General features: G+C 33.9%; 9 protein-coding genes and 1 pseudogene across 10 annotated transcripts; 7 read left to right on the top strand and 3 right to left on the bottom strand.

The window, feature by feature from the left end:
- Positions 1-5,155: 5,155 nt before the first annotated feature.
- LOC108344715 (uncharacterized protein At3g27210) lies at positions 5,156-8,117 on the top strand. Its single transcript, XM_017583183.1, has 3 exons — positions 5,156-5,579; positions 7,115-7,195; positions 7,586-8,117. Exons 1-3 carry the CDS (start codon positions 5,417-5,419, stop codon positions 7,999-8,001), a joined length of 660 nt encoding a protein of 219 aa, XP_017438672.1. The 5' UTR covers positions 5,156-5,416; the 3' UTR covers positions 8,002-8,117.
- An 8,696-nt stretch (positions 8,118-16,813) lies between these two features.
- Positions 16,814-18,697, top strand: LOC108345374 (uncharacterized). The gene is made up of 2 exons (XM_017583972.2): positions 16,814-17,502; positions 17,796-18,697. Exons 1-2 carry the CDS (start codon positions 16,862-16,864, stop codon positions 18,607-18,609), a joined length of 1,455 nt encoding a protein of 484 aa, XP_017439461.1. The 5' UTR covers positions 16,814-16,861; the 3' UTR covers positions 18,610-18,697.
- A 9,205-nt stretch (positions 18,698-27,902) lies between these two features.
- Positions 27,903-31,771, top strand: LOC128193341 (uncharacterized). 2 transcript variants are annotated; one of them, XM_052867342.1, is made up of 3 exons: positions 27,903-28,591; positions 28,885-29,574; positions 31,456-31,771. In XM_052867342.1, the coding sequence occupies exons 1-3, from the start codon at positions 27,951-27,953 to the stop codon at positions 31,457-31,459; spliced, it is 1,335 nt and encodes a 444-aa protein (XP_052723302.1). In that variant the 5' UTR covers positions 27,903-27,950; the 3' UTR covers positions 31,460-31,771. The 2 variants fall into 2 exon arrangements, with proteins under 2 accessions (XP_052723302.1, XP_052723301.1); XM_052867341.1 differs by lacking the exon at positions 31,456-31,771 and having other exon boundaries at positions 28,885-29,786.
- A 2,808-nt stretch (positions 31,772-34,579) lies between these two features.
- On the top strand, positions 34,580-36,223 carry LOC108345184 (UPF0481 protein At3g47200). The gene is made up of 2 exons (XM_017583765.2): positions 34,580-35,268; positions 35,337-36,223. The coding sequence occupies exons 1-2, from the start codon at positions 34,646-34,648 to the stop codon at positions 36,109-36,111; spliced, it is 1,398 nt and encodes a 465-aa protein (XP_017439254.1). The 5' UTR covers positions 34,580-34,645; the 3' UTR covers positions 36,112-36,223.
- A 16,614-nt stretch (positions 36,224-52,837) lies between these two features.
- LOC128193645 (protein NSP-INTERACTING KINASE 1-like) lies at positions 52,838-54,587 on the top strand. The gene is made up of 6 exons (XM_052867656.1): positions 52,838-53,228; positions 53,328-53,399; positions 53,455-53,528; positions 53,680-54,091; positions 54,197-54,283; positions 54,364-54,587. The coding sequence occupies exons 2-5, from the start codon at positions 53,380-53,382 to the stop codon at positions 54,219-54,221; spliced, it is 531 nt and encodes a 176-aa protein (XP_052723616.1). The 5' UTR covers positions 52,838-53,228; positions 53,328-53,379; the 3' UTR covers positions 54,222-54,283; positions 54,364-54,587.
- A 14,361-nt stretch (positions 54,588-68,948) lies between these two features.
- Positions 68,949-69,850, top strand: LOC108345253 (mavicyanin). The gene is made up of 2 exons (XM_017583839.2): positions 68,949-69,186; positions 69,294-69,850. Exons 1-2 carry the CDS (start codon positions 69,024-69,026, stop codon positions 69,668-69,670), a joined length of 540 nt encoding a protein of 179 aa, XP_017439328.1. The 5' UTR covers positions 68,949-69,023; the 3' UTR covers positions 69,671-69,850.
- A 1,501-nt stretch (positions 69,851-71,351) lies between these two features.
- Positions 71,352-73,277, bottom strand: LOC108344460 (purine permease 1). Its single transcript, XM_017582902.1, has 3 exons — positions 73,072-73,277; positions 71,479-72,145; positions 71,352-71,402 (listed from the first exon to the last, which is right to left on the bottom strand). Exons 1-3 carry the CDS (start codon positions 73,275-73,277, stop codon positions 71,352-71,354), a joined length of 924 nt encoding a protein of 307 aa, XP_017438391.1.
- Positions 73,278-77,085: 3,808 nt separating this feature from the next.
- LOC108343888 (chloride channel protein CLC-b) lies at positions 77,086-82,008 on the bottom strand. Its single transcript, XM_017582320.2, has 6 exons — positions 81,639-82,008; positions 81,329-81,529; positions 80,844-81,021; positions 79,479-80,011; positions 77,694-78,843; positions 77,086-77,432 (listed from the first exon to the last, which is right to left on the bottom strand). Exons 1-6 carry the CDS (start codon positions 81,827-81,829, stop codon positions 77,337-77,339), a joined length of 2,349 nt encoding a protein of 782 aa, XP_017437809.1. The 5' UTR covers positions 81,830-82,008; the 3' UTR covers positions 77,086-77,336.
- Positions 82,009-103,929: 21,921 nt separating this feature from the next.
- On the bottom strand, positions 103,930-106,308 carry LOC108344722 (30S ribosomal protein S21, chloroplastic). The gene is made up of 2 exons (XM_017583192.2): positions 105,739-106,308; positions 103,930-104,170 (listed from the first exon to the last, which is right to left on the bottom strand). The coding sequence occupies exons 1-2, from the start codon at positions 106,182-106,184 to the stop codon at positions 104,065-104,067; spliced, it is 552 nt and encodes a 183-aa protein (XP_017438681.1). The 5' UTR covers positions 106,185-106,308; the 3' UTR covers positions 103,930-104,064.
- Positions 106,309-118,074: 11,766 nt separating this feature from the next.
- The window catches only part of LOC108344461 (uncharacterized), a 3,678-nt pseudogene continuing 1,296 nt past the window's right edge, over positions 118,075-120,456 (top strand).

Here is a 120,456-nt window from a genome sequence, read left to right as displayed (position 1 = left end):
GCCTAGAGACATCGATTTGAGAAGTAGAAAGGCTCTCAGACGTCGTTACTAGTAGTTGCACCATTGCTGAGGAGGTGAATGATGGTAATGTGCTAACAATGAGGTTGACCAGATTTAATTTTGCCATGTTTGCTTTGGCCCCATTGGGGTGGGGGTTGACACTGCCAAAGTAAGTAGATTAAACATCACATGCAAGGGTAAACTATTGAAAAAAATTTGTAACTTAAGAGAAAATAGTTATAAACATAAATTTTAATTAACAAGTCACAAAAATTCAGTTTCATTCAAAATCCAACATACAATAGCCTTATAGGCCACATATGCATCAATGATATTCAAAAAGAGAAATATTAACTAACGATTTCTGGAAGACATGTCTTACGTATGCCTTACTAAAGACTAACATTGTTTTAATACCTAAGAATTATAATTACAAATGAATATAAAAGAAAGGATTAGGATAAGTTCATTACAACTTAAGTTGCACATCTACACATGTCACTGTGTGTAAGAACTACCTGTTCTCTCATATTATGATAGACTCCTCCTTAAGATTGAAATGGCCAAAGCACAGAGATGAAGTTATTGTGGTAGAAAAGACACGGAAGCTATAGAAATGGTGGTGGTTTCTCTCGATTTTTGAAGGTTTAAGTTGTGGAATGGAAATTGCTTAATGTGCTCTTAGAAAGGTTGAACCAACTCTAGAGAAGAGTGATTAGAGGAATCTTATGGAATGCTCTAGTCATGACTTAGAGACAAGTTAAGAATGACTCAATTTTGGCAACATTTCATTACTATCTCAAAAGTCGATTTACAAGGGGGAAGACACCTCTATTTATAGATGAAGGTATCTCCAAAGTATACCAAAACCTTAAAATGCTACCTTGCACCAAACCCAAAAATCCTATCTTGGTGAAGGAGAGCTTGACATGTGGCAATCTAACTTTTATAAAAACTCCCCATTCTCAATGTATCATGTAGAAAACTATTTTAGCAAAAGTTTCTCTACTTAGAAAATGACACACGACCACTTTATTTCTAAAAAAACTCTCCATTAAGATCTTTTCATATGGAAAACCACTTTAGAAAAAGTTCCTTACTAGGAAAATGACACATGACCACTACCTTTGTAAGAAAAATCTTGATTAAGAGCTTGCCATGTGGTCACCATGTCTCATGTGGGACACCCTCCACCCAAACTAGGACTACAAAACTAATCACCCAAGATTATCTTAAGTTTTCCTTACAACTTAAGCAAGATTGTTCATAAACCCTACACTACTTGACTCTTAATACAAGGCCTAAAAAGAAATCCTACACTACTTGACCTTTAACACAAGGTCTAAATATTCCTAATCTACTACAGGTATTCCATGATAGCCTAAGAGAAAGAATTTTGCTTCACCTTGCATAGATGACTCTAACTTTTTTTGAATGTGATTTGGCCATGGTTAGAGAGTATGCCATCAGCTTCTTACCACTTGATATCTAGTCTATATGATTTGAACCACTAGTGAAACAATGAGATATCTATTATAACTAAGGAGTCAATACTTAATACTTAAATAAAACAATAATTCAAAATATATAGATAATCTTCTATGATGTATAATTTTTAATATTATACAAAATATATGCTTTTGTAATATTTTATAAACAATTACAAATATGTAAAATATTGACAAATATATAGATATAAAGTTATGTTATTATTAATGTTTTCTCAAGGAAAATTTTATTATAAAAAAATTATATCAAATAATAATAATTTTTATAATAATCGCGGCGTTACATTTATATTTAAAACAATTTCTAAACATTCATTATATGATAAAATGAACTATTTTATCAAGTGACTTCACAAAGAATATTTAAAAAACATATAAGAATGACTTAATGGTAAAAGTGAAAAGAAGATACGAGGATTCAATTCCTCTACTAACAACTTAAAAGATATAACGTTGATTTAGAGTCCTTAGTTTTGTAAAATAATTTAATGTAAATGATTATGTTGAAACGATGTTATCATCGTTTGTCAGGTGTAAAAATCAAGATATTTTTTTACTTTGAAACTCACTCTATAAAAATAAACAATTTTATTATAAATAATTATTTATTGTTTAAATAATTCTTTTAGTATAAGTAATTTTTTAATTTAAAAAATAGTTACTTAACCAATAAAATTAGAAAAATAGCTTATGAATCAGAATCCAGAACATAATCTTCAAATAAGTTTTCGACAAATATTTTGTATGAATAATTATCTGACAAAAATTTTCTATTATCCCTCCACCTTTCATAATAGAAAGTTTTCTTAGGTAAAGGCCTTAAATATTTGTTTAATTCTTCAATTTGACATGCTTTTTTTTCTTTAGTGTTTTAATTTTATTTTTTTACAAAAATTAATCACAAAAAGGAAATATTGATATTTTGTGGTCCACCTATTGGTATTATTGCTGTGTGACAAACAGATGACATGCCAACATTTATGAGTTGTGGATTAAATGTGCATTCCCTCAGTTACTATAAACCAATTTCTATAGAATAAAGAAAAAAAATATTATTTTCCCATTCTCATAAAACAAAATTAGAGCGTTAATTAATCTTTAATCCTTCAAAGTTCGCATAAAACAAAATTACGCGTAACTCAGATGGGAATATATTATGCTGGCATTACGTATATATAATGTGATTCAACCGAAATGATGAACGTTCTATAGAAGAGAGAGAATGGGAAATTTTTATGATAAGTTATGGACACTGATTCTGCATGATCAACGCGTGTGAAAAAAAATAATGTAACAAATACTCGTTTTTAACGCTGAAATTCTGGGTCATTTGGTCAACGTGTTTCTATGGATGCCCCAAGAAAGGTTTGTTCATTCAAACCTATAGCTGCCTCTATTTGAAAAATTTGCTTTTTAATCACTCTATCCAATAAAATTATATTTAAATAGGATATATTTACCAACTAATATTTACTAAGACAATTTCTTTCATTATTATTTTTATTTAAATAGTATAAATGTCTATATTTAAATAAACGATGATTATACTTATATTAATATAACTAATTTTATAACTTATAAAACATTTACATTTTATATTTTTTCTACAAACTGTTATAACAAAAATTTTATGTAAGGAACAACAAAACTGCTTGCAATAATATCTTCAAATCATACTACTGATTAAAGTAAAGACTAATACTCCTTAAAGAATAAGAAAAATTCAAGGAAAAAGGAAAGAAAAATTAAATAAAAGGAGATAAGGGACTAAAGATTGAAGAAATACATTGTAATATAAATAATTTAATTGATAATCATAGTGTGGAGGCATTTTACAAAAGTCATTGTGTTTTTACAAATTTATTATTCCCTTATAACAAGCTCACTACATTCTATTTACATGTTTTAAAAACAATTGTGAAATTTTTGAAATACATACCAAAACTCCTTAAATTCCATGGAAGTTGTTCAACCATAATCACTAAGCACCACATTCTCCTTTTAATTAATAATATGTTATAATTCATCCACTTTTTTTTAATAAATATTTCTTCGATTTTTATTTTTATTCTTTTGAGTTAAATATACTTTTACTCAATAAAGTTTTATGTAAAACTGAAATTTGTTTATATTTAAAAATTTGATACTTTTAGTCTCTAAAGTGAAAAAATAAATAAATATAATATTTTTAATTCAATTATCTATAGTTTAATCTGTATATATATTTTATTATTATGGTTGTTATTTTAGATAATTATATTAATATCATATATATTTTTTAATTATTTATTTTATTTTATCAATTTTACAATGTTTTATTTAGTAATTTTATATTATTAAATTGAATGTTACAGGAAACATATCAAACAGTATAAACAACTAAAATACTAATATAAAATAAAGTTTGACACGTTAAAAAAAGTTAACATAATTTGGTTATAAAAACTACATTAATTATTTTTAAAGTTTGATAATCAAAACGTATTAATGTTTCGAATATAAACTAATTTCAATCTTACATCAAACTTTAAATACTAAAAGACATATTTAACTCTAAAAACATAACAAACTTAAAGTAAATATAAAAATAGTGACTCTCTAAAAATTTGTTTTCTATCCTAGTATGGTAAAATTTATTAATATTAAAATTTTCGACCACTATTCTCATGATCCTTTCCTAAAAAATGAATTTGAATTGAGAAAGTGATTAAAGTGAATAAAAGTCATATATTAATACAATCTTTAACTAATTAAGTCACATAATTGAATAAAATAACTTAATTCAAATTATAGTGGATGCAATATAAAGTTTCAAGTATTTCATACAAAAGAAGAAACGAAACTACATATTTAACCACATTTCCAAAACTTTTAACAGACATGTTAAGTGAAATTCAAAGTACAAGTTGTGTGTGTGTGGTCATTTGAGATATATATCGAGTAATACATTTGTGTGTTATAAAATTGTATGTACATAAATCATTCCACATGGATTTAGAGATAATGTGTATTTGTCCATCTCTACTTCTACCTTGATATTTTTTTGTGTCTATAACATTATGAGATATTTTTCTCACTCTTTCATTTGTTGTTTGTATTTTATTCCTTGGAGGCGAAAGTTTTAATAGGTGAATATGATTTTTATAAAAAAAGTTGTAAGAAGTTTTAATAGGCGAAAGTTTTGTAATTTTTTAAAATTCAATTAACTTTCTGAATGAAAAGATTACTTGTAATACAATTATTAATTTTATAATTAATCTTTATAAACACATTTCTATAAATGTAATAATATTTCTTTCTATTTAAAAATTTGTACTTTGTTTTGTCATCATAAGAAAATATACCAGAGGCATTTCTACTAGTTACTCTTAATTTTGTTTTTATACTCTTAACGGTTTATCGTATTCATAACTCCTGATACGATGAATGTGGAAAAAATATTAAAACTATTTAGTAAAAGGAAAAGAAACTGCTAATCTTAATAAGGTAAAAACCTAAAAAGTTGTCAGTCAGAGAGATAAAATCAATTGTTGTAATAAGAGAGTCATCTTTCTCCAACTCCAACAAACCATTCATTTTCCCATGGGACCCATCTCTCAAAATCCACATCCTCGTTACATTATGCACATCATCCCTTACCATAACATGACACTCTTGGTAGGATCACATAATACAACAAAATGTTGTTCACATAACTTCACTTTCAAGGCCAATCCTCTTTAACTTCCATTTTTCTCACAAACACAACTTTTCCCTACCCTTTAAGTATAACACCAAAAACCCACACATATTCACACGCTTTACACATACTTCTTCCCTTTCTATCTCTCAAGCAAGTGCAGAGCATTAACTCTGGTTTTCTGTCACCCAGTGACCGTGATGATCATAAAGTTTTTGTCTTTTCAGTGATGGGTTCGTGTTCTTCGGTCCCCAGAAAGGCTAACGCAGACATGAAGCTCAAACTCTCGTTGGGTTCCAAATCTCAGAGGCTTGTCATTCCTCCATCACCCATTAAGGGACAGCCCCAAAATGGGGATTTTAAGTGGTCAACGACCAACTTCACGGACCATGGTAAGCTCGTTTTTTTTTTTGTTTCTGCAGATGTTGTGTTCATTGGTTGTTTTTCTCTGTTTTTGTGTCCAAAATTTTAAATCCGTTATTCTTGATGTTGTGGGGGGATTGCCCGTAAAGGTGACACAATTGTGGCTACAGTGATTTTAAAAACCTTGATGTTGTGGTCAAAATTGCAGAGGAAGATTTTTCTTAACTTTCTCGTGACTTCTGTTGCTATTAATGTGTGAATGTTCCTGGCTATTTCGTTGAATGTGTGATCCTAAGATTATTGAAAAAAAGTTTTTTTTTTCTTCCTTTTAAATTTCTTTTGGCAAAGTTATATGATCTTTTTCAGTGTTGATGCTTGATTTTATTGAAGCACGGTTCTCTTTTATTCTTCTGCCCTTTCGTTTCTGGTGATCTGTTTTGCATCTTTGTTTGTGATTTTTGGTCCAATTGATTTATAAATTGAATTTAATATCTGTTGTACTTAGCTATGATTTGGTCATGATACCCAAGTGGAAAATTATTGGATCCTCTTTAGTCGGTTGTATTCTCCAATTGGAGGAAGACACGTGTTGTAAATGGCCCCATCCATCTGTGATGTCTCTCACTGGTTTCATGATTTGTATTGTGCATATATGAATATGACAAGAGAGTTCCAATTAAAAAAGTATGAAGATTTTTTCTTCATGTTCCAGAAATACTGTATATTCAATGTGTATACATTATTGTTTATGTCTTACAATGAATATAGAAAATTGCTGATTTATTTGATGAGCCGTTCTTACACCATAATCTAATTGGGATAAATCATCATTGTTTTCTTGTTTGTTTTGATTGAGACATCCTTGGATAGTATTCATTCTTCTCCTTCAATGTCTACTGCACGAGAAATGTGATCAATATTTTTGCTGTACATGAATTTTCTGATAGTTTACCTATTGAACATGATTTCTCCTTTTGCTAAACAATACTTTATCTTGCCAGATTCAATCTGGGCTTAGGATTAACCTTACATTACAAACATCATTTGAAAACAAGAACAGTATATTTGTAAACAGGTTTTAGAATTTCATGCACCGTGCTTATTCCAGGGAAACTGCTGGTTGAATTTATCACATCTTGATATTTTATTTGTTGCTTCTTGTTGATTTAATTTCATACATTGATACTTTTAACTGTACCGGCTATTGTTTCATGGTGATGCTTATTACAAGTGAGAGTGGTCACTGTCTTTGAATCTTCCAGACTTTTGGTAACAGTAACTCTAATTTTCTTACAGTAAAAAAGAGATGAAGACTAAAGTATTGGGTGTCCAAGAATTGTTAATCTGTCTTTTCTGATAAACTTTACACTCTGCTGCTTGTGTTGATCTGGATCTATGTGCGTGATTGTTGTTGACATGTTGCTCTAAAATGATTGGTTCAAGTGCTTGCTTGTACAGGAATCAATGAGGTGTTTGGGAGTATGAGTTTGTTTCATTTGTTAAAATACTCTCATAGGTTTCATATCTATGTTTGCAATTCACAAGCCATTATTTTCCTGAACAGGCAGCAAAGAGGAAGCATTTTTTGATTCCAAGCCCTGGTTAGACTCAGACTGTGAAGATGATTTCTATAGTGTCAATGGTGGTAAGGATATCCTGTAACTCTCTTTCTTTTGGTGTCCTTTTCTGGCTGAATTAGTTTACTTGGTCATTTTCTGTGTATACACTTGTGAAAACAATTTCATATCTAACTGTTATATATAATGTGTTCAATAACTCCTTTAAAAGTCATACATGGTTGATAAAACTGCATCAAAATTAATGTCATCATAATATATGCTGGTGAACAGCACACTGTCATGATTTATAGCATGACATTTAGCTTGCATGGACAGTTTATGGAGGAAGAACTCATTGGTCATGACAAATTTTGGATATGTTGTTTTACCATTTTTTTTGTAACTTTTCTTTTCACTTGATTTTCATTACTCTCTCCAACCACCTTCAGCTCTATAGTCTATTTCATTTTATGCAGACTTCACACCATCTAGAGGGACAACACCAGTTCACCACACTTTTGGGACCCCTTCTAGGAGTAGAATTCCTGGTTCTATTTCTGTTGCTGAAACATCCCCAGAGAAGAAAAAGAAACTGTTGGAACTGTTTCGTGAAAGTGTGAAAGATGAGAAAGTTGATGATTGCCATGGACACAAAGCAGTGAAACCAACCACACAACATGTTATGGCAAAATCTGCAAATTGCACTCCTTTTATCTCAGGGGCTAACTCTACATGTAGTAGTGAAAGAACCATGAGTGAGGATCGTGCTTCCATTAGAGAGAAACCAGTTAAGTCTTCGTCATGGTGCATTCCGAGCTTGTCCTCATGCAGAAGCTTTAGGGAGAGAAGTAGGAAGACAAGTCCTGCAATAGAATTAAATGGAAAACATTGAGTTACCCTGCAATCTGATGAACCAAACTTTCTCTTATGTGTTTAATTTATACTCACTATGTTAATGTAAAACAATTGTACACCAATATTCAATAAAATTTTGTCATCTTATCTCCATTTTTTGTTCCTTAATGTATGATATATGATAAATTTTTACTGTATGTTTGTGCTGAAAGTGCATGGAAGTTGAGCTCTTCTTTGATATCCCAGAAGTCACTATGAGAAAAATTAGGTTGAGTAACAAATATGTCATTAAAATCTACAAATATGTTACTATTAATATGGCAATAACTAAATTGTCACTACTAGTTTTGTCGTTATTTATATTTGTGAAAATATCTTTTAATATCCCTAATATTAAACTATATTATGACAAAAATAATTGTCACTAATAATTTTTTATAATAATGACAAAAGCACATTATCACTAAAATTAAACTATATTGTGACAAAACTAGTTGTAACTAATAATTTTATGTATACAAAAATATATGGTCACACATATATAAGACAATAGTGATAAATTAGTAGTCACTAATTATTATATATAATAACTATATTAATTAATTATTTTAAAATCTCGCTATAAACTATTGTGAATGATTTGGCTCTATTCCAACACAAAGTGCTTTACCCATAGGATAAGTTCTTTTTTGATTTCTTCTCCTTGTAGCTCATTCACATTCTTCAAATTGTCCTATAAAATGTTGAAATAGAATAATTAACATTATGAACATTTTTTAACCAACTATAAACTCACCTACGTGATGTAACGATGATGACATTGAATGGTGAAAAGAGAAACAATGATGGGTGGATTCTTCAGGAGAATTAGAAGTTGAGAAAGATATCATGGAGTCATGATGACTAATAGCCTAGATGGATTCAAGCATGTCATTCATTTATTTATTCAGTTATTCCATTAGAGAAAAGTGAAACTAAGAAATAAACATTTTATACTTTTTTTTTCTAATTATAAAATTTCTTCTATAATCTTAAAATATAATACTCACAAATTGATGTTACAAATATTTGGTTTTGTTACGTGATGTTATTGTGGAACATCATGGCTACAGAGACAATAATTTAGAACAGGTTAGCAATACTATAATAATTAAATTTCCTTCCATAGAATTCAAGGCTATAAATTCCATAAATATAATTCAAGGCTATAAATTCCACTGTATAATAGAAATAAAGTATTCCTAAATAGATTAATGTGATTTGATGAAGGATGACACTAGATCGTGGAATATTTTTTGATAAAATTCACGGGAAAATCGAGAATGTTTGGGAGTGGAAATGAAAAAATGTCTACATTACTCATTGAATCAAATACAATTTGAAAGGTTTTGTAGGTTCATTGATCGGGCTTAACAGAAGGGTATTTTAAGTTTTCAAAAATTGATTGGAAGCTAATGCACTGAGGTGTGAAATATATTGAATATACAAATTAATATTTATATAAAAGAAATAAAATTGCATGTACTAGTAGGGACCAGACGTCAAATAGGTCAGACGTCCACAATAGACCAAACACGCTACTCTTCAGTTCATCATCGAGGGTTCGGCGTGCCAAGCCGGACGCCCGTACATCCGCGATCACACAACCTTGCTCCTTGTCATCCGGATAAACAGTGATGAGGCCAGCCGATCATACCGCCTGCTAACCATGCCGCCTATAGGGATTGGCTGACTGAAAAGCCAAACTTTGGGAGATCGGCCGACCATGCTGCTGATTAACCAGGTTTAAGGTAAGTTGAGGTTAAAAGCTATTGGGTTGAATTTGGACCGTGATTAACTTTTCACTAATCCCAAGCCCATAGCGAAAACTATAAATACAGATCCAGGGTGAGTGGTACATAGGTTACATTTACTGTTCGATAGAAAAACGTCATTGCTCTCAATTGACTTTGGCATTGGAGAATCTTTCGCAGGTCTCCCACCCGCGAGCTGAGGAGGAAATTGAGGAGCGAGGACGGAGGACCAGACATACGGAGTACGAGCAGAGAGGGACGTGGAGGCATTACACGATACAACCCTTCACATCTGAAACATTGCATATTAACTATCAAAAGGAATAACATATTATCTCAAATAAGTGATTATTTATCTATTCGTGTCACTTATTTGTATTCCGCAGTAATATTTTAGGTGTCACTCCCTTTTCTTTACACACTTATTTTTCTCCTAATGTTACTCTCCCTTCCAAGAAAGTTGACTCCTTTTTATTTGATTTTTGAATTTGATTAATATTATCGTGGAACTTTCAAAAATCATAATAGTTTGACATAGAAGTATCATGGAATTAAAAAATAATGATGATTTGGTTACTTAGCTATTGTGATATAGCCGAGGGTTAAGAAGGTTTACCTTTTCACTTCTCGTGCATGCACAATTCTTTTCTCGTCTTATCACCGTCGAAACCCACTGCACCACCATTTTGCCTTCACTGCAAGTTTACTTCACATCGTTCTTGCTCTCCATAATTTTGTTTCATCTCTCTCAATGACTTCTTCAACCATCGTTCTTCCTCGTTCTTCTGCCCTTATCATTTCAATGTTCATTTTAAATTAGCGAAGTGACCACCTCTCTCGCCATTCCTCTTTGAACTACCAAGGTGTCGTCGTTGTCTCTTCTACTCTCTTTGGTCCAGCCTAATTACACCGTAGTATTCTAGGCATGTCACTCCCTTTTCTTTACACTATTAATTTTTCTCCTAGTGCTACTCTCTATTCCAAGAAATTTGTTTTTTTATTTAATTTTTGAATTTGATTATGTTGATAGGGGAAGCAATATGAATGCTAAACCCAACTCGTTATATAGTTTCTGTTTTTTATGATAACAACACATGTTGTAGCTTTTGATGTTGCAAATACATATGTTTCCATGATTGCGGCATATTAGTTGATTTGCATACTTACTGTGATTATACATGTGTTTACATCTATTGTATGCATACTTATACCTTGATATGTGAAAATCACTTGCAAAATGTATTATTTGTATGAAGTAATCGATTACAAAGGTTATGTAATCAATTAAGTTCATTAGATAGCCATTTCCCTAAACTGGTGCAAGCTACAAGTTTTAACCGATTACATTATGTGTATAATCGATTAAAACTCGTGCATTTTCAATACATCATTTTGAATTATGTTGTGATGAGTTTTATGTTGAAAATGTTTTCAATATGCCTAAGTGTTGTACTTAATCGATTATACATTTTATGCAATCAATTAAGTTTTTTATACATTGAAAACTGTTTGTTGATAAGTCTTAACTATCTCAACGGTCATATTTTCATATGTTTTGACTTACATGATATACTCAATCGATTACATTATGTGTTTAATATGTTAAATCCGTTTGAATGTATTTCAGGTATAACTCTATTACTAATGTAACCGAATACATTATTATTGTAATCAATTAGATTGCGTGAGTTATGAGAAATCTAGAAATTGACGCATTGCACACTGCATTAAAAAACTTTTGATCATTCTAAACTTTCATATCTGATATTTTGTGAATTGAGAAAAGCTTTGTAGGTGTGCTAAGGCGCTCTAAGAAACAAGATACATAGAAGTTTATATCTTGAAGAACAGATTTGGGTTTTCACTGCTGATCAACTACTGCACTACTGAGGTGTACACTTTACTGATCAAATTTCGTTTTTAGCAATCTTAGATCATGTTGTTCCCTGTTCGTGTGGCCAGGAAGAAGAGTGTGTTGCAGAAGAGGATTGTTCTTGTTGTAGGGTTGTGTTGTTGACTATATTAGATTAGTGATTTAGAGAGGTGGTTACACTTGAGAGGTGATCTCTGTAAAGCCTTGTTGTAAAAACTCATATCTTTATAGTACAATTGGCTTTCAATCTCAAGTTGATTGAAAGGCCACTGGATGTAGGCATTGAGGCCGAACCAGTATAAACCTTGTGTTTGTATTTCTTTCCTTATCTCTTTTACTTTCTTTGCATGCGCATTATTTCTTGGATTTCAAGAAAGATTAAAGATCATTCAAAGTTTCTAAAAAGATTTAAAAAGTAATTATTTTTATTGATCAACAATTCACTCCCTCCCTCTTGGTAAGGGAAACAAAGCACTTTTTTTCTTACAAATTAATATTTGTTATTTATAAGTTATATATAATTTAGATTCCTTGAACATGTTGGTATGGAGTTTGGGAGTATCCGACCCTCAAAAAATATTATTTATTGTTCTTTATCTTGCACTATTTCTTTGGACAATTCTTATGCATTGATAGAAAACTAATTTCGATCACGTACCTACATAACATAGATATGGATTGGAGTTGGATTAATTTATCATGTATAAGTAAAGGTTACTAGAGAGTGGTAGAAGAGTTTATATAGTTTGATCAATGTAATGTTGGTAGCTTAGAAAACAAGGTAAGGATGAGGTGTCTTTGCATGAATTGTTTGAATGAGAGAGGATTGGATATTGTCGACATTAGAGAATATCTTTCGTGGAATGGATTTATGAAGAATTATACAACATGGACTTGGCATGGTGAATAGTTTGACATTCAAAGTGTGTCTCAAACACATGATTTTGTTGATTGGACAATGGACGATAAATTAGAGTAATGATATGTGATGTTGGACCACAATCTCTACTGATGCAGAGATTCCATTATATCTTGGTTCAACTAACTTCACATGATTAAAGCAGTGTTAAGGTTGATGACTTCTGAAGGCATTGAATTGGTGGACTGGTAAAAGCTTCATAAAATGGCTTCAATTGTTGGAGGAAATGCTTCTTGAAAGTAATACACCACCTAATTGAAATTATGAGGCAAAAAAGATACTTTGTCCGTCCGAAGGGAATGAAATATAAAAAGATTCATTCATATCATATGATTGTATTTTATATACAATAGAGTTTACATAATTACAAAGAAACTTGAAAACAATTTCTACAAACTCGAGAAAGTGAAAAATGCGAAGGTTGATATCAAACTTTTATATATATATATATATATATATATATATATATATATATATATATATATATATTTATATATATATGGTATCTACATGAGGACACAGTATAATATGTTCATCCTTCGGAATTTGTTTTTTGAAAAAGAACTAAGGAAACAACACTTTCTAGAACCTAAAATAAGATTTTAGGACATGTATAGCAGTGGACAAACTTTGGGAATCTAAGTGTTTGATTAACAAACCTTAAGTGTTAAGAGGATCATAGTTTAAAAATCAACATGGATAAGTGTACCCAACTAGTGAGAAGAGAAACCAAATACTAAATTGATAGTTTAGTGAAATCACCTTGAGGAGTTGCCATTGGTTTTGTTTCATATTTTTTAACTCTATCAAAACCTGAGAAGCATGAAAAAATCAAGGTATGTTCTTTGTTGAAGAATTTATAACTCAGAGCCAAACAAGCCTACCTTAAATTTAAATATTCTTTTTGAACTTTATTCTCATATGCACACCTTAGCCCACAAAAGTTTAATTATCCCACCTTTTCTCATTGATAATAAGGATAAAAACAACAAGTGTGTTGAATAAAGAGCAAGATTTAAGGCTGGATAGAAAATTTGCCTAGAGAAATGCAGTCCAAATGACTAAGAAAAATAAAAATATAAAGACATGCACCACAATTGAAATAGAGAAGAAATGCATCAAAAGGGGCACTAAAACACATTTAAGCTAAAACGGAATGAAGGACAAATCATGGCCACATTACAAGCTCGAAAAAGACCTTAGTGATCCATGCTATAATTATGCATAAATAGTATTTGGAAATGAGATATAAAACTAAGTTAAAGTTTGTAAGGTTGCTTAAAGCGTTAAATACTTAAGCTGGGATTCACTATAAAGTAGATTGAAAAACATGAGTGAAAATCCATTTTTGATGTCAAAACTATGAATTGCTATATATTTGTGTTGTTTCATAAATGAGTGGATTCCCTTGTTGCACCACACTTGCATTGTCCTTAAATGAAACATGTTGAAATTGAGCACTGCTAAAATTATCTATAATTACAGGGCTTTGCACCTAATTTTAGGTATCCATTTTCTTTAGGCACTTTCTCAATATTCAAAGTAGATTATATTAAGAGAGCTATGATAGAGGAACAACATATCCTAGAGATTAGGCTTTCTATCAACATGAGTAGATTATATTAAGAGAGCTATGATAGAGGAACAACATATCCTAGAGATTAGGCTTTCTATCAACATGAGTAGTTAAACTCTATTAGGTTGGGATTGGATGTAATTAAATCTAATTCTCTCTACTACCATCTCTTTAATATTTATGTATTTTCAGTTATTCAATAGTTTATTATTTGGTTTATGCTTGATACTTGGATGAATTGACAACTTGTCCTATTTCACTAGTTTGGATTGAATTGGAAGACTGGTCTCATGGTCAATCAAATCATCTCATTCTTGCTAGAGATTTTCATATGATCTAGAGAATGAGATGGATAAAAGAGTCATGTACTCAAACCAGGTATTCATTCTACACGAGTGGAAGAATCACATTGTATTTAAAATTTTTTAAGTTATAAGTAACAAGAATGAGGTTTAGATCTGAAAGTACTCTCAGCACATTGAATAATTAACATGTATGTACAAAAGATAAGTACCAGTACAATAGAGAAAGAAAAGATAAAATCCAACCTCATTATAATATTTTCCAAATCTTAGTTTAACTCTATTTTATGATCAACACCACTTTTACGAACACTATTCCATTCATCTTAACATTAAATATTAGGAGGTCTGAACAAATCTCAAATAAATACAATACTTGTTGATACTATTATACACCACTGCACTTATTGGAATTGGTTGCTTATTTAGCATCTCATCAAAAACATTTGGACCTAATGACTTATCATAACAAGATCTATCTCAAACATCATCATTCTTCAGAAATTCGTCTTAATGATCTAAGACAACTAGGTTAAAGATCTACTGGGTTGAATATGCTTTGATCTAGACCTCAACATACCTAAAATAAAATAACATTGTTAGTAATTTTTTTTAAATGTAATTAACATCTATAATAATAAAAGAAAAAAAAAATGATAAATCAAGATCTACTGGATGATATATCAAACGAAAACTAAAGTTCATGTTTACTTCTAAATTTAAAATTTAAAAACCTAATAAACATTAATATATACTGATACATTCTTTTTCATAATTTTTTATTCCTAAATTTTAAAAACCTAATACAATAGTAATATATAGTAATAAACTAACTTTTACAATTCATTTTCAAAGTTAATTATCACGATTAATTAGTGCCTCTCATTTTTTTTTCTAATCCTAACTTCTAAATTTAAATTTTAAAAACCTAATAAATATTACTATATACTAATAAATAAATTATCACATTTAATTAGTCTCTATAATATTTTTTTTCTATATTACTAACTTCTAAAGTTAAATTTTAAAAACCTAAGAAATATTAATATATACTAATAAATTAGTTTTTAGTGTATTTTCTATCAATTTTAAAAATATAATAACTTAAATTTATATTAAAAAATATAAGACTTTCAGTCATCAAAACTTCAAACTAATACATATAAAAACTATCATACATAATAGATTCAACAAAATCAAGCGAGATATTTTTCATAGTCATGACTGTGTTTCTAAGAAATAATTATCGTTACATTAGGAACGGAAGCTTTGGCAAACTAATGCAACAATCAATTGGAAAAATGTTACCCTACTATAAAAAAAAAGATCTACTTCGCCATCACAAAGGAAGACCTACTTTACAACTATTTTATATTTTTTCGAAAAAGTAAAAAAGTAAAAAAATAAAGATAATGTGTATCAAAATATTGTTTTTCTTATTTCTATCATGGCTAAGATGACTCTTTTACGTTAAACAAATGTAGGTCTTAAAGAAAAAAAAATCTTTTATGTTTGACCATGATAGACTTAACGTAAATATTTTTATTTTTATTTATAAAAATGTTATAAATTTTTCTTTCCTTTTAAGTGTTGTATGAGTTAAACGTAAATGATATGAATAATTATTTTGTATTAGTGACTAAAACTAAGTAATTTAAAATATTTGGAGATCAATTGATGATTTAAAATTTTTTAAAACTTGTATTATCATTAAAAAAATATTTAAAAATGAATTAAAATCTTATCAATCCCGGGTTCATTTAGTATCACTTTCTCTTATGGTGTCAAGACTAGGAAGTTATAAGCAAATTATGGCCTGTTTATGGTAAAACACGATTGTACATGTACTTACCTACCAACCATTTTCTGCAGGAATATATTCAGACTTGAAATACTAGCAAAGCGCAATGAATCCACTTCTACATGCCTTTTTCACCGCAATTTCTCAATATTCATTCCAAACTTCAAACATTCACAAAGTTAAACGCATCAAGTACGTACTATATCTCCTTCTTTACCCCAAGAATAATATACACAACCATAGTGTCAAGTTCAATTTTTTTCTTTCTTTTTTGCATTTTAAAGTAACCATAATTATCATAAGTCAATTTGTATATTCCTCAATTTTTGAATTTATAATTACTTTAGAAATACATGTGTGGGTCTGATTCTTAATTTGAATGGATATAAGAAAATTGAAAACATATATATTGAAATTTTGGATTTAAAGCAGTGTTATATAGATTTGTCTAAGTTTCACTGGAATATTTCTGTAAATCTTCTCGAAACACACGTGAAATTTCAAGTTCAGTGATTCTTACACTCATATTTTCTGACTATTTAAACTGCAATAACATGAAGTGACTTCATGAACCCTGAACTTCACTTGTCAACACCCACAAATAAGAACCAAACATTAGCATTATTGCACAACATGAGTGAGACAGTATACCTCAGAAATAACTTTGCTAAACTAGAAAAGGCAAAGGAAACATCACAAAATACAGTCCCAAAGATACAAAAGGTAGCAAGTTATCTCCGAGATCGAGAGCACTCGAAAAAGCATTACTTACCCAGGTTAGTTTCAATTGGTCTAATCGATCATGGTAAACGGAAGCTGGAGCTGGGAGAAAAATACAAGCTTATGTGGACAGCAAAGTACCTTGAACGCACCAAACAGGATGGTCAAACTCTGTACCAAAAGATTGCATCGAATATCAAACAATTGAAAGAACATTTTGCTGAGGATGTCATTAAAGACTTCGATGGTGATGACGAAAAGCTGTCGTGGACGCTATTTGTGGATGGTTGCTCTCTGCTACAAATCTTGGAGAAGGCAAACCCTTATGATCCAAAAGAAATGAATGTTAAGGTTGACCAACTGCTTCTTGTGTGGCAGGATGTGCTTTTGTTAGAGAATCAGCTTCCCTACGAAGTGCTTTTACTCTTGTCAGGCCACCAGAACGATGACACACTGCTAAAAAGCATGAACAAGTTTCTTGAGTACCATCATTTGACACCAAAGCAAACAGAAAACACTCATGCCACGAACAAGTCTAAGAAAAACGAAGACAGGTAAAAAAACCAACTTTCAGTCTCAATTTTCGTAGTTTGTATTTCAAATACTATATCTTGTTTTTCAGAAATATTATATCTTTTATCTTTATCTTTTATCTTTCAATTATTATTTCTTATTTGTATTTTGGATTTAGCACATTATTTTTCTTTTATCTTTATGTTAGTTTGTTATTATTTCTTATTTATATTTTGTGCTTAACCCATATTTTTTCTATTATAAATAGATAATCCTGTATGTATTTAACACAAGGGAGATTAATCCCATATATAATTTTCATTGTATTTAACAGGAATAGGAGGAAAAAAGACTCCCTTAGTCAAAAACACATAATAGACATAATAAGAAAGGAGCCACCTTTTCATCTTCTCGATCAGTTTCGCAGGTGCATCGTGGGTGACAAAATAGACATAAGAAAGGAGTCACCTTTTCATCTTCTCGATCAGCTTCGCAGGTACATCGTCGGTGACGCTCAAAAGGAACCCCAAGATCAGAAAGGTGACGCAGAAAACGGGGAAAGAGACGGGAAAAAAAATAAAGATTTGGATACAACATACAGAAACATAGAGGATCTGAGAGCAGCAGGGATTAAACTGAAGGTAGAAGAGTCACGGGAGCTGAAAGCCATCTCGTTCCGTTATCGGTGGATGAGGTTGCGTGCTGAACTGACACTGCCAAAGATCATAGTTGATGACACAATAGCTACTAGTTTTCACAACCTGGTAGCGTATGAGATGTGTCCAGATTTTGAGAATAACTTCGAGATCAGTTCCTTTGTGACTTTCATGGACTCGCTTATTGACCATCCTGAGGATGTGAAGGAGCTGAGATTAGCAGAAGTTCTGTGCAATGAACTTGGGAGTGATGAAGAAGTGGCGAAGCTCTTCAACACCATAAGCGCTGACTTGGTGCCCAACTGTGGGATCTATTCAAGTGTTAGAGGACAAATTGGACGCTATTGTAAGAAGAAATACATGACATGGTATGCTCTTGCTTATCATACTTATTTTAGTAACCCTTGGGCATTCATTGGTTTTCTTGCTGCCATTTTTGCCCTAGTTCTCACTTTCATCCAAGCTTGGTTTGCCATTCACCCTAAATGCTGAAATTTCTTTCTTACTTTTCCATTTCTCCCACAACACTTTCATTATGCGTTTGCTAATCTTTTCTATTCATAATTAAGGATTTGTACAAGCTCACAATAAAACTCTGTTTCTGATTAATGTATCTGAAAAAGTTGATCTTAAAATTTATCAATCTTGCATTTCTATTTTTAACATGTCATTATGAAATAATATTCTTTTTCTTGAAACTGCTGCAAAGTGTATATTTGAGAATGAATCTATAAAGAAAGCTCCACAAATGTCATGATAAAATATGTAATGAAAAAAGTCCTAGAATAATGCACTGTAGAAGAGTAAAAGCTATTGATAACTGGTAAATGTGTTAAATGTGTTAAAACATATAAATCATTTATAAACTGAAGTGAATATGTATAATATGTCATAATCTCTGGATACTTAACAAAAAGTATCTAAAAGGGTATAAATTTTATATTTACAAAGGATATAAAGTGTATAAATTTTCAGAAACACTATAGGCTTCCTACTCACTTACCAATCATGATCATAGTAATATCATAACCACAAATAGAAATCAAAGAATGAGCAAATATGATAATAATAACAAAACAAAATATGCATAGGCTACAATAGCTTTAAAATATGCATAGGTTACAACAACTTTTGAATATTAGAATAGGCTAACCAAGATTGGAATAACTAAATTCATAGTCTTATGTGTAAGATGGAGTTTCACACCTCTATAGTAACTAAACTTTTGACTATTTGTCTTATAAAAGAAGACCATACATGCTTCCATTGAATTGAACATATAATTGAGAGCTATGTAAAAGTAATTTTTTATACTAATTTTTTATATCAATTATAATCTATCTGGTATAAAAAGGATTCGATGACATAATTATAAATATTGTATGCTTTTTTATACTGTTAGAATCGATAGATAAAGTGGGAGAAGTAGTATAATATAAATATTTAAGATTTTCTATATCGACTGGAGTTAAAACTAGTATAGAAGTAAATATAGTGACATTTTTGTAATAAAAAAAAGACTTTCTAAACGAATTTTAGTTATAACCAGTACAGAAAATAGTTTTTTTTTTTTTTGTAAACCTAAGAGATGACAATTTTAGTGTTTTGGAAACATAGACAACAACACACCCCAAGTTTTATCATTTTTAAATATGAAAATTAAAGTTTTTTCATTTTTCCATTAGTATAGAAAACACATTTGAAATCACCTTATATGTTTTGGTTTCACGCAACTCAACATATAAAAATGTAGTGGTATTTTTGAAATTATGGAAGGTCTTTAGGTTTTGGTTCTTTAAAACCAAAGCCTAAAGTCAAACTTTAGTCCTATGACTTTGGTTTCACATAATCGAAGTTTAAAAGTGCCACAAATTTTCAAAATGCAATTTTTATTTTTATATTTTTTTAAGAAGCGGAATAGACTTCAATTTTACTAACAATCAAAGTCTTTTCCTAAATAGGCTTTGGTTGCCACAAAACTGAAGTTGAAAAGGTGCTACAAATTTCCAAAATGCCATTTTATTTCTTTTTTTGAAATACAGGAATAGACTTCGATTCTATTAATAATCGAAGCCTATTTTATAATAGGCTTCAGTTATTAATAGAATCTAAGCTTACTCTCCTACTAGGATTAAAATTTCAACAAAGTTACTTCTCTCCGCCATTTTAACGCTCCTCTACGAAACTCATCATCACCTCCATTTTCATTCTCTACTAAACAACACAAAACCTATCTTCACATCTTATTCTCCATTTTCAATCTCTTATTTCAAAAGCATAGGTTATCTCATGGATTCGTCTCCTTCGTCTTCCTCTTTTCATTTCATTCATATTCAAATCAATTAAAAGTGAAGGTCACATTGATCCCAACAAACACGAAGTACTTTAAAGCATCCACGCCACTCATTGTTCGAACATGAAGCCTCTATAAACAAGGTGTTGTAATAATATTACTTTATTGCAAAAGAAACTTTTGCAACGTTGAATATTATACATTGAGAGCAACGTCTCTTTTGGCCAACGTTCCTTTTTCCAATCCAACGGTCAAAAATTTATTTACTCTTTTTCCCTTCTAGCTCTATAACTAAAGGTGTTTCTCCATTTTGTAAAACACCCCAAAAGAAGTCTTTTCTCTTCTCCTTTCTTCTTTTCCTCTTCTAAAAATATTTGGGGTTTATTTAATACTCTTTTTATAGATCCTTGCTAGTTTTGAGATCCTCAAAAATATTCTGGAAAGTTCCTGTTGTATCTTGAAAGACTTGCGCAATATACCGCGGATAAGTCCTTAAGGACAATGAAACCACACGCCTCAAGAAATATTGTTCGTGATTATGATAGTTTTTCTACAACACAAAGTACCATTGCATTTCATTCTTGAACTATTGGGTACGCGAAGAACTTTTTCTTGTCTGTTTCATTTGTTAATTCACTTTACTTCTTTATTGAACATGAATCATTCTTGCATTGTGAAGGCGAACCACTACTGCACTTTTGAACGCGAAACATCCACTACTGTCAAACATCATTCATTGTTGAAGCATGGAAAGCCTAATCCCCTATTTTATTTATATTTTCCATTATGGTTTTATGTTGCAATTCTAGAAGAACCAAAATGGAAATTTAGGCATCGATTGTTGAATTGAAGTACAATGTCCAAAATAATCAGTTCCTACTCTTGTTTTAGATTTTTAGGGGGGAAAAGAAAGAGCAAAGTTGTTTGCTCTTCTCCCTCAAGCATGGTTTTCAATTTTTTCATGTTTTCCCCTTTTTCTGTCTTTATAAAGATAACGTCTCTTTGTTCTTTTTTTATGTAATTTTTTGCACTCCTACAAGTGAATAACATTATTTTCTTTGTTTTCTCTCATTCAAGCTATTTTGTTTTTCATTAACTATTTTGATTGTGTTTTGTAGAATTTTCCTCTACACTTTGGTTCTCATCTCAAGTATCAAGTCTTTCTTTGTCAAAGAAATTGTAGTTATTGCATCATGGATTTGTAGTGATTCTCGGTCTGGTTTCGTAGTATGTGTGCAGAACTTCCACTTTTCAAATTGTTGTTGTTGTTCTGGTGGTGAAAGTACATGTGAACTACTGGTTCGTCGCTAGCATGCCCTATCATTGTTCACCATCATTGAAGCATCATTACGGCAGATGATGTCAACCTATAGAAATTGGAACTTTTTATACTGATTGTTGCCTTAATTGGTATAAATAGTATCAATATATATATCGGTTGTAGAATTGATATAGAAAACAAAAGCTTTCTATATCGCCTATATCTATACTGGTTTTGGAATTGATATAGAAAGTCTTTTTTGAGTGGATAGACCAAGGGTCTATGTTTGAGATGTTAGTGATGACATCAAGGGTTAGAGATCAGTGATTGATGATTAAAGTTCAAGGATCGAGATCGAGTAATTCAGTAATATTGAATTATTTATGTTAGAGGATTAGGAATCCTATTGTTATTACTTCCATGTATGGAGTGTTTGATTATGATTGATATAATCAGAAGGTATGTATCTTGTTTTGTGTTTGATTATGGTTGATATAATCAAAATATATGTATCTTGTTGTGTGTTTGACTATGATTGATATAATCAGAATGTATGTATCTTGTTGTGTGTTTGATTATAGTTGATATAATAAATATTTATGTATTTGTTGTTATGATTGTTTTATTGGTAACTTACCTCATACATGTTTGTATTTGTGAATGAAATTATGGGCATGATTGTATATGTTATACTTGAGCAGATGATATTGCAGATGTTCCATAAGCATGATAGATTCATGAGATGACAGAGGAAAAATCCAGGTTTCTTTTTAAAAAGTTCTTTTGGCATAGTCTTTTGAAACAAAATATCTTGAACTGTTTTATTTCCTTAGTCATTTTAATTACTTTTGGAATATTAATTGGGTAGGTTTTTGAAACTATTATGTTTTGAATAAATTATACATATTAAAAGGTTAAGATTTTTGAAAAATACGCTTTCTCATTATGATAAAGTTTTAAAATTTATCGATTTTTTATAAAATCGTGACATCCCAAATTTGAGGTGTTATAGTCAGTCAAGTTTAAAAATGTATAAGTATAGGCATACAATGCAAATAATATATAACAAAATATAATATCATTAAAACTAATATTTAAATGTTCTAGATTGTAGAAAAATGAAGTTGATGACCTCATAAAACAAATATTTCTCTATCAGGATAATAAAAATAAAATGTCAAATCTAACATCTATACTAAATTTTCATAGCATCAGTAATATGACTAAATTCTTTATTAATAGCCAAGTGGATAACAATTCCTATCTCTAATCCATTATCACAATAAAACTCTTTCCATCCACAATTAAGATAACACTTAATTTTAGTTTTTCGCGTCCATTTAACATAATCCATTAGCATTTGAAGAATATACCGCTTACGTCTCTTCACTAAAAGCTTTTAAACAAACTCATAATCTAAATACTGAAAACACAAAAATCGGTGTTTTAAATTTACTTATAAAAATAATAGAGCTCATACATTTTAATAGAGATGAAAGAGACATACTATGAAAAAATATTTAACATTATATTTTTGAAATTTTTTTCGACAGGTTTTAAAATACCTACTAGTAATTTAAAAATACCTACGAATATTTTTAAAAGAATATTCGTACGAACAGTGAGTGGATCACAGATCAAAATTTTATTTTATGAATAAGTTGTGGATAGATTTTATCCGTATCGGAACCAATCCTTTGTAATCCTAATTAGATTCCACTATCTATATAACATTTGAACATGATTAAATTTCTACTCAAACTAATGCTTTTATACTTTCTTTTTTTTATCAAACTCTAACACTATATTATTAAAAATATAATCCATTCAATATTCTTACCATGTAATTTAAATTATATAAAAAAAATAATATTCAAAATATTTAATAAATAACAATATTGTTTTGAGAAATATACATATTCTCTAAATTATAAATCCTTAAACACTATTTATTACTATTATTTTATATTCTGTTTTTTATTACTAACAAATTTATATAAAATAATAATTTTCATTTTTACTAAAAAAACAGAAAAAGAAACAGTATACCCATAGTCTAGTTTTACCTAAAACAGGTATATCTCTGTATTCTGAAATATTCTAATTTGTATATAACCTGTAAACAATCTCGAGTTTATTTGTGGAAAAGATAATGGTAGAGTGATATATTTTTATATTCATTTGATTTACCATATATATAGATAAAATAATTATAAAACACTGAATTTTTTATATTTTTTGGAAAAGAAAAAAAGTAAAGAATAAAAAAAATAATGTCAAATAAATATAAAAAAATTATATTTATCAAAGTATCATTTATCTTGTATAAGCACTACATTTAGTATCACTTATGGAATCCAAAATAGGAACTTATAAGCAAATTAAGGCCTCATGAATGAAAAACGTGATTGTACTTACCTACCAACCATTATCAGCAGGAATATAATCATACTTGAAATACTAGCAAAGCACAATGAATCCAGTTCTACATATGCCTTCTTCCCCGCAATTCTCACTGTCCATTCCAAACTTGAAACATTCACAAAGCTAAAAAGCATAAAGTACTATGTCTCCTTCGTTACCCCAAGAATCATATCCACAAATATAGCCTCAAATTACTTTCAGCTTTTCTTATTCCTCATTGCTTGTTGCATTTTAAATTCTACACACTTCCTAGTAACCATTATTCCGATAAGGAAATTTCTATATTCCTTAATTTCTGAATTCATAGTATAAGAATCTAGGTATGAAAAAATTTGTAAATTTATTAGTTTACAATTTTAGGATGAAAGTGATTTCACTCAAATTTTAAGAATCTTTTTTCCTAAAAAGATATATCAAATTCAAGTTTTAGGACAAAGCAAAAATGAGAAATATATGACTCATACTTCAATTTGAGTTAAGTATGTGTGATATGTATTATTTGATATTTAGAATAGTTTATCAATACTTATAAATAAAATATCTAATTTACAAGACAATAATATTTTTATAATGACAATAATTTATAATTTTTTATTTTGATAATTAATGTGTATGTGATTTTAATTTAGCTTCTGTCAGGACCTATTAAAATACCTCGAAAGCCACCTGTTAGTATCATTAAATGCACCCAAACCCCACCTGTCTAATCTCATTTATTACACTCAAAACCCTGCTCAGAACCATTAAAACGCACTCTGTGACACCCGGGCACGGAGACGAGGGCGGGGAGTGACGCCGGTGCAAGAAGCATGGTGCAGGGGGCACGGACAAGGAGCGGCTCCTGGCAGCTTCGGGTGGAAGGGGTACATGGACGAATCGGACATACACCGGAATGAGAGGGATCTGGAGACTGTGTAGGTATGGGACTATACAGTTGAAGGATATCTTAAAGGGATTGATTTGGCTACTCATATCACCAAAATGCATTTGCTTTTCGGTAGCCTAGCCCATAAGAACTCCATGGTTAAGCGTGCCCGGAAAGTGTGCGAGTAAGGATAAAGCACACTGGAAAGCCTGGTGGTGATCTGTGGGGGCAGTCGATGGTCACTCACACACTCTCTGCGCTAACGCCGACTGGTAAGTCCTCGTCTCTAAGTCGTTCGTTCTTGGGTTACATGCAAAACCAAGATTTGGTTGCATGCAGAGGCATAATCTAAATTCTTCTGTGTTTCTTATGGTTAGACTTAGTTGGGAGAAATTAATAAAGGTAATGTGTATCAAAATATTATTTTTCTTATTTCTATCATGGCTAAGATGACTCTTTTACTTTAAACTAATGTAGGTCTTAAAGAAAAAAAATCCTTTATGTTTGACCATGATAGACGTAACGTAAATATTTTTATTTTTATTTATAAAAATGTTATAAATTTTTCTTTCCTTTTAAGTGTTGTATGAGTTAAACGTAAATGATATAAATAATTATTTTTGTATCAGTGACTAAAACTAAGTAATTTAAAATATTTGGAGATCAATTGATGATTTAAAATTTTTTAAAACTTGTATTATCATTAAAAAAATATTTAAAAATTAATTAAAATCTTGTAATGGAATTAAATCACTAGTACATTTAAAGGAAATGACACCGGTTATTTTCGCTGATAGGCACCGGTTCCTGAACCGAGGCATATTCAGGCGAGGTAAAAAGTGGTAGACTTTATGCCTCGGTTATTAGAACCGAAATTGTTCCTCTGCCTCTACTGCCTCAGTTGGAGGCTGAATCGAGGCAGTAGGGTCTTTTTTTATTTTTTTTTCCTTTTTCTTTAGCCAGTTAACAGCACCTTCAACACCTCCAATGAAGTTGATCATTCTCAGATTCGAAACCAGATCAAACCAGACCAAACAAACATACAAAAGAAGCAAGTAAAACAAATCAAAACAAAATCTCAGATTCAAAAAATTATTCTCAGATTCAATTCTCAGATTTAATTCAATAAATCAACTCAGATTCAATTCAACAAAATGCAAAACTCTACTGATCCAAAACTGTACTGAAACCAAATGCAAAACCCAAAGCAGCTATTGTCAACATCAGAAAAACCCTAATCTGACCACCACCACTATCACCGCTGCCACCATTGACGCACCACCACCGCTTGCCTTGTCCACCATCCCGCTCCCTTCCTCCGCTACTAGCTCCACCAGCGACTTCACTGCCATGGACGCAGATCTGGTTGTTCTGCCGCAGTCCGTCCACAGATCTCTGCACCGGAGCAACGGAACCAGACCGGGCACCGCACCAGACTCGCCAATCAGGGCACCGCTGCTCCTGCGTCCGCTCTGTTCTTCGCCAACAGCCTCGGCTTCGCCGTCGCCGATCGCTTCACCACCACCAACGAAGAATGCAGTCTGTCGCCATAGATCTGCCCTCCGTGCGCCCAGATCTGCCCTCCGTCACCGCTGCGTCGTCGTCGCCGCGTCTCGTTGCCGCTGCGTTCTCGATGCCGCGACCTCGCTGTCGCCGTTGCGTCCACTGTCGTCGCACATCACGGAGGAATATCGCGAGGCGGAGAAGACGCAAAGAAGAGGCAGAGAAGAGAGAAGAGAAGAGGTGCTTCGGGGAGAAGACGCAGAGAAGAGGCAGAGAAGAGAGAAGAGAAGAGGTGCTTCGGGGGAAATGAGTAGGGAAGGGTGATTTAAAAGCACAATATGCCTTGGGTGTATGCCATCCGAGGCCGATTTAGAGTCTAATATGCCTCGGGTCCATGCCAACCGAGGTCGTATCTTTGCTACGTGAGGATTATGCCTCGGTTCACTCTGATAACCGAACCAGTATTACTTTTAGGCACCGGTTGCTTAACAACCGAGGCATATAATGCTTTTAAAATTACGAGACTGCCACCGCGTTTTGATATACTTCGGTTCAGTAAGAACCGAGTCATAATGTACGAGTTAAAAACGTCATTTTTTACTAGTGAATCCTCTTTAATTATCACTTGGCTCACTTTAAATGAATGAGGATGAACTCAAGTGAATAAAAGAAACACTTACGTAAGAGTGGATTAGAATTACCTAATAGATCATAAGTGAAATCAAATCGACACCTCTATATTTTATCATATATCTCTATTTGTATGAAAAATAATTTGTTTGTAACCATTACGGAAATCAATCCCGGGTTCATTTAGTATCACTTTCTCTTATGGTGTCAAGACTAGGAAGTTATAAGCAAATTATGGCCTGTTTATGGTAAAACACGATTGTACATGTACTTACCTACCAACCATTTTCTGCAGGAATATATTCAGACTTGAAATACTAGCAAAGCGCAATGAATCCACTTCTACATGCCTTTTTCACCGCAATTTCTCAATATTCATTCCAAACTTCAAACATTCACAAAGTTAAACGCATCAAGTACGTACTATATCTCCTTCTTTACCCCAAGAATAATATACACAACCATAGTGTCAAGTTCAATTTTTTTCTTTCTTTTTTGCATTTTAAAGTAACCATAATTATCATAAGTCAATTTGTATATTCCTCAATTTTTGAATTTATAATTACTTTAGAAATACATGTGTGGGTCTGATTCTTAATTTGAATGGATATAAGAAAATTGAAAACATATATATTGAAATTTTGGATTTAAAGCAGTGTTATATAGATTTGTCTAAGTTTCACTGGAATATTTCTGTAAATCTTCTCGAAACACACGTGAAATTTCAAGTTCAGTGATTCTTACACTCATATTTTCTGACTATTTAAACTGCAATAACATGAAGTGACTTCATGAACCCTGAACTTCACTTGTCAACACCCACAAATAAGAACCAAACATTAGCATTATTGCACAACATGAGTGAGACAGTATACCTCAGAAATAACTTTGCTAAACTAGAAAAGGCAAAGGAAACATCACAAAATACAGTCCCAAAGATACAAAAGGTAGCAAGTTATCTCCGAGATCGAGAGCACTCGAAAAAGCATTACTTACCCAGGTTAGTTTCAATTGGTCTAATCGATCATGGTAAACGGAAGCTGGAGCTGGGAGAAAAATACAAGCTTATGTGGACAGCAAAGTACCTTGAACGCACCAAACAGGATGGTCAAACTCTGTACCAAAAGATTGCATCGAATATCAAACAATTGAAAGAACATTTTGCTGAGGATGTCATTAAAGACTTCGATGGTGATGACGAAAAGCTGTCGTGGACGCTATTTGTGGATGGTTGCTCTCTGCTACAAATCTTGGAGAAGGCAAACCCTTATGATCCAAAAGAAATGAATGTTAAGGTTGACCAACTGCTTCTTGTGTGGCAGGATGTGCTTTTGTTAGAGAATCAGCTTCCCTACGAAGTGCTTTTACTCTTGTCAGGCCACCAGAACGATGACACACTGCTAAAAAGCATGAACAAGTTTCTTGAGTACCATCATTTGACACCAAAGCAAACAGAAAACACTCATGCCACGAACAAGTCTAAGAAAAACGAAGACAGGTAAAAAAACCAACTTTCAGTCTCAATTTTCGTAGTTTGTATTTCAAATACTATATCTTGTTTTTCAGAAATATTATATCTTTTATCTTTATCTTTTATCTTTCAATTATTATTTCTTATTTGTATTTTGGATTTAGCACATTATTTTTCTTTTATCTTTATGTTAGTTTGTTATTATTTCTTATTTATATTTTGTGCTTAACCCATATTTTTTCTATTATAAATAGATAATCCTGTATGTATTTAACACAAGGGAGATTAATCCCATATATAATTTTCATTGTATTTAACAGGAATAGGAGGAAAAAAGACTCCCTTAGTCAAAAACACATAATAGACATAATAAGAAAGGAGCCACCTTTTCATCTTCTCGATCAGTTTCGCAGGTGCATCGTGGGTGACAAAATAGACATAAGAAAGGAGTCACCTTTTCATCTTCTCGATCAGCTTCGCAGGTACATCGTCGGTGACGCTCAAAAGGAACCCCAAGATCAGAAAGGTGACGCAGAAAACGGGGAAAGAGACGGGAAAAAAAATAAAGATTTGGATACAACATACAGAAACATAGAGGATCTGAGAGCAGCAGGGATTAAACTGAAGGTAGAAGAGTCACGGGAGCTGAAAGCCATCTCGTTCCGTTATCGGTGGATGAGGTTGCGTGCTGAACTGACACTGCCAAAGATCATAGTTGATGACACAATAGCTACTAGTTTTCACAACCTGGTAGCGTATGAGATGTGTCCAGATTTTGAGAATAACTTCGAGATCAGTTCCTTTGTGACTTTCATGGACTCGCTTATTGACCATCCTGAGGATGTGAAGGAGCTGAGATTAGCAGAAGTTCTGTGCAATGAACTTGGGAGTGATGAAGAAGTGGCGAAGCTCTTCAACACCATAAGCGCTGACTTGGTGCCCAACTGTGGGATCTATTCAAGTGTTAGAGGACAAATTGGACGCTATTGTAAGAAGAAATACATGACATGGTATGCTCTTGCTTATCATACTTATTTTAGTAACCCTTGGGCATTCATTGGTTTTCTTGCTGCCATTTTTGCCCTAGTTCTCACTTTCATCCAAGCTTGGTTTGCCATTCACCCTAAATGCTGAAATTTCTTTCTTACTTTTCCATTTCTCCCACAACACTTTCATTATGCGTTTGCTAATCTTTTCTATTCATAATTAAGGATTTGTACAAGCTCACAATAAAACTCTATTTCTGATTAATGTATCTGAAAAAGTTGATCTTAAAATTTATCAATCTTGCATTTCTATTTTTAACATGTCATTATGAAATAATATTCTTTTTCTTGAAACTGCTGCAAAGTGTATATTTGAGAATGAATCTATAAAGAAAGCTCCACAAATGTCATGATAAAATATGTAATGAAAAAAGTCCTAGAATAATGCACTGTAGAACAGTAAAAGCTATTGATAACTGGTAAATGTGTTAAATGTGTTAAAACATATAAATAATTTATAAACTGAAGTGAATATGTATAATATGTCATAATCTCTGGATACTTAACAAAAAGTATCTAAAAGGGTATAAATTTTATATTTACAAAGGATATAAAGTGTATAAATTTTCAGAAACACTATAGGCTTCCTACTCACTTACCAATCATGATCATAGTAATATCATAACCACAAATAGAAATCAAAGAATGAGCAAATATGATAATAATAACAAAACAAAATATGCATAGGCTACAATAGCTTTAAAACATGCATAGGTTACAATAGCTTTTGAATATTAGAATAGGCTAACCAAGATTGGAATAACTAAATTTATATTCTTATGTTTCACACCTCTATATAGTAGCTAAACTCTTGACTATTTGTCTTATAAAAGAAGACCATACATGCTTCCATTAAATTGAATATATAATTGAGAGCTCCGCAAAAATAATTTTTTATACCAATTATAATTTATCCGGTAAAAAAAATACAATGACATAACTATAAATATTGTAAGATTTTTTATACTGTTATAACCAATAGGGAAAGTGGGAGCAGTTGTATAATATAAAATTTAAGATTTTCTATATCGGCTAGAGTTAAAATTATAGTATAAAAAATAATCGTAGTGACATTTTTGTAATAAAGAAAAAAAAAGACTTTTTATACTGATTTTAGTTATAACTAGTATAGAAAATACTCACAACTCTCTAATTGCACATCTGGCTGTTAACAATTTAAACGGCGTTTGTAAAAAGAACCAAATTGAACACAAATTATATTCTTTAGGACAACATTAAACATCAAAACAAAATTGGGACCATTTCGAATATTCTCAACCAAAATTAGGGCCAAAATAGGTATTATACCTAATAGAATCTAAGCCTACTCTCCTACTATGGTTAAAATTTCTACAAAGAACCAAAATGAAAATTTAGGCATTGGTGTTGAATTGAAGTGTAATGTCGAAAATAATCGGTGGAAAAAATCTTTCCTACTCTTTTAGATTTGCAGCTGGAGAAAAGAAAGAGCAAAGTGATTTGCTCTTCTCCCTCAAGCATGGTTTTCAATTTTTTTATGTTTTCCCCTTTTTCTATCTTTACAGAGATAACTTCTCTTTGTTTTTTATATAATTTTTTGCACTCCTACAAGTGAATAACATTATTTGCTTTGTTTTCTCTTATTCAAGCTATTCTTTTTTTTGTATTTTAACTATTCTGATTGTGTTTTTCGTTTCTGTAGAATTTTTCACTGCACTTTGGTTCTCGTCTCAAGTATCAAGTCTTTCTTTATAAAAAATTGTAGTTATTGCATGGATTTGTAGTGATTCTTGGTCTGCTTTCGTAGTATGTGTGAGCAACTTCTACTTTTTAAATTGTTGTTGTTGTTTTGGTGGTGAAGTACAGGTGAACTACTGGTTCGTCACTAGCGTGCGCTATCATTGTTCACCATCATTGAAGCATCATTGCGACAAATGATACCAACCTATAGAAATTGGAACTTTTTATACTGATTGTGGCCTTAGTAGGTATAAATAGTATCAATTTCTATACTGGTTGTAGAATTGATATAGAAAGCAGAAACTTTCTATATCACCTATGTCTATACCGGTTAATCTATATAGAAAGTCTTTTTTGAGTGGATAGACCAAGGGTTTATGTGTGAGATGCTAGTGATGATATTAAGGGTTAGAGATCAATGATCGATTATTGAAGTTCAAGGATCGGGGATCAAGGATCAAGTAATTTAGTATGATTGAATTGTTTATGTTAGAGGATTATGATTTCTATTGTTATTACTTCCATGTATGAGGTGTTTGATTATGGTTGATATAATCCTAAGGTATGTGTATTGTTGTATGTTTGATTATGGTTTATATAATCAAAAAGTATGTATCTTGTTGTATGTTTGATTATGGTTGATATAATCAGAATATATGTATCTTGTGTGTTTGATTCTGGTTAATATAATCAGAAGGTATGTATTTTGTTGTGTGTTTGATTATAGTTGATATAATCAGTATATATGTATCTTGTTGTTAATGATTGTTTTATTGGTAGCTTATCCCATATGTTTGTGTTTGTGAATGAAATTATCGGCGATGATCGTATAATGTGTTATACGTGAGCAGATGACATTACAGATGTTTCAAGAGGCATGATAGATTCGTGAGATGACGAAGGAAAGATTAAGGTTTCTTTAAAATGTTCTTTTGGTATAGTCTTTTGAAACAAAGTATTTGTAGTTGTTTTATTTCCTTAATCATTTTAATTACTTTTGGAATAATGTAATTGAATAAGCTTTTTTAAACTATTATATTTTGAATAAAATATGCATGTGAAAAGGCTAAGGTTTTCAAAAAATATGCTTTCGCGTTCTGATAAAGTTTTAAAATTTACCAAATATTTTTGTAAAATCGTGACATTCTAAAATTTGGGATGTTGTAATCGGTAAAGTTTAAAAATGTGTAAAATAAACATGGAATACAAATTATATATAACAAAATATAATATCATTAAAACTAATATTTAAATGTTCTAGATAGTAGAAAAATGAAGATGATGACCTCATCAAACAAATATTTCTTTATGATAAAAAAAATCTCAAATCTAACATCTATATTAAATTTTCATAGCATTAGTAATATGACTAAATTCTTTATTAATAGTAAGTGGATAACAATTCCTATCTTTAATCCATTATCACAATAAAACTCTTTCCATCCACAATTAAGATAACACTTAGTTTTTCGCATCCATTTGACATAATCCATTAGCATTTGAAGAATATACCGCTTTCGTCTCTTCACTAAAAGCTTTTAAACAAACTCATAATCTAAATACTGAAAACACAAAAATCGGTGTTTTAAATTTACTTATAAAAATAATAGAGCTGGTAAATTTTAATAGAGATGAAAGAGGCATACTATGAAAAACATCTAACATTATATTCAATTAGACTTCTATCCATCGAAAATTAAAATTCATGTGGGTCATAGTTAGACTCCACTATCTACATAACATTTGAACATGATTAAATTTCTACTCAAACTAATGTTTTTATACTTTCTTTTTTATCAAACTCTAACACTATTAACAAAACAACCTATATATTATAAAAAATATAATCAATTCAATATTCTTACGATCTAATTTAAATTATATAAAAAATTAATATTCAAAATATTTAATAAATATCAAAATTGTTTTGAGAAATATACATATTCTCTAAATTATAAATCCTTAAACACTATTTATTACTATTATTTTATATTCTATTTTTTAACTAACAAATTTATATAAAATAATTATTTTCATTTTTACTAAAAAACAGAAAAAAGAAACGGTATATCCATAGACTGTTTTACCTAAAACAGGTATATCTCTGTGTTCTAAAATATTCTAATTTGTATATAAACTGTAAACAATCGTGAGTTTATTTGTGTAAAGAATAATGGTAGGATGATATATTTTTATATTCATTTGATTTATTATATATAAATAAAATAATCATAAAAAAGTGAATTTTTTGTATTTTTTTAAAAAATAAAAAAGTAAAAAATAAAAAAGATAATGTCAAATAAATATAAAAAAAATTTATATTTGTCAAGGTATCATTTATCTTATATAAGCACTACATTTAGTATCACTTATGGAATCCAAAATAGGAAATTATAAGCAAATTAAGGCCTCATGAATGAAAAACGTGATTTCTACTTACCTACCAACCATTATCAGCAGGAATCTATTCATACTTGAAATACTAGCAAAGCACAATGAATCCACTTCTACATGCCTTTTCCCCCGCAATTTCTCACTATTCATTCCAAACTTCAAACATTCACAAAGTTAAAACCATCAAGTACTATGTCTCCTTCTTTACCCCAAGAATCATATCCCCAAATATAGCCTCAAATTTCAACTTTTCTTATTCCTCATTGCTTTTTGCATTTTAAATTCTACACACTTCCTAGTAACCATTCAGATAAGGAAATTTGTATATTCCTTAATTTCTGAATTCATAATATAAGAATCTAGGTATGAAAATTTGTAAATTTATTAGTTTACAATTTTAGGATGAAAGCGATTTCACTCAAATTTTAAGAATCTTTTCCTAAAATGATATATCAAATTCAAGTTTGAGGACAAAGCAAAAATGAGAAATATATGACTCATACTTCAATTTGAGTTAAGTATGTGTGATATGTATTATTTGATATTAAGAATAGTTTATCAATACTTATTAATAAAATATCTAATTTAAGTAATATTTTTATAAAATGACAATAATTTATAATTTTTTATTTTGATAATTAATGTGTATATGATTTTAATTTAGCTTCACACAACAATAATCAATATTTATCATATTATGTAGAATTTTTATAAACTTTTCAACATGTATATGTATAATGTATAATATCTTATTATTTCAGCATATTAAAATATGTAACGTATTTAATGGTCTCCGTGTATCATATGATCATTTACTCGTAATTTTTGACTATTTAAACTGCAATAACATGAACAACTTCAGTTATCTAGTACACTCACAAATATACCGACCAAACCAATCCTTGAAGCATTCCTGCACAACATGAACCCGAACTTTAGTGAACTAGAAAAGGCAAAGGAGACACCACAAAACACAGTTCCAAAGATACAAAAGGTAGCACATTATCTCCGAGATAGAAAGCATTCGAAGAAGCATTACTCCCCCAGGTTGCTTTCTATTGGTCCAATCCATCATGGTGAACCCAACCTGGAGCTGGGAGAAAAATACAAGCGTATGTGGGCAGCAAAGTACCTTGAACGCACCAAGCAAGATGGTGAAACTCTGTATGAAAAGTTTGCATTACACGTCAACCAATTGAAAGAACAGTATGCTGAGGATGTCGTCAGACACTTCCGTGGTGATGATGAAAATTTTTCGTGGATGTTATTTGTGGACGGATGTTCTCTGCTACAAATCCTGGACAAGGGAAACCTCAGTCATCCCGAAGACTTGAATGCTAAGGTTGACCAACTGGTTCTTGTGTGGCAGGATGTGCTTTTGTTAGAGAACCAGCTTCCCTACGAAGTGCTTTTACTCTTGTCAGGCCACCAGAACGATGACACACTGGTAAACAGCATGAACAAGTTTCTTGAGTGCCATCATTTGTCACCAAAGCAAAGAGAAAACACTCATGGCACGACCAAGTTTAAGAAAAACGAAGACAGGTACAAAAACCAACTTTTAGGCTCAATTTTCGTAGTTTGTATTTCAAATACAATATCTTGTTTTTCAGAGTATCGGATGAAGATGGGGACCCAAGTGTTTATGTGAGGAAAGAAGACTCCCTTCGTCAAGAACACATAATAGACATAAGAAAGGAGCCACCTTTTCATCTTCTCGATCAGCTTCGCAGGTACATCGTCGGTGACGCTCAAAAGGAACCCCAACATCAGAAAGGTGACGCAGAAAACGGGGAAAGAGACGAGGAAAAAAATGAAGATTTGGACGTGACAACATACAGAAACATAGAGGAGCTGAAAGCAGCAGGGATTAAACTCAAGGTAAAAAAGTCACGGAATCTGAGAGACATCTCCTTCTCTTATCGGTGGATGTGGTTGCGTGCTGAACTGACACTGCCAGAGATCACAGTTGATGACACAACAGCTCCTACTTTTCACAACCTGATTGCGTATGAGATGTGTCCAGATTTTGAGAACAACTTCGAGATTAGTTCGTTTGTGGCTTTCATGGACTCGCTGATCGACCACCCTGAGGATGTGAAGGAGCTGAGATCAGCAAAAGTTCTGTTCAATTCGCTTGGGAGTGATGAGGAAGTGGCGAAGCTCTTCAACACCATAAGCGCTGACTTGGTACCTAACAGTGAGAGCTATTTAGGTGTTAGACGGAAAATTGAAAAGCATTATAGGAAGAGATACAGGGCATGGCTTGCTCTTGGGTATCATACATATTTCAGCAACCCTTGGTCAATCATTGCTTTCCTTGCTGCACTTCTTGCTCTGGTTCTCACTTTCATCCAAGCTTGGTTTGCCATTCACCCTGTTTGTTGAAATTTCTTTCTTACTTTTCAATTTCTTTCACAATTAGGAGTTCTGTTTCTGATCAATGTATTCCAAAAAGTTTATATAAGAAATTTTCAATCCTATATTGTATTCTCTGTTTTTAACATGTCATTACTTTTTTTTTTTGTTTCTTTTTTTTTAAACTGGTGCAAAGTGTATATTTAAGGATAACTATAAAAAGAAAGCTCCGAAAAATGTTATGATTATGGTTGTATAAAGGTTTAATAGTATTTTTGCCATTTATTTGTATCATAGATTTAACATTTTATTAATATTTATAATTGACTAAATGTGATTTATATTTAAAAAAAAAATCAATGTGGCCTTTTCCTTTCTATCAATGTTATTATCATTCCTCTAAGTTTGCTCCTGAAATTGGATAGTAAACGTGCAAATGGGTGGCTGTATATTAGATGTAAACTCATTTCATCTAATCTAGCAGAAGAGTTTTCTTTTAAACTATACCGAGTATCTTAAGTAAAAAATAAATAAAAACAAAATATTGAATCATTGCTATACATATACGGATAAAAATGTTATTAAACCTTGTATAAATGTATAAAAGTAAAATGTATAATAAAAAGAGTCATAGAATAAGGGAAACACTGAAGAGTAAAAACTATATGAAATTAATAATCATTCATAAAATCTAAAACTCCAAAATTTGAAGTTATAAACAAGTTAAAACATATAAACTATGTTAATTTTATATAATTTAAACATTTATAATTGAAAGAAATAGATGTTATATAAATTGCCAATTTGCAATTAAAACAAAAGAACGTAAATATATGAATTTTAGAGAGAATTGTAGGCTTCCTTTTAACTAACATACATGCAGAATCATCAAATCATATACCAAGATGATAGTACGATCATAACATGATAACAAATACGCTACAAGGAAAGTGGATTTTAGTTGTATAAAAATAGAATCGGCCTAAAACAGACTCTATTAGAGTGAGTGAAGCCCACTCTAAAATGTCACTATATTAATTAAAAGTAAAACATAGAATGGGTGAGGCTGACGGTAAATGTGTTGATAAATAAAAATTAAATATATTAATTATAAACTGAGTCAAATTTAAGAACACATTTTTCTTTTCTTTTGTAAGTTGAATATTCTCAGGTTGATTCTTCACAAATCATCTAATGAATATTAATGTACTTATATTTATGATTGAAACAATTTACACTTTATCAAACTTATTATTATTATTATTATTATTATTATTATTATTATTATTATTATTATTATACCGTAGGGTCCTTCCATGTACCTGTCTTTCTATGGTCGTTCTTTCAGGATTGTCCTTCCGTGGTCATCTTTCTAGGTCGTTTTTCTATAGTCGTTCTCCCAGATCGTCTTTTCATGGCCGTTCTTCTAGATTGACCTTCTAGGTCGTCCACCGTCCTCCCAGATCGTCTACCTAGGTCGTGTCAAGTGGTAATGACTCATTAAGCCTTTAATGCAGATTAAGGTGTGATTGGACCGTCATTAGGCCAGCGAAAGGTAAAGTTCCATCACAACTAGTATAAATAAAGGTTCCAGATATGACTTTAGGATCACAATGCACAATGTATGCATTACTTGTGCCAACCATTCGGTTATATTACTAACTTAAGCGTTGGAGTGCCTTTGACAAGTACCCATTCACACGACTTGGACAAGAAGGAGGGAAAACGAATAACGTCACTTGAAAGATGGAGGAAAACTAGGGAGTCCATCTGGTCTTCAAGACAACTTGTATTGCTTTGAGTAAGGAACTTCAATCTTATATCCGAAACATTTTGGTGTCCACCGTAGGGCCGAGCTAGTATCCCCTATTGTAACCATAAGGAACTAGTGAGAGGTGCTTTAAAGGACGTCAACCTTTCGACCTCAACTGTTCAGCCATTTGGCCTCCGTCATTCGGCCTCGGCCGTTTGGCCTCAAGTATTCGGTCATTCGACCTGAACTGCTTAGCCAAATTTGGCCTCAAGCATTCAGTCATTCGGCCAGTTCGACTTTCCATAGCATCACAAGTACTTAGCCAAATTTGGCCTCAAACGTTCAGTCATCCGGCCTCACAACTACCTAGCCAAATTTGGCCTAAACATTCGGTCATCTAGCATCGACCATCCAGTCTCACATGTACTTAGCCAAATTATTATTATTATATATATTAACGATGATTATGTTGGTTATGTGCCTTTTCTTTCCTTTGTTGTTTCTAGTAATATAACTGTTGTCATCCATATCTTGCTCGTCTTGTCTTTCCCGGTGTCTCTCCTGGTCTAAGTAAGTTCTATGTATTTAATTTTATTTTGGTATCTAGTTAATTCTAAATGTGATGAGCGAGACTAAGACAACTTTCTTGAAAGAGATACAATGTCAAGAGTAGAGATTGACGGAGTAAACAACACTTATAATAACTGTTGATATTAGGTATGAGGTGTAACCTCAAACAACTTGTATTTATAACTTGTTGGATGTTTGTATTTCTAGTTTTATATTATGTGTATATTATGTTGAATGTATCTTACTTTATTAATAGATTTTAATTAATTTTTAAATTATGATATATTTAGAAAATTTTAATTAAATTTCAATTAAATTTTTATCTATTAAATACTTAAAAAAATTATATTTTTAAATTGAGTATTTGTGATTTAATTTTTCTGTTAACTGTAATTGTAAATAAGGTTGTTATTTTGTGTAAGACCCTGGAAATTTAACTCTGCAAAACCTCTGGCAAATCAAATTAATGCATTTAAAAAAACCCCTCTGCAGTGTGTTGAGACCTCGGCAAGCGTACCGAATCGTACAAGTAATAAATCAGTAAGTCCGAATATCGTTTCCCAAGAGATTTGTTATGTTTCACTAATTGTTTAAAGTTTACTAATTTAGCGATTAATTTTATAACACAAGTAAGATTTGCATACAGATGAAATTAAAGAGGTAAAAATAGATGAATTAAAGTTCACTGGGGTTGAAATTCAAGTTCATCACTCCGGTAATTTTCTACTAACACAATTCCTCAAAATTAAGCATCGACATCCTAGGCGCATGCAGTCCTGATTCCTCAGAGACAGTTCTTAATCATTCAAACTAAATTGCTAATTCCTTAGCTAATTCAATTATCAGATTTGCCTTAAACACAATGCCACAGATGACTAAAAATTCCCTCCTATGTCTAGGACTCGAAATCCTTTAGCAGTTCTATCCTAGGTCCGCGGTCTCATGCATTTTCCAATGATTTAACCGTTCAAATAGCTCAGATTTCCATCAAAAGCATGAATAATAAGGATAGAACACATAATTCAAACAAGTTCATGCATTAATAGAAAAATTACATAGAAGTTCAGAAATTTACTTTAAACCCCAGTGAAATGGAGTTTTAGCTACACATATACAACATAGAAGAGAGAAATGATGGATTGGATGGTGGAAATTGGTGAATTTCCACCATGGAATCCCCTTGGAGCAGCTGCAGCAGCGTCCCTGGTCTTCTCCCCGTTCCAGATCCCCCTCTGCAAATGCCTCTGAAGTCTGATATAAAGAAGGGTACAATAATTGAAGTCACGGGTCAATTCTGGACGAGCGTCCAAATTCTGGACGAGCGGCCCAATTCTGGACGAGCGTCCAATTTTCTGGACGAGCGGCCCAGGACGAGCGACCCTGGACGAGCGTTGGGCGCGCTGGACGAACGTCCAATTTTCTGGACGAGCGGCCGCGAGTTGGACGAGCGTCAACTTGGACGAGCGTGTACATTGGCGAACGTCTTGGACGACTGGACGAGCGTGCGCTGCTGGACGAGCGTCCCATGCTGGACGAGCGTCCCATGCTGGACGAGCGTCCCATGCTGGACGAGCGTCCCCTGCTGGACGAGCGTCCCTCACTCTGGACGAGCGTCCCCTTCTGCGCGCTGGACGAGCGTCCCTCACTCTGGACGAGCGTCCCCTTCTGCGCGCTGGACGAGCGTCCTCTGCATGCTGAACGAGCGTCCTCTGCACGCTGGACGAACGTCCTGGACGAACGTTGGACGAGCGCTGGACGAGCGTCCTCACTCTGGACGAGCGTCCTATGCCGAGCGTCGCTGCATGCTGGACGAGCGTCCTCTGCATGCTGGACGAGCGTCCCTTTTCTTCTAAGTGGCGCCTAGGCGCCCCTTTTTATCTCGCGCCCGGGCGCGAACCTCTCTGTAAATTGGCACCCGGGCGCCCTTTTTCTCACGCCCGGGCGCGACCTTCTCGGTAAAATCGCGCCCAGAGTCCTTTTTCTCACGTCCGGGCGCGAACCTCTCGGTAAATTGCGTCCATTAAGCCTGGTCCAAGTCTTTTATGATATCCAATCCTTATTTTTCATCAAAATAAACAACAAAAGCATCAAAACATTTAAACAATCAAAATTATACTAATATCAACAATTATACACTTTTCATGAGAATTAACACTAAAACTTACTCAAAAGCCCCACAATTTAAGAAACAAAAACAAGTAAACTTTTCACCTATCAAACTCCCCCAAACTTATATATTTTCGTGTCCTCATGAAAATAGACAATAACAACACAAACGAACCCAACAAAGCAGTTAATATTCCATCACATAATATCTGACACAACAGTGAGGATTGTACCTACACCTCCAAATATTCAGATCACATGTCATGACTTCTATATTGACAAGTTCTTGAGAAGAGAGAACGCTCGCCAGAGAAGTGGACGTTCGTCCAGAAACAAGCGGACGCTCGTCCTCCATGCAGAGCAGACGCTCGTCCAAATGCAAGAGGGAGAGGACGCTCGTCCCAGGCAGAGGACGCTCGTTCAGCCAGGCGGGCGCTCGTCCAAGAGAGCGGACGTTCGTCCAGGAGGACGCTTGTCCGAGGACGCTCGTCCCAGAAGCGGGCGCTCGTCCAAGAGAGGGGGACGCTCGTCCAGAGGCAGCAGGCGCTCGTCCAAGAAGCAGACGCTCGTCCAGCCAAGCAGAAGTGGACGCTTGTCCAGCCAGGCAGAGGACGTTCGTCCAGAACGCTCGTCCAGAGGATAGGACGCTCGTCCAGCCAGACACGAGGGACGCTCGTCCATGCAGAAGAAACGAGAGGATGCTCGTCCATGCAAGAGGACGCTCGTCCATGCAGGAGGACGTTCGTCCAGCAGAAGTGGACGTTCGTCCACTTTCAGCGTCCAGAGAGTTTCACGCCCGGGCGTGAGAAATGGGGCGCCCGGGCGCGACTTTTCGCCAGACTTGAATATTTCCAGTGAGTCTCGCGCCCGGGCGTGAGAAAATGGGGCGCCCGGGCGCGACTTTTACTGATGTGGCAGACAGCTTATTTAACCCAGAAACGCGAAGGGTTAAGGGTCTTTGGTCATTTGGAGGCGCGATTTCATGGCTGGAGCTCATGGAGGGCGTGAGGAGCTTGTGGGAACATCTCCTCCTCTTCCATTGGGTCTCCTTCTTCTTCCATCTTCCATGTTTGTAAGCTTTAAGGTTCTCCATGGAAATGGAGAACCAAACCCATCTTGTTGGGATTAGTTGTAGCCTTTGAATTCTTGTGTAATTGTTGAATGATTTGATTATATATATGCCTTTTCTATCAATTGCTAGTATTCTTGTTTCCAATCTTAAAGCTTGCATGTAATGGGAACGTTCATGGCTTGATTTTGGGGTTTCATGGATTATGGGAACGTAAGATGAAATCTTGAACTGAAATAGGAATCCTTGTGGGTCATTGATTCTAGGAATGGAAGATGATTCACATGTTGTCTTAGATCCCAGCTCTTTAATGCGGGTTTTGCTTGTTAGATTGCCAAGGAATTGGGATTTGATAAGGAAAACCTAGGCTCTTTCACCTAAGGAATTAGGGCTAGAGTGTTTTAGTGGATTGACTTTAGTAAATTGATAGAGAGGAGACGAAATTGGTTATACACAAGAGTGCTTTGGTGAAAACTAACCTTAACAATGTCATTTCATTCCATTTCTAGTCTTTTCCATTTCCAAGTGTCTTCAATACCAAAGTCCAACCTTGTAATTATGTATGAATTTACATTTCTGCACTTGTTCTGTATATTGATGTTATGTTATTGAGTCTATATGAGTTGTTAATCGCACAATTCTCTAGTATTACGAGTCTCTTGGGAAAACGATACCCGGTCTTACCGGTTTATTACTTGAACGATTCGGTGCACTTGCCGAAATCGAGCCCAACAAGTATTTTTTGAGCTAACAAGTTTTTAGCGCCGTTGCCAAGGATTTGGGGATTGAACCCGAGTCCTAGCAACGGCTAACAAGTTAAATTTGGGCAACATCAAGTTTTTGGCGCCGCTGCCGTGGACTCGTGTCAATACTAGACTTTTGTGAGGTTTCTAACTTGTTTAGACTTGATTTGTATATAGAACTAACTCTTTTGTTGTATATAGATTTTCAATTTTACTTGGGCTAATTTGTGGCTGTAGCCTAGTTGTGTCTAAGTGTATGCAGGGGATGTTCACACAAGGAGGACTGCAGCCTCAAAAGCATCATGAAGACCCTGAGATTGAAGGAAGTTTAGGACACAAGGAGACAACTAGCTTGAGCACTACAAGCTGCCCAAAATTCTCCCTTCATTGAAGATGCTCCAAGTGCTAAGTGAAAGATGAAGAAAGGGAGAAGGAAAAGAGAAAGACTAGTCACCACCACCCTTTGATGAGAGACAATGAACTCAAGCCTAGCAAGCCAAAGTTGATCAAGAGGATTGAGTGTTTGAAGATGTCAAGGTAGTGGAAGGGCAAAAATAAAGAATTCAAGCTATGAGAGTTGATTTGGTGGCTAGAATGTGGTTCAAGAGGAGTTGGTGGAAGGAGCACACCAACAACAACATTTGCGCTTCATTGAGTAATCCGTCAAGCTAATGACGTTAAACAAGCGCTTTTGGGAGGCAACCCAATTTTATTACCTATTTTACTTGTGTTTGTGTGATTTTTGTGTTATTTGCATTTTTGGCTTATGTTTTGCATGTTTGTGTAGTTTTGCATTGTTGTGATTTTTGAGTTTTGATGTTGTTTTTTATGGTTTGTTTAAGTTTATTAGGTTAGTTTTAGCTTGTTTGGTGTGTGAGTGCATTGAATGAAGGTTTAGAACCAAAAATCACATGATGAGTGGCCAATTTCGCAGAAATCTGCATTATGCAGAAAACTGATATGGCGCCCAAGCGCCCCCTGCTGAGGGGCGCCCGAGCGCGAGCTGCACGAGGGTCATCCTGCATCAACCTGACCGAGTGGCGCCCAAGCGCCCCTTGCTGAGGGGCGCCCGAGCGCGCGATGCACCAGTGGCGCCCAAGCGCCCCCTGCTGAGGGGCGCCCGAGCGCGAGCTGCACCAGGGGCGCCCAGCACCAAAAATTCTGGTTCTGCACTTTTGTTTTTCTTGATTTATGATGAGTTTCCCATTCTTTTGCACTCTTTCACACACTCCTTTTGTTGTGTTTTTTTACCCTTTTTGTGTTGTTGTACCTTTGGGAAGCTTAATTCTAAGACTTCCCTCTTTGTTCTTGTACTTTTGTCTTTGTTTGTTTTGGCTTTCATTGTTTTGTTTCTTTGTTTTCTTTTGCATATTTCTTTTAGTTTGTTTTATGGATTCTTCTCTCCAGTTGTTGACTATGAGATACTAAGTTTGCTTTGAGCTTTCTTGTATAGGATAACATTTTCCTTAGGAGTTTACAGGTTTGAAAACCACCACCGGCCAACCTTTGAGCCAAGTGTGAGCTGAGCACCATTTGAAATGAAGATTTTGCTGCTCGTGTAGCATGGCCTGGGGGCCAGGCCCCTACTGATGGGGGAGGTGGAGCAGTTGCGGAGTATATTCTACTGTTGGAGGAAGATGTTGCAGATGAAAGTGAAGCTAGTCTCCTACACTGCTGGAGCTGCAAAGAGTCCATTTTATTCGGTTTTTCAGTTTTAATTTCCAGTTTTTATTTGCTTTCAGTTTTTGAATTTGGATTTCTTTTTGACTTGCCTTGTGGATAGTTCTTGTGCAATTGGTCTGGTGATTTGAGTGAATCATTTTCTATGCTTGAATTGAATGCAAATCTCTTGTGCTTGCTCTTTATCCATGAGAATTATTTTGAAAATCTGATTGAGATTATGTGGTTGAGCTTGTTGAACTGAGATTGTGGTTGCTTGTATCTGTTGAGATAGATGCTTAGTTTTAATTGTGATCAATATTCTTGGCATGGTGTTTTTCAAATTTTGGAACCTTGAGTGAACCTGTGAGATGTTGTGCCTCAGAGTTTATTGTTGAATGTTATTACTTTGGAATCACAGTTGATTTTGCCTAAGTTTCTCTATTTGAACTAGTTACTTGCATGTTACAAATGATCAAGGCCATCTTGTTCTTCCACCTCTTCTACATTTTGAGCCTAAAAGCCAATGCTAAACCTTTGAACCTTAAAGAAAACTTTCTCATTCCCGAAACCTTAAGCCTATTGAAAAATCATTAACCTCCTTACCTTGAGTTGAGATGAACATATATGTTAGAGTGAGGAGAATGGTCTAAGTTTGGGGGAGTTCTTGTCAAAAGGAGAGCATTGAGAAAAACAATAAGTTGAGTTAAAAAGAAAGAAAAAGAAGAAAGAAGAAGAAAAACAAAAACATGAATTCAATGAAAAAGAGTTGGGAAATAAGTTGAGAGTGGTTTATTCAATTTTGGAGAAAAAGAGATACTATGCTATATCATGAACTAAATTGTTTGGTCTCTTATCTCAAGGTGCTTTGTTGTCCAGAAAAACCAATTTTTCTTCTTAGCCCAGCCACAATACAAGCCAATCAAAGTCCTTGTGATGTAACTTGTTTGTTAATGTGTTTGAAATGGTTGAAACAAAAGGCAAAGTTGATTTGTGTAACATTGTGATATTTGAGAGTTAGACACACATCCTTATACACCATTGTGCTTGAGTGAAACACTTTCTTTGGCGAGGATTGGTTCCATGCACTCATTGAAAACAACTTGCCATGTTTGTTGATCTATCATTTGCATCTATCTTGTGATTTTTAATTTGTGAGCACCATGATTGAAGTTTAGCTTGCTAAGACTATATTGTCTCTTGAATGTGATTTATAAGTTGAGCAAGCATGATTGATTTTGTTTATTTGATTGAAACTATGCTTGAGTTGCTAGACCATTGTGATTGAATTGTTTGCTAGGAGAAGTACTTTTGCTTGAGGACAAGCAAAGTTGTAAGTTTGGGGGTATTTTGATAATGCTAAATTATACCATATTTTAAGCATCATTTTAATGGCAAAATCAACTCCTTTCTAACTTATAACTTGCTTAATCCTCTTGTTTTGTCTTGTTTTCTATATATTTGTGTTTTTGGCTACTTTGATGTACTTTCATCAATAATCCCTTATTTTGTAGCTAAAAATGAGCTTGGAAGACTCTCCAACCATGTATAGAACTGGACCAAGAAGTTAGCACGGAGAAACGCTCGCCACACATGCAGGACACTCGCACAATCAGGACGTTCGTCCAAGATTCAGAACGTTCGTCCAAAAGAGAAGAGAGAACGCTCGCCAGAGAAGTGGACGTTCGTCCAGAAACAAGCGGACGCTCGTCCTCCATGCAGAGCGGACGCTCGTCCAAATGCGAGAGGGAGAGGACGCTCGTCCCAGGCAGAGGACGCTCGTTCAGCCAGGCGGGCGCTCGTCCAAGAGAGCGGACGTTCTTCCAGGAGGACGCTCGTCCGAGGATGCTCGTCCCAGAAGCGGGCGCTCGTCCAAGAGAGGGGGACGCTTGTCCAGAGGCAGCAGGCGCTCGTCCAAGAAGCAGACGCTCGTCCAGCCAGGCAGAAGTGGACGCTCGTCCAGCCAGGCAGAGGACGTTCGTCCAGAACGCTCGTCCAGAGGATAGGACGCTCGTCCAGCCAGACACGAGGGACGCTCGTCCATGCAGAAGAAACGAGAGGACGCTCGTCCATGCAAGAGGACGCTCGTCCATGCAGGAGGACGTTCGTCCAGCAGAAGTGGACGTTCGTCCACTTTCAGCGTCCAGAGAGTTTCACGCCCGGGCGTGAGAAATGGGGCGCCCGGGCGCGACTTTTCGCCAGACTTGAATATTTCCAGTGAGTCTCGCGCCTGGGCGTGAGAAAATGGGGCGCCCGGGCGCGACTTTTACTGATGTGGCAGACAGCTTATTTAACCTATAAACGCGAAGGGTTAAGGGTCTTTGGTCATTTGGAGGCGCGATTTCACGGTTGGAGCTCATGGAGGGCGTGAGGAGCTTGTGGGAACATCTCCTCCTCTTCCATTGGGTCTCCTTCTTCTTCCATCTTCCATGTTTGTAAGCTTTAGGGTTCTCCATGGAAATGGAGAACCAAACCCATCTTGTTGGGATTAGTTGTAGCCTTTGAATTCTTGTGTAATTGTTGAATGATTTGATTATATATATGCCTTTTCTATCAATTGCTAGTATTCTTGTTTCCAATCTTAAAGCTTGCATGTAATGGGAACGTTCATGACTTGATTTTGGGGTTTCATGGATTATGGGAACGTAAGATGAAATCTTGAACTGAAATAGGAATCCTTGTGGGTCATTGATTCTAGGAATGGAAGATGATTCACATGTTGTCTTAGATCCCAGCTCTTTAATGCGGGTTTTGCTTGTTAGATTGCCAAGGAATTGGGATTTGATAAGGAAAACCTAGGCTCTTACACCAAGCGCTCTTACTCTTTTCTTGAAAAATCCCTTGATGAAAAATAGTGTTGGTATAACTTCAATAGTGTTCTCTACCGTGCTCAGTCGTTTACTAGCATTGGATTCTTGTATGTAAACTCTACCAACTGGTCCTTCCGACAAGTTGACCAACCTTGATAATCCACGAACCGAACCTCAGGTCGTCCATCTGGGTCGACCGACCCTGTCGAGCACCCTTCTTAATACAGGTCGTCCATTTGGGTCGACCGACCGTGTCGAGCACCCTTCTTAATACAGGTCGTCCATCTGGGTCGACCGACCGTGTCGAGCACCCTTCTTAACACAGGTCGTCCATCTAGGTCGACCGACCGTGTCGAGCACCCGTGTTATTACCGGTCGTCCGTCTGGGTCGACCGACCGTGTCGAGCACCCGTGTTAATACAGGTCGTCCATCTATCTGGTAGTTGATATTACTTTATTTTGGAACGGGGTAAACTCTTCAGTCTCGTTCCTCACGTTTGTCCTCGTTATAAAGAGGGCTGAACGTTCGTGATTTTATGTACTTGGACTGAAAGACAAAAATGAAAATAAAAGTAAAAGATTATAAATAATGAACATTATATGAGATGAATAAACGGTTGTTGGTTTTGAACGAGCTTTCCAGGGAGGAACGACTCATGTATGGATGAATTTGAATATGGAATTTGGTAAAGTATGACTGTGGGCATGCTAATGCTGGCTGTCCATCCTGATGTTCCGTGAGTACTCATCCTCACTTAGAGGGGGTAGGTCATGTGTGGGAACGGCAGGAGGTCCTTAGTCCATAAGTTAACATGGGCGACGTAAGAACGGACTAACCTCGAGTGGCAGCTGTTGAGTGTAATACAGTTACTACATCACTCGGGTGCAAGGACGCCTGTAGCTACGCAGATTCATACAGTCCGGACGGTCCGTCTAGTAATAGTTTTTGGATGCTTATTTATGTTGAATTATTCTGGTATGTTTGAATTGATGAATCTTTATGTTAAGGTATGAATTAAATTACATAAGCTTACCCTTTGTTTTTCCTTGTGTTGTTCCTCGTCCTTGTACGTCCGTCTTGTCTTCGCGATGATCATCCGTGTGGATGGGAGCAGATGGGAGTGAGCCACTGGAAGAGGCGCTGGAAGAAGAAAATTTGGAAGACGTGAGCCTCGTAGATGTGGAAGTCAAGGCCGAGCCTTAGCGCGCTCGTTGGTTTAGTTTATATTACTTTAATCTGATTAGTGGACGTTCGGTTATTTGGTTTTGTAAAACCGTTCGTCCCTGACTCTTCTTATTTCTGCTTAGTATTTTTGGTTTCTGTATATTAAGTCGTTCGGCTTTTGAACCCTGTTAAGTATAAGACTGCATTGTTTAACTGTTAATTGTAATTAATTCTAAATTATAGTTATTACTGTATTTTGGGATGTTACATTTTGTTTTATTATTTTATTTAGTGTTTACATATAATCGAATAATTTTATAATGTTATAATTTTCTAATCTTATAACTTTATAATTTTATAATTATATTATTTTATAATCTTGTAAATTTATAACTTTTAAAGTTTTTCTAACTTTATGATTTTATAATCATATAAATTTACAATTTTATAAATTTATATTATAATTTTATTATTTTTATATTTTCGTGATTTTATAATTCTTATATTTTGTAATTTTATCATGTTATAATTTTATAGTTTTTAGTTTTATAATCTTACAACTTTCGATTTTTTGAGTTTTTTTTAATACTTATTTATTAAATAAATTTAGTAATATAAACTTTACTAAAATGAAATATTACATGCATAATGATATAACAAAACTACAGATTTGGTGAATAAAAATTTTACCTGAAAAACAAAAATAACTATTTATACTATCAGCTTCATTTCCCCCCTTCAGCTGCTCCAATTGAAAAGACTGTATTCCTAAGCTCACACCATTAAGGTGATCATCGCAAAAGAGAAACATCATACAAAGACAGGCCACAAAAAAGCAAAGGTAAGCTAGAGTAATTTAATTGATTACACTAATCATGCAAATTAAAGAAATACATAAGCATATGTCAACCGAGCATTTCAAGCATACAATGACCGACCATACATTACAGGCAATGACTGAATACTTGACTTAACCATCCAGATTGTATGAATATGTAGCTTGAGGCCGTTCTTGCGTCCGGGGGTGTAGTAACTAGAACACCCTCAGCTGTCACTCGGGGTTAGTCCGTTATAACTCACCTACAATACCCTATAGGCTAGGACCTCCTACTATTCTCACGACATGACTTACCCATCTCTACTTGAGAATTGATAATCATTAAAATGTCAAGATGAACATCGTGGATTTCACTGTCCATATTCATACTTTACCACACCTTAATAACAAATCACTGAGACATTTCTCCTTGGAATTCTCTTTCACATCCATATTACAATTATCATACCATACTTTCACTATGACACCATTATGATAATGCATACATAAGCCATCAAAGCAATTGGAACAATTAATTAAAATAGCACACTGATGAGGCCCAATTTAACTTGTTAGCCGTTGCTAGGAATCGGGTTCAATCCCCAAATCCCCGGCAACGGCGCCAAAAACTTGTTAGCTAAAAAATACTTGTTGGGCTCGATTTCGGCAAGTGTACCGAATCGTTCAAGTAATAAACCGGTAAGACCGGGTATCGTTTTCCCAAGAGACTCGTAATACTAAAGAATTGTGCGATTAACAACTCATATAGACTCAAGAACATAACATCAATTTACAGAACAAGTGCAGAAATGTAAATTCATACATAATTACAAGGTTGGACTTTGGTATTGAAGGCACTTGGAAATGGAAAAGACTAGAAATGATATGAAATGACATTGCTAAGGCTAGTTTTCACCAATGCACTCTTGTGTATAACCAATTTTATCTCCTCACTATCAATTTACTAAAGTCAATCCACTAAAACACTCTAGCCCTAATTCCTTAGGTGAAAGAGCCTAGGTTTTCCTTATCAAACCCCAATTCCTTGGCAATCTAACAAGCAAAACCCGCATTAAAGAGCTGGGATCTAAGACAACATGTGAATCATCTTCCATTCCTAGAATCAATGACCCACAAGGACTCTTATTTCAGTTCAAGATTTCATCTTACGTTCCCATAATCCATAAAACCCCAAAATCAAGCCATGAACGTTCCCATTACATGCAAGCTTTAAGATCGGAAACAAGAATACTAGCAATTGATAGAAAAGGCATATATATATTCAAATCATTCAACAATTACACAAGAATTCAAAGGCTACAACTAATCCTAACAAGATGGGTTTGGTTCTCCATTTCCATGGAGAACCCTAAAGCTTACAAACGTGGAAGATGGATGAAGAAGGAGACCCAAAGGAAGAGGAGGAGATGTTCCCACAAGCTCCTCACGCCCTCCATGAGCTCCAGCCGTGAAATCGCGCCTCCAAATGACCAAAGACCCCAAACCCTTCGCGTTTCTGGGTTAAATAAGCTGTCTGCCACATCAGTAAAAGTCGCGCCCGGGCGCGAGACTCTCGGGAAGTATTCAAAACTGGCGAAAAGTTGCGCCCGGGCGCCCCATTTCTCACGCCCGGGCGTGAAACTCTCTGGAAGCTGAAAGTGGACGAACGTCCACTTCTCGCTGCCGAGCGTCCACTGACGAGCGTCCTGGGTGGACGAACGTCCTCTGCGTGTCTCGCTGGACGAGCGTCCTCTTATCTCGCTGGACGAATGTCCTCTTATCTTGGACGAGCGCCCGCTTCTTTGACGAGCGTCCTCCTCTGCATGGACGAGCATCCTCTTCTGCATGGACGAGCGTCCTCTCGTTTCTTCTGCATGGACGAGCGTCCCTCGTGTCTGGCTGGGACGAGCGTCCTCTCTGCAACTTGGACGAGCGTCCTCTGCCTGGCTGGACGAGCGTCCACTTCTGCCTGGCTGGACGAGCGTCCTCTGCCTGGGACGAGCGTCCTCTCCCTCTCGTATTTGGACGAGCGTCCTCCTGGACGAGCGTCCTCTTTCCTGGACGAACGTCCGCTCTCTTGGACGAGCGCCCGCTTGGCTGGGACGAGCGTTCGCTCGTGCTTCCACTCTGGACGAGCGTCCGCTCTTCTGCCTTCTGGACGAGCGTCCGTTCTGCATGGAGGACGAGCGTCCGCTTGTTTCTGGACGAACGTCCACTTCTCTGGCGAGCGTTCTCTCTTCTCTTTTGGACGAACGTTCTGAATCTTGGACGAACGTCCTGCTTGTGCGAGTGTCCTGCATGTGTGGCGAGCGTTTCTCCGTGCTAACTTCTTGGTCCAGTTCTATACATGGTTGGAGAGTCTTCCAAGCTCATTTTTAGCTACAAAATAAGGGATTATTGATGAAAGTACATCAAAGTAGCCAAAAACACAATTATTTAGAAAACAAGACAAAACAAGAGGATTAAGCAAGTTATAAGTTAGAAAGGAGTTGATTTTGCTACTAAAATGATGCTTAAAATATGGTAAAATTTAGCATTATCACACACTGGAATAAATATAAATATGGGCCGAACAGAAATCACCAAACATATATGAACAAGACCGAACACCCTGTGAATGTTGGAGATCGATCACTCTCTCACTACCTAAAGAACAGGACGAAACGGTCAATAATAGACACAGCTGAAGAGAAGGTCGAGTACTATTACTGACCAACAACTAGAGGATTCCGAGTATAACCGAATACTACCACCATACCAAGTACTAAGTTTAGACCGAACGCTTATGACTTAGGCCGAACACTTAGAGTTGATACCGATTACTAAAATATCACCGAACGGTCATTAACAGGTAAGGCCCATGAGAGGCTGAACACATTTAAGACCAATACAAGTACAAGATCAAGCACTAGTACAAGACCGAGTGCTACTAATAGACCGCATACCCCTCTAAGACAGATCGCTACAAAGAGACCACACACCCCACTAAGACCGATCGCTACGAAGAGACCACACACCCCACTAAGACTGATCGCTACTAAGAGACCACACACCCCACTAAGACCGATCGCTATTAAGAGACCATACACCCCACTAAGACCGATCGCTACTAAGAGACTACACAATCCACTAAGACCGATCGCTACTAAGAGACCACACACCCCACTAAGACCGATCGCTACGACTAAACAGAATACTAGTACAAGACCGATCGGTCATTAGCTGAAGCCCCACAAAAACAAAACTCATTTAAGACCGAACACAATACAAAACTTAGCACTACTAAAACGAACGCTAATACAAAACTAAGTACGACTAGTAATGAATGCTAATACAAAATCAAGTACTACTACTAACGAACGCTAATACAAAACCAAATACGACTAAGAGACCGACTACCCACCTAATATCGAACACAAATTTCCTAATTTCACCATCATACTTCCTCACAATTCATTCGGCCATTGAACCAAAATTTTGCAAAAACCCAAACCTCATAAACATAGCATATAATAGTCCACACAAGAATCACCGAAAATCATTCAATTTCACACACATACAATCATCAACCAAAATCTTTAAAATTATCTGTTCTTACAAAATGATTCGTCTACCAATCAATATAAAAGGTTCTTTTATAATAATAATAATTATTATTTATTTGACGTAAATAATTCTATACACTACAAAAATATAGCAGCATAGTAGAGGTTCGTTTCCCGAGGTTTTACAAACCTCTCCTAATTATCCGTGATTTCATTACATAATTTATTTTTTTAAAATATAATTCTAAGGGTTTCTTTGTGAAACTGCCGAAATGTCGTGCCTTTGCACCTTCGGTGCTTTGTTTTTCACTTCATCAGAGCTTCGAGTATTATTAACTTTCTTCACTACTTCGTTTTCATCTTCACCTTCGCCTCTCGACTTCTTCATCTTCAGCTTTCGCGTCTCAATTTTTCTATCTTCGTAACCCTTTGTCACTTCGCAGTCATGGTTTCCTTGCCTTCTCCTCCTCTAAATCCTTAATTTTCGAAAACCTGAAGCTCACCGACCTTGTGATTGACTTTTTGAGGAGCTCTCCGATGGTGTTTTTAAGGAGCTTGTGATTCGCACAACCTTCGTGTCTTGCCATTTCCATCTCCCAATCTTCGTGTCTCACCGTTTCCATTTTCACCGTCTTTCGCGTCTCGACTTCTCCATTCTCACAGTCCTTCTTCACTTCAAAATTCCTAATTCCCTTGTCTTTCCCTGCTTCAAATCCCTAATTCTGAAAACCCAAGCATCATTAGGAGCTCGCCGATGTTGCGATTGGCGCTTTTTAGGAGCTTGCGAGTTGCACAAGGTGGAATCAGACGTTGACCGGAGCCACCTCCTTCTTCACGACCTCCTTGACGGTGTTAACAACTTCTTCATAGGGAAGATTCCTCTGGGACACTTGAGAAGCCTCCAATACTTGTAAGCATACATGAGCTTGGGTTTGATATCTTGAGATGAATCCATTTTCAGTATCAATCTCTAATGTTTAATGCTAAAATTTTCCCAAAATTGTTTCAGGAGGCTCAATAATAACACTCTTGTTGGTGAATGCCCAAAGTCTCTGGCTAACATGACCCAACACAATTTTCTGTAATACACATATGAACTCTTCTGTTTTATACTTGTATCTCATGCATAATTTCAGTTTATATTTCCAGTTTGGAGGTGTTATTTGGTGGAGACACAAGCACAATCAACAAGCATTCTTCGATATTAAAGGTACTTGCCATTTGCACACCTTGAATGAGATCAAAGTAAAATATACATCGTTATATAAGAATGTTCTAGTGCATCAAAAGTTAATTCAAGTATGGTATTGTTCTGAAATTTATGACCTTTTTGTTAACTGTTTCAAACTGGCATCATGAAGAAGTCTACCTTGGAAACTTGAAGAGGTTTCAATTCAGAGAACTCCGGATTTCTACTCACAACTTCAGCAGCAAAAACATATTAGGAAAAGGTGGTTTTGGAAATGTCTACAAAGGAGTTCTCCCTGATGGTACTCTTGTAGTTGTCAAGAGGCTTAAAGATGGCAATGCCATTAGAGGAGAGATTCAATTTCAGACCGAAGTTGAAATGATCAGCTTGGCAGTTCTTCTGTTTCTGAAGAGGCAGAGCCAAGTCCCTTTGTTGGTGAGTGGCAAGGTAAATCTGTTTCCTTCATGCGATCCAACGAGCATGGAAACCATGAAACACAGAGGAAATGGGACACTTCAGGTCTTCATGGCTTGCCTCTCAAATTTGTTCAAGTTGATCAAAATTCCAGGAATTGGTGGAGAAAGGTACTTCAGTTCATAATACTCCCTTCCCTTAGTGCCTTCTTTAGAAACCAGTACCTTTACTTCTTAATTAGCATATTAACTTTATCCATAATTTTCACTTTGAAGCTTGATATCGTACGTGATATTATAGCTGAAGGTCTACAAGGGGAAGATCAGTTGGAAGCTCTCTTATACTCAGCTATCTATCTCAAGGTCTTGTTCTTTCTTTTTCATTCAATCATCCATACTCTTATTTTACCATCTTCTGAGCCCTTCTTACATTATCTGTGCAGTGGATAAACACGGGGCAAATATCTTGTTTTGAAGATGGAGGTCACCACCGCCCCAATAGGCATGCTAAGATTTCAAGGCTCAGGGAGGCACTCACTCATAATGACATGGAATTTTTTAATTTGTATGTATGCTTTTATGGCAATAGTATAACACATCTTATTTCATGCTGTTGTTAAATTCGTGGAATTTTAACTTATGAAAATATATTTTTTTTTCATTAAGTATTTTTGGAGAAATTAAGAAAAAAAATTTGGATTAACTTGGAAATTACCTCTGGGACAAAGCATGGATGATTACTTGGTCTTTTGGATTGGACTTGATGATTCAGCTTTTGCTAATGTTGTGCTCACATTCAATACTTGTGAAATAGGTTGACAGTTTCCCGTCCTTTAATTTCTCCATTTAATTTATGTTTTCCTTTGCATTGTATTTCTATCATGAAATGACCTTAGGAAAGCTATTGGTAAACATGTGTCATGTATTGTACGACATCTCTAACAAAAAGGTATATTTTGGGAAGCTAATATCCCTGAAATTATTTCTTTGTTTTAATATTTCTTTACGAGTGATTCTTCCTACACCTTACTGCCTTCATCCTGCATCCCCAATTTTACTTCTTTACCCTTCATTAACAAAAGTCAAAAATTAATACCGCACTTCGAAGTGCGTTTTAATTAATTTTTTCCTAACCGCACTTCGAAGTGCGTTTCCTATAATTAATTGTTTCTTTCCTAACCGCACTTCGAAGTGCGTTTCCTATCTATTTAATTGTTTCCTAACCGCACTTCGAAGTGCGTTTCCTATTTTAATTAATTGTTTCTTTCTTAATCGCACTTCGAAGTGCGTTTCCTATCTATTTAATTGTTTCCTAACCACACTTGGAAGTGCGTTTTCTATTTTAATTAATTGTTTCCTAACCGCACTTCGAAGTGCGTTTTAATTAATTGTTGCACTTTAAATCCAAAATAATATTTAACATTACATATAATAATTATTATTTAATTCAATAAACAATTTAATAATTATTTCAATTTCATAAAAAATTAAAAAACTTAAATAAAATTAAATACATAATAAATAATATATTAAGAAAATAATAATATGTTGAAAAATAACAAATTCAACAAAATTTAACAAACAAATAAAATAATTCAAAATATATTAAAACAAAACATTTTATTTAACAACTAACATAAAAAATTAAATTTATTATACTAACCTAATAAAAATAAAACCTAATAAAATAAATATATACTAACCTAATAAAAAAATTAAAAAACTAAACCCTAAAAATCTAACGCACTTCGAAGTGCGGTTTGTCTCAGCCGCAGATTGAAATGCGGTGGGTTTGTGCTTTCCGCTTTTGGAGGTGCAGGAGGAAGTTGCCGCAGTTCGAAATGCGGTGTGAAGGAGGAAATTGCCGCAGTTCGAAATGCGATTTTTCTGTAAAGGGTATCATTGGAATTAAAATATGTTTTGGAGGTGCAGGAGGAAGACCGTGAGGTGTAGGGAGAATAGGTCTTTCTTTATACATGTATAACATCTATATGAAATCAAAAGTCTTCTCAACTTATTTTCTACTTTAGGATTTTCTGAATCATGATTATAATTATTATGATTTCTGTTGCTTTAGTCAGATATAATGCAAATGAAAATCAAACGGTGACAAACTTGTTTCAACAAAGGAGGATTCTTAAACATAGGTATGTATCCCAATATAAACACACTACTCTGTCTTGTGTTGTGTAAGCCATCTTATATCTTCAAATTTACTAAGCTAGAGTGATGACTATGCAGATATTACCTTGTGGAGAGAGCTAAGGATGCTAATATTGTTGGGATTTTAGTTGTGTGAGACCCTGAATAATTAAGCACCTAAATCCACTCTCTGATCACCATTAAACCCATTTTGACACGTCAAACCCAATCTGCATGCGCCGGCCATGTGTCAATGAGGGAGCGTTCCAGAGCGTTGGAGGAAAACAAGTGGCGTGCAGTGGATGGACGTTCGTCCAGCGCGGGAAGGGAAGTTTACCCTCTGCATGCGCCGACGCCATTCTGTCACGTCAGAAGCTTCTAAAGCGGTAGTGGAAAACCAGGTGGCAGTGCGTGAATGCATGGCTGGCTGACGAGGAAGAGAAAATGATTTCTCTGTTACGCTACACTCCATTTCACGCATTCATCTTCATCCTCGCTAAACCCTGACTGTTTTTTTTCTCCAACTTCTCTCTAAACCCTTTCCATCTTCTCTCTAAGATCACTCACCACCAGCATCTTTGCTTCCATTTCAGAAACCGTAGGATCATTCTCGGTGCTGTAAGCTTTCATTTGAACCAAACAAGTTAGAATTCTGTGCCTGGTAAGTTCTCGTCCCTGAACGTTCTTCTCTTCTGTTTCTGCGAACCAAACTCTGGTTGCATGCATGAGTTAGGTCTGAACTGTATGCGATTTTTGGTATCTTAGATTAAGTGGAAAATCGTGGAGTGACTCGTTGGGTAGAAGCTGTGAGAGAACGAGAGTGAAACCCTAGCTTTTGGAAGTTCACTACTGGACCAGGTAAGGGAAGCTTTAGTAATTTAATCTATACTGGTATGTTGTGTATGAAAGCATGAATTGAATTGAATTTATGAAATGTATGATGGTTTAAGCATGCGTGAACGAACTCTGTTGTTGTGATAGATGTATATTTGTAAGATTGGTTGCACTGTATGTTGAGAATGAAACGTATGATCTTGAATATGATTAAATTCTGTATGAGATGAAATGATAATATGAATTCTGTAATGTATGAGATTTATGGTGGAGAGAAATCATAAGTTAGGGATCGTATAAAAATCTGTAAAGTCATTGTAAACTGAAAAGTCTGGAAAAATATCATTTTCTCTGATTGATCAATTACGCTCGTCCTTGTACGGTCATATACCGTTCGTTTTCTCTAAATTTGAATTAGAGTGAAATTCTTTCATTTGGAAAGGATTCTATCTTAAGACGAGCGTCCCCATTTGAAATGCTAATTGAGCGTTCGTCCTAAGTGGCGTTCGGTCTTAGACCGAACGCTCGTTCAAAAAGGTAAATGGTTGATAGCGTTCGACCTTATGTCGAGCGTTCGTCTTTGATAGTGTTCGACCTTATGTCGAGCGTTTGTCTTTGATAGCGTTCGACCTTATGTCGAGCGTTCGTCTTAAATGGCGCACGGTATTCTACCAAGCGTTCGTTCGAAATAGCGCTCGGCCTTATAACGAGCGTCCGTTCTAAATCGCGCAAGGTCTTCTATCCAGCGCTCGTGCAAATTGAATAATAATTGATTTTTGAAAACGTTCGTCCTGATTCTAAATAGCGTTCGTTCCGATTCTCAAATAGTGTTCGTCCATACAGTGAAATAACGTTCGTCTTTTTATGAAAGTGGAACATAGAATGAAAATGTGAATTAATGAAAGAGTTAAGGTGTGCGAACGATTTAAGAAATGAAGTTATGATAATGATATTTGAACGAGCGTTCCAAGGAGGAACGTCTCCCTGATTTGATTATGATGAGTTGTAAAGTGTGACCATGGTAAAATCGCTGATGGCTGATCATCCTGATATTCCATGAGTACTCGTCCTCATGTAGAGGAGAGTAGGTCATGCGTGGGAATGGCAGGAGGCCCTAGCCCTATTGAGTACTTTGAGGCTGATAGGGTTAACCTCGGTTGGCAGCTGATGAGGGTTCCAGTTACTACACCAACCGGGTGCACGAACGCCTGCGGTTACATGGATTCACACAGTCCGGACAGTCGGTCTTATGATAGTTGGATGAATTATATTATGCTTTGATGTATTGATGCATGTCTTGTGTGTTAAATTCGTATGTTAAATTGTATGTGATATGTATGAATTAAATTACCTAAGCTTACCCTTGCACTTTCCTTGTGTTGTCTACTGTTGATGTATGTCCGTCTTGTCAATGCAATGATCATCCGTTGTGGATGTGAGCAGATGGAGAGGCGTCCCTTGAGGCTACGCTGGAAGAAGAAAATTTGGAGGACGCCAACTTGGTCGAAGTGGAGGTTAAGGCCGAGCAGTAGACCGCTCGCTTTTAGTAGTTGTTAGTGGTTTAGTTTTGTTGTAGGACGTTCGGTTATTCATGTTGTAAACCGTTCGTTATTAGCGTTCATTATTTTGGGGCTCGACATTGTAACGCTGCACTTATAGCCGTTCGGCTTTTGTTCTCTGTTAGTGGTAAAGACTGATGACTGTTTACTGTTAATTGTAATTAATTCTAATTAATGGTTATTACTATTTATTGGGATGTTACATTTATTGGTATCAGAGCAGTTTTGTTCTTTAAAGGACGTGTAGGTTATGAGTACACTATGTTTTCGTTGTGTGCTTGTATTGTGTTTAATGAGTTATGGAATTATTTAACTCTTGAACAATTCTAACGCTCGTTTTCTGATGAACCAGAGAACGAATGGCTCCTAGACTTCCTCCCCCACCTCAACCGAGTGAACCTGATGCTTCCAACAACTCTAGATTGTTGGAGAACGTCATTGAGAGACTCCAACAGCAAAATACCACCCTCATGGAACAAAACGCCACTCTGATGCAGCAAAACCAAGCTGCCATGCAAGGTTTAGAGGCTTCGCGTGTTAATTCTGAAAACACGCAAAGGCAATTGATGGAGATTTTGGCTGCCACTAGAGGTGCGACTGGAGCTTCTTCTTCAAACGCCACTCAACATGCTACCCAACCTAATGCTGAATGGAGCTTGGAGAGTTTTCTCCAGCACCATCCGTCCAAGTTCAGTGGCAAGTGTCTTCCGGATGAAGCGGACCAGTGGCTGAGAGATATGGAGAGAATTTTCAACGCCAAGAGATGTCCGGATGAAAACCGCTTGGCATATGCGGAGTACTTGCTGACTGGAGAAGCCAGCCACTGGTGGGCGAGCGCCAGAGCCATTCTGACGGACGCTCACCAGCAGATTACTTGGGAAGTGTTCAGAAATAAATTCTATGAGGAGTACTTCCCTGACAGTGTCCGTTTTGCAAAGGAGGTGGAGTTTTTACAGCTGGTTCAGGGGGGAATGTCGGTTTCTGAATATACGAACAAGTTCAAACACTTGATCCGCTTCAACACAATGGCCACTAGTGAGGAGTGGCAGTGTAGAAAATTTGAGAACGGTCTACGCAGTGATTTGAAGGTCGTAGTTTCCAGTTTGTGTATCCGAACGTTCCCTGCTATGGTGGAAAGGGCCAAGGTGTTGGAGAAGAACCTGGCAGAGGCGGAACGGCACAAGAAACAGCAGACAGTAAGGGGGCCGAGTGTCTCAAAGGGAAATGTTAATCAGAGAGGATCCCCTTACGCTCGTCCAGCGGTCAACGCGAGTGGATCCCAAGCTTTGGCTACTGTCGGCCAGTCTGGACAGCCAAGGAGTGTGGCATGTTTCCAGTGTGGAGGACCACACCTGAGGTGGGCTTGTCCTCAACTGAATGGGGGAAAATACTGCACTAAATGCAGAAGGAATGGGCACTTGGAGAACGAATGCTATGTGGGAGGACGTGCGGCAATGAGGCCGCCGAACACTGGAAGAGCCCAACAAGGAAGAGGTGGACGTGCACAAGCTACAGGAAGAGTTTATGCAATTACGGGTGCTGAAGCTGCTCGATCAGGTACGCTCATCACCAGCACTTGCTTCTTGTTTGGAAAGCCGTGTGTAGTGTTGTATGATTCGGGGGCAACTCATTCCTTCATCTCGAAGGCATGCGTTGAGAAACTGGGGCTAGTGGAGAGTGAATTACAGTTCGACTTGGTGGTGTCAACCCCAGCGGCTGGTGGGATTAAGACGTCTACAGCTTGTGTGAGATGTCCAATAGAAGTTGAAGGGCGTAGATATAAGGTCAATCTCATTTGCTTACCCCTTCAAGACTTAGAAGTAATTTTGGGGATGGATTGGTTGGCTACCAATCGGATCCTCATTGATTGTGGAAAGAAGGAGTTAGTCTTCCCAGTTGAAGAAGAGGAGGAGTTGTCTGTCAATCGCGGTCAGTTGAAGGAAGACATCATGGAAGGGGCGAGCTGTTTTCTGATCATGACGTATGAAGACAACGAAGTGGAACGTTCGTCCAATGATGAGAGCAGTGGAGGACGAACGGTAGTGGATGACTTTCCGGACGTTTTTCCGGATGAAGTCCCTGGTCTACCTCCTATACGCGAGGTTGAGTTCACGATCGACCTGGTGACAACTGCTGCACCCATCTCGGTTCAACCTTATAGAATGGCACCCGCCGAGTTGGTAGAGCTTAAGAGGCAAATTGAGGAGTTGATGGATAAGAGGTTCATCAGGCCGAGTGTTTCTCCATGGGGAGCACCTGTGTTGCTGGTCAAGAAGAAGGATGGCACCTCTCGGCTCTGCATTGATTATAGGCAACTTAATAAGCTGACTATCAAGAACAAGTATCCACTTCCAAGGATAGACGACCTACTGGATCAGTTGCAAGGTGCGTGCGTGTTTTCAAAGATTGATCTGCGTTCGGGCTATCATCAAATTAGAGTGAAGGAGGGAGATATTCATAAGACAGCATTTCGGTCTCGTTATGGTCATTATGAATACGTGGTGATGCCCTTTGGAGTGACGAACGCACCTGCAATTTTCATGGACTACATGAACAGGATTTTCAGACCGTACCTGGACAAATTTGTAGTGGTGTTTATTGATGACATCCTTGTCTATTCCAAGAGCTTTGAGGAGCATGAAGACCACTTGAGAATCGTGTTGAGCGTGTTGAGGGAGAAAGAATTGTATGCCAAGCGTTCAAAGTGTGAATTCTGGATGAAGGAGATCCAGTTCTTAGGGCACGTCGTTTCTGCAGGAGGTATTGCAGTGGATCCAGCCAAGGTGAAAGCAGTGCTGGATTGGGAGAGCCCACGTTCGGTCACAGAGGTTAGAAGCTTCGTGGGGCTCGCGGGCTACTATAGGCGGTTCATTGAGGGATTCTCTAAGATAGTAGCCCCTCTGACTTATCTCACCAGGAAGGATCAGCCGTTCGCATGGACTGATCGTTGTGAGGAGAGCTTCCAGGAATTGAAGAAGAAATTGACGAGCGCCCCAGTGTTAGTCATTCCAGACACGGCCAAACCTTTTGAAGTGTATTGTGATGCGTCGTATCAAGGTTTGGGCTGCGTACTGATGCAGGAAAGGAAGGTAGTGGCGTACGCTTCTAGACAGTTGAAGGTCCATGAGAAGAACTATCCCACACACGACTTAGAGCTGGCAGCAGTCGTGTTTGCATTGAAAATCTGGAGGCATCATCTGTATGGAGCAACGTTTCAGGTCTTTAGTGATCACAAGAGTCTTAAGTATCTCTTTGATCAAAAGGAGCTGAATATGAGGCAAAGGAGGTGGCTAGAATTTTTGAAAGATTATGAATTTGAGTTACTTTACCATCCGGGAAAGGCTAACGTAGTAGCGGACGCACTAAGCAGGAAGTCGGTTCATGTTTCAGCTATGATGGTGAAAGAACTCAATTTAGTGGAAAGCTTTAGAGACCTAAAGTTGCAGTTCGAGTTGGAGCCGAACAGTATCAAATGCTGCACCTTTAGAATAACAAGTGATGTGTTCGACCGAATCTGGATGAAGCAACGTGAGGATGATGAGCTAGTGAAGATTTTAAGCGCGCTCGGTACGGATCAGGCAAAACATTTCAACGCTGGAACGGACGGTATGTTGCGTTACTTGGGTAGGACGTGCATTCCTAATGATGGCGAGCTGAAGCGAATCATATTGGAGGAAGCACATCATAGTCGTCTTAACATTCATCCTGGTATGACTAAGATGTACCAAGATCTTCGGAGTTCATTCTGGTGGCCTGGAATGAAGAGTGATGTCGCACGTTTTGTGGCATCTTGTTTAACCTGTCAACGTGCCAAGGCGGAGTATCAAAGACCGGGCGGCTTACTACAACCTTTGGAGATTCCCGAATGGAAGTGGGACAGCATTTCTATGGACTTCGTGACTCACTTGCCTCGCACGGTCAAGAATCACGATTCTATTTGGGTAGTAGTGGATCGTCTGACGAAGAGTGCTCACTTCCTAGCGGTCAACTTGAAGATGTCTATGACCAACTTGGCCAAGCTCTACATCAAAGAGATCGTTCGTCTACATGGAGTACCGTCCAGCATCATTTCAGACCGAGACACGAGATTCACGTCTCGTTTTTGGCAATCGTTGCAAGGAGAATTGGGAAGCAAGTTGCGAATGAGTTCTGCTTATCACCCTCAGACGGACGGCCAATCTGAGCGAACCATCCAGACGCTCGAGGACTTGTTGAGGACGTGCGTCCTAGATCATATGGGAGTTTGGGATGAAGTTCTGCCGCTCGTTGAATTCACATATAACAACAGTTTTCAAGCAAGCATAGGAATGGCACCGTTTGAAGCTCTTTACGGAAGGAAATGTCGAACGCCACTGTGTTGGTTCCAAGAAGGCGAGAATGTATTAACCGGACCAGAATTAATCCAGCAAACAACCGAGAAGGTGAAACTGATTCAAGAACGACTGAAGACGTCTCAAAGCAGGCAGAAATCCTATGCTGATAAGAGAAGAAGACCCTTAGAGTTTGCTGCTGGAGATCACGTGTTTCTCAGGTTGAATCCCATCACTGGAGTGGGAAGAGTCCTTCGTCCAAAGAAGCTTTCACCCAAATTCGTAGGACCTTATCAAATTCTGAAGAAAATTGGATCAGTGGCGTATGAGTTAGCCTTACCACCTCAACTGTCCAACCTACATCCAGTCTTTCACGTTTCCCAACTCCGGAAGTATGTAGCTGATCCATCACACGTACTGGAGTTGGAAGATGTCCAGCTTCGCCCAGATCGAACGCTGGAGATGCAACCAGTCTGCATTGAAGACAGCCGCACCAGACTCTACAAAGGGAAGGACGTTCGTCTTGTAAAAGTGGTGTGGGACGCGAAGACTGGTGATTCAACATGGGAGGTTGAAGAGGCTATGAAGGAATTGTATCCGCACCTGTTTCCTGGTAAGCTTTAGAATTTTCGAGGACGAAAATTTTTGTAGTTAGGGGGAATGTGAGACCCTGAATAATTAAGCACCTAAATCCACTCTCTGATCACCATTAAACCCATTTTGACACGTCAAACCCAATCTGCATGCGCCGGCCATGTGTCAATGAGGGAGCGTTCCAGAGCGTTGGAGGAAAACAAGTGGCGTGCAGTGGATGGACGTTCGTCCAGCGCGGGAAGGGAAGTTTACCCTCTGCATGCGCCGACGCCATTCTGTCACGTCAGAAGCTTCTAAAGCGGTAGTGGAAAACCAGGTGGCAGTGCGTGAATGCATGGCTGGCTGACGAGGAAGAGAAAATGATTTCTCTGTTACGCTACACTCCATTTCACGCATTCATCTTCATCCTCGCTAAACCCTGACTGTTTTTTTTCTCCAACTTCTCTCTAAACCCTTTCCATCTTCTCTCTAAGATCACTCACCACCAGCATCTTTGCTTCCATTTCAGAAACCGTAGGATCATTCTCGGTGCTGTAAGCTTTCATTTGAACCAAACAAGTTAGAATTCTGTGCCTGGTAAGTTCTCGTCCCTGAACGTTCTTCTCTTCTGTTTCTGCGAACCAAACTCTGGTTGCATGCATGAGTTAGGTCTGAACTGTATGCGATTTTTGGTATCTTAGATTAAGTGGAAAATCGTGGAGTGACTCGTTGGGTAGAAGCTGTGAGAGAACGAGAGTGAAACCCTAGCTTTTGGAAGTTCACTACTGGACCAGGTAAGGGAAGCTTTAGTAATTTAATCTATACTGGTATGTTGTGTATGAAAGCATGAATTGAATTGAATTTATGAAATGTATGATGGTTTAAGCATGCGTGAACGAACTCTGTTGTTGTGATAGATGTATATTTGTAAGATTGGTTGCACTGTATGTTGAGAATGAAACGTATGATCTTGAATATGATTAAATTCTGTATGAGATGAAATGATAATATGAATTCTGTAATGTATGAGATTTATGGTGGAGAGAAATCATAAGTTAGGGATCGTATAAAAATCTGTAAAGTCATTGTAAACTGAAAAGTCTGGAAAAATATCATTTTCTCTGATTGATCAATTACGCTCGTCCTTGTACGGTCATATACCGTTCGTTTTCTCTAAATTTGAATTAGAGTGAAATTCTTTCATTTGGAAAGGATTCTATCTTAAGACGAGCGTCCCCATTTGAAATGCTAATTGAGCGTTCGTCCTAAGTGGCGTTCGGTCTTAGACCGAACGCTCGTTCAAAAAGGTAAATGGTTGATAGCGTTCGACCTTATGTCGAGCGTTCGTCTTTGATAGTGTTCGACCTTATGTCGAGCGTTTGTCTTTGATAGCGTTCGACCTTATGTCGAGCGTTCGTCTTAAATGGCGCACGGTATTCTACCAAGCGTTCGTTCGAAATAGCGCTCGGCCTTATAACGAGCGTCCGTTCTAAATCGCGCAAGGTCTTCTATCCAGCGCTCGTGCAAATTGAATAATAATTGATTTTTGAAAACGTTCGTCCTGATTCTAAATAGCGTTCGTTCCGATTCTCAAATAGTGTTCGTCCATACAGTGAAATAACGTTCGTCTTTTTATGAAAGTGGAACATAGAATGAAAATGTGAATTAATGAAAAAGTTAAGGTGTGCGAACGATTTAAGAAATGAAGTTATGATAATGATATTTGAACGAGCGTTCCAAGGAGGAACGTCTCCCTGATTTGATTATGATGAGTTGTAAAGTGTGACCATGGTAAAATCGCTGATGGCTGATCATCCTGATATTCCATGAGTACTCGTCCTCATGTAGAGGAGAGTAGGTCATGCGTGGGAATGGCAGGAGGCCCTAGCCCTATTGAGTACTTTGAGGCTGATAGGGTTAACCTCGGTTGGCAGCTGATGAGGGTTCCAGTTACTACACCAACCGGGTGCACGAACGCCTACGGTTACATGGATTCACACAGTCCGGACAGTCGGTCTTATGATAGTTGGATGAATTATATTATGCTTTGATGTATTGATGCATGTCTTGTGTGTTAAATTCGTATGTTAAATTGTATGTGATATGTATGAATTAAATTACCTAAGCTTACCCTTGCACTTTCCTTGTGTTGTCTACTGTTGATGTATGTCCGTCTTGTCAATGCAATGATCATCCGTTGTGGATGTGAGCAGATGGAGAGGCGTCCCTTGAGGCTACGCTGGAAGAAGAAAATTTGGAGGACGCCAACTTGGTCGAAGTGGAGGTTAAGGCCGAGCAGTAGACCGCTCGCTTTTAGTAGTTGTTAGTGGTTTAGTTTTGTTGTAGGACGTTCGGTTATTCATGTTGTAAACCGTTCGTTATTAGCGTTCATTATTTTGGGGCTCGACATTGTAACGCTGCACTTATAGCCGTTCGGCTTTTGTTCTCTGTTAGTGGTAAAGACTGATGACTGTTTACTGTTAATTGTAATTAATTCTAATTAATGGTTATTACTATTTATTGGGATGTTACAAGTTGGAACTCTTGGGGTTGGTATGTTGTCTTGGTAAAACTACCGTGTTTTGTCATTACTAAAATAATATATTGTAATAATTAAGATCTTTCTGTAAAAGTTTTTAACCCCATTCTAAAAGGTGGCATTTTATAGTTCATTGATAGTGTAAAATTGTTAAAGTGTGCATTGTGGATTAAAACTAATAAACTATTTTTTAACTGATTTATTACTTCAGTCTGAGATTCAAAATTTTTAATGAACTTTTCGTGTATTAAAATTTTGTGCCCCTACTAATGAGCATACAATTGTAAACTGCAAAGCAATTAGTTGTTTAAGTATACTTCAAATTTCTAGTTCTGTAATTTTAAATTGTTAGTGAGATGAAGAAGTTTGATCCTTGGAAAATGTTTGCATATCATAACTAAGTACAATGTTAATAACGTTTCAGTGATTCATCATTTTATTGTCAGCTTTACATAATTAATGTTCAGTTATATTTAGGTGAAAATATAACTCTACCAATGACTAGATTAAAGATTTTTAATTAGTAAGAAAGAACTATATTGGTTGTACTATTTTGGTTGTACTATTTCCTTGTCACATTCAATAAGTTAGGTATCCAATGTGGTGAAATTATTTATGCACAATAACTTTACTATTGATCTGGCTAAAATGAAGATATTAAGATCAAGATCTATGTTTTTTTTTCTCTTACTTTCCATAAAATGTTTAACCTTTTGTGTTCATCGATATACTTGAATTTAGTTTCTATTATATCATATTTTAACATTTTTCAACCATCAATAGTTCTTAAATTCGTTTAATAATTTTTTTAAAATATTATTAACTAATTATTGTTTTATATTGTAGATATTTGAAAAAGGAAGTATATCAAATGATGGATAAAATGAAGAAGTACCAAATGATGGATAAAATGAAGAAGTACCAAATGATGAAAATAATGAAGAAGTATAAAACTATAATTATTAAATAACATGTTAATTTTAATTTTTAAGAAACATTAATTGTATTTCTAATGTTTACAATTTATATAATAATATTTTGGTTTATATTTAATGTTTACATTTAATTTTGGTTTCATATTATTTAATTTTGGTTTATTAATGATAATCAAGTAATTTGAATAATAAAAAAAAATTAAATTATTTATATTTCCGGCGGTTTTGAAAAACTCTCAAAAGTATCGGCGGTTTTCATAAACCCTCACAAATTACCGGCGGTTTTGCTTAACCCCAGTTATTTCCGGCGGTTTTAGTAAAAACCTCACTACTACCGGCGGTTTTTCAAAACTCCCGCTAATTGCGGCGATTTTTTAAAAAACCGTCAGTAATTACTTAACGACGCAGGTTTTCCCAACGGTTTTCCTAACCGCGAGTAACATATTTTCCGGGGGTTAAAACCGCCGGAAACGGAAAAAATAATCTCCAGTAGAAATCTAATTTTTTGTAGTGATAAGATTTACAACTATATCCTCACACAATTCTTTTAAGTTAATATTTACCAATCAAGATATAATTATGACAGAAATTATTCTTTTATAGTAACTATATATTTATTTGACTGTATTATTGGTACAAATTATGGAATTCATAACGGGAAACAATTTTTTAGATAAAGGTGCTTTTTATTTCTTAAAAAATTTGTTGGGTTAGTTTTTTTTTTCATATGCAAGTTTTACTAATTTAGTTTCTACTTTTATTAAACGAACATGGTTTAGTCTCTACTAATTGTAAGGAACTCAACATATAATTTTGAGAGGAAAGACAACTAATATTGTAAAATATCTTGAGAGTCTAAAGTTTTATATTTTATTAAAGTAAAAACAATATTGGGTCCCGATAAATCCCTGACTTAATTGATAAGTAAAAAATAATAATATTCTCGTATTTTTATATTAACAACTTTACTAAACAGGTTCTAAATTAGGGGTTTTAATGTTTACCTTTAATTTATATATATATATATATATATATATATATATATATATATATATATATATATATATATATATATATATATATAAAACATTGTTTTGTATACAAATAATTTGGTTTTTCATTATTTTCAATGATTAGTGTAACAGACAGTGAAGGTAATTGTTTTATATTTTCAATGTTTCTTGCTGAAGACAAATTAAAATCTGGAAATATTTTTATGATTAAAATAAAAATAAAACATCTTTAATGTTTAGACATCAGTTCCTAAACTTTTAAACTGAATTTTGGGAAGAAGCTTCACATTCTAAAAATAATGGATCTATTTTTTTATTTAATCTCCTTTTTTTTCGTTTGGTCATTTTATCACCTGTTTAACAATTCAGCATTGCTATCCTTAAATATGTAACATGACAACTTTGTTTAAAAGTCAAGCTTTATCATCTTTTACCAACCTTAGAATGCTTGGTGGTTAATCCAATGGCTGAAACAGAAGATTATACTTCACAAACAATGCACCATTGTTTTACCCTTTAATCAAAGAGATGACAAAGCTATCTTCACCCACCCATTAGATTGAAATATATTTTTTAATTTTACCAACTATAAAATACCAACTTCATATAATTATTCTTAGTCTTAAAGTTTTCCTACAATTAACCACCTATAAAATAAAATTCTAAAAGCCATGTCCCTTAATTGTTTAAAAAACTAATTAAGTCTTATGAAAACGGAAAATGTCATCAATCTTATGAATTCATAATTTAAGTTTCTTTTCTATATTTAATGGTTAAAAGTCTTATAACATTTATAATTTAAGTTGCTTTTTTCTACCCTTTTTAGTTTTTTGTTTTTACAATAATAATATCTAGATAATATATACATCACTAACATTAACTTATATATTTTAAATTGAGAAAATAAATCCAGATAATTAAAAACTAAGATTAAATGTGTAAAATTCAAGGGTTAAAATGTTGAACAGTTAGAATTAAAGGAATGAAATTGTGGGAAAATGTAGAGAACAACATTACAATTTTGTGAAATATAAGAACTAAAACTAAAACTAATAATCCTATATTTTAACAACAAAGAAAACCATTGGGGAACTCTGAGTATAAATAAGAATGAACCATAGCAATGTTTGAAAAACCCATATAGTCTGGAGAAAGTGGAAGTAAGAGAAGTCTGAAAAAGAAGAAAGAAGCTATAACAATGGGGCTCAAGAACACACTTTTCTTGGCACTGCTTGCAGCCATGGTTGCAAAGGAGGTCTTTGCAGCACAGCATGTTGTTGGTGGAAGCCAAGGTTGGGATCAATCCACAGACTTTAAGTCATGGACTTCAGGCCAAACATTCAAGGTTGGAGATAAACTTGGTATGTTTCTTTTGCATTATTATTCTAGGGTTAAGATAATAATAATAATTAATTTTTAAAACCTAGTCTAAAAGGTATAATGTGTTATTATTTAATTTGTTGTGCAGTTTTCAAGTACAGTTCTTTGCACAGTGTGGTTGAAGTAGGCAATGAGAGTGCGTACAAGAGTTGTGATATCAGCAGTCCAATCCAATCACTGAGTACTGGGAATGATGTTGTGAAATTGGAGAAACCAGGTACGAGGTACTTCACTTGTGGTACCTTGGGCCACTGTAGTCAAGGGATGAAGCTAAAGATTACCATACTTAAAGGGAATGCTAATGCTCCTTCTCCTGCATCATCACCATCTTCATCTTCATCTTCCTCCTCATCACCATCTTTTTCTCCTGCTATTACTACTCATGCGTCTTCAGCCTCACAATGCTTCGCCTCTTTTCTGTTCATTCTTGCATTATCTCTCACCGTAATGCTTTCCTTGTTTTAATTGATTAAATAAGTATGACACTTGTGGATATGATGTCATGGAATTTTAATTCACATCCTTCTATTCACCTAATTTCAATCAAAATTAGTCCAATGTGAAAAGGACATGCCTTGTCTTGTATGTAGTATTAAAAGTACACTATATATATATATAAATAAGATTTTTCCTTGTGTCTTATAATCATTTTTCTTAATTTTGTATAATGTAAATTATGATTTCTTTTCATAAGGGAGAAATGCTACTATGTTTAAGGAGTTAGAATAAAATCAAAGTTTAAAGAAGAAGATTCAATTCTTTTATAGAATATTAGGGATTTCCTTTTTCTTTTTAATATTTTGTAAAAGTTTTATAGGTTTGAATATTTCTTTGTAAATTTTAGGATTTTTGTGAAAACAAAAGTGTCACAATCGAAATTGTGACAAAAATGGGAAATCCACAAAGGATTTTCAAAAACAGATTTTGGTTTGCGAAAACTATAGTAAAACAAATAAAGTTGTGAAATCGATTTTTGGACCTTGAAGTTAGTTACGCGTAGAAAATGTGTTAACACTCTACCACGTCTATTATAAAAAGTACCTTTAATTAAATATTTGAAAATTATGTGATGCATTCTAAATATATATTTTTCTAAAAATAAGAATAAAAGACTTGACAAAAGAAACAAAAGTAATTTTTTTGAAATATTTTAAACTTTGAAAGGATTGGATTTATTTCTACGTATTTTCATGCTGTTTTATAAAATTATTTAAAATTGATTTTGAAAATTCTATTATTTTTTTATAAAACTGAACGTGATATGGGATGACTTCCCTCTTACATGTTTTCATTTACAATATAAAATCAGAGACAATGTAGATGTTAAAAAATTATTTAAGTAATATTTTTAATTTTGAATTTTTTTATAAATTTTATACTTTTGAATTATTTTAAAAGGGTGTCAAACACCATACACATAAAGAAAAAAAAACTATTTTTCATTTTTATATTTTCAAATTTTTATTATTTGTAATAAAAATGTTGTATGTGAAAAAGAGAAGTATAAAAAGTAAGTGAGGTGTAATTATGAAAGCTTAAAAAAAGTGTTTCAAAAAATGAAATAAAGACCCAAAACATAAAACAAATGTTGAAAAAAATAAAAATAGAGGTGTAATTAGAAACAAGGGAAAAATGCAACACTTGGGGTGAAACATGTCAGTATATGGGTGCAAGAAATAAAATAGTCCAAACAGAAAATAAAACCCACAGGAATGCGATATAGGAAAACGAGTGGTGCAGTGAGCAAATAATGTGAAGTGTGTAGCGAGTAAGATAAAACACATGCCCAAAAATAAAACAAAACACATAGGGTATGGAGTTAGTATACATTGGGGTGCATAAAGTAAATCAAATCAGCCTACTTCTTCGTCTCCTTCTTTCTAAAGCGTGAGGGCTTCTTTTCCACAGAGTTACTCCCTCCACCATCACACACTGCTCTCTATACTTCCTCATTCTTTTTTTTGCCATTCAATAATATTTAGGTTTAAACCCTTCCTTGGTCCTCAAGTTTGTATGGAAATCTCAGTTCAGTCCTCGTTTTTTCATCTGGCTCAATTGGGTCATATTTTTTTGTAAAAATGAGCACATTGTACCATAATCGTTAACTGGTGTGAGACGGCGTTAAATTGATATGAGCTGGATTTTTTCATTTAGCGACGTGGCATTGCTTGAATGTTTTAGCTTCTCGCGGAATCACCTGCCATAAATTCAGATGATTAATAACAAAATTAACTATTTTTACGGCTAATACGTTGTTAAGTATACAAGTATACCTTAAAGTCGTTGTTAATGATCATGCCGATGAGGCAAAAGAGAGTGGCGGAGAAGCACATCACGAACTGAATCTCCATGACAAGGGAATAGGTAATGGGTTGTTTGGTTTTTTTGTACAACAACTCCACCATGGGTAACACGAAGCCATACAATGCTGCAGCGATTACTGTCATCACGAACCCCATCACGTAGGCCTTCACGGACTTGCCGGGGGGGCGGTCTCCGCTGCTGTGGAGCGCCAGAACGCCGACGCCAACGGTAAGCAAAACTACTGCGTTCACGAAGTACGAGGTGAACTTCTGGCGCACCAGCAGGAACGCGAACAGGGCGGTGAAGCCGAGTTGTGTGGCGATGATGAGTGATGACGTGGACACGGGGAGGCGCGCCACGTCGTAGGCGTAGAGATAGTCGTCGAGGCCGGTGAGGACTCCGATGAAGACGGAGGCCGCGAGGATAGGGGGTTTCATGGAGACCGGATTGGGTTTAGCGGTCCCCGCCGCTGCGCGCCGACGGAAGTAAGAGACGGCGAGGGGGAGTAGCATGAAGGGGAAGCCGGCTGTTTCGAGGAAGTTGGAAAGCCAAACACGGTTCCCGCCACGGAGGAAGTAGAGACGCATAACGAGGGGGCCGATTGGACATTGTGTTTTAGTGCACAATGCCACGTCGCTAAATGAAAAAATCTAGCTCATATCAATTTAACGCCGTCTCACACCACTTAACGGTTATGGTACAATGTGCTCATTTTTACAAAAAATATGACCCAATTGAGACAGATGAAAAAACGAGGACCGAACTGAGATTTTCATACAAACTTGAGGACCAACGGAGGGTTTAAACCATAATATTTATTTTCTGTTTTTATTTTTTTACCCAACAACCAATCACTTTATTAATGGTCCCTACCACTATATCAATGCACCTTCACAACAGTCCACTATATCAATGCACGACCACCGAACCACCACCGCAACACAAACACACAACCAATGAGATCAAAATGGAAAAGAAAAAATTAAAGAAGTGGAAACGGATATGAAGAATGGGTTGGAAAAACGAATCTCGAGAGAAAGAGAGAGTGAGAGTTGGGAGGTAGGGTTAAACGGATTTGGAGAGAAAGAGAGAAAGTGAGAGTTGGGGGAGTGGATGACTGTGAGAATGAAAATTAGAGGTAGAGATTTTTATAACGTTTAATCATTCCGGAAGTCCCTATTTTCGGGGCAGAATCTCAATTTGGTCCTTTTCTTTCTCGGCGTCTCAATTGGGTCCTATTTTTGTGAAAATTACAACAATTCGGCCCTTGTCGTTAAATTGAGCCAAACGACGTCAGTATCTTATAAACGTGGCACGGTGTACTCATTTGTACTGATTTTTTTGCTTGATGTGGATAAATGATGTGTATTAAGATAGTTTTAAAATTAAAAACTTTGTAAAATTAGGAGAAAAGTTAAAGGACAGAGTGGAGAGTGGACAATTGAGAAAGTAGGGTTTGACCGATGTAGTGCACTAATTGGGCGAATATTAGGAGGGAGACTTCCTGGAGCCTGGGCTCGGGAGAAGTGACCCATTGGAAGAGGAGGGGGAGGAGGTTGGACCAGGCGGAGGGGTCATCGGGGAGAATTGTGGCGGTGAGTTCGGAGATGGTGTCGCAGAGCTTCTTAGGGATGGATTTGATGGGCTCTTGTTGGAGCGAGGAGAGGAGGACAAAGTGGAGGGAGGAGCGAGCGGCTGGGGAGAGGAGTGGCGTGAGGAAAGAGTCGTGATGGCGCGTGAGGTGGTTGCGAAGGAGGATAGCGGACATGGTTCGGGTCTCCGGTTTGGGGGCGGTGTGGAGGAGGTGGGCCAGGCCAAGGGAGGAGGGATTCTGGGCGAGTCTGCTTGCAGAGGTTGAAGAGAGACTTAGGCTGAGAACGCTGGTCGTTGGAGGAGGACATCAAGTGTGAAATTAGGGATTCGAGATGAGTAGAATCCGGGCCAAGAATTAGCGTCACTTAGGCTTCGTTCTGCTTGGGATCGTTGGAAAAAGGTAAGAGCTGCCATGGAAAAAGTTCTGAGGTCCAAGCTGTTTGTCTTGCTCAAGGGAATACACTAAATTCTAAAGATAGTCTTCAATCAGAATTCAATGCTGGTTTTTCTAGTGTTGTTGACAAAACTAGTGATGTTGAAGATGATATTGGTGGAAAGAATGAAGTTAGCCAATATAGTCAAGTTTGCAGAATTGATCTGCTTGAGGAAATCATCGATGATGCTAAAAGTAACAAGGTATTAGTAGTCCTAGATTTCATATTTGGATGTTAGGAATACTACCTTTATAACAATGTATCATGTGGCAGAGGTTATGAAGATGACTTTGAAATAATTTCTGTTGTACTGAATGATTAAGCAATAGAGTAGATATCATAGCAATGTATTAGCCTTGTTAATATGGAATGATATGCTAATAGTTTGGGGGTAACTTTAATACTTGTGACATCTTAAAGCGGCCAGGGTAGAAGGATATAAAACAGTGCTGGAAAAAGGTAAGATGCCATTAAAGTTGCCATGGAAAAAGGAAAAAGCTGGTAAGTGGGTTTCTCCCCAGCCGCCACCTCCGCAGCTACCATTCCCGTCTTTAGCACCATCATTAAAAATACCAAAACCCTACTTTCCTTTGTTTGTTTTTTTAGAAAATATAAATATACACGTCAGACAGAGTAGTCCCTACACGTCAATTAAAAAATCATTCCAGTGTGCCACGTCAACAAGACACTGACGTCCTTGGGTTCAATTTAACGGCAAGAGCCAAATTGTTGCAATTTTTATAAAAATAGGACCCAATTGAGACGTCGAGAAAGAAAAGGACCAAATTGATATTCTGCCCGAAAATAGGGACCTCTGGAATGATTAAACCTTTATATAAAAAAGTAAAAAAGTAAAAAGTTGAAGTAAAAAAGATAGTTTTGCAATTAAAATAATTTTGGGGACGTGCAGGAATCTGTTGGGGTGGTGGGGAGAGCAACACTCTTTTCCCTATTCTTCATCCATTCAATTGATCATTGCCTATATAGCCATTATGCACCTTCGGGTCCTTTCTTGTTCCTTGTCAACATCGTTGTTGCGCTAGCACGGCGACATCGTCGCAATTTGTGTTCGTTTTTTTCCTTTATTCTTCACCCCACAACCTCATTCTCTTTCATTTCTACACCACAGTCTTCTTCATCTTCTCCACCTACACAATCTTCGACGAGTAAGTTTTCATCTTTTTTCATTTTTTTAATAACTTATTTAGAGAATTTTATGATAGAAATTCATTTTGGTCATGAGATCTGTTTATGAGATTATCGGATTTCGAAATCTGATTTAGTATCAAATTATGAAATCTAGTTTAGATCAATACTGAAATTTTGAAATTCTATTTAGGCATGTACTGGATTTTCAAATTCAGTTAAGAAAAATATGGATTTCCAAATTCAGTTAAGAAAAACATGGATTTCAAAATGTAGGAAATTTTAGATATTTGGGAAAGTTACCCGCTTTTGAAATTTTATAAACTACTTAACCGAATTTTAAAATATGGATAACTACTCTAAAGTAGTTTATTAAATTTCAAATTAGTGTATTAGATTTCAAAATCTTATTAAGTTATCTTCTCGATTTTGAAATTTGATAGATTTTAAAATTCGATTAAGTAATCTATTAGATTTTGGTTCATTTTATCATCTTATAATGATAATAATAAAACCAAGATCAAAAGCAAAGTAGAATTCTATAATTATTTGTGTAATCTTCTTCTCACATTTTATTTATAAAGAAGAGAAATCTGACATGAAAATAAAATTTACTTGTGATTCCATAAATCTTAAAGGAAATAAAACATTATAATAGTTCACTTCTTCAATAAGAGATGTAACAAATTCATAAAGCAAAATAAATTTTAAAAAATTAAAAACAATAAACAAAATAAGCTAAATGAATTTTAAAAAAATTTGAAAAAATATAAAAACAGTATCAGATTTCGAAATAAGAGTGAATGCTTATTTAGATTTCAAAATTTGATATTATCCTTAATTAGATTTAAAAATTTGGTATTATCCTTAACCGAATTTCAAAATCCAATAATATTATTCATAACCTTTTTAATCCTGTGAATATTTTTATAAACTAGATTTCAAAATCCAGTAATGTAATATATAATTAAAACAAATACCAAATTTGCATTAACAAAACAAAGAATGAAATCAATATGTCTACCTTTTTATTTCAATCGAAGATGAGCGAAAATGAAAAGAAAACGCAATGTCATTCAAAGAAAAAAACGCTTAACTTGAATAAGAGAGAAAACATTATTGGAGTTGCTTCTGAAAGTGAGAGTGACTTGAAGATGTGAGGATTAACAAATATACCATGTTTTTCTAATAAATATGTTTGGTAAATAGTAATTACTACTTACAAAATTAGTTTAATATTATATATATATATATATATATATATATATATATATATGTGTGTGTATATATATATTTCAGACTTATGGTAGGTACTAGTGCTAAAAGTGTCTTTTAATTTAATGTTTATCACAAATTCCTATTTGATGAATTTGTTTAAGAGATGGAGAGAAAATTGAAAGAAAATTTTGTGGAGAATAAAAGGAAAGAAAAAAAAAAGAAAATGAACAGAGACAAAGAAAAAATATTTGATGAATATTACAAAAGGAATGGTGAAATTATGATGAAATAGTGAGGTAGAGAAAAATAAAGAGAAATAAATTAAAGAAAAAAAGTTGAGAGAGAAAGAAATTAAGAAAGACAGAAAATGAAAAAAAAAAGAGTTGAGAGAAAATGAAATTAAAGAAAATGAGTTAAGAGAAAAATAACTTAAGAGAAAAATAGCAGTAAGATATTGTTCTCTATTTATCTTTATAAGTAAAACTTGAGGGAAGCACCATAATATAAATATACTTTGTGAATGTAAGCATTTGTTAACTGAACTATGTTAAATTTTTGTGTCTTTTTATTTCTCTCATTCCTCTTTTATTGTTTTATTACTAACAACTGGTATCGATAGTCAATTTCTTAGAATGCTCTATGATTACTGCTTTGTTTGATCTTTCACATAAAAGTTTGATTTTTTTTATCTTTTGAAAATTTCAGTTTAGGTTTAGAGAAATCGTGAGAGCTTTCTTAAAAAAAAAATAAGTAGGAGTAGTGAAATCTGAATGAAAGATAAATATATTTTTTCAAAATAAAATTATTTATATAATAAAGCTATAAAATAGAAAAAATATTTAAAAAGGCAAAAAAAATAGTATTATATATCTTTATAAATAAAACCTATGGTAAACATAAAACAACATAAAATGATATTATTTCATTCCAAAATTTAAATAATTTTCTTAACACTTTTTAATTATATATATATATATATATGACAATTAGACAAAAACAAACGAGGGGTTTGCCTCTGAACCACCAAATAGTTGCGTCTCTAGTAAAGATTGCTTGGTTAAATACTAAGATTTCTAAATCTCACGAGGGAAAAAAATAAGGAAAAAAAGAAAAAAAAGTAAATTAACAAGAATTAAAGAAAAATAGAAAAAAAGAGAGGAAAATCTTAGTACCTTTTTATGAAGCGGAAAGAGAAAAATTACCGTTGATATTATCATTATCGTTATTTAACAAGGGAAGACGATATGATCTCATTACCAGATAAAAACCTGTGAGGAAAAAAATAGGAAAAAATGAATATGGTTTACATCAATGTTGTATCTTCTTCTCCATGCATGACCCAAATAATGCAAAACTGAGGAAAAGCTTCATGCTGAATAGAGAGAATGTCCCAATAAAGCTGCTTGTCCATTCATTCATATTTGATAACAAAAGCTTCACTTCCTCTTTGGTTTTGACAATTGAGGAAACACTGTCAGAATGTTGTGTGCCAGAAGATCCTGCCTCGTCAAGATCCCAATCACAGGAGACACCTATGAGGACAACATATTTAAGGTTAATCTGAGATTATCTTTAAGGTTATAAATGTTTTTTTCTATGTAAAAGGAAGTATAAGCTTTTGTGAAAGACAAGGAAAAAGTTTAACACAATTCCATTTCAGAGACAAAAACAGGATTTGTTTTGATGGTTTAAACACTAACATTGTCATATTTCATCTTGAAATGCTTTCAAAGTGAAGGACAAAATCAAATTTAATGCTAGAATGGAAGTAATGTTGTGCTTAATAAACTCACCCCAGATGCTTGATATTTTGGCACAACAAGCATATGACGAAGTCCTACTTGTCTGAAGAGAACCATGGCTTTTGCTACTGACATGCTCTCTAGCACTGTGAAGGGAGTTGTGTTGGTGAGAGGGTGTAGATCAACAAACATCTCCATTTCTTCTTTAGTCACAGCCACATCTTCAATGTTCCCTTCTCTCTCAGCCAGCTCTACCCATGTAAATTTCTCTCTCACTTCCCATTCCTCAGTTCTCCTTTTCTCCTTCAAGAACCACTTCTTCTTGAGCACCTGAATAAGGTGTGCTCTTAGAATGATTCCATGAAGTTCTGTAGCCTCACTGGCCACTCCTGTTGCTGGCACCACTCCACAGTCCATTACAGGAAAACCATTATGTGTGGTGTTTCTCAGGGCATTGACTATATTGGCTACCTTTTCTACTCCTCTGAAGCTGATCACTGCTGGCTTCACATCAACAAGTTCTCCCACAGTGAGGTTTCTCATCCATGGCTCAGGGTTTGCATCCATGAAAGGGAGGCCTTTCAAGTGCAGGATGATCTCATAGATGCTTGGGTTGAAGCTGTCTCCAACAGTTTTAGCTATGAGGAGAACAATCATGGTTATTGGTAGTAGGAGAAGGTTGTTGGTTAGTTCAAGGAAGATCACACAAAGGGACACAGTCATTCTCATGGATCCCGCCATAAGTGAGGCTGCACCAAGGACTGCAAATAGCCCTTGATCAATGTTTGTATGAGGTCTCATGAGCATTCCAAGAAGTCTGCCGTAACCTGAACCCATGAGAATGATTGGTAGGAAGAGCCCTGATGGCACAGCAATCCCAAAGGTGATTAGTCCTAGTATGCAATAGAGTCCAAAGAAAATTACGATGGAGAAAGGTTGGTACTCAAAAGGAGTGTTGGTTGAGAATATGTTTCTAACAGCATCATCATTGGTGGTCAGAAGCAGCGTTGCAAGATCATTGTAGTGGCCATTTGGGCAGTTGAATTGTTTGAAGTTTCCAGAACGTCCGTTTGTAGGACACACTTCTGAAAGGGAAGGATCACAAGGGGTGCATTTTGCTAGGAATGGGAGACAGTATTGGCATATTGATGTGAAGAGTGCAACTGAAAGACTGAGGAGGAGCTTGTACATTTTTCCTTTCCTGCAAAAATCAAAAGTAGTTGACTCACTACTACTTAACAGTCATACAGTCTGAAATAGCAAATTTCGATTCTGCTAGTTGAAAATTTCATCTTCAAACCAATTCAAATTTTCAGTAAACAAAGACATGCCTTGATCTGTTTGCCTTTTCTTCATTCCTTTTGATCTAAGCCTGATCAATTTACAACTCTTTGTTTTTGTTATAATGGAGGTGCTTTCAATTCAGACTAATGAATTATGAGATGCTAATAACACATTCCAAACTTTTCCTTAAACATGATATCTATTACTGATTAAACTTTCTTAGATATCATAAAAAGAAGTCCATTCATGATTTTCTGATTTTCAATCAATTTTAACCACTGCTAAAAATATTGTCAAATATTATGCTTTTCTCATCAATAATTGTTAGATTACTTAACGTTCTAAGTTTTCTTTACACTTAATCTCACTAACACGCCATGAACTCAAGATTTATAAGGAGACTAATCTCCCTGTAATTCAAACCATCAAACTACTGCTCAGTTACAGCATTGTTAATTTTATTTACTGCTAATTTATATTGTTTTGGATTATATAGTGTACTATTTGACAGAAACAAGATGACAGATAGAGATTATAGATAAAGTTGCTTACTGATTGATGAGATTGTAGAGACGGAGGACTTTATGCAGAAGGTAGTTGTAAAGGCTTCCCAATACCCCACCAAGGACTCCAATGATAACAACAGGGATGATATCGATTACATTGTAATTCACAGTGACATCACTCACATCAAACATGATGAGCCCCCCTTCACCGAAAAGGCCACATTTTCCTTTGTGGCAAAGTTCAATGGTTGTCCTAAGCACAACCACAACCACAGCTGTGCTGAAAAAAGTTCTCCAGAGGAGAGCACTTCTCCACCATGTTGCCACCTCCTCAAGAGCAAAGAGAACTCCGCCCACTGGTGCCCTGAAAGCTGCACAGACCCCTGAAGAAGCACCACAGGTGATGAGATCCCTACGGTCACGATCATTGTTGAAATACCTCAACCACCGCCACTTGATCCTGTAATTGTCAGGGCCGCCTTGACCAAGTAATGAAGCAATGCAGCTACCAATGTGTACCAAGGGCCCTTCTTTTCCTAAATCTAGGCCTGCAGATACAGCTCCAATGCTTCCAATTATCTACACCAGCAAATATATTGGTTACACTTTCTCAGTGTATTGGTTTTGTAATGATAGTTTTTATGTGAAAAGTTCTAGACTATACGCAACTCTGCATTATATCAGTGCAATTGAGATCATATGGTGTCATGTTCTTCTATCAATAATGATACATTTTTTTGTCGGATGAGACATACTAACTGGATTTGTCATATTGTAAAGACAATACTATTATTCACCCAACATTATTATAACTCTGCCATTCATCTCAGACAATTCCAAGTGTTAATGCTTGAAATCCATAATGCTCAGCTATTATAAGAAACAATTCAAGAATTCAGTGGTACCATCAAGGAAAAAATTAAATTGTACTCATCTCTTTGTTTTTCAGATTTCATTAGATACTCCTCATTTTGGGACCTATAGACAATTCCTTGCTTGTTTTAACTTCTTGTAAATTACACAGACCTCCTTGATTGGTTGAAAAATATTACATCAAGAGTATCCCTATCAAGTTGTTGCAATTGCAACCAATCCAAAAGGAAAATCTCAAGTGACTGTAATCTTTTTTCCGATCCCTTATAACAATTGTACTACTTTTGAGATCGCACTACAGTAAAAGAATGCTAATCATTGAAAAATTAACGATGGCAGAAATCAAGTAGCGACAATTTATCAACATTGCCTTTTCTTTTATTTTTGTTCCCTGATGAGCCTATTTCCTAACCCTCCAAAAAAAACTGTCAAAACAAGGAAGCCTTGTATATAAATTTTGACATTCTTCTTTAATGTGATGAGTTAATCAGAAGTAAAATGGTTGAGGAAATGAAGCGTTCAACATAAGAAAGTTTACCTTAACAAACAATGTTGTGGCACCATACATGTTGGGAGTATCAACCCCATTAAGATAAGCTTTGATTTCTGGTATTCCAGGTCCAGCAGCTGTGGGTGCAAAACACACACACAGAATAGAAGCAACAAATGTCAAAATGAAATTAGCTCCAGTGAAATATAGGAACCCTGTCAAGTACCTGCACCATATATCAGATATTCATATTCATTCACAGATTGCAAACAGTTCATATAACAAAAATCTCACCCACAGTTCCTTGATGCAAACCTTTGTTAAGAAAATGATCAAAATAGGCTTCAGGATAAAAGAACAATTTTATCAACACTTGAAGAACAACATGTAAGGTTTATCTTTCCTGTTATTTTGTTTGGATTGAAACTATAAAACCTGAAGCCGGATTTCTTGCAAACTTTTTTCCCTCACAGAAAAGGAAAGAATTTCTGGGATTACCAGAGAAAATATAAGGTGGGGCAGATTGATCTTACCTTTCCTTTTGGATAAAGTTGACAACAGCAAGAAGCTTGTACCCTGCAATGTTCTCTATAGCAAGATTGATCAAAGTGGCTATGACACCAGTGAGAAGTCCAACAAGGAATGCAAGAGCCCATTTCCAGAATATGTACTGCAACACTTGAGTTCTTGATCTGCTCCTCCAATCTTGTTTGAACAGATCATTCTCATTGATCCTGCACAGAGGGAGCCTCTTCAAAATGAGTAAACTTTCTGGTGAGAAGACACAAAGTGACATCTACACATGAAAATTGAGCATGATGGTGTCTTGTTCTGGTTTCTTACTCATAGTCCAAGCTTTCTATGTAGGAAACTTTTGCTCCAACAAGAGCAAGTGGATTGGAAGACAATGTCCTGTTCCTCTTGAGCAGAGGCTCATTCAGTGGATTGCTTTCTGGATCTCTTTCTTCAACCTCTTCCACCATGGTGTCATTCATTGATGTGCTTTCTTTGTTCAGACCAGATTCCTTACTCATTGGAACAACTCACCAAATAGTTGAGCTACAGAAACTGATCAATATCTGGAGTTGACACCCTTGCCAAAAGAAGTTTTGGATTGGAACAAAGTGCATCAACAAACCTATATATGGAAAAGCAATTCAAAGCACTGGTCATTTCCGTTTAAATTATGACATATGTTAAGCAAGATTGACAAAGTAAAACTAGTGGACCCATCATTAGATGAGATTCTTGTTGTTATTGCTGTGGTTAGTATTTATGATTATCTTTCGGCCTTTTAAATACATAAAAAATGACAAACTTAGGTAGAAATTTCACATGATAAATCTTTTCATTTTTATGATCATTAAGCTAAAGATCTTACAAGGAAAACTTGCAAATTTAACTTTAATAAGTGTAGGAGTAATCGTTACTACAAGGGTACAAATAAATTGTTCTTAAATCTTTGCAATGGAAATCATGGCTGTTATCTTTCTGTGTTTTTTCAATGTCTATTTGAAGTCTTTGTCTCACCAATAATTCATTGTGCGATGAGAATACGACATATTTTTACAATATTATTTTCTACTTATTTCGGACCACTTGCCATGAGTTAAGGCCACATGCTAGGCATGCATTTAAGGTATGATTGAGGCTAACATTTAGCTACCTAAACAAATTTCCACAAGTTACTTTATTTTGAACAAAAACTTTAACAGCTTTATAAAAAATATATATAATAAAATAAGTTAAATTTATTTTTTAACATGAACCAATACAGTTTATTTAATCAAATTGATTAATGAAGTTACAACAAATAATATATATGACATTATTTTTGTCAAAGTTGAAGAGAGAATTAAGTTATAAACATTTAATGTATATCTTGAATAGGCCTCGAAATTATGTTTGTCCTAAGACCAAAACTCACTATCTCGATTAGACCAAACACAAATAACAAATGATAAATTCTGAAAATAAATTTGTTAATAGTACAGTCAATAAATGTTATATGTCAAAATAGAATTATTGTTATGTCATATTTGATAAAAGAACATTCACAAGAAATCAAAAGTTTATTTAACATAAATTAAAATTAAAAATAATAATTGAAGGAAGCAATTTAATAAACAAATTTTAATTTGATGAAAGTTAGTTTTATTTTATTTTTTTGAAAGATTTTAGTGTAGAAGCTCCTCCGTACAACTCATGACAGTGATACAAAGTTTGAATGTTCCAAAATAATGTTGTCAAAATAAAAAGTGTTCTGAAACCTACTTCGTAATTGTTAATTAAGTTACCATGTTTTGTAAGTAAAGACTCAAAGTTTATGGCTCATTATACATATATTCGCTGTCAAAAAAATCATTAGGATTCGGCAAATATTTCTGATCATTACTATTAATACTTAAATAGTTACATGCTGTATTATGTATAAATAAAATAAATCTATTTTCGGAGTAATCAAATTTCATAATCATGTGAAAGATTTTCACTCTAGCTCTCATTTCATTGAAATTAAATATAAATATTTTGTTGTAAGAATTGTTCGGAAACTTCTACGATAGCCCATATCTGAAAGAAACTTTTTATGTAATGATATAATTAGGCCGGAATCATGTTTTTTGCGACAAGTCAGCGAAATTATCATCATGTGAGGCACGTGTTACATTCTTTTAGATAGTAGGTTTAGTAGATGTTATGTTTTTCAATTTTGATGAACATATAATGCCCCTTTCACATCTCACATGACTTTTGTGCGGTTTTCTTATTGTACACTCTATTTTTTTTCTGCACTACAAATTTTATATTATGATGTCAAATATTTTCCTTTTAAATATATATATAAAATATTAAATTAATTAGGTAAGTAATACTTATTATTTATTAAATGTATTTATTACACGAAATTGTATATTTAGTGAGACCTTACAACTCCTAAAGTAATAGTGTTTTCTCTCTTCGTAAATTTTATTCCTTTTTGAACGACATTCAACTTCTTCTATTTTTTTTTCTCATTTTCGTTTTGAATCATCTCGTTTGAAACTTTGCCCATTTTTCGTTTATCTTCATTTGAAACAAGTACATCTATTTTATTCGTTTTTTTTGTTATACTTTTGTTTTAAAATGGAAATTTAGCTTTTACTTTTATTATATTTTACATGGGTAGGATTTCAAAATATGGTTTGTATTGAAAATGATCTTTCTGATTATTGAAGAATGAGGCAAAAGGATTGATCGCGAAAGATTTTTTGTTCTTATTAGAATTAGAAGATCGTGATTGGATCCACATATGTTTAGTAAAAAGAAAGAAAAAATATTCTTTTTTAAGAATAATAAAAAGGAAAGTGTTCAATTGGAACATGAAAACGTGACTGAATTGATCCTAGTTACTCTTCAGAACGGAATAGTATTCACCAAATTTTAAAAGTCAAAATGAATAGTTTCATTAATAATAGAATTTCGAAATATAATTTAGAGAAATACTATTTTGAAATTTGTCTTAGAGCACCTGATTTCAAAATCAAATCCAGTTAATAAACTAAATATATTTAGAAACTCATTGATTTCGAAATCCAATTTAAGAAACTCATCGAATTTTGAAATCTGGTTGAGGAAACTCATCGAATTTCGAAATCTGGTTAGAAAACTCATCAAATTTCAAAATTCGGTTTAGAAAATCACCAAATTTTGAAATATGGTTAAACATTCTCCCAAATTATGAAATTCGGTTAAGTTTTTTCTCAAATTTTGAAATTTAATATTATTTTTTTTATATATTTTATTTGCTTCCTTTTTTAAAATTTATTTTGCTTGTTTTGTTTATAAATTTCTTAATCTCTAGTTAGGTTTAATAGGTTCGGAGGTCCTTATATTTGTGGGTTCGTTTCAATTGGGTCCTCCAATTTTGAAAGTGATCAATTTGGTCCCTAATTTAACAAAATTGAGTCAATAATACCCTTTCCGTTAACTATAATGGACAGCGTTAACTTTTTAAACATGTGGCATGTTGAGGCATCCTTTTATTTGCAGGTTGCACAGTTTTATTTGAAGGATGCTTCAACATACCACATGTTTAAAAAGTTAATGTCGTCCATTGCATTTAACGGAAAGGGTATTATTGACTCAATTTTGTTAAATTAGGGACCAAATTGATCACTTTCAAAATTGGAGGACCCAATTGAAACGAACCCACAAATATAGGGACCTCCGAACCTATTAAACCTCTCTAGTTATTATTATTGAACAATTGAGCTATTCTATAATGATGTCATGCTTTAAGTGATTATAGTCTAAGATGGAAGATTATCCTTTAAGTTTTATGGAATCACAAGTAAATTTCAGCTTCATGTCATATTTATCTTCTTTTGTAAACGAAATTTTTGAGGGAGATTACACAAATAATTTTACAACTGATCAAATTTTTCCCACACATAATGAGTTAATTCAGTGAATTCCAGGGATTGCTTTTGATCTTGGTTTTGTTGTTACCATTATAAGATCTAATAAAGCTAATGGTCAACTAGAGAGAAAAACAGGTGTATTGCTAAGATGTGAAATGGTTAGAAAGTACAATAAATACAAATATGATGTTCAACCTAATATATCTGACACAAGAAAATGTGATTGTCCTTTTAAATTGAGAGACAAAACAATTTCTTATAGAGAGGATTGAGTATTGAAGGTAATGTATGGATATCATAACCATGATTTGTCATAAACTTTAATTGGTCACCCTTTGTTGGGAGGTTAAAATAAACATTTATTGCTTATTGATATGACTAGGAATTAAGTAAACCGTACAAAGATTCTTATTACTCTCAAAGAAAATAATGAGTGTAATATGACAACAATTAAGCAAGTATATAACGCAAAATACAGTTATAAACAATCATTCAGAGGCTGTAATTGAATTACAACAACTGATCATGATGTTAGAACGTGATAAATGCATCCACTAGAGTAGATATGTAGACGAATCTGAAGTGGTATGTGACCTATTTTGAACACATCCTGATTTAGTAAAATTGTTGAATGCATTTAATATTTTTTTTCTTAATGGATGACACCAACAAAACCAACACATATCGGTTGTCATTACTTGAAATAATTAGGGTCACATCAAGAGGGTTGACTTTTTCAGCTGTCTTTGTATTTTTATCAAGTGAATGATAAAATAATTTCACTTCGGCTATGGAAAGGCTAAGAGGATTATTTATGACATCTGAGAGTGACCTACAAGTCATTGTTAGGGACAAAAACTTAGCTTTGATGAATGTTATTGACATTGTATTCCTTGAATGTTATCATCTCCTATGTTGTTTCCACATTTAGAAAAATGTGCAAGTCAAATGCAACATGTTAGTAAATTTTGTTGAAAGGTGGGATGTTGTCATGAAAGCATGGGAAAATGTCATGGATTGTGAACATGAGTCAATCTTTAGTGATTTTCTTGATCGCCTTTATCATGATTGTAATTCATGGTCTTTATTCTTTGACTATGTCAATGACTCTTGGGTATTTCTGTATAAGAAATACTTTGTATTTAGGAAACACAACATCAAACATGTATGTTTGAATATTATTTTATTTAGTTGTTTTTGTTAGATGTTTTACGATATTGTTCATGTCATTTGTATCAAGGTTGAGTCTGCTTACTAGAGTTTGAAGAAAGTATGGGAAAGAAAAATAGAAGATCTTTGCTCATGTTAGGATGCAATTCATTACATCATCATCTTTTAACATAATGAAATAAACGCATCATTTGAAAAAGTACAAATCTCATTAGTGAAACTTTTAAGCCAAACAAGTATAAAAGATTGTTTGATATATATCAAAATATTCTTTGAGATGCATTGCTTAGGAGTTCAATTGAGTTCAACATATAAGATTTGATAGTGAAAGTTATGGTTGCTTTTTGAGATGAACATATGTTCTACCATATATTTGTGAATTAGCATGATATGACCTTAGAGTGATTCCTCTATCAAAAATTCATATCATGTAGACTATATTGAGCTTTTCAAATATTTCATCAAATGAATTACAAACAGAGTTATGCATTCAAAAGGAACTTTATTTGGTGCTCAATTATTTTAAAGAAGTTGACATTTCAAGAAAAATGACAATCAAACATAAGTTACTTGAAATTTCTTGTTCTATTATGTGATGAGAATCCAAGGGGGTGGATTTGTCTTTTACGGATCTATCTAGGTTGTAATGCTAATAAGCAAGAAATTTGAGCAAAATTAGTTTTATGAATTCTGGTGAAGAAAAGGCAAGAGGTGAATATGAAAGGTGGAAAGAAAGAATCATTCTTTCCAAGAAAGGCAACACACAAAGGATGGTAAAATCCTTTGATACAACTAAGGGTTCTTGAATTAGTTAAAAACTTAGGAGAATCACTCTTACTAAGATAAAAGAGATAAAACTCTAATATTTTTTAATAACATTCAATTCATATTCATTTGATCAAAATGGTTCAACTTATGTATATTTTACACTTTACTTATTATGTCTTACCTTTTTCTTTTACAAAAAAGTTGTTTCATTAATTATAGGCTAATATGGAGAAGTTAATCACTATACCAGACATGGGCTATGCTATTGTTAATCAATATAATATCATTTTAGTTTGTTTGTCATTGTTTCAAAATATTACAATCTTCCCACTACATAATACACTACCTTCTAATATAAGACAACATCGACTAATCAATATAGGATATGTTCATGGTTCTCATTTTGTGCAGGTAAAGTAATTATTATTTCTTACCATTATAAAATAAGTTCCATTTACTAATTTTATCTTTACAGGTTCACCTACAATAAGGTTGTCCTTTACCAATGGTGGATATCATATCATATACCCTATTACCCCGAGATTCGGGCATGGTTATATTTTTATGTCCGTAGGTTGCAAACATTTGTAAAGTTGATGGACACCATTACTAGTTATGTAGACTTGCGTTAAGATTAATATTTATGTTACGAATTTCTTTAGTTACAAACATTAATTTGAAGTTCAAAACAACATAAATAATAAAAACAATGGTATTACATATAAATCAACATAGGTCAAAACATCATTAAATAAAGACACTACTATGAATGATTCTTGTGTACATTATGACCTCCTCTACTGTTGAGGGCATGTTCTTCAAACACCTCATGAGTTATCTGTAATGCCTTGTTAGTTTGGTCTTAAGCTACGATGCCTTCACTCACATCATGACAAGCAATCATCCTCTATAAGATTGTCACAACGCGTCTGATAACACCTTGAAATGACGAAAATAACAAATTAATTAACATTGTTTCATAACATAAATACATAAACATTGTTTGTTTACATGCCAATAAAGTAGATTCTGACTTCAATCTCTTATAAACTGGAATGTCATCTGGGAGATGCCGGCGAAGTCGTGGTACGAGACTCGGTTGATCGTCGTCACCAACCCTTATGAACCATTGGAGGTATCCCTCAATACATGCAGATGGAGAGGAGGCTATTGTGACATTCACTAACACATGATCGACGAAGCATAACTAACAATTATCAGTGGTTGCTAAGCCAGCCTCTAGAACAACATTTTGTGATCGCGGGATAGACTGCTCATACCCAAATTTCCTTAGACACGTTTAGGTAGATGATGTACAATTCCACCCACCTTGATAAAGTTAGAGAACATATAGATTATTAGATGTGGGCAAAATTCGATGTGATCTATATGAGGCCTAGCTCACCCCTATCATATGTCAAGGCATCTAATTGTTCTCTGGCCTCATGTAGGTTGGAAATCTACCTCCTTGTCATAAAACTTGTGGTCTAAGGTCTAGCCTCATCATAACTAGCTAACAACTTCCTTCTGATATCAGGTAAGTGCTCATATATTCAACTCTATAGGTAGATGTAGCAGTATGGATATGTCATCTAATGGGATAGTCATCTCACCAATAGAGACATGGAAAATGTTTGTCTCTCTATGACAAACGACACTATCAACCTTTTATCGGTTTAATCAAACGAAATATCGCAGAGAGACATTGAACCATAATTTAACATATAATTCTAAACAATGAGATGACATGCTACAAATTTATTTAATTTTTTTTTCATTGGAGACCAACTTTATCTTCCCTCAATCCTACACATAACAATGGCATATAAAATTTAAACAAGTCATCAACCATAAAAATAAATAAATAAATAAAACATTACTAACATTGATTTTCCCACAATGCATATGCAATATGATCAGCATAGCTCGTCAATAAAGAAGTATCGTTATGTTGCTCAATAACATTCTCCTACCGCTGAATAACATCACTAGTGCAGTCAAGGGAAACGACAATGACTATTTTCGCTCATAGACATCGGTTCCTGAACCGAGGCATATACAGGCAAGGTAAAAAGGGTAGGCTTTTTGCCTCGGTTCATAACCGAGGAAAAAAGGGGTAGGTTTAAGCCTCAGTTCCTTATGAATTGGGGAAGTATCTGGGACTCTACTGCCTCAGTTGCAACTGAACCGAGGCAGTAGAGTGTTTTTCATTTTATTTTTTTTACGTTTGGTTTCACCAACTTTTCTGCCTCTTGCGAGACCGATCGGTTTCTGCGTCCACCGTCTATGTTGTTTTTTCTGCATCCACCGATCGGTTGTGAGAAGCTTGATAACAAGGTATCCACCAATCTTCAACACTCCAAGTCTGCCAAAACGGAGCTGCCAACGCCGGCGACCTTGACACCCATGGCCACCACCATCAGCGCCTCCCTCGCCACCACTCGCGCAACCAGAGAACAACCCAAAATCAGATAACGAACGGGAAACCCCAATTTAAGAGTCGAAACCCATATCCCAGCCATCAAAATCACTTAAGAAATCACAGAAACCCTACATCTCAAATCACAGAACAAATCAGATCATCAGAATAGAAACCCCCAAAATTTAAGAACAACCTAAACCCTAAATCGCAAAATCAGCACCACCAAAATTGCAAAATCATTGTGCAGAGAAGCAACAAAGGAAAAGAGAACGGAAGCCTCCCCTTTGCGTCGCGAATCAGGACGGCCAACGTCCTCGCACAGTCCCCGCGACCTCGTCGCACCATCACTTCATGATCGTTGCGCCTCCACGAGCCACCACCAGCGCCGCTGCAAGCCACCACGAACTCTGCCTGTCACCTTCTCTCACCGTGCAGCGAAGCAACAAAGGAAAATAGAAAGAAAGCTTCCCCTTTGCGCCGCGAATCAGGACCGCCAACGTCCTCGCACAGTCACCGCGACCTCGCCGCTCCATCGCTCCGTGATCGTCGCGCCTCCACGAGCCACCACTAGCGTCGTTGCGAGCCACCACGAACGCCGCTTGTCGCCTTCTCTCACTGTGCGACGAAGCAACAAAGGAAAAGAGAAAGGGAACCTCCCTTTTGCAGTGGAGAGAAATGGCAGAAGCTTGTGCGAGATGAGAGATAAAGAGAGAAAAGTATTCGCTATTTCAGGTATATGCCTCGGGTCCCCGCTGAACCGAGGCAGTAGATCAGGATTCAAAAAGTTGTCAGACCAAAAGTCAAATCTGCAGGAATTTTTTAAGGTGTTAGACACCAGTTGGAATTCTAACCGAGATCATATGGTATATATGCCTCAGTTCCTCTTGAACCGAGACAGAAAAGTTCGATTAAACTACGAAAATGCCACCGCGTTCTAATAGGCTTCGGTTGCTCCTAAACCGAAGTCTATTTCGTGAGTTTAAATCTTCTTTTTTTACTAGAGCATCCTCCTCCCACTCAATAACATTTTCCTAAACATCAAGACCAATTAATGGACTAGCTTCTCCAACTTCACCAAATTTTGATATATGGTAAAAGAGTGCACTAGATTTTGAAATTTAATACACTCTCTAACCAGGTTTTGAAATCTAATATTTCGAAATCCAATATTAAATTCAAATATAATACTTTTTAACCAAATTTTAAATTTCGATATTAAATCCTAAATCTTCATATCCGGAACCCTACAAATTTGGTTCCTACTACGCGATTTCGACATCAAGTTTAAAAAAAATACAAATTTCTATTATCACTAATATATAGTAAATTAATGCATGTAGTAATACAACCTTCCTCACTGTGGGTGTATGATGCACTGTGTGGGGGGAGTGGGAGAGGGATGTGTTGCATAAGGTGTAAAAAGTGAGAGAGTGAAAAGTGCACTGCTAGGATTAGGAAAATAAAATGTGAGAAAAAGTGAATGGATAGATAAATATAAGAAGAAAAAAAATATTTTTTTACCCTAATCAAAAAGATTAGTATCAGTCAAGGGATTTAGAAAAATTTGATGGAGTAAGAAAAATTGGAAGTGCAGGAATAAAACCACCTTTTTCGTTTAGAATTGTCAAATGGCCACGTTACTTGTCATTTATTATAAAATAGTTTTCGTCTACCATCAAATATCTTCTTTCCAACTAATCAAATTAAAAATATTAAACAAGTTCTTATGTTTTTTCTTTCTTTTGCTTTTTACAATATTTCTTTTCTATATTTCTCTTTTATCAATTATTTATTTTTTATATTTCTTTTTTCCTCTCTCTCTCTCTCTCCCTCTATATATATATATATATATATATATATATATATATATATATATATATATATATATATATATATATATATATATATATACCAATAATGTTTTAGATGGGATGGGTTATATCGAAGTGGAAAAACGCTATTAGTAAATTCTATAATTTTACATTTCGAAACTACCTATCATTTGTTTTTCGTGAAATATTTCTATTAATTTTTTTTTCATATTTTACTATCAATTCTTATTACTTTTTGCACATTTCTCACTACTCTCGTGATTTTAAAGTTTTATATATTATATTATCATATTATTAGAAAGAAATGTATTATTTTTGCCAAAGTTAGAGATAAAACGACGTCATGTTATAAAGACACATCAACACTTGTTACACATATACAAAAAGTGAAAATTTAAAAAAATAATAATAACGTGATAAATAAGAAAAAAGTTTAAGTGACAAAAACTGTAAAATAATTACACACAAAACATATATTCAAACATTTTATTACTTATTTCAATTTATTGATAATTATTATATTTGTAGCTTTCACATTCTATTCAATAAATCTTTTTTTTCTTTTATTTTGATGAATTTACTCATAAAATGTGCATTTGAAAGTACATGTTAAAAGTAAGTGGTGGTTTGGTTTCTTTTATCATTTGTGAAAGTAATTGGTGTGGAAAGACTAATACATGACAAATAAAAAGAGACAAATTTACGACAACATGTTACATGAGCCAACTAATTTAGTTTAATTTAATTTAATTTTATTTTATTTTATTGTGTGTGTGGTGTGTATATATATATTATAATTGGGTGGCAGAAAAGTTTGAGGAAGAAAAAGTCAAAAGAAGCCAAGATGTAGGAGAACGTAGTGGGTAAGGATAAAGAAAACTAGAGAGAGAAAACGTGAGGAGGTAGATAAGAGCAGAAGGAAAAAGGTGGCTAATGAAAATAGATGCTAATTCCTTTTGTATGTTTATGCTTTCTTGCACAAAATGGAAGAAAAACTGTTATTTATTCAATTTTGAAAATGAATATATTCTCTTTCTAATATCCGTGTGATTTGTCCCATTCATTTTTAAAAATGTTGAAAACATCAAATTGTTTTTTTTTTTCTATAATGGACGCTGAAGTTAAAATTCTTTCTTGTTAGACGTGATTATAAGATTTCGATCGTAGAAATTATACGTTCACTTATATGATGTTACCTGGATATAACGAGTTTGACGACTAGTTGTGGATTATAGATTAATGAACTCTCATGATAATTATAGAATAATTGATGGAAGTTTATTTGCTGAAATTTTTAAATACTTAATAATAATAATAATAATAATAATAATAATAATAATATTATTATTATTATTATTAGAGTTAAAAAATTTATTAGCTTTTTTAGCTACGTTACAATTTGAGTTGTTTTTATTTTGAATTTGGTTTCGATATTTTTGACAATTAGATTGAATTTCTCGTTTTAGGAACATGAAAGTGTGTATACAAGTTTTTTGAATTTTGGAAGCCCGTTAAATATTTCATTTTACCAAACACAGCCCATCCCATCCCATGATATCACCTTTGGTGAAAGACACGTCACTTTAAATTAATCACATTAAATTTCCCTATTTACAGGTCTTAGGTCTCCTTCATTTGTATTTACTTTCCTTTAAAATCTTAATCTCAATCATTATTTTCTTTCTTCTTCAATTATGGTATATGCTTCTTTTCTTGTCTTCTTTCTTCAATATGTTTTTACACTTTACGGTAAGTAATTTCATACCGGTTATTTTGGAAATTTTATTTAGGTTATTTAGCATAAGCATACGAGAAAAAAAATATAGGGCTTTAGACTTCGATTAATCTAAGTCTATTATTTATTTTATATTTCAATTTTTTTTTGAAATCAAAGTCTATTTTTATTTTATTTTTTTTAAAAACTTAGTTTTAATTTTTTTTCCATCCTCGTCTTCCCATTATTTCCCACTTCAACACAGTTGTAGAATCAATGTGCTTCCCACCAACAAATAGTTTTACCATCAGCCTTTCTACTTCCACTTTGAACAAAAGATATTAAAAAATATTAGGAAGAAAAGATTATGAAGAGAGAAAAACAAAAACGCAAGATGAAATAACGAACCTCTCGTCGCTTTCAAAATAGAAAGGAAAGGGAGGTTCGCAATGGTGATTAAATGACACAATTCGCATTAGTGACGACAAAGGGAGGAGAGTGGAAGAGTGACAACGAAAGTGACAATGTGGTTCACATTTAACGATGAGGAAGGGAGGAGAGTGGCTCTTGTAGTGGATGAACAATGCAGTTGAAATATACAAGAAAACACTAGAGCGAGGGCGAATATTATTTTCTAAAACTTTTTCAAAAGGTGTCTGAGTTTCCAAAAGATTATCAAATAAGGATATTCTTTAGACAATGACGTAGAAAACTTACTAAAAGATTTTAAAGAAGGAAAATAATAAAACACAATTTTTATACTAGTTCACTCTACCGAGCTACGTCCAATTCTCCCTCAATAACTCTTAAGGGGTTCCATTAATCTTATCAGAGATTAGAATGAGTTTAATCCAATCTTGGTTACAAGTATTATTACCACTCTTGGTCCCCTACTAATCCTAACTAGTTCAAGTATTATAAATCACTCCATATTTTTCTAGTCAATCTTGACTAGTCCGAGTATTATCAACCACTACTAGTTCACCTAGTCAATCTTGACTAGTCCGAGTATTATAAACCATTCCTGGTTCACCTAGTCAATCTTGACTAGTCTGAGTATTATAAATCACTCCCAGTTCCCCTAGTTAATCCTAATTATGCCAAATTTATTTATTCATTGTTGTTGAGTATTATGACCACTCCTGCTACCCAAGTATAGTTAACCACTCCTGGTCCTCTAGTCTAACCTGACAAGTACACGAGTAATATGAGTGTTTTTAATACAAAACACTTGGTTTTTTTATTACAAAGACAAATTGAATAAACTCTCATGGAGAGGATTAAGAAGATACAAATCAATCTTTGAATTTATAAGGTTTCTTCTCTTAAATTGAAGAGCATTAGACAATATAAGCTCGTGAAGTTCTTTCTCTCTTTTCTTTTCTACTTCTCTTTTCTTTTCTACTTCTACTCTTCCTTTTATTCTAAAATCTTGCACATTTTGTGATCTTGAAAGGGTAATGGGTTGGAAGGTTGGGCAATGATTATGACATATCTTGAAAAAATCTTAGAGCCTAGAATCATGTAGGATTTGTTGAAGCTATCTCAAGATAGGATATGGTGTATAAAGTTGACAATTGGATTCTTTAGGTGGGTTTGATCATGAAATGTTTGGGGGAGACAATCCTAAGGTTTTATGGTGGTGATTTGGCAAGGTTTATAGTGAATGTTGGATTTATTTAGGATATGGCTATGTTGTTCTTCAAAGAAAGGAAAGGGAAGAACAAAAATAGAAAAACAAATAAAACAAGAAAAGAATGAATCACTTACAAAAGGAACAACTTGTTCTTGAAGTCAAAGAAAGGGTAATTAATTTTATCTTTTCAAGTTCTTGCACCTTGGATAAGCTAAACAACACCAAGAGAACACAAAGGAGAGAGTCTCCAACTTAATACTAAGAAAGGACTAGAAATTCTCTAGTTAAAGAGGAAAAACTCATATTTCACAAACTCAAATACTTGTGTATTAAATGTTATTGAAGTTGATTTGCAATGCTCATTTAAGCTCCTTTATATAAGCCTTTATTTGTGAATTAACTAAGGCCTTTTGTTCCCTTTTTCATGTTTTGAATGTAGAATATTAATAACTATGAATGCCCCTCTAGTCAACTCTATGCTAACAATTGGACTTTATTGAAAGTTTTTCAAATTTTTTGTGAATCTTTTTAGTGTCTAATCATTAATTAATTCATGTACTTATATAAACTAAAGCATGGGTTCCAAGTTGTCTAGGAGAACATGAGACTTACTTCTTGGAATAAGATGATGATGCATGCAGAATCCCCCTTGGAGATATGTTTCAACACCATCTTATGATATAAAAACATCTTGGACTTATAACATATGTCTAACACACCTTGAGATTCTTTTGGTCTTTGAAATTTTGATTCTAACACACCTTGAAATATTGTCTATTTCTTTTATTATAATTTATCAAGTGCATTTTCTAATACCTTCATTAAACCATATAGACTGATGATTTTTATATGTGGTTTCACACTAGCAAACTTGATATTTTGTTATCATCAAAATCATGGTAGCTTTGGACAGGATAGTTAAATATATAATTGTGTTTGATAATGAGTGAATTATCTATGCCTTATAAAACTCTTTATGGCACTTTAACTTGACAGTGACTAAAGTTAAGATGAAAAGTTCAATTCATATATTCCAAAATCAAACAATTCTTCTTAACATAGTTTTGTGAATATTCAAATTCAAGTGTGAACAATTGACCAATTTAATTATTCAATTAAATCAGTTATATATACAAATCAAATCAAAGGATCATTTAATAAAATTTGTATCTAATTATCAAATTAAGATTTCTAAAACCAAAATTGCAATTTATAATCAAAGAGAAGAACAAACTCCAAGTGATCAATGATTGGTACAAAAACTTAATTCAAATTATTTGATCTTGATTTTGTGAATTGATCTTCAAATATTAATTATCTTTTGATGAATACCAGAAAATGCCAATGGGAAGAGAAGAGGAACAGTAAAAAGAAGTTGAGAGTAAATAGTAAAAATGAGATGAATAAACATTTTCTAAAACTAAAAAATCAAGCAAATGATTTATGTATAAGAGTTTATAACACATTTATGTCATATATAGGCTATGAAATTTGAAGTAAACATGGTTCTAAATGCATTATCATTAGGTTCATAAACCCAATTACAAAAGTTTAAATTAAATCAAACAAAAATGAATCTCCAAGGGTTATTTAAAAAAATTCAGCGTATCTCAACTTCTAAACGTCATACAAAAAAAAAATAGTAGAGAACTTTAAATCGTGCAAATCATATGTTAATTTTTTGAAGCCTCTGGAAATATAGAATCCAATGTAACTAAAAGAGGGCCAGATATCTACATCAATAGTTATGGCTACAATAGTGATAAAGGTAAGAGTCAAAAATACAAAAATTAAATTAATATAGATTCAATTTCTTCTAATAGGAAATGAGTTAATGAAGATAAAGCATATAGAAAGTACTTTCGATATACAATAAAACAATAAATATATATAAAAAGATGTTTCATGAAATATGAAGTAGGTTTCCACGTATGTTTAGAGACTTTAGCATCATCATTAATGGATTCATCTTGGACGATGAAGAATAGGGTTTTGACTTGGAAAGAATTGTAGATTTGTGTGACTTGAGAAATACTTTTCTCACATATAGGGGAAGTCAAATGTTCTTATCTAGATAAATTTTGAAAAAAAATAAATTTATTAGAATATAGACTCATGATATATGAATTATAATTATGACGTTCGAATACAGAATGAATGTTTACTTCTAAAATATTCTTTATCGTTCTATTCACCACAAACACAAAATGATAATAATATGAAAGTAGAAAAAATCATTAAATAATTTTTTAATAAATAATATATTTATAAACTTTTAGGCCTCTACAAATAAGATTTTTTTTTCAATTCTTAGTTTGCACTTTATTCAATTGATGACACTTTCACACACACAATATATATATATATATATATATATATATATATATATATATATATATATATAAATAATGTCCTCAGGCAAGGAGGTAATATGTTGTTGATTATAATATACTTAAGTTTCATTTGACAATAATTTTTTAAAATATAAAATGAAGCAACAAATTATATTTGAAAACAAACTGAATTAAATACACGATCAATCAGATATAGAACATCAAACAATCAGCATCATGGTTGCAGAACGTTTTCTAATATAAAGAAATGATTTATGATTGGTTATGTCGTTCCATAAAAGCGATCAACCAACTCCTTTTCCATTTTGATTCATTCACCTTACAATATTCATATATGCATTAATTATGCTATCTGTGAGACAGTGCTGGGCCATATAAAAATAACTCAGAGGAGACATGTGTAAGGTGCATAGTGTGGCTGAGATGGAAGAAATGTTAAGATCAAATGTTGGCTCTTCACTTCTTCAAAGGCTGTTTTGTCTGGATATATTTGACATAAATTACCAATACTTTATTCAACCAAACATAATCCAAAACCATACACTTGCCACCTCAAACAATAACCACAAATAGCGACAACTCAAGTTTTGTCTATTCTTCGCGACAGAGGTTGTGGTGTTGGACATGTGTTGCGTTTTGGAGTTATCATGGATTGTGCCATGAATTCAGGCTTTCGGTGCTTGGTTCAGATCTAAGGTACAAAATCCAGACAATTAAGTCCTATCTGGCTAAGACTTGTGCGCACCAAGACATTTGAACCACACTATAGTTTTACAGCCTATTGTGAACAGTGGGAATTTTCAATTCAGTTATGATATAAGTGAAATACCTGTTAACAAGACAATTGTTAGCACTACGCCGCCAATAAATTAACAACTATGAATCATGCTGATATTGGCTCGCAAATTATAGTTTATTTTATGGATGATCTAGTGGTAACATGCACCTTCTTCTAATACTGACCAGAACTTTCAGTTGTTTGGTAGTCCATTTACTAGAAAATTAGTCTGAAGATTCATCAACTAAAAGTTTAATAAGATTTATGAATCATTAATATATAGTTTCTATTGAGACTATTGACACTAGTACTATTTGGAGAAGTAGTTTAAGTAATGGAAACTATCCAACACAACACCCATGGCCGCTAAAATGATAGAAAAAGATGAATATTCAATCATCAAGACTCTTCTATGTTGAATAATTCTATAGGTTTATAATTTCTGTGTAATTTTAAAGATTTTTAAAGTTATAATTGGGTTAGGGTTAGATCTTAATTGGGCCTCCAATTGAGTCTTGCATCTATAACATATAAGAAGAGCATAGAAGAAGATCTTGAAGCATAGAAGGAAGTCTCATAACAAGGAGAAGAAGCATTTTGCTACAAAATTATGAGTTATGATGGAAAATTTGTAGGTACTTCGATCAAGTGATTCCAAACAAAACGATCAAGGAGAAGAACCTATGGAAAATTATGAGTTATGCTTAAATGCTTTATTCTTGTACATAAGGTATGTAGGAATAATCTTCATCTAGTTCTTCAAGGATCCTTTCTTGGAAAAGGAACATTCTGATTTTCATTTTAGAAGCTTGGAGAGTTTAATAATTTTCCAATTCCCCTTTAAGTTTTTGTTGCAAAGAGGAGAATAGGGATCCATCACTGAGTGATGTTCCAACCTAGTAACGAGAAACTTTGTTCACATTCAGGGGCATTTCACAAAAATTAGTTATGCTAATTATGTTATATAAATATGAACATGTATTGAAAGTTATTATTAAATAAGAATTGACGTTATAATGTAATAACAAAAAAATGAGTTCATTGAGACTTCACTAAGAGATAAACTTCACGTTTTAATTTCTGTTGATAGTGAATTTTTTTCGTGGATGTGGATTGAAGTTATATGAAAATAGGGAAAAGCATAAGAATGGATAGTTGAATTATGATGGTAGAACTTTTTGACACTTTTAGCAAATATAGTTTGATGGTGAATATTAAGATGATAGTTTTATACATTAAGCAATCGGGTGATGATAGTTGTATTTCATGAAGAATATCAGACGAAGACGAAGCTTTATAACTTAAATAAATTACTTGTTTAATTTTTTTTTACATGTAATTGTGTAGTGACTCTTCTTCTACATTAGTATAGATAAAAATAACAAAGTGAATAGATAAAGAAATATATAGAATAGACATTATATTCTTTATCTCACCATGCAAATTATGTTGAGTTTTTAAATTTTCTTTGAGCTCATAGGCATTCTTGGCTAATCCTCTAAATATTGTATGGACTCTAATCATTCCTAAATAACACATTGAGTATTATTTCAACAAGTTACTTTTAAATCACTCTTGACTAAATAAAGCATTAGTTCCCAAGTCATTTTAGACACAACATAACATTCAACTAGTGTTGTTAAAATGGGTTGTAACTCACGAGTCAATCTGGCTAACTACGGGTTTGAGCCGGGTTGGGTTTGAAAAAAATATAATTTTTTGATGCGGGTTAGTTTTCAACCCAGTTCACTTAGAACCCGGTTCACCGGGTTAAACCCGTGGTGTGCCGGGTTGGCTCACCAACCCACCTAATTTAATTTAATTATTTATTATTTTTTGTTTCAATATTATTAGTTTGCATTTTTTTATGATATTGTAGATGGTGATAAAGAAGAAGATATTTCAAGAGAGAAAAATATTATAGATTTATCTATTCAAGACTCTAGTATTATAAATGGACAAGTGATACAAAAATTATCAATATTAAAAACTTATTTGTTTGTCTTTTGTACATGTTTTTGGATTACGCTTTGATGATATGATACTTTTTTTTTTTGAATTTTCTTTGGAGTTTAACGTCATTTTAGTATGACGTTTATTTAGATTTGAATTTAAAAAAATTATAATTTTTTTATTTAAAAAAAAACTTATAATTAAATGAACTAGTGAGCCAATGCGTTTAATCCACCAACCCGTGACAGGTCAGGCCGAGTTCGAATTTTTTCAGCTCGTTAATAAGTAAGTCAGGTTGGGTTGGCTCACTAAGTGACCAACTCATAATGAGCCGGGCTGGGGTGAGCCATATTACCTGTTTTTACAACTCTACATTCAACATGCCATTTTTAGCTTATATAAATATTCTTCCTCAAGCCACTTATGGCTTAAACAAATATTCATTTATAAGTCATTTCTAGCTTAAACAAGTACTATTTTAATATGAACAACTTCAAGTTAGTAACCATCTATGTTTTACCAAACAGTCGCTTTTGGATAAAATGGAAAAAAAAAACCTTTTTCAACATATTATAACCTTTTTAAATCAATTTTTTTAAGTTTAATTTTAATATTATGGTATGTACTAAACAAAAATTCTAGTGAGTACTTGTATGAAAGACTCACAAACAAATGAAATGAAAGCTAAAACAAATAATACATCTCTAATATCATTTTCTTCAAACATCATCATCAAAACAATTTTTTGACTTTATTCTTGAAGTCTAACAATTTCCTACCTTTTTATGATGACCCATAGTTAATGCATCCAAACTTAAATGTTGGAGATAATGACCCATAACAAAAAGTGATTTCTTTCGTTAGAGTTTTCAAACACACAAATACAAGCTTAAAATCTCAAAAATCTCAAAACAGATGAACTCCCCCTTGCTATTATACATCTCTTTCTCTAAGCTCCCCCTGCAAAAAATATAAGGAAAGAAAAACAATAAAGAGTTGAGATTAATGGTCACAATATACATCTATCCAGGAATACATGCATACACTCTCCCCTAGGGCATAATTGAAAACATATTTTGAAACGAATCATAGAAAATAACATGTGCCAAAGAAAAGATAACAAATATTAAAACTAATAAATCAATTATATATAGTAGAATGTACATTTTTATCACCCTTTGAAGTAAAAAAGTTATGCAACTTAAGTAGAAAAATATTTATAGCTATCAAAAAAGTTGCGTAAAGAAGAGATAACAACTAATGTTCCATGGATCACACTCAATGCTTCTCAACATCCAAGCTTGACAAATGATAGTAAAAATATTAAGAATATTGGAAGTCCCACATCGACTAGAGATAAGGATAATTCATAGTTTATATAAGTGAGTGCACACCTCACCCTATATGTTGATTTTGTGGGATTGAGTTAGACTTAAAGTCTATTTCTAACATATCAAAGTCATGGTTGGAGTCTATTCTACGCTTAAGGCCACCTATTATGCTTTTTTTTTCTATACACTTTCTTTACTCAAGATCAATCCACATATTCGAACAACCTAACAATCCAAAAATAAATGATTCTCTAAAGATTATATCCACATTTCAACAATTAACCAATTTAATTAATCGAGTAAAGTTATTTATATGAATTAGATTTCAATATTATTCAATCCAATTTGTATTCAATTATCAAATTATAATTCAATCGATATTAATTTGATTCTAAGATCATAAATTCAATTTGATATCACAAAGAAAAATCAAAATTCAATTAGAGAAGAACAAAGTGAAAGTAAAGAACGATTGAATCGAAACTCAATTTGGCTTATTTGATATTAATTCCATATCTTCATAGATTTAGTTATCCATTAGAGGAGAAAAAAATGTAGAAAAAAGGAGAATAAAAATCAAGAACAAAAATGAGAGAAAAGATGGAATTCTAAATTTCTAAAAACTAAGCCAATGAGTTTTGTGAGTCTTATTTTAAGCACAATTATATAGGCTTTGAAAACTAAAGCATTTGACCTAATTTCCTAATTTAAGCTTTAATTAGGTCTAAAAGTTAAAAACATGTAAACTAAAACGAACAAAGATCAAATCCATAGGGTTTTGTTTACAATTTTCAAAGAATCTACGTTAACTTCTACAAACTGAAAAAGTAGCACAGAAATCCAAATCCAGCAAGTCATATAGTCCATTTTGAAGTCGTAAAAGTGTAGAACTTAATGTTACTAGAATCAGCTAAAAGTGATATCTACAAAGAAAGTTATAGTGAAAATAATGAATAAAGGTCAAATTAGCTAAAAATATAAAATTAAAGAAATCATATGTATAATAAACCTAATTTATTACTAATGCAAGAAAATGAACTGAAAAATTTTAAATAAAGCAAATGACAAGTGTAATCACTTTATAAAAAAACTATAAATGCATGCATAAAATATGTTCTATAATATTGTCAAAATAATACTTAGTTGAACCATAAATAGGTTGAAAAAAAAAACTTAAACGAGGTCAATTATGAATTTTTAAAAACTGAAAGAATACTCATTGGATTAGGAGTGACTTTGAAAGAATACTTTTTTTAGTCAAAAGTAATTTGGGAAAGATTAATTGTGTATACTTTGTAATGAGTTTTCCTAATGAAACTTGACTTATTGATCAATAATTGAACATAATTTATATGCTTAGACCAACCAATATAAAAATGTCAAGTATCTTTTCATTTGTTATATGTTGAAATTGTTTAACTAACTAAACAATAAAGGAAAAACTTAAAACTAAACATGCAAAATCATTTTATACATAAGTTCATCTTCGTATCATTTAATATTGTTTGCATAAATGATACAAGCAAAAATTGTGAAAAAATTAAAACATAATTTAATCATCTGTTCTTGTGTTATTTTCTTATTTTCACAAGAGTTATTATATTTTAAAAGAATTTAAAATGTTTTACGATAAAATATATAGTTTGAGTAAGAAATCATGAAAGAAATTAAAAAATATAATTTGAGCAAATGAATTCTTAAATTTAGATTGAGAGTTTCAAATTCCATCTAAAAGGTAAAAATTTGAAATCCTTGCATTCTCAAATTTATGTTTTGCTTTTTATAGTTTCTCCTTTTATAGTTTCTTCTTATATCAACTTTAGCCAGAGTGTCATCAACTTAAATAAGATTGAGATCTTATATCAATTTTAGCCAGAGTGTCGTCAACATAAATAAGACTGAGACATTGTCAACATGCTTATATTTTAATTGATATCGACTATAATATTTTTATTGATGTTAATAGGAGTTTTTTTTGTTATTTAAGTTTTTAGATTTTAATTTTATTGTACACTGTTATTCCTTACTCAATATTAATTAAAGTTTTTCTCAACATCTCAGGAAGACTTTTCTTTTATAAATGTAAATTAGATTTTTTTTTCAATAAACGTCACTCGTGATTATTATTATTTTTTTTGTCCATGTCTCCCATATTTTTTTTATCATCAACAAGAATGTTATTTTGTCAATAATTTTCTTAGATTTCTTTTCTAGTGTTAACCAATGTTAATTAGGAAAATTTATCATCAGCGTCGATAAAACAAACTGGCAAAAAAAACCCCTCAAGTGTCAACATCATCAAATAACCTTGATATTAATCAAATAAAACAATTACAGTCAACGTTGAATGACAAAAGGATTATGAACATTGAATTTTTTTTAATTTTTAACAATTATTTGATATTTAAATCAAATATTTTAATTTGCTATTAATTAAAATATTTTATACATATAAAAATTAAATTCACTAAATTTGAATTGTCTTATCCAAATAAAATATTTACAAAATAAAACAATTAAAAATAAAATTAATTTAAATTAATGTATTTGAGTGTTTTAGAAATTATATATACACAAGGTTAATATAATAGAAATACATCCATGTGTGTAATGAACTTTAGAAAAGTTTTATCTAATTTTTTGAGTAAAATGTTATTCTTTAGAAAATGCTTTTCTAATATTTTTCTTAAAAAGTTATTACCAGCAACTTCGTAATTTTTAAAATTATTTTTTGTCTTCCCAGGTTGCCAAACAGTGAACCAGAAACAGAACTAAATAAGGACACAACAAAAGCAAGTTACATGATATTAAATTCAACGCCATAGAAAATCCACCCAAGAGCACATTCTACTTAACAAAACTTACATGCAGTGAAATCAAAGAAAGCTACAGAACTTCGGGGATGAAAGCATTAATACAGAGTATCTCCATCAGGTAGATCCCAGTTATCCTCATCTTCTCTCTTGGTTGCTGGCACATCCTGTTTTTTCTGTGCATCAGTTTTTGACATGGGGCGCCTGAAAATGTAGTCAGTCAGAAAAAAAGTATCAAAATTAAACTAATATTTGCTAATGGATATACCTAACCACAAAAATAAAATTTGTGAGCCATCCAATAGCCATTCCATTCTAAAGGCCAGCCAATAGCAAATAAGCAAAAGATATTTACACCATTCAACCAACCGCAGACAACATTGGACAGTAAAATCCTCCATAACATTGAAAGGGAACAAGCATCATTCTCTCAATGGTGTATGAATGGACATGAACTTGAGGAAAAGAAAGAGGGTGTCCAGTGCATGAGACTATCATCTCAATTGGTACATAAGAAAGATAAATGAATACCCTGTGGGAAGAAGTACACTATTTTCTAGACTTAATTTCATAGGTCACACGGCTGATAATACATATGTTGTACACACCTTTTATAACTTTATTGTATAGTAATATACTTTGGAAATGCTTTATTTCTGTTTTTAGCTCATTTCCACTTTTTAAAAGCTGGGACAAATTTGCTGAAAAATTGTAAACAAAACCTGGATTAGGTCTTTCTTTGTATTAGGTGACCTTTTGTAGTTGGGGTTAAGAACTTAATTAGAGCTCAGATGAGGCCCACTTTAGCTTCAGATTTCAGAGGCCATATAAGACCTCTAATGTGCTAAAAGCTACACATAGAAATCAATTGCAAAGTTTAAGAGTTTTTAGTTTTTTTCTTTTCTCTCCTCTTTAGTTTTTTTATCTATTCATATTCATTTCCACGTTTTACAATTCTCTGAAGATCAACTCACAGAATCAAGATCAAATCAACATCAAAAGATTTTCAGTTTGTTTTGTTTTGTTCTTGAATTTGAAGTTGATTTGTTTATATTTTTTGCAATTACTTTAATGTTCATGCAACTTAATTTTCTTGTTCTTTAATGTTCTTGCCCTTTTAATTCATTGCACTTACTTTAGTTTTCTGCACTTTAATAATTTCAGTTTCTTAGGTTATGCTCTATATTGCAAAATTTAGATAAACTTAGCTTTGTTTGAAATCACTATCAATGGCCCTCATGCAGAAACCTCCCTATTGCACATGACATGCACGTAACCTTCATTGCCTGACTCAAAGTATCTAGTGGGGGAATTTCATAGAACTCTTCCTCTTCTCACAAAATTTACACTTCGATGTATATACACACTAATACTACAAGTTCGGTCCATTTTAGATACAATCATAAAAAAACATAGACTAGTCAACAGAGGCGCACAGTGGATCCTTTCTGCTATATGTACTTCCATATGTCACACTTCAATGTAGCAGCCTGATAGCGGCATTTAGTCGAGCTATAGGCCTCCACTATGTTGATGGTGTCCAAAATCCACAGAATGGCCTATATTAACATCTGGGGAGCCTTTTATGGGGTGAATTTTGTAGGAAACCCTTTCAAGGTTCATTCCCTTTCTTCACAAGACAAATGACATAACTCGAATAACTCTTACACAAACTAATTTGGAGAAATCTAAATTTTATTTTTGTGTTTCTATTCTACCAAACACTTGTTACATAACATTGCAGCAATGTCATGAAAAATAGAAGGGACTACCTTTTGCGGTTACGTTTGGCAGCCTCACGCGACTTGCGTTTTTTCTCTTCCTGTTTGTTCTCGAAGTACCTTCTCCGCCTACACTCCTGAATGACGCCGACCTTCAACACCTCTCTGCGGAACCTGTTGAGGAGGCGCTCCTCGGGCTCGTCCTGGGCCACCACCACCTGCACGTTGTACGGTGACTGGAAGAAGAGCGTGTTCGTGTACGCCATGGAGGGGCATATCACAGAGGACAATTCAGAGCAAGAAGAAGAAGAAGTAGTAGAAGAAGAAGAAGAAGACGAAGAAGAAGGGTCATATTGCGCAATTAGGGGTTGTGAGGGTTTCTGAGAGGGAGAAGAAGTGGTGGGGTTGAATTGGATCGGCGGCGGGGTAGAGGGTGGCGGAGGTTTTGTGGGTAAGAAGAAAGAGAGGAAGTTGTTGATGGTGGATGAGGCAGCCATGGGTGATGTGAAGTGATGTGGATAATGATCACTGAAACAAAGTTTATCTGTTATCAATATCACCGTTTGGACGAAGGAGAGTGCTTTTTCTCATAACTGGATTTCTTTTTGCACCCGTTTTTCTCCCGCACCCGGTAGGGGCATGTAAGAAGACAAAATTAATCTTGCACATCCCTAACTGTATTTCTTCTCTCTACTCTCCCTATCTTTCACCAGCAAATGTAAAGGTGCGAAATTTATGTTTATGTTTTCATTTTTTCTAAGTTTTACCACCATTTCAAATTATGTAATTCAAGTTTTTTTAAAATGAACAATTTTAAAATAATTCTTTAAACAAAATTGATATTTTAATTATTTCGACTCATTTATTAACAAGTTAAAAAAATTTGAAACCGGCCTGGTCCACAACGAATTAGTGGGTTAAACAGGTTTACTCACTTAATTACAAGTTTTTTTTTAAATCCAAAAAAGTTACAATTTTTTTTGTAATTCAAATTTAAATAATTTCACTCTATATTAAAATCCGAAGACAATTTAAAATAAAAAATTAACATACAACTCATATAATCCAAAAACAAACCAAAAAAATGAATAAATAAATTTATAATATTATTGATTTTTATGTCATTTATCTATTTATAATATTAGAGTCTTGAAGGGATAAATTCATAATATTTTGTTCTCTTGAAACATCTTTTTCTTTATTCCCATTTACAATACAATAAAAAAATGTTAAATAATAATATTGAAACACAAAATCATATATAATTAAATTAAACTAGGTAGATTGGTAAACCAACCCAACTCACCACAGGTTCAACCCGAGTGAGCCGAGTTCTAAGTGAGCTAGGTTGAAAATTGGTCCATATTAAAAAATTTCATTTTTTTCAAACTCAATCCAGTCTGAACCAGTAGTGAACCAGTGTTGTTATTGTGATTTATTAGTGGTGATTATTGGTGGTTGGTAGAGCTTAGTGGTGATGATTAATGGTGGTCTTTAGTGGTAGTGGGAAGTGGCAGCGTTGCATAGGTGAGTTTATGGTTTTCCTTTTGTCTAACTTTCGGAGTGTGGATTATGGAGATCTTTTAGATTATACAATCCTAAAGTGTTTTTTTTTCTTTATTTTCACACATTTTAAATTGTGCATTTTAAATATAAATTTTGTATTTCAGAAATTTTTGCATTCTAGAATACAATCTAAAATATAAAAATTTATACTCTAAAATGTACATTGTATTATTGATTGTACAATCTAAATACAAAATTTAGTTTTTTTAAACTTCACAAATATTATATTACTTTTTTATAAGGTGATGAATTGTTGAATTTAAAGATGAAATCTCAATATTAGACCATAATTTTTAATAAAGTAGATAAGTTATTAGATATATAAGGGTTTGAAATAATGCAAATGAATTACTTGGAAGAGATTTTGTTAGGCCTTTTACAATAGATTGAGTATATATATAGTGTTTCATTGGTTTTTGTAATAAATTTGACATTTGATGTGATTATGTTGTGATATACTTGTATAGGTATTCGGGGTACAACATGATGACTTACTTCAGTGGGTGTGTAGGGTGACATTTGAACTTGATTTTATGATTCTGATATTGAGGTTTGATAAAGCTAATGAACAATAGGGAAGAAAGATATATGTCTTGCTCGGTTATAAAAGGGGTGATAAGTATAGAAAATACAAGCATGATTTGGAGGCAACTATAATTGGTAAAAAAAATGTGATTGTGCTTTTGAGTTGTGAGGTAAACCTATTCGCAATGGAGAAGATTGGGTCTTAAAGGTAATATGTGATAGTTATAATCATGGATTGACTAAGACATTGCTAATGGTCATCCATGGTTGTTGATATGAGAAAAATTCTAGTGAAGTCGACAAATATATTACTTACTTTAAAACAGAACAATAATGACAATGTCACAATAGTAAAGTAATTGTTCAATGAAAGATATGCATACAAGATAGCACTAGAGGGTCTAAAACTGAAATACAACATGTTGCTAGAGTATGACAAGTATAATTAATAGATAAGTGTAATGAGTTTGCACAAATTATAAGCGACACTTTTGGAAACATCATGATTCATTTAAATTGTTCAATGCATTTAGCTTTGTATTGTTGATAGACAACAATTACAAAAGCAACAAAGATAAGTTGCATTTGCTTGAGAGAGAATATGTGATGTCGACAAGATTAACTTTCTTTGTTGGTTTTGTGATGTTAGGAAGTAAATGAGAAACCAACTTCATTTGGGTTCTAGAAAGACTTAGAAGGTTTTTTTATAAATTAGATGTGTTCCCAAAAGTTATTGTTATAAAGACAAAGACTTTAATCAACATTGTCTTTTCAGGAGCTTTTGAACTGTTTGTGATTCCACATTAATAAGAACCACTAGTACAAAAATAGCGTACAATGTCGAATATTTTTGGCCTTTCATGTCGAATTCAAGAACGACGTCATATTGGGAGACGTTAAATTGACGTCGAATTTAAAAAATTTGACTTTAATTTAACGTCGAATTTTGTTAATATACAACATTAATCAATTTTTTTTAATTAATTGTAATCCTTTTTTACAACTCTACTAGACCTGAAAAGCAGAACTATGAACGGTAATATAGAATCAACAACAAATAACAATAACAAACAACAAACAAGTTCAATCAAACAACAAACAAGTTCAATCAAACAACAAACAAGTTCAACAAATAAGTTCTTCAAAACGAAAACTAACCTTCAAAAGGTGGGTTCATCGGAATAAAGTGTTTCCACTAGTGAGAGAGAAAGCAAAATGCGCCTATGAAGGACAAGAACACGAAAATAATCGGTGAAAGCAAAACAAAAATCATACCTAAAGTAGTTAATTAACATGCATTTGTATCAAATGAAAGAAAGACTACATGTGATGGTCGTCAAACTTCGTTCGAGAAAAGTTTGAGTAGAGAAGAAGATCTCGCGCGCTAAGATAAAGTGAATGAATTTTCAATCTTCCGCTCAATTTTTTATTGAATTCACTAACCTTTTGACGTCTAACGCTGAGACATTTGACGTTTTATATCCTTTTACGTCGAATTATAATTCTAAACGACGTTTAATATTTGCATTTATTTACAAAATTGTCACCGATCATTTTTAAAGTTGGCTATTGAGTGGTTAGACGTTGAACGCGTGACGTTATACGTTTTTTTTGTACTAGTGAACGTTAAAACAAAGTGTAAGATTTTAGTTGATTTTGTGGAGGCATGAAAATTTTATTACGAATCTATGAAGAATTGTGATAGATTGTGCAAATTGTTATTCATTTGCTAGGTGTCTAAAACATTTTGAAGTTGTTTGCATATCATGACCACTATTTTTTGAATATGTGAATAATGTATAAATCATTATACACAAGGGAAATTTTGTTAAGTCATGGATACATAAGATTACGTATTTGGAGAATACAACATCAAATAGGTACTTTTTTATGTATTAATTAGTTCTTCTAACATATATGTAAAAGTTCTTAGTTCTACTTAATTGTGTGTTTCGTTATATGTAAGGTTGAATGTGCGTACTAGAATTTAAACATTGTCATAAGACTGCAACATTTTCATTTAAATATGTTTTGACGAACATCGATGAAAAGTTTGATTGGGTTATACATGTAGGTTTTGATAGTGAACATTGTGATTGCATCCTGAGATGTAGTCATGATTTGTCACTTAGTGAAATTCTTGTTGGGTAGACGAGATTCAGCATTTCTAATATGTTGTTGTCTTATGATTCATCATTTGAGTTGTCTATTCAATAGAAATTTGATATGATTTTAAATCATTTAAAAAAAAGTTGTCATTATAGGTAAAATGACAATTAAGCATAAGTAATGTGAAATTGTCAAAACAAATGGTTCTCAAGACACTCAATCAACTTGATTTGCAATGTCTACAGTGAGCACCAGGGCATTTGGCATTGGACACTAGGTGTAGGGTGTTGAGCACCACTCTGTTTTGGGTTCTGGAAAATCTTGGTAAAATTTTGATTGACGTTTCGTTAACCATTGGATCAAGCTGAAATTTTGACAACTAGTACTAGAATATCCATCTTCACTTTGACTATTGGGAGCTTTGATTAGAGGTCCGTGGTTAGAATTTTTTTTATATGATTATTAGTAATGTTGTATTTGAATATTATGCTAATGCAATAGAAAATAAATAACGAATTATTAACATTTCAATTAAAATAAGTAATAAGTGATTTTATGCTATGGGATTAGTTTGGATTGAGTTAAAATTGTATATGTATGACAAGGTGTGATTATATGAGAATGTGATATATGAACTATGTATGAATTGTGTCTGTACTTTGAAGTATTTGTATTTTTACTTTGGTTTTATATGAGAGGGTAGTGATTCTTAGAGTGAGAATACTAGAATTTGGATTGTATGTGGAGTGTATTGATGTCAAAGTTCGAAGTGAGACTATCCTAACTTATATATGTATTGGACATATAGAGGAAGATACTTAGGATGAAAGTTGAAGTAAGTCGTCATTGGTATATTTGACATTAAGGGTTAAATATAAAAAAGGTGATTTACCTTATTATACTCCATGGTGTGAGATGTGGCCATGGGATGGAAAAGACCCTTGAAAGGTGAGGGTGACTATAACAGGTGCAAGGTCTCATATTTTAATCAATATACTAAGTCATTTGGAGGTTGTGTCTTATGTGTGGTGAGTAGGAAAGTGCCACAAATGTCTTTATTGTAATATTTCTTTATTTGTATTATGAATTTGATATGTGAATATAATTATATGTATGATATTTTATTATGACTATAATATAAAATTGTTTGTATAATCTTAAATAACTTTAGCTTGCCTTTGTTTTTGTGCGTCTGTTGTGATTTTATCCACTTACAATGATTGTATATTACATGTAAATAAAAGATATTATAGATAAGATACATCAATAATGAGATAGTCTAGAAGGATATAAATAATAAAAAGGTTTAATGTCTCAATAGGTCCCTATTTTCGTCAAGAATCTCACATATGACCCTTTCTTTTTTGGCGTCTCAATTGGGTCCTTATTTTTCTAAAATTGAATCAAATAGGACCTTTCCGTCAAATTGATCAGACGACATTAAGTATTATGTCACCTGTCATGCTGACAATGTTGTTTTAACATACGTGTCATTAAAAACGTGGGTGAATTCTATTATTTTAAATTTTGAATTAAAAAATTAAGTTAAAAGAGTGGAAATTCAATTACATAAAGGGCAAAGTTGGAAATTCAATTACAGAAAGTCCCATTCTCTCTACAATTGTGATATGGAAATAAAATTGGGGAAATTTTGAGTTTTAGGGTTCGTAACTCATCCACAAAGTTGTTCGAGTAGAAGACGATGGAGAGCACCGCCACCTCCACTTGCACCCCCGCCACCATCTTCAACGAGATTTATAATAAAGGGATTATAAATCCCTTTTTTCTTCCTTTAAGAAGCTTCCCTGCTCTTCATATGCACACAGATTGGGTTCGAGATATTGCTTGGGCGCCCAATTTAGGGCTACCTAAATCTACTATTGCTAGTGCATCGGAGGATGGTAAAGTGGTTATATGGACCGTGGAAAAAGAGGGTGATTAGTGGGAAGGCAAGGTTTTGAATGATTTCAAGACACCTGTTTGGAGGGTGTCATGGTCACTAACAGGAGACATACTAGTTATGGCTGATGGAAACAACAATGTGACATTGTGGAAGGAAGCAGTAGACGAGGAATGGCAACAGGTGACAACAGTGGAGCCTTAGAATGTGATTTGCAGGCCTTGTTTATTACTTTGAAAATGGTTAGAATTTTGTTTTGCAATATAGTTGACATCTTTGTTTCCCTACATATTATACATTTGATTAATTGAGCTTCATAATCCACTAGTTCATTGAAGTTTGTGATTCATTGCATAAATCTCATTGAAGAAGGTGGCAGAGGTGCAGGTGGAGGTGGCGGTGCTCTCCATCGTCTTCTACTCGAACAACTTTGTGGATGAGTGACGAGCCCTAAAACTCAAAATTTCTTCAATTTCATTTCCATATCGCAATTGCAGAGAGAATGGGCTTTCTGTAGTTGAATTTCCAACTTTGTCAACTTTGCCCTTTCTGTAATTGAATTTCCACCCTTTTAACTTAATTTTTTAATTCAAAATTTAAAATAATAGAATTCACCCACGTTTTTAATGACACGTGTGTTAAAACAACAATGTCAGCATGCCAGATGACACAATACTTAACACTGATCAATTTGACAGAAGACCCTATTTGATTCAATTTTACAAAAATAAGGATCCAATTGAGACCCCAAAAAAAGAAAGAGTCCTATTTGAAATTCTAGACGAAAATAAGGACCTATTAAGACATTAAACCTAATAAAAATTACTTATGTTAGTTTATGTTGTATTGCATAAAGTTTTTCTTTTATTTAAGTATTATGTTTATTGAAAATTTTCTACTGTTCATTGTTGAAGAATAATATAATGAATGAAACATACTTAGTTTTTACGCTTAATATATCTATCATGAACTGTTTTAATTAGTAGATAAATTATTAATTCCGAGTGTTATAAAGGCAACTGGCATCTTTCAGAATTTTGGAATTAGATTTCTTACAAATTAATATAACATCCTGAATTAAAATTAGCAAACTTTTAAATTCCAAAAATTAAATTAAAATAAAGATACTTAAGAATATGTGTAACCAAAATAAACGTTATATAATAATTTTGGTCTCGTGATATTTGATTTTAAAACTTTATCATTTTTTTAGAAAGAATGGATATATGAGAAACATTAGATAGATTTGTTTAACTAAAAAAAATTAATAATATAAATATTGCATGGAAAACAACTAATAATGAAAGTTATATATATATATATATATATATATATATATATATATATATATATATATATATATATATATATATATATATTCAAGTTGTAATAGCTTGATGGTGAGTTTTGATTGTGTAATTGTGGTGGAGGTTTTATTAAAAAAAATTGAGCAGTTTGTTGCCCACTACCTTTTAAATAACATGGTGACTTTATTTTCATTATGTTTAAAACTTTTTTACATTGTATTTTAAGTTAATGTATCAACTAACAATTACAATTACTCATGGATTTGTACTTGGAAATTATCTACATATGATAATTGATTGATAAAAATATCACTGTAAAAATCATACAAAATTGTTACAGTTTCATTATGACAGTCATTTAAAATTGTAATTTTTTATAATATGATATAATATTTTTTAACTGCCATAATTTATATGTAAAATATGTCAGTTTTAGCTACCATTTTATTAATTGGAGTCCGTTTTAACTGAAACTTTTAAATACATTTCAATACTGAATTTTTCTCTCGTTGAATTCCCTGTAAATTTTTTCCTCTAATTTTTTTTTTCTCAATCATTTCCTCCTCTCAGTCATGGCTATCCTTGCCCTCCCTCCCTCAAATTCTTCCCATCTCCAAATGCATTTCCCCACACTATACTATATTAATCAAACACATACTAACATCTAATATAGCATAGTATAGAATAGTGTAGTATAGTATAGCATAGCATAATAGTACAGTATAGCATAGTAAAGTATAATATGACTAACATCCAATATATGATCTATATAACTATATATTATATATTTTGTTTTATAATTATTTCTTTACAAATTATTTTATCATTTATATCCTTATTAATAGAAATTTTTATTTATTAAAAAAACTACCCTATTAAAAATTTACATCTACTCTTATTATATATTATGAAAATTAAAAAAATATAATTTTTCACGAACATGTTTTTTTTATAATTTCAGTATAAATTTAATGACCATTTCTTCATTTTAATAATTAATTTTAATTGCATATATTTTTTATCGTTGTAAAAGAAAAATAGAAGAGAACATTCGTTTATGCTCTTGTATTTTTAGTAGTAGTTACAAGCGGAAACTCACACAAATACGTAATTTAAAAAAATATAAAAAGTAAATCAAATTATTAAAAAGGGTGAGAATTAAACCGAGATATGTAGTAAAAGAAACCAGGCTTTCAATTTTAGGTATTATACAATATTATCCATTTTATCACATCGTAAAATTACTCTAATTTAATAAAAAATAGAATTGTCGAATTGAAAAACTACATTAAACTTAAAAAAAAAGGTAAGATCTTATACTTATTTTATCACTCTAATGTTTTGTTTTCTAATTAATGTTAAGGAAGACTGAAGAAGTTACAAAAGAACAGTATTACCTTAGTTTCTCTCTGTATATTCACACAAAGTTGCACACTGAGGACAAGGTTTTCTCCTTTCTCTTCTCTCTTCTATATTACATAGGTGAGTATCTACTTGTCTTTTCACTTTCCTTTGGAGTTAGATGGTATTTTGCTTTTGTTTTGTTTGTGTTCTTCATATCTACAACTTTCCATTGGGATTTCTGTTTGCGTTTTCATGATTCACTAGTGCAGCGAGGGGCTTTTACCGCGGTTCATTTTCACTATACGTCGCGGTTTCAGAACCGCGGCATATGCAGCCGCGGTAGTAAGTCAGAGACTTTATGTCGCGGTTATACCCGCGGTATATAGGTTGCGGGATATGCCGCGGTTGTCGAGGGAACCGCTGCCTAAATCCATTTTTTTTAAAAAAAAAATAAAATTTCGACTATATGCCGAGGTTGAACCGCGGCATAAGACTCCAGTATATGCCGCGGTTCTAGCACTAACCGCGGCCATATGTCTAATTTTAAAAAAAACGAAAACACTATATGCCGCGGTTGTGGTGAGAACCGCGGCATATTCCCCTGCAGTTTTTTAAAATTGCAGGTCTGTTTTTGTGATATCCACTACCACAAAAACAGACCTGCATATAAAAACACACAAATTCAATTTGAACATAACAAACACATGTTCAAATGTATTTCAACATCAAATAAAGTACAAAGTCTAAGAAAATTCTATCTAATCAAATGCATTGTTTAAATTTAAGAGCTATTGTATAATCTAACTATATACTTCGCAGCAACGTTCCTAATGAATAATAGTGACTTCTCAGGAACAGGTGTAGTAGTCTTGAATCTCTGCAAAAGACAATTCATTTTATTTAGTGTATATGAATTAACATTTGTTAAAAAATTAAAATTTGTTAAAGTTAAATATTACCGTTTCCCAGCGACTTGTGATGTGAGAACGAACAATATGGGTCATCCAATACATTACATAGTATCCACACTCATATGACCCATTTTGTCTCTTACACTACAATATATCACCACAGTTGATAATAGTTAGTGAATAACATTTGTTATAAAACAATTATAACAAAGTATGAGATTAGTATATGTCAAACCTTGAGAGAAATCCAAGCAATTTTTCTACTATTAACAATTGATCTCCCACCCATCATCATACTTGCTGGAATAGAACTGTATATAAAAAAAGGTTTTAGCATTCAGTTATATAACAAAGAAAGTCCAAACATTGAGGTTCTTACCAATCAATTGCTTGTTTGAGTTGTGTGGGAGGAGGCCTGTGCAATGAGCAGAACCACAAAGCATAATTGTCTTGCATAGACATAACAAGAAGTTGCCAATGGCGCCTGAAATTCATAATAACGTAACTATTAAATATTAAAATCACATATGGAACATTATTATGTTAACAAAGTTGACTTACCCGGATACATAAGGCAAAAAGTATATTTTCTTGCCCCTTCCAAAACTTCTTATCAGACTCATGTTGATATGCTCAAAATCATTTGATTCATGAATTGATTGGGGATCAATGAATCCATAATCATCAGAACGCCCCAACTTATTAGTGACCCCAGACATATACCTGAAATCAAAAATTAACTTTGATATAAGAGTGGACAAAGAATTTTCTTTGCATCATAATTACGAGTGGGCAGTGTATTTCCATCTGGCAACATTTCATTCAACAACGTCAACAGTTCTGTAAAACTCTTATCAGTCCATCCATTGCTCGCCTTCAAATTCATGAGCCTTAACACCGCTGATAAACGTGTGAACTTAGTTGAACCGACATACAAAGGTGTTTTCGCATCAGTCGACATAGTCTCATACACATGAGCTTTGGCAACATTTTCTGCTCCAACATCGTGGATCATGTCCTCTAATTTGTCTTCATCCGGTCGATCTTCTTCCATGGTGGAATCAGTAACATTTACACTTTGAGAGTCAGTGGGAAAATCCATTTCTTCGCCGTGCCAGATCCATGTTGTATAGCATCTTAGAAAACCATCACATATAAGATGTTCTCTAATTTGAGTTGCGTTCAACTTTCTCCCATTCAAACAGTTCACACAAGGACATCTAAACTTCACTTCATCATCACTTCTCCCCTCATTACGTTGCGCAAATTGTATAAATTCCTCTACACCTCTCTCGTACTCAGCACTAATACGTGGTAAATTAATCCAATTTCGATCCATATTCCTAAATATATCATAAAAAGATAACCTACTAAAAATCAAACTTGCAATTTCATACATATCATTGAAACTTAGTGAATAATATTTTAAGGTTTATAAATAATACAAGAACTACAACACACATTACCAAAACTATAGCAAAAACCATACCATACATTACCAAAACTATAACAATTTCATGCATTATCAAAATTAAAGCAAAAATTATACCATACATTACCAAAATATAGAAACTTCATACATTACCAAAACTATAGCATTATGCAAAAACTAATGAAGAAATCACGTTAAGAATGCAAAAGGGCATAAATACCTCGAAAGGGACCGGCGAAAACGCTTGGTGCAAAGAAAACCAAATCGCAGCCGAGAGGGTATGACGAGTTTCAAACGATTTTGATCGGCTAAAACTGTTTCAAACGCGTCACAAATGAGAAAGGACCGAATAATTTCAAGTTTAAACGGTGCAGAAACGCGTACCTGAGATGATGGCTGTCGGAGGAGAAGAAAAAACGCGAAAACAGTGAGAACACGCGAGGAAGACGAAACTGTTCCAAGTTTTAATTTTTGACTCTGAACGGGAGAATCTACCGCGGTTCACTAATGAACCGCAGTATAATAGGGGTATATGCCGCGGTTTAACGCCCAACCGCGGCATATACGGATTTAAAAAATTATCCGAAATGGCATTTTTGCAATTATTTTCAAACTATATGCCGCGGTTGCCCGCTGAACCGCGGCATATACCTCGAAATATTTCAAATATATATTAAATTAATTTCAGATAGGAGATTATGTCGCGGTTGCTCGTAGAACCGCGGCATATACCCATGTAACGTGCTGAACACAACTGCCTCCCCAACTGCCTTTTGGGGAATTTCAGTAGATGACATGGGTATATGCCGCGGTTGCTCTGCTGAACCGCGGCATATACCCCTGTAACTTCTGAAATTCTCTGACTGGCAGAGAAGTTGAGAAGTTACAGGGGTATATGTCGCGGTTCAGCAGAGCAACCGCGGCATATACCCCTGTAACGTTTTAAATTCTCTGACTTAGTCAGCACCTGCAATAAATTGGCAGGGGTATATGCCGCGGTTCTCTAGACAACCGCGGCATATACCCATGTTATTTAATTTTTTATTCACACGTGGCGTCAAAGGGGATGGTTGACCGGTGTATATGCCGCGGTCCCCCTCTGAACCGCGGCATATGTGATCGATTTATTTACAAAACTGCCACCGTGCACCATTATGCTGCGGTTTCTTGTGAACCGTGGCATAATGTGCGCTGTAAAAACCCAATTTTTTACTAGTGATTGTAACACTCACCTCAACCTAGTTCTGATCTCTTTTGGTGTGAACTTGCGCACTAAGGAGAAGGAAAAAGAAAATGACGAAAGTCAGAATCTTTCTGATGAGGCTACTTATGCTCTGTTGTGTTGCCATAAATGAGGCAAAGTGTTTGAAATATAAAGATCCAAACAACCTCTGAATGTTCGAATCAAGGATCTCATGGACAGAATGACTTTAGAAGAAAAAATTGGTCAGATGACACAGATTGAACGTAAAGTTGTTTCTGCAAAAATCATGAAGAACTATTATATTGGTAAAGCTCAACTTTTTGAATGAAAAACAAACATATATATATATATATATATATATATATATATATATATATATATTGATATATTTATTTAGTTGTTTTCTTATATGGTTTGTGGTTTTGGTAGGGAGTGTGCTGAGTGGGGGTAGCAGTGTTCCAAAGCCACAAGCTTCTGCAGAGAATTGGATAAAAATGGTGAATGATTTTCAAAAAGGTTCTTTATCAACTAGATTGGGAATTCCTATGATATATGGGATCGATGCTGTTCATGGCAATAATAACGTATATAATGCAACAATTTTTCCTCATAATGTTGGGTTAGGTGCTACCAGGTAAGGATACTTTTTATCACATTTCAAAGTTCTTTCTTTGCATACAGGTAAGTGTAAAAAAATCTAGGTTAGTAAAAGTAGCTCTTAATTAAAACGAAGACTTTTTTTTTACGTGTTTTTAATCTATTTTTTTAAATGTTGCTTTATTTTATGCTTTTAGCTTCTTAAATATATTTTTAAAAAAAATTAATTATTTGAAAAGCGCTTATTTTAAGTTTTAACGTACTAGCCTCTATCATTGGTTTAATTTTGTTTTTTAGAGAGTTTTCAATTTAAATTAATAAATTTGGAAGTACAATTACTTTTAATATATGTTTTAAAATTCGCTGTTAGAGACTGAAACCAATATTTATGAGTACTTGTGGATGGACCTCAAACAAAAAAACAACGTTTAACCAAATTAAGGATTATTGAAACATATATTGAGCGTGGGATTTACCCCCAAATTTATCAATAACTAGCTATGTAATTTAATGCATGTATGTCCACTTTTTTATTAAAATAATATAATTCGAAAGATAATAATAATAATAATAATAATAATAATAATAATAATAATAATAATAATATTTACAATAAATTATTATTATAAACTATTATTATTATTATTAATTGATAAAGCAGACTAATTATAGATATAGCATACAAATTTTTTAATTTAAAATCATACTTAAAAGTTATAAAATGTTGGTGGCCCTCTTACTTTATGATTCTTTTTAGCTTTGTAGTTTCTAATGAATTTATGCTTACTAGGAATTACAGCATTCATATTCACTTTAAGATGGTTAACCACAACTTAATTAAATTTGTAAATTTTATAATTTTTGTAAATCTTATAATTATATCGCATGTTTACACTTAAAATATTTTTTTTCTATTTCTTTTATCCAACGCATACTCTTTTTATCCATTTTTTTTCTATAAGTATTGAGACACATTTCTTTCAAAGCAAAACTTTCAACCGTACAATAGTTGTCTACTTTTTATACTTTTTCTCGTCATAAATTTTGGAAGCAAATAAATTATCTTACTATAAAAGTGTGATAGAGAATAGTTATTAGTGTTATTCAAAATTTAATACTATACTCATGTATCTTGATGAAGTTTATTTATGAACAAACAGGGATCCTAGACTAGTGAGAAAAATTGGAGTAGCAACTGCTTTGGAAGTTAGAGCGACTGGAATTCATTATGTTTTTGCACCTTGCATAGCGGTAACTAAGAACATTTTATTGAATAATTTTATTATCAACATCCAATGATAATATTCATTTGGCTTCAATTATAACCTTATCTTAATGTGATATGAGGTATAGGTTTGTAGAGATCCCAGATGGGGAAGATGTTACGAAAGTTATAGTGAAGACCACAAAGTAGTTCAAGCTATGACCGAGATCATTCCAGGTCTACAAGGTGAAATCCCAGCAAACTCCCAAAAGGGTGTTCCATATGTTGCTGGGAAGTAAGAACTTCATTATTCTCTTTGTTTCATATCTTTGTTTCTCTCTTTGATAAGCTTGTCTTGGTGTTGGTGTTAACATACTGGCATTTGTTTGCATAGACGAAAAGTTATAGCCACCGCAAAGCATTACGTTGGGGATGGAGGAACCATAAAGGGAATCAATGAGAACAACACAGTAATAAGCAGACATGGATTGCTTAGCATTCACATGTCACCCTATTATAATGCAATCATCAAGGGTGTTTCCACTATCATGGTCTCTTATTCAAGTTGGAATGGAGAAAAAATGCATGCCAATCGTAATCTAATCACAGACTTTCTCAAAAACTTATTACGCTTTAGGGTAACACTCAACTTCTCAAAGCTTCATTTAAT

This window comes from Vigna angularis, chromosome 8 (assembly GCF_016808095.1).
Source record: "Vigna angularis cultivar LongXiaoDou No.4 chromosome 8, ASM1680809v1, whole genome shotgun sequence".
Classification (NCBI taxonomy): domain Eukaryota; kingdom Viridiplantae; phylum Streptophyta; class Magnoliopsida; order Fabales; family Fabaceae; genus Vigna; species Vigna angularis.
This window is presented reverse-complemented; position numbering and strand designations above follow the sequence as displayed.

Coding starts and splice junctions, on each gene's coding strand:
- LOC128193341 (XM_052867341.1), top strand. CDS start 27,951: ATGAGTGAGACAGTATACCTCAGAAATAACTTTGCTAAACTAGAAAAG. Junction 28,592..28,884: donor TCTAAGAAAAACGAAGACAG/GTAAAAAAACCA, acceptor TGTATTTAACAG/GAATAGGAGGAAAAAAGACT.
- LOC108345253 (XM_017583839.2), top strand. CDS start 69,024: ATGGGGCTCAAGAACACACTTTTCTTGGCACTGCTTGCAGCCATGGTT. Junction 69,187..69,293: donor CAAGGTTGGAGATAAACTTG/GTATGTTTCTTT, acceptor TTTGTTGTGCAG/TTTTCAAGTACAGTTCTTTG.
- LOC108344722 (XM_017583192.2), bottom strand. CDS start 106,184: ATGGCTGCCTCATCCACCATCAACAACTTCCTCTCTTTCTTCTTACCC. Junction 104,171..105,738: donor GCCAAACGTAACCGCAAAAG/GTAGTCCCTTCT, acceptor CTACATTTTCAG/GCGCCCCATGTCAAAAACTG.
- LOC108345374 (XM_017583972.2), top strand. CDS start 16,862: ATGAGTGAGACAGTATACCTCAGAAATAACTTTGCTAAACTAGAAAAG. Junction 17,503..17,795: donor TCTAAGAAAAACGAAGACAG/GTAAAAAAACCA, acceptor TGTATTTAACAG/GAATAGGAGGAAAAAAGACT.
- LOC108345184 (XM_017583765.2), top strand. CDS start 34,646: ATGAACCCGAACTTTAGTGAACTAGAAAAGGCAAAGGAGACACCACAA. Junction 35,269..35,336: donor TTTAAGAAAAACGAAGACAG/GTACAAAAACCA, acceptor CTTGTTTTTCAG/AGTATCGGATGAAGATGGGG.
- LOC108343888 (XM_017582320.2), bottom strand. CDS start 81,829: ATGAGTAAGGAATCTGGTCTGAACAAAGAAAGCACATCAATGAATGAC. Junction 81,022..81,328: donor AACTTTATCCAAAAGGAAAG/GTAAGATCAATC, acceptor TATATGGTGCAG/GTACTTGACAGGGTTCCTAT. Junction 78,844..79,478: donor CTCTACAATCTCATCAATCA/GTAAGCAACTTT, acceptor TGATTTTTGCAG/GAAAGGAAAAATGTACAAGC.
- LOC108344460 (XM_017582902.1), bottom strand. CDS start 73,277: ATGTCCGCTATCCTCCTTCGCAACCACCTCACGCGCCATCACGACTCT. Junction 72,146..73,071: donor CCCGATGACCCCTCCGCCTG/GTCCAACCTCCT, acceptor TTTTTCATTTAG/CGACGTGGCATTGTGCACTA. Junction 71,403..71,478: donor TCATTAACAACGACTTTAAG/GTATACTTGTAT, acceptor AATTTATGGCAG/GTGATTCCGCGAGAAGCTAA.
- LOC128193645 (XM_052867656.1), top strand. CDS start 53,380: ATGACCCAACACAATTTTCT. Junction 53,529..53,679: donor AGCATTCTTCGATATTAAAG/GTACTTGCCATT, acceptor GGCATCATGAAG/AAGTCTACCTTGGAAACTTG. Junction 54,092..54,196: donor CCAGGAATTGGTGGAGAAAG/GTACTTCAGTTC, acceptor TTCACTTTGAAG/CTTGATATCGTACGTGATAT.
- LOC108344715 (XM_017583183.1), top strand. CDS start 5,417: ATGGGTTCGTGTTCTTCGGTCCCCAGAAAGGCTAACGCAGACATGAAG. Junction 5,580..7,114: donor GACCAACTTCACGGACCATG/GTAAGCTCGTTT, acceptor TTTCCTGAACAG/GCAGCAAAGAGGAAGCATTT. Junction 7,196..7,585: donor TTTCTATAGTGTCAATGGTG/GTAAGGATATCC, acceptor CATTTTATGCAG/ACTTCACACCATCTAGAGGG.